Raw genomic sequence first — 144,179 nt, 5'->3', positions numbered from 1 at the left:
CTTTTGCAGCCTCCCCACATCCTCAAAGCTACCTGTGCCTCTACCTATCTTTGCATCTTCTGAAAACTTAGCCACAATGCTCCTAGTTCCTTTGTCTAGATCATTAAAGTTTAAAATGAAAAGTTGTGGCCCCAACACTGACCATTGCAGAATGCTACTTGCCATCCTGAGAAGGACCCTCTTATCCCCACATAGAATTGTAAAGCATGGAAGCAGACCATTTGGTCCAACTTGTCCATGCTGAATAGACACTCTAAGTTAATCCAGTCCCGTTAGCCAGCTATATCACGTTAACTCCTTTCTGTTCATATGTCCATCCAGATGTCTTTTCAATGTTGTAATTTTACCAGCCTCCACCAGCTCCTCTGACAGCTCATTCTGTACATGCACAACTCTGTGTGAAAATGTTGCCCCTCAGGTCCTTTTAAATCTTTCCCCTCTCACATTAAAACTTTGTCCACTAGTTTTGGATTCCCCTACCTTGGGAAAAAGACCTTGGATATTCATCCTATGTATGCACTTCATGATTTTATAAACCTCTATAACGTCAACCCTCAGCCTCCAACTCTCTAGGGAAAGTAGCCCAAGCCTATTCAGCCTCTCCCTATAGCTCAAACTCTGACAACATTCTTGAAAGTCTTTTCTGAACTCTTTCAATTTTAACATATTTCCGATATCAGGGAGATCAAACTGGAACACAGTAACCAATATCCTGTACTCTTGATGATCCTTCAATTGCGAACCTCATCTTTTACAGATTCCTGACCAGGAGACATACTCAGAGGGTGAGCCTGATATGCTGGTACTAACAGATCCAATCTCAACACTTCAGGATGAAAATCATGCAGTACCCAACTCCACTGTCCTGAATATACATCTCCTCTCATAATCTCCACGGGGAGCTGAATTCCTCTCCTCCTCCTGTGGCAATGCCAGTTTTTATGACTGGCAATGTTAATGATGAAGTATGTGGTGATTGAAGATATGATGGAGATTGAAAATGTTATAGAGATTCCTGCTTCACAGTGACTTCTCAGCCAGCAACAACCTAAGTGTGCTACTTGTGATTGTCCAAGATTACAGAGGCTCTGCAGAGCAGGCAAATCATTCAACACTACTGACACATGAGAATGACTTTCTACTTCTGTATGAGAGCACACAAAATCCTTTATCTTCATCTCGTGTTCCAGATGTACTGTCAGGAGTGGCAGCAGGCAATGTAGATGATTCTTTCATCTTGTCTTTTAATTCCAGAAAGTTTCACCTTTGAAAAGCTGCAATCTCAACAATCCCAATTTCAAATTTTCAAGCAATCTTTGAAGAGGCATAAACAGAAATTGCTGGAGAACTACAGCAGATCTGGCAGCATCTATCGAGAGAGAAAAACAGAGTTAATATTTTGAGTCCAGAGCTCTTTTCTCTCCACAGATGCTGCCAGATCTGTGGAATTTCTCCAGAAATTTTGGTTTTTGTTTGTTTAATATCTCCACCATCCATGCCTCTTAGTTTTATTTTAGTCTCTGAGGAGAGTTTTGTTCACAATCGTTGTGCAAGCGTTTTGAAGACGTGAAATTATGCACTGTGATTTTCCTAACCATTCAAAGGTTTCTTTGAACTAAGGTTAAGACGATAGCACAAGAAGCAGGGATATCATTGTACAGCCACAGCAGCTGAAGGGTGATACTCCTCAGCTGTCCTTCAGTGAAATTTTGTCTTGTTGTTACAGCCTCTCTTTAACAGAAGGTATTGTGAAAAAAAAATCAAGGTCCGGTCAAGTGGACGTGATGTTTTTATCATGTCTTCATCTTGTTACAGCAGCCACTGGCTACTAATTCTTTCAGTGAGATGAGTTTAAGGATACTCTTTCAAACTGTTAATTGAGTAATCTGTTATTAATTCACAACAGCTGTTCAAAATGATTTCAGGCCATTGCTTTCACTCACCTATACCATTTCGAATGGATAAGTCAGGGAGAGCCGCATTTACATCTGTGAGCAATAAACTATGGAGAGAGGTATTGGAGCTGGACATATGTTTGGTTAAAAGGGATTTTTTTCATGTTTGGCCAGTAATGCTGAGAAAATGTATTAACGGTGAAAACTGAGAAAGTACTTGGAGCGAAGACATAACGATAAGGTTTAATTAAAAGGGAAATGAGCCTCTGAGGCATTCTGGGATGCAACTATAACCTCAGTAGTCACATGCTAATACTCTGCTCAATTTGAACTATGCCAACTCAGACTATGCTGGTCTGTAGTCATGGGAATACACAAAAAAGGAACAAAAAAGGCCATTCAACCCTTTAAGCCTGCTCTATCATTCAGTAAGATCACGGCTGATCTGCTTTTAGCTTCATCTCTATATTCCTGCTTGTCCCCAATAATCTTTCAGCTCCTTGATAATCAAGCATCAATTTACCTCTGCCTTAAAAATATTTGCAGATTCTGCTTCCACTGCCTCTTGAGTAAGACAATTCTAAAGACTAACAACTCTGACAGTTTCTTTTCTCTGCTTTGAATGGTGTTCCCTTATTTTTAAACTCTGACCCGTAGTTCTCCTACAAGAGCAAACTTCCTTTCAACATCCACCCAGTCAAGTCTCCCTCCACATCTTATATGTTTCAATTAAGTTACCTCCTGACTCTTCAAAATACCAGAAAATACAGGCCCAGCCTGTCTAGCCTTTCTTGATAAGGCAATCTGCTCATTCTCAGTACCAATTTAGTAAACTTTCTCTGAATTGCTTCCAGTGTATTCACATCCTTCTGTAAGCATAGTGACCAGTGCTGTACACAGTGTTCCATATGCGGTCTCACCAATGCCCTGTGTAACTGATGCAGAACCTCTCAATTCTTTCATTCAATTCCCCCACAATAAACATAACATTCTACTAGCTTGCCTGATTATTTGCTGTTCCTGCAAACCAACTTTTTGTAATTTATGCACTAGCACACTCAGATCTCTCTGCATGTCAGAACTCTGCAATCTCTCACCTGTTAGATAATATGCTTCATCTTTATTCTTTCTGCCAAAGTAGACAAGTTCATACTTTCCTACAAATTACTCCATTTGCTAAATTTTTGCCTAGTCACTTAGTAGACTCCTCATGTCCACTTTGCAATGCACTTTGCAATCTACTCTTTGTGTCAACAGCAAATGTAGGTATCATATCTTTAGTTCCTTCATCAACCCTTTCCCGGTTCCTTGTCCTTTCTAAATGTCTAGGTCCCAATCCAGGTTATCTTGCAGCCACCTTTCAGTAATAAAGAGCAATTTTTAATGCTACTGAAACAATCCAGTATGATTTGCTTTTGTCCTAAATAACAGTCAGTCGGGTAAATTGATTGTTTTATGGTCTCAATGGGATTTTGTACATTTATATAGTTTTATGACAGCTTTGGAACAATAAGGAATGATTGCCAATTATCTCTTCCAAGTCTGTCTTACTTCTGTGGTGGGCAAAGTATTGGAGATTCTGAGACAGGATTTATAATTACTTGGGAAACCAAAGTTTGATTAGAAATAGTCAGCATGGCTTTGTGAGGGGCAGGTCAAGCCTCACAAACCTTATTGAATTCTTTGAGGATGTGACAAAATACGTTGATGAAGCTAGAGCAATGGATGTGATGTACATCGATTTTAGCAAGGCATTTGAGACGGTTCACTGAGAAAATAAGGAGGAATGGGATACAAGGAAACCTGTCTGTCTGGATACATAATTGGCTGGCCCATTGAAAACAGGGTGTTGGTAGATGGACAATATTCAGCTTGGAGCTCGGTGACCAGTTGTGTTCCACAAGGATTGGCTCTGGGACCTCTACTCTTTATGATTTTTTTCTAAATAACTTGGATAAGGAACTGGAAGGGTGAGTCAGTAAGTTTGCCGATGGCACGAAGGTTGGTGGAGTTGTAGATAGTGTGGAGGGCTGTTGCAGGTTACAATGAGATAATGATAGGATGCAGAACTGGTCTGATAAGTGGCAGATGGAGTTCAACCTGGAAAAGTATGACGTGATTCATTTTGGAAGGTCAAATTCAAATACAGAATATAGGGTTAAAGGCAGGATTCTTGACAGTGTGGAGGAACAGAGGGATCCCGGGGTCCACTTCCAAAGATCTCTCACATTTGTCACCCAGGTCAATAGGTTTATTAAGAAGGCATACCATGTGATGGTTTTCATTAGCGGGGGGATTGAGTTTAAGACCACACTTGGAATATTGCGTTCAATTCTGGTCACCTCATTATAGGAAAGATGTGGAAGCTTTAGAGAGGGAGCAAAGGAGATCTACCAGGATGCTGCCAAGACTGGAGGGCATGACTTATGAAGAAAGGTTGAGGGAGCTAGGCCTTTTCTCATTGGGGTGGAAAAGGATGACAGATTACTAGATAGAGGTGTACAAGATGTTGCAGAGTGGATAGCCAGAGACCTTTCCCCATGGCGATAATGTCTTATCATGAGGGGGCATAAGTTTAAAAGTAATTGGAGGAAGGTTTAAGGAAGAATGTCAGAGGTGGGTTCATTTCTCAGAGAATGCACTGCCAGCAGTAGTAGTAGTCAGATACATTCGGGACATTTAAGCGACTTTTGGATAGGCACATGGAAGTTAGTACAATGAAGGGTATGTAGGTTAGTATGATCTTAGAATGGGATAGAAGGCTGGCATAACATTGAGGATTGATGGGCCTGTCCTATTCTATGTTCTTAAGTTGCTTAAAAAGGTTTGGCAGTTCACTTGCATCTTCTGAACAAGGACAATGCAAGATTGAACAAAGAGTCAATAGAAAGGGTTGAAGGGTTATAGGACAGATTCCAGGTTTCAAATTTTAACACACTGGAAAAAGCCAAAACCATATGGCAGTTAAATGAATTATTCATTGCAAATGTACAAGACCTGACAAAAGCTACTTCAATGGAATTCATAAATAAATTACAGGTGGAATTGCCTGTCAGAACCAAAGCAGCAGAGGTAATTGAAATATTGAAACATAATTTGAGATTGCTCAAAATATATGATGGACAAGGTACACCAAGTGGTGGGTCACTTGTGTTAGCAACGACTCAGTCACAGTGGAAGAGGTTTGACCATGAAAATGACAGCTCAAAATTAAAAAGGGAACTAGAATTAAAATGCTTGAACCTCAACAAGAGGAGGAAGAGAATAAAATTTGAGACTTGAGATTCTGGAGAGTTAAAAGAATAAAGAAAGTGCAAAAATGGAGTGAAGTAGAGAATTTAAATTGCACAGTTAACGAAAGGACTTTAGGTGTTGCTGATAGCTCTGATGGAGAAAACCCTAGTCATAATCTAAACTCCAATCAGAATATGATTATGTTTGTAGGAGCAAATTACTGCAGAGGCTGAATGACTTGAAACATTATCTTGCTCTCTCTCTCCAGATGCTGCCTGACCTGCTGTGATTTCCAGCATTTTTTTGTTTTCAATATGCTTCAGGCCCTCCCAAATTATGGAAAAGGGTTGTGCAGGCACTTTTGTGTTATTTGATAACAGAAAAACAAATGAAGTTGCTGAAGGAAAGCTTCCAGGTAGAACACATGAAATTTATATACCACGGTCAGAGGTTTCTATGTATCATGACTCTCTACAAAAAACTATTTTTGATGCATATGAGTTAATTCCTGAGGCATGCAGTTAAAAGTTTCAAACTTTTCAAACTGGGAAAAAAAAATATTGAATTTGAAAAGATAAAGTAAATCTGGCGGGTGGGTATAGGTATTAGGAGTAAAAGTTATGCATGGAGCTCTCAGAGAAATCATTCTCTTGGAAAACGTTGAAAACTCACAACCTTTCATTTCTCTGTTGAAGACCTGAGGTTGGTAACTGCTAACCAGGAAGCTGTAATGACTGATAATTATGAGCTGATATTGAAAGTAAACCCATTTTCCATTATCCCCATAAAGAATAGAGGATGGGAGACTGAAAGAAAGGCAATAATCCAGGGTAACAAAAGGACTGCTTGCTTGCCTCCTACTCCCAAGGTCCCCTCCTCAGATCAAACCGAAAGATGCTGAGGGCAGTGGTAATAATCCAAGTGTTTCCATTGTAATAATGTGGGACATTTTTGTTCCAAACAACGGAGTTGTAAGGGAAGTCCATGACACTTATGTCCTTCATTACCAAGATTACAGAGTCATCTCCTGCTGGGAGCTCAGCAGGTGCCTGCAGGTCCTCCGACCGTCAGTGCCAGTGACTCAAAGCATTCTTCACCCACCTGCAGCTGAACTCACCAACGTGTAATCCCACATTGTGCATGCTTATGGACTCCATGGGATGTGTCTACATCATTGCTGCTAGAGAATGCAAGAGGCATGCATGCTGAGCAACCCTCCAATGACTTCACACTCTTATCTGAGACATGTCCTGATTTTTTTTATCTAACTTCTTTGTTAACTCATGGTATATGTGCTAGACTGTTTGTCTGTCTCAATCACAATAGAGTGAATGTGTACTTTAGGAGTTTGAAGGTTTAAGTTGCATTAAATAGAGATCCTTTCTTTTCACTGTTCTTGTCAAAGTTAGGTGTGTTACAATAAATAGAGATATTTCACTTTCACTGAAGAACACCAGTGCGGATTGCTTTTTTCCCTTGATTGGCAGTGAATCAGGTAAATTGGTAATTTTGATATTTTGGTATTTTATACATGTATGGGATGGCTTGTGGATCACTGAGACATGACTCTTAATGCAAACATCCCAGGTAAAACACGACACTGTATAAAGAGCCTTAAGATCATTAGATATAGGGGCTTTAAATCAATGGAGTCAGGGAAGGTCCCAGAAAACTGGAAAATAGCTAATGTAACATTCCTGTTTAGGAAAGGAGAGAGGCAGAAGACAAGAAAAATTGGGCCAGTTAGCCTGACCTTAGTCGTTGATAAGATCTAGATGCCATTATTAAAAATGAGATTGTGGAGTGCTTGGAAGTACATGGCAAAATAGGGCTTTGTCAAGCGGATGTCATGTCTGTCAAAATCTGTTAGAATTCTTTGAGGAGGTAATGAGCAAGTTATGCATTAGAAGCCAATGGACCTGATCCATTTGGATTTCCAGAATAACTAACATGTTGTGCATATGGGGACAGGTAGGGGAATACAAAGCAGTGATGCTAGAGGCCCACATTAAACTGGAACAAAAAATGAAGGAGACCATTCAAATTTTGTCAAGTACCATGGCGATCACCATGGAAACAGTGACAACTACGGAGAAGTCCCAAGTCCTGTAGAATGCTCTGTAGCTAATGAATACGTATTGATAACATCACTGTATCGCTGTAGACTTGGGTGTTCAAGAGGAGAAAAAGGGGCACAGCATTTCAGTTCCACTCTTAGAGACCCTTCCTCTTGAGGAGATAGGTTGATGCCAGCAGACACTCATATTGAGGAAAAGACCAAACATCTCAGCACAGTCCAAAAGTGCCCTGCCTCTTCACCCTGCATTTTTGCCCACTCACTTAACCTAGTGAGCTAGTAATACCTCAGTTTTCTCAAATCACCCTTGATTCAATCCTCGTTAGATTGGAACATGGTAAATAAAATTCCTTTACTCAAAAAAGGAGATAGACAGTAAGCAGTAAACTGCCGAAACATTAGCTTAAACCCTCTGTTAGGGAAAATGCAAGAACCAATTATTAAAAATGGTCAAAGTTAACTGACAGGATGTTATAGTCCAACAGTTATATTTGAAAACATATGCTTTTGGACCCTCATTCCTTCTTCAGGTACTAGCACCTAAAGAAGGATCAAGGCTGTGAAAGCTTATGTTTTCATGTGATCATTGTGTCTCTCCTCAGTGTCAGCCTGAGGATTCCTGGCAGATAACATTAGTCAAGTCTTCAGGGAGTAGCCCAATAGTCAGCTTTCCTTCAGGAAAATGCAGAAGAACGTTCTAATCCAGCTTTGATGCAATAAACCTATAGACACCACACAAAACCTCACTCCATTTCTCTCTAACCCTTCCCCTTCACTGGTAGCAGCTTCCAGTCAGTATTCCAGTGCTTGCAACAGCTACAACTAACTTATCTAAGGGGTGACTAATTTATCTCAGTTCCTCCATGGCTACAACCATATATCTCAGATAGCACAAGATGGCACTCAGGTCACAATCTGCTGTGGCTTCATGGCTCCAGTTAAGTTCTGGAGATATAATCAATGGTTGGGTAAGTAACCCAGCAGATCATGATTGTTCACCCACTATGCACTTATGCATCGACTTATGGTCAATGGAGTCTTCCTTCAGTCAATCAATAATGCTAAGCTTAAAATGCATCAACCCAAAAATAAAATCTCATCCTACTTTGGGCATACCCTTTTCAAAATGATAAGACAATATGATGGACCATCAGAAGATGATGAGATCTATATCCATTGCCTAAATGAGTGAATTCAGCTCACCCAATGTCACCCAGAAAGCTCCCCCTATTCTTTAACTCCCTAAATGCGTCATAATCCATGTCACCCTGGAACCAGCCCAGATCTTGTCCATCAATTTGTTAGTATCCACAATTTCCAGCTGAACCCATTATGATCCAGACCCCAAAGGCTCTCCTGACCTCCATCCTCCCATCATTGAGACCAGGTGCATAATATTCCTGGACAATTCCCCACCACTCCCCTTGACAATATCATTCCCAGCCCTGAGCTTCTAACAAGCAGCCTTCCAGATCCATTATGCCCTTTGACTGTGCACATATCCTTCAAGATGCAATGGCATCTTTGTACATGACCCTTTCACAGCAAGGACCAAATTCTGGACAGCCTTTTTTTCCCCTGGCTCTCCTTGGATGGATATCTCCTCCCAACTCTCTCTGGAAAAACATTGCCAATGACTTTCCCTGGAGAAACACCTCCCTCTGTCTGTTCCTGGACAGACACTGCTGCACACACCACACCTCCCCCGACTCTTCTTAGACAGAGACCTCTCCCTTACTCTTCCAGGACTGATACCTCCCTTGTCTCTCCCTGGGCAGACACTTCCCCCGAATCTCCCTGGATAAACAGTAATCCATTCCTGGACAAAGAGTAACCCACTCCTGAGCAAAGAATAACACAGGATTAATGACAGGATGTTCATGATTTGATTAGATTAGCTTCAACGTGGAAACAGGCTTTTCGGTCCAACAAGTCCACACCGACCCGCCAAAGCGCAACCTACCCAGACCCCATTCTCCTACATTTACCCCTTTACCTAACACTACGGACAATTTAGCTCGGCCAATTCACCTAACCTGCACATTTTTGGACTGTTGGAGGAAACCGGAGCACCCGAAGGAAACCCACGCAGACACGGGGAGAATGTGCAAACTCCACACAGTCAGTTGCCTGAGGCGGGAATTGAACCCGGATCTCTGGTGCTGTGAGGCAGCAGTGCTAACCACTGTGCCAACGTGCTGCCCACCGGTGAGAAGATTTGTAGCTTGAGTGCTCGTTGTTGTGGTTCTGTTCGCAGAGCTGGGAATTTGTGTTGCAGACGTTTCGTCCCCTGTCTAGGTGACATCCTCAGTGCTTGGGAGCCTCCTGTGAAGCACTTCTGTGATGGGGACGACCCCTAGACAGGGGATGAAATGTCTGCAACACAAATTCCCAGCTCAGTGAACAGAACCACAACAACGAGCACTCGAGCTACAAATCTTCTCACAAACCTTGTCTATTTATCCTATCCATGCCCCTCATGATTTTATAAACCTCTATATTGTCACTCCTCAGCCTCCAATGCTCCTGGGAATACAGCCCTAGACTATTCAACCTCTCCCTATGGCTCAAATCTTCCAACCCTTGCAACATCCTTGTAGATCTTTCCTGAACCCTTTCAAGTTTCACAACACCCTTCTGATAGAAAGGAGACCAGAATTGCGCGCAATATTCCAAAAGTGGCCTAACCAATAACAGTGCCACACCAACCCCTCTTTTATCATTTTCTCTGTTTTTACTGAAACATCTAAATCCTAGAACCTGCAATAACCATCCTGTCCTTGCTCTACCCATGTCTCTGAAATGGCTACAACCCCGAAATCCCAGGTACCAACCCATGCTGCAAGTTCATCCACCTTATTCCGGATGCTCCTGGCATTGAAGAAGACACAATTCAAACAAGTTCTTGCTTGCTGGTGCATTCTTGCAATCTTGAAATCCTAGTTCTGTCTTCACTCCTCTCAACCTCCCGTGTACCCAAATTACAATTTAGATTCCCATCCCCCTGCTAAATTAGTTTAAACTCACCCGAAGAGCATGAGCAAACTTCCCCCAGGATATTGGTACCCCTTTGCTGCAGGTGATAACCATCCTGTTTGCAAAGGTCCCACCTACCCCAGAAAGAGCTACAATTTTCCAGGAATCCAAGACCCTCCCTCCTGTATCATGCCTGTAGACATATGTTCAACTCCTCTCTCCCTATTCCTTATCTCGCTAGCACATGGCATGGCCAACAAACCAGACACAACAACTCTGTTTGTTCTAGCTCTAAGCTTTCACCAAGCTCCCTGAATTTCTGCCTTAAATCCCCATCTCTTTTCTTACCTACGTCGTTGGTGCCTATGTGGACTATGACTTGGGTCTGCGGTCCCTCTCCCTCTAGGATCCTGAAAATACGACTACAGACATCATGAAACCTGGCATCTGGGAGGCAATACACCAACCATGAGTATCACTCGTTCCCACAGAACCTCCTATCTATCCCCCTAACTATGGACTCCCATATAACTAATGCTCTACTCCTCTTCCCCCTTCCCTTTTGAGCACAGGGACAGACTCTGTGCCAGAGACCTCTGCCCCATTGCTTGCTCCCCCCCAACAGTATCCAAAACAGTATACTTATTGTTGAAGGGAATGGCCGCAGGGGATCCCTGTGCTGCCTGCTAGTTCCCTTTCTATCCCCTGATGGTAGCTCATCAACCTTCTTGCTTTACCTGAGGTGCGACTACCTCCCTGTAACTCTTCTCAATAACTCCCCTCCACCTCCTGAATGACCCGAAGTTCTTCCAGCTCCAGCTCCAGCTCCAGTTCCTTAACGCAGTTTTCAAGAAGCTGGAGTTGGGTGCACTTATTGATCAAGAAAATTGCCTGTTCCTTTAACTGCTGGCTCCACTGGCTAAAATGGGTGCCCTGGACAATTAAGCTTTACTTAAGACTAAAACAAAAGTCAAATGCTATAAGGACTGACTGAAAACTCTGCTGAAGCTTCAGCAGCCACCTGACCACAGAAGGATCTCATTGGTGACGGGGTCCACGATGTGTTAAAAAGTACTGAGTTGGAGCTGTTGTTGCTTCAAGTGGAGCTTGGAAATACATCTTACAAGTGCATCTTCTGTAACTCCTGTCCATGTGCTTGCATTAGCTATTTAGAAACATTGAAGGGGAGTGAAGAGGTAACAAAACTATATTTAAAAGCCCACACTTTTCGTTTAATTTTTATTTGTTATCTATGCTCCAAAAAATGTACACCCCATTGATGAATCGCTCCCCATGTTTATACACCCTATTCAAATTCAACTGACTCTTATTCCCTTATTCCATTAGATCTCAAGCATTCCTTCATCCAGATTAGATGATAACAGTTGGGATTGCATGGTTGGCACCAATACTCTGTCACTTTCCCTTTGTCAGATAAGTCTTCAACCAGATTACCTCACTTCATGTTCATGTTCAGTTTACTAAGGAGGGAGGAAGTGTTCATTACTCTGAAAGGCATTCAGGTGAACACGTCCCCAGGTCCAGATGGGATCTATCCTCAGTTACTGAAAGAAGCAAGAGAAGAAGTAACGGAGGCTTAACAGATATCTTTTCAGCATCCATGAACAAGGATGAGGTCCTGGAGGACTGGAAAATTGCTAATATTGTCCCCTTGTTTAAGAAGAGTAGCAGTGATAATCTAGGTAATTATAGATGACTGAGCCTGATGTCAGTGTTAAGGAAGCTGCTGGAGAAGATACTGAGGGAATAGGATCTATTTACATTTGGAGGAATATGGGCTTATCAGAGGCAGACAACATAGTTTTGTGCTGGCATTGTCATGTCTTACTAACTTAACAGAACTGTTTGAGGAAGTGACAAAGTTGATTCATGAGGGAGGGGCTGTAGATGTCATAGACATGGACTTCAGTAAGGTATCTGATAAGGTTCCACATGGTAGGCTGATGGAGAAAGTGAAGTCACATGGGGTGCAGGGTGTAGCTGGATAGAGAACTGGCTGGGCAACATGAGACAGAGAATAGAAGTGGAAGGGAGTTTTTCAAAATGGAGAACTGTAACCAGTTGTGTTCCACAGTGATCAGTGTTGTGACCACTGTTGTTTGTGATATTCATAAATGATCTAGAGGTCTGATTAGCAAGTTTGCTGATGACACTAAGATTGGTGGAGGAGCAGTTAGAAAAGAAGACTGTCAGAGAAAGCAAAAGAATATAGATAGATTTGGCAGAGAAATGGAGTTAGATTAAGATTCCCAACAGTGTGGAATCAGGCCCTTCAGCCCAACTAGTCCACACCGACCCTCCGAAGAGTAACCCATCCAGACCCATTTCTCTCTGAATGATGCACCTAGCATTATGGAAAATTTAGCATGGCCAATTCACCTGACCTGCACATCTTTGGAATGTGGGAGGAAACCGGAGCACCTAGAGGAAACCCACACAGACACGATAGAGTATGCACAGTCACCCCAGGCTGAAATCAAACCTGGGACCCTGGTGCTTTGAGGCAACAGTGCTAAGCGTTAAACCACCGTTAATCCAAGCAAATGTGAGATGATGCATTTTGGAAGATCCAATTTAAGAACAAACTATATGGTAAATGGAAAGCCCCATTGATGTTCAGAGAGATCTTGGTGTTCAGGTCCTTTGTATCCTGAAGATGGCAATGCAGATCGATACAGTGGTCAAGAAGGCACATGGCATTGCCTTCATTTGAAAAAGTTATTGAGTACAAGAGTTGGTAGGTCATGTTGCAGTTGTTTGGCCACATTTGGAATACTGTGTACAGTTCTGGTCACCACATTACTAAAAGGATGTGGATGCTTTGAAGTGGGTACAGAGAAGGCTCACCAAGTTGTTGCCTGGTCTGGAGGGTGCTAGCTATAAAGAGACATTGAATAGGTTAAGATTATTTTCATTAGAAAGACTGAAGTCAAGGGGAGACCTGATTGAGGTCTACGAAACCATGAGAGTTATAGACAGGGTGGATAGCAAAAAGCTTTATTCCAGTGGGGGACTCAATTCCTAGGGGTCACAAGTTCAAGGTGAGAGGGGAAATGTTTAAGGGAGATATGCATGAAATGTTCTTTATACAGAGGGTAGTGGGAATCTTGAACGTGTTGCTAATGGGGGTGGTAGAGTTCGGCACAATAGTGTAACTTAAGACATATCTAGGCAGATACATGAATTGGCAGGGAGCAGATCCTTAGATAAAGATAAAGAATGTGGATAGACATGGGCTTGTAGGAGGTTTTCTTAGGATTTCTACTCCTGGTTCCTCAGCCTGACTTCATTGTCCAGATACCCCTGAGAATAGTAATTGTCTCCACTCTTAGTGCCATTCTCTAATACTAGATTAGAGTGGTACTGGAAAAGCACAGAAGGTAAGGCAGCATCCAAGGAGCAGGAAAATCAATGTTTTGGACATCAGGAAACATTGATTTTCCTGCTTCTCGGATGTTGCCTGATCTGCTGTGCTTTTCTAACCTAGGCTCTGATTTCCAGCATCTGCAGTCCTCACTTTTGCCATTCTCTAATACACCTTACTTGATACATTGGGTCTTCATTTAAGGTCAATTTGCAAAATGACTAATGTGGAGGGAAGTCACTAGCTGGCCAGATAGTTGTTATTCCAGTGTAGATGGGAGTTAAGCATGGGGATCTCTATTGTAGTAAACCCCAAAGGAATAATTTGTAACCCTCCATAATCTACATTTAAATTGTAAACTTCAGGGGGTTCTGACAAGATGATGTAAAATAGTTACCCAGGGTATGTTAGACTATTAAATACATAGTTTACCTCCTCAGTCACTGTTAAACTGATTTATACTTAACTCAGGCCTATCATCTTCTTTTACAGATCTCATCTTGAAATCCAGCCCCACTCCACACCAACTTACTCCCCACTATTTGGCCCCATCATCACCATCCTACCCCTACCCCAAACCCCCATTACTCCCCAAGTGGTTCCGAACTGGACAGCACCAATATCCCTTCTTGCTGGAACTGACCTTATGCTTCTGAGTCCCTCTGCTATTGGACCCGAGCCAACTCCACCTACCCCCTCCTCCCACCCTGCATCAGACCCAAATCCTACCACCAAGCCTGTGTCATTTACCTTGCCCACTTGTGTCCTGGCACCCTCCATCCCACTCAGTCGTCACCCTACCCTCCCAGCACTGTAACGTCACACTTACCTTTTTTTCAAGAAAACATGGATTGATTTGGTTTGTTGTAGTTGCTTGCTTTTACAGTCAGGACCAAGGCATGATAATGGGGAGCACTCTGCCTCAGTGGTTAACACTGCCACCTCACAGTACTAAGGACCCCAGTTCGATTCCACCCTCGGGTGACTGTCCGTGTGAAGTTTGCACTTTCTCCCCATGTTTGCGTGTTTTCTTTGTGTGCTCCCACAGTCCAAAGATGTGTAGATTAGTTAGATTGGCCGTGGGAAATGCAGGGTTGCAGGGATAGAGTTAAGGCATGTGTCTGGGTGGGATGTTCTTTAGGGGGTCAGTATGGGCCAAATAGCTAGCTTCTACATTATAGGGATTCTATGATAAGTAAGCTTTATCAACTTCTGAAGACAATCTAGAATGACTCAAAAGGGGTGCTTCCATGCAATATTGGAATGGATCGTGTCTTGGAGAAAGTGAGATCTGCAGATGCTGGAGATCAGAGCTGAAAATGTGTTGCTGGAAAAGCACAGCAGGTCAGGCAGCATCTGAGGAGCAGGAGAATCGACGTTTCGGGCATGAGCCTTTCCTGAAGAAGGGCTCATGCCCGAAAAGTCGATTCTCCTGCTCTTTGAATGCTGCCTGACCTGCTGCGCTTTTCCAGCAACATATTTTCAGCATGGATCGTGTCTTGGGACAGTTCTGGTACTCTAGCAGATCCTTACATTTCCATCATACTTACCTTATACATTCACTGCTTGATTGAGGCTGGCAGCACCTTTACATATCAGAAGGGCAGCTGCCACCTGTGAAGGAGGCCCTGGTTTCCCTTCCTCTGATACTTCAGCATTATAAAGGGATTATCAAAATAGAAGCACGGTTCTGTGGAATCCTGAGTCCTGAGTGGAATCTGCTCCCAGAACGCTCGCTCCTCATATAAAGGAATGGATTAGCAATCTGGGTGAGATCATTACTCCTCAGAAAATCCATATATAGTGTATTTATATTGTAGGAGAAAAGGCTGCTGATTGGTTGGCCAGTATAGAAAACAGCATCCTGGACAAGCCAGTACTCCTTCAGTCCTGGCTAATCTGAGGCTGACAATCAAATATGAATTCAATAGTTTGGCACTGGTTTTTCAAGCTAGTACAGCAATAATGTCACTCCAAATGCTTCAATTCCTGAATTGCAGTCATATTTTTTCTTTCAGTTTTACACCATCTGGACCAAAAATGTTAGAAATAGTCAAGCTTAACATCTATGGTGAGTAAGTTACTTGAGAGCATTCTGAGGGATAAAGTATACATGCATTTGGAATGCCAGGATTTGACTAGGATGAGCCAGCATTTATGAGCGGAATATCATACGTCACAAATTTGTTGAGAGTTCTTTGAAGTAATCAGGAAGGTTGACAAAAGCAGGGTGGTAGACAGTCTATGTGGATTTCAGTAAGGTCTTCGACAAGGTTCCACATGCTCTGGAAGATTAGATTGCATGGAATCCAGGGGGAGCTGGCAAATTGGATTCACAATTGGCTTGATAGTGGAAAGCAGAGGGTAATATTGGAAGGACGCATTTTGGAATGGAGGCCTTTGAGTAGTGGAGTACCTCTCAATGTCAGTACTGGGCTCATTACTGTTTGTTGTCTATATGATTTGGATGAGAATGTACAAGGCATGATTAGCAAGTTTGCTGATGACACTAAAATAGGCTACTAGTTACCTGATGAAGGAGCAGTGCTCTGAAAGCTACCAAATAAACCCATTGGACTATAACCTATTGCTATGTGATTTTTAACTTTGTCCACTTCAGTCCAACACTGGCACCTCCATATCACCACTAAATAGGCAGTATAGTGGACAGTGAGGAAATTCTGTTCGCCGAGCTGGAAGTTTTTGCTGCAAACGTTTCGTTCCCTGGCTAGGGAACATCATCAGTGCTATTGGAGCCTCCTGTTTGTACTGCAAACCACTACAGCTGAAACTGACACCCGGAAGCGGCAAGAACATCCATCAACAGACACATCGACCTGGACCCCACATACAAACTACTACAGCTGAAACTGACACCCGGAAGCGGCAAGAACAAACCACTATAAATACCGGAAGAAACATCAAAGCAGCGCTTCACAGGAGGCTCCAATAGCACTGATGATGTTCCCTAGCCAGGGAACGAAACGTTTGCAGCAAAAACTTCCAGCTCGGCGAACAGAACCACAACGGACACCCGAGCTACAAATCTTCAACCAGACTTTAAACAGTGAGGAAAGTTCTCAGAAATTACCACATGATTTTGATCAGCTATGGAAATGGGTCGAGAAACGGTAACTGGAGTTTAATATAGCAAAGTGTGAGGTCTTGCATTTTTGGAAAGTTAAATTAAGTTAGGAGTTTCATGGTGACTGGTAGGGCCTTAAAGAGTATAGTGGAACTGAGGGATCTCAGAGTTCAGGTTCACAGTGCTCTGAAAGTAGAGTCACAGGTAGACAGGGCAGTGATGAAAGCTTTTGTCCCACTGGCATCAGTCAGGGCATTGAGTATAGCAGTTGGGAAGTTATGTTGCAGTTGTACAGGTGAGAATGCACTTGGAATATTGTGTTCAGTTTTAGAACATAGAACTTAGAGTAATACAGGGCAGAATAGGCCCTTCGGCCCTCGATGTTGCGCCGAACCGTTAACTATTCTAAGCTCGTCCCCTTACACTATCCCACCATCATCCATGTGCACATCCAAAGATTGTTTAAATCTCCCTTGGTTACCTTGTTACAGAAGGGATGTTATTAAACTGGGAAGAGTGCAGAAGGAATTGAAAGAGATGTTGTCTGGACTCAATGGTCTGAGTTATAGGGAGTGGTTGGACAAGTTAGGACATTTTTCTTTAGAGTGTAGGAGACTGAGGGGAACCTAATAGAAGTGCATAAGATCATAAGATACATGGATATGGTGGATGCACTCAGTCTGTCTCCCAGGTTTGGGGAATCGAGGACTAGAGTACATCAGGTTAAGGTTAGACGGGAAACAATAAAATGGAACCTGAAGGGCAATCTTTTTACATAGAGGGTGGTTTGCATGTGGAATGAGCTGCCAGTGGAAGTGGTTGAGGCCACATTAACAATATTTAAAAAGCATTGGACAAATACAGGGATAGGAAAGGCTGAGAAGGATATGGCTCAAGTGCAGAAGGAAATCGGCCAAATGGGGTTAGCGGGGATGGACATTTTGGTCAGCATGGAACAGTTTGGGCTAAACGACTATATCCATACTGTAGGATTCTATGACTCTGTCTCTATGACTGGAAAAGCACAGCCAGTCAGGCAGCATCCGAGGAGCAGGGAAATCGACATTTCGAGCATAAGCTCTTCACCAGGAAAGCCATTCGATGAAATGCTTATGCTCAAAACGTCAATTCTCGCGGTCCACAGATGCTGCCTGATTGGCTGAGCTTTTTCAGCACTGCACTCTCGACTCTGATCTCTAGCATGTGCAATCCTCATTTTTTCCTCTAAGACTCTATGACAGTATGAGATCAGTAGGCCCAGCTGCTCTGTGATGCTGCCTGCAGTTTCAGAGTTAAAATCTCAACCAACCGTGAAACATTAAATTGATTCAGAATTAATTCTTCATTTCACTGAGCTATTTGTTTAGCAGGGTAGTGGGTATTAAATTTATATTTTTTTTAAACACATTACTAAAGATGCGGATGAAAATATGCCTTTTGTGTTGGATTTTATTATTTGCTTACTAGGAGGCAAGGCTGCCATCCGCTGAGGTGAAGATTTGTTCAGATTATTAACAAAAGGAAGAAAAATTGCATTAGTTCTTTTTACTTGCCTTCATAACTCATTATGCAGTTAAGCTGAACTATAAAAATGTAACTTGGAGAAAATAAATGACTTCAAGCTGACTCCACAGGTTGTCATGAATAGTCATATTATTGGACTATTACTGCCATCAAGCCCATAGGCTCACCTTACCCACTGACTCACCTGATTCACAGACTCACCCCACCCACAGACCACCTGACCCATGGACGTACTCCACCCGCACAATAACCCTACCTGCACATCAACTCCAACCACCCCCAGACTCACCCCATCCACAGACTCACCTAATCCACAGACACACCGCATTCACAAACTCATCAGACCAATAGAAACACCCCACTCAGAGGCTTGACCCACTTCTAGATCCACAATGCACATAGGCTCAACTCATCCACAGACCTCCCCACCCACATATACATACTTTCCACCCAACCAATAGACTCATCTGACCCATGGACCCACAGACTCACCTCAACCCCAGATCCACCCACCCACACATACATGCACCCACCCACAAACTCACCTGATCCATAGACCCACACCACTCACAGACTCACCCCACCCACCAAAAGACTCACCTCACTCTGAGATCCACTACACTCTCAGATCATTTCCACCACAGACCATCCCCACCTGGACACCCATCCCACAAACAACCATCCACCCTACCCATACACTCTCCTCACCTATAGAATGACCTAACCCACAGACTTGCCCATCGGATCACTCGAATCTCACTCACCCCCTGTACCTAGACTACACACCCAACCCTCTCAGTCACCCCTCTAGTTCATCCTTCTGAATTCATTGCCCCGCACTCACATTCCTTTCATTCGCAACACCCCATATTCACCCCCCCAAAACTCACCACAGCCCCACACCCATCCACCCTCACACAATTCCAAAGCCACTTCCACCACCACTCATTCCTCCACCCACTAATCCCCTTACACCTCCCCTCAACTGCCCCCATTTACATCCTCAACCTCCAAAACATCTCCCTCACCCATCATCCACTCATTTCCCTACAATGACTCCCCCACTCACACCCTCTCATCAACCCCCCTGTCACATTCTCTCACCCTATACTCACACATGCTCTTACATCACTTACTCATCTCCCCAATTCACCTCCCCAGAACTCAGCACTCTATTTAACCACCTACACTCACTCTTATGGATCAGACCAAACCCCTTGCAAAGATATCAATGAGGTAACCTTGACCCTAACGTTTATCTTATTTAAAAGCAAGTGTAGGGTACTTTGTTTCAGCTACAATAATATTTGGTCACACTACTTAGCTTTAAGCAAAACACAGTTTATTCTTAACTTACAGTTAAAATGCAAACAAGAAGAATTGGTCTAACTTTAACTCTATTGGAAACAATAGATTATTTAACTACTAAACAGTAACTATTCCAACATAGTAACATTCAATAAAGACACCTTGGTAAAGGCTTTATCAGTAAAGCAGAGTGTTTCATATGTGATTCAGGCAGCAGAAAGAGAACCCAGGCTTTTAGCTGTAACAGTAAGCAATGTAACGGCTTCCTCAGCCAACATCAACACCCTAGCAACGTGTGAAAGCTGTTCAGTCAGGATGTTCCTAATGTTCTAATTTTAAAAAAAACAAGGCCTCACAAACCTTTTTGTCTTGGAACAGACCACTCAAATACCTGTCTCTACCTCTCTTCATATCAAAAAAGGTACAACATATAGTTCTTAAAGCCACAGCATCATCACTCTCAGCGTCCATGTAATCACTACTGCACTCACTCACTGCCCCCAACTTAACCCACTCTTGTACACTCCTCTGCATTCTCTCTCACTCTCCCCTACACTTACCCCTCACCGTCCCTGGACTCAATCTTTCACGCTCCATCATACCCTACACTCCCTCCATCATTCTCTCCTACACTCTCCCTCACATACTCCTGTACTCAATCCCTCACTTTCCCCTGTAGTTACACCCTCACCCTCTCCAACACTCCCCCCTCACCCTCCCTTGCACGCACCCCCTCACCCTCCCTTACACTCACCCCCCACACCCTTCTCCTATACTCACTTCCTCAACCCCTCCCCCTCCTCTGACTCTGTCTTGGACTCTGGTTGAATCTTCCTGTTGTTGACACTGTCACAGCTGTACATCTGTTAAATGTGAAAATCATTTTCTCCAACTCACTATATTTTTAATGTGCATCATTTCACTCCTGGAATGTTAATGCCAGGGCATGGCCACTTCGTGAATGGATAGCCAATAAGCAGGGAGGATGAGCACTTGACTGGGTAGGGAGTAGAGCTTTATAGATTAGTGCAGCAATGAGATTACATTTATAATTGAAGGTGTTAAGCAAGGGACTTGGGTCGATGGTGTAGAGTCAATTCCAAAATCTGACTTCAGGTGGGTACTGTAGCTGAAGTGTGATTGCTTAAATAAGAAATGAAAATGTTTGGTAACAACAAAAAGCTCAGTGGAGCCAGGCAATTAAAGCCTCTCTTACTGAAAACTTCTTGCTATTAATTCTTACTGCTCAAAGTAGCAACACTTGTGGAATAAAATCAAAAAGGCAAACGTATGAATAGCCAGACAAAGGAGTGTGTCACCCCCAACAATGTCAGCATGTAGGCTGACAAATAACCATTAGAGGAACAAACAAAAGATTCCAGCAAACAAGAGAATTTGACAAAAAAGGGTAAATTATTATGCTACTGAGCTTAAACAGATACAGAATGCACCAAAGAGCCAGACAAAAAAAAACGATCCAACTGCAACTGCATAGAACAGCAAGTAATGAGCTATGGAAATGAGATCATGAAAGGGAATTAAACAGAATAACTAATGGAAGAGGCATCCACCCATGCTCCTGAACAGCTGGGGCTCAATTAGGAGTGCTCTTACTTCTCAATCAGAGAATTGTGCGGTTATAAGTTTGCTCACTGAGCTGGTAGATTTGTTCTCAAATGTTTCATCACCATGCTAGGTAATATTGTCAGATAGCCTCCGTTGAGTCTCTGGTGTTCTGCCCCGCTTTCTATTTACGTGTCTTGGTCTATTAAGGTGTATTATATCATTTCTCATTCTTTTTCTCAGAGGTTGGCAAATGTGGTCCAAATCGAGGTGTTTATTGGTTTGAATGCCAGGCCTCAAGGAATTTTCTTGCGTGTTTTTGTTTAGCTTGTCCTAGGATAGATGTGCTGTCCCAGTTGAAGTGGTGTCCTTCATTGTCTGTATATAAGGAAACTAGTGATAGTGGGTCATATCTTTTGGAACAATACATCGGACTGACAGGCAGGAAACTAGCCACCAGGATGCATGAGCACCAACCAGCCACCAAAAGGCATGACCAACTATCACCATATCCTTGCTCATAGATGAAGAAGATCTTTAGCTGGGACATTACATCCATCCTAGGACAGGCTAAACAGAGACACTCATGGTAATTCCAAGAGGCCTGGCAGTCAAACTGGAACTCTGTCAATCAACACATCGACTTGGACCCCATTTGCCAACCTCTGAGAAAAAGAATTGGAAATGATATTACCGACCTGAACAGATCAAGCCACATAAATAGAAAGCAGGACAAAGCACAGTGCTTCACTAGATGCTCACTGGTGATATTACATAGCATGGTGATGAAACATCTGAGTACAAACAGCTCAGCTAGCAAACTTACAACCTGAACCTCAATCTGAGCTACGAATCTTATCAAAAATTGCAGAGGATTCTGAGTTTGATCCCCATTTGTGAAACTTGAGTGTAATATCCAGAGGATATTGGTAGTTTTTTGAATGTGCTCCAATCTATTTCTGATCAAAGAGTTTGTATAAGGATTATAATTGTGCACGGTGTTAGCATGGAGTGCAGCACCATCACAGGGTAAAGCAAAGAAGAGTCAGGCAATAATCATTGCAAGAAACACAGTCATATGTAATTAACAAAGCAAAGCCTTTTCTTGTGGGACATTATCATCTGTACAATAAACAGTGATCATACTTGACAGACTGTAATGTGATTTCTACTGTCCTGAGATATGTTAGAATTAGAATTTAGAATTATTGTCACATGTGTTCAAGTATAAAATACAAGATAACAGTGAAATGTGTACCATGCACCACACATGACACCATCTTAGGCTCAAAGTACCTAGATAAAAATTTTAGAAACTAAGATAGATTAGATACAAAAATAGAGAAATAAAGAGAAAAGCTAAAAGTTGTATATTGCAATTCTTCATAATATAAATTATTATAAATTAAGAAGGTGCCACATAACAGTCAATCAAGAACATAAATGAAAGAAAAAGGAAACTCAAGAACCTTAACTTTTCTCATTGGCAGTGTTCAGTTATTGAGTGGAATTAATGTGGGTGGAGGAGAAAAATTGACAAACCTTCCATTCTCCTAACTCAATATGGGCCAGGACTGTATTAGATTATGGGAGGGTTACATTGTGGAAAGAGACCATTTGACATATTGCTGCTGTGTTAGATGTCCACTAAGAGCAATGCAGCTAGCCAGGTCTTTATTTGTAATTGCGCAATTTTTCTCTCTTTAGGTATTAATTCAATTCCAATTTCAAAGGCAGACTGAATCCACCTCTGCCACACTCGGAGGCAGTGTGCTCCAGATTCTAATGACTTGCCCTGCCAAATGTTTTCATCATGAGCCTCTTGGTTCCTTTGCTATTCAGCTCACATTGGTGTCTTTCTTCTAGACTTATGCTATTGTAAAAGTTTATTTACTGCCAACTCTGTCTAGATCCTTTATGATTCTAGACACTTCCATTAATCTCCTCTTAACCTTCTTTTCTCTTGGAAGGATAATACCACCTTCTCCAAACTAGGTACTTAAACAAGCTCCCTCCTGTTTCGAATCAGGAATTTTTTCTATACCCTCTCTAAATCTAAAATACAATATGACAGGAATTGGACACAATGCACATGTGACTTCAATTATTCCTCACTCATGTTATAATCATAGAGTCAGAGATGTACAGCATGAAAACAGACCCTTCAGTCCAACTCATCCATGCTGACCTCCTAAGTTAACCTAGTCCCATTTGTAAGCACTTAGCCCATAGCCCTCTAAATCCTTCTTATTCACATTTCTATCCAGATGCCTTTTAATAACAGATGCTGTAAATGTGCCAGCCTCCTTCACTTCCTTGGGCAGCTTATTCCATACATGCACTACCCTCTGCATGAAAAAAATTGCCCCTTAGGTCCTTTTTAAATTTTTCCCCTCTCATCCTAAACCGATGAACACTAGTTCTTGACCCTCCCACCCCACAGAAAAGATTTTGTCTATTTACCCTATCCATGCCTATCATGATTTTATAAACCTCTATCAAGTCACCCCTTAGCAACGCTCCAGGAAAACAGCCCCAGCCTTTTCAGTGTCTCCCTATGGCTCAAATCCTCCAACCATAGCAACATCCTTATAAATAGTAATGGTGATGACTAGCACGAGGGTACATATCTTTAAATTGTGAGGTGATAGATATAGGACAGATGTCAGAGGTAGTTTCTGTACTCAGAGAATAGTAGGGGCATGGAATGGCTTGCGTGCAACAATAGTAGACTTGCCAACTTTAAAGGCATTTAAATGGTCATTGGATACACATATGGATGAAAATGGAATAGTGTAGGTGAGATGGGCTTCAGACTGGTGTCACAGGTCGTCGCAACATCGAGGGCTGAAGAGCTTGTACTGCGCTGTAATGTTCTATGTTCTAAATCTTTTCTGAACTCTTTCAAGTTTCTCAACATCCTTCTGATAGGAGGGAGACCAGAATTATACACAATATTCCAAAAGTGGTCTACCCGACATCCTGTACAGCCGCAACAAGATCTCCCAATTCCTATAATCTAATGCTCTGTCCAATGAAGGAAAACATACTAAATGCCTTCTTCACTATTAAATCAACCTCTGACTCCACTTTCAAGGAACTATGAACCTGCACTCCAAGGTCTCTTTGTTCAGCAACACCTTGCCATTAAGTGTATAAATCCTGTTCTGATTTGCTTTTCCAAAATGCAGCACCTCACATTTATCTAAATTGAACTCCATCTGCCACCTCCTGACCCATTGGACCATCTGATCAAAGTCTTGTTGTACTCTGAGGTAACCTTTTTCGCTGTCCATGACACTTCCAATTTTAGTGTCAACTGCAAACTTACTAACTATACCTCCTATGTTCACATCCAAGTCATTTATATAAATGACAAAAAGCAATGGACCCAGCACCAATCCTTGTGGTCACAGGCCTCCAGTCCTGGAGCAACCCTCTACCTTGATCTTCTACCTTTTGAGCCTGTTCTCCCTGCATTCCATGAGATCTAACCTTGCTAATCAGTCCACCATGAGGAAATGTGTTGAATTGCTTACTGAAGTCCATTTTGATCATGCCCACCACTCTGCTCTCACCAATCCTCTTCATTTCTTAAAAAAACTCAATCAAGTTCGTGAGACATGATTTCCCACTTGCAAAGCCATGTTGACTATTCCTAATAAGTCCTTGCCTTTACAAATATATGTAAATCCCATTTCTCAGGGGTCCCTCCAACAACTTGCCCACCACTGATGTCAAACTTACTGGTCTATAATTCCCTGGCTTTTCCTTACCAGCTTTCTTAAGTAGTGGCACCACATTAGGATTCTGAGGGATAGCATTTATGACCATCTGGAAGAGCATGGCTTGATTAAATGCAGTCAACACGGCTTTGTGAGGGGCAGGTCATGCCTCACAAACCTTATCGAGTTCTTTGAGGATGTGACTAGAAAAGTTGATGAGGGTCGAGCTGTGGATGTGGTATATATGGACTTCAGCAAGGCATTTGATAAGGTTCCCCATGGTAGGCTCATTCAGAAGGTCAGGAGGAATGGGATGCAGGGGAACATAGCTGTCTGGATACAGAATTGGCTGGCCAACAGAAGACAGCGAGTGGTAGTAGAAGGAAAATATTCTGCCTGGAAGTCTGTGGTGAGTGGTGTTCCACAGGGCTCTGTCCTTGGGCCTCTATTGTTTGTAAGTTTTATTAATGACTTGGATGAGAGGATTGAAGGATGGGTCAGCAAGTTTGCAGATGACACAAAGGTTGGAGGTGTCGTTGACAGTATAGAGGACTGTTGTAGGCTGCAGCGGGACATTGACAGGATGCAGAGATGGGCTGAGAAGGTGGCAGATGGAGTTCAACCTGGATAAATGCGAGGTGATGCATTTTGGAAGGTTGAATTTGAAAGCTGAGTACAGGATTAAGGATAGGATTCTTGGCAGTGTGGAGAAACAGAGGGATCTTGGGGTGCAGTTACATAGATCCCTTAAAATGACCATCCAAGTGGACAGGGTTGTTAAGAAAGCATATGGTGTTTTGGCTTTCATTAACAGGGGGATTGAGTTTAAGAGTCGTGAGATCTTGTTGCAGCTCTATAAAACTTTGGTTAGACCGCACTTGGAGTACTGCGTCCAGTTCTGGTCACCCTATTATAAAAAAGATGTGGATGCTTTGGAGCGGGTTCAGAGGAAGTTTACCAGGATGCTGCCTGGACTGGAGGGCTTATCTTATGAGGAGAGGTTGACTGAGCTTGGACTTTTTTCATTGGAGAAAAGGAGGAGAAGAGGGGACCTAATTGAGGTATACAAGATAATGAGAGGCATAGATACAGTCAATAGCCAGAGAGTATTTCCCAGGGCAGAAATGACTAACACAAGGGGTCATAGTTTTAAGTTGGTTGGAGGAAAGTGTAGAGGGGATGTCAGAGGCGGGTTCTTTACACAGAGAGTTGTGAGAGCGTGGAATGCGTTGCCAGCAGCAGTTGTGGAAGCAGGGTCATTGGGGGCATTTAAGAGACTCCTGGACATGCATATGGTCACAGAAATTTGAGGGTGCGTACATGAGAATCAGTGGTCGGCACAACATCGTGGGCTGAAGGGTCTGTTCTGTGCTGTACTGTTCTATGTTCTATGTTCTATTACCAGGCTTCCAGCACCTCATCTGAGACGATGGATGATAGAAATAGCTCAGCAAGGGGCCCATCAATCACTTCCCGAGCTTCGCACAGAGTTCTAGTGTACACCTGACCAGGTCCTGGGGATTTATCTACTTCTATGTGTTTTCAGACATTCAGACATTTCACACTCCTCCTCTGTAATATGAACATTTTTTAAGATGTCACAATCTATTTCCCCACATTCTGTATCTTCCCTGTCCTTCAAAATACTGTCATGTCAGCTTTTTGCCCTCCTTTAAACTCTTTTAAGGATTCACTCGATCTCTGCTGTCTATACTTAACAAATGCTTGATTCCTTTTCTTAACCAAAGCCTCAACTTCTCTACGCATCCAGCAGTCCCTATACCTGCAAGCCTTTCCTTTCACCCTAACAGGAGTATGTTGTCTTTGGAGTCTCGTTATCTCATTTTTGAAGGCGTCCCCATTTTCCAGAGGTCCCTTTATCCATGAACATCTGCCCCTAAACAACATTTGAAAATTCTTGCCTAATAATTGGCCTTTTTCTAATTTAGAACTTCAATTTTTAGATCTGGTCTATCCTTTTCCATCAATGTTTAAAACTAATAGAATTATGGTTGCTGCCCCAAAGTGCTCCCTGACTGATCCCTCATTCACTTGCCCTACCTTCTTTCCTATGAGTAGGTCAAGTTTTGCAACTCCTCTCGTCGGAACATCCTCATACTGAATCAGAAAATTTTCTTGTATACACCCATCAAATTCCTCTCCATCGAAACCCTTAACACAATGGCAGTCCCAGTCTGTTTGGAGCATTAAAATCCCCTGCTATAACCACCCTCTTATTCTTTCAGATAACTGAGATCTCCTTAAATATGTGTTTCTGAATTTCCTGCTGACTATTGGAGGAGTATATAATACAATCCCAATAAGGTGATCTTCCTGTTCCTATTTCTCAGTTCCACTAGAATAGCTTCCCTGGATGTATTCCCAAGAATATTCTACCTAAATACAGCTCTAATGCTGTTCCCGATCAAAAGGGGCTACTACCCCTTCTCTCTTGGGCCTCTTTCTATCCTTGCTATAGCACTTGTATCTTGAAACATTACATTGTCAGTTTTATCTATCATTAAGCCACACCTCTGTAGTTACTATGATATCCTCATCCCACGTTCCTAACCATGTGTTGAGTTCATCAGCCTTCCCTGCTCGGCCTTTTGAATTGAAATGTTTGTTCTTTGCTTTGTTCCTTCCAGCCCTGATAGTTTGACTCACTCCATTTCCCAACTGTACCAGTCTCAGATGGTTAGAATGTTCTCAAAGGGGCATGGGACCAGCAGGAGATCATTGTAGACATTGGAATTAATGACTTTGGAAGGGAAAAGAATAAAATTCTGAAGGAAGAATGCAGGCAGTTGGGCAAGAATTTAAAAAGGAGGATCTCGAGTATAATAATACCTGGTTTACTCCGGGTGCCAAGAGCTATTGAGGGTAGGAATAGGAGGATAGAGCAGATGAATGTGTGGCTGAGGAGCTGATGCAGGGGAGAAGGGTTCACATTTTTCTTTCATTGGAATCTCTTCTGGGAGGGAAATGACCTACACAAGAAGGATGGATTGCACCTGAATTGGAAGGGCTCTAATATACCGGCAAGATTACACTTAAAAACTATGCACTTAACTGTTCCTGCGCTACCACAGAGTTTTCTCCAAGGATAGTTATGAATTTCTCTGATTGTTAATTTTTCTTAAATGTACTCCTACAAGAGATACTTGAACTCCAGCAGCAAAGGCAGTAACTGTGCAGACCCACTGCTGTGTCAGTCAACAGTATAGTTTTTTCTCTCTGATAATGTGGTCAATGCCTTTGTTTTCCTCCTTTTTAAAGTGACGATGTTTTGATCTTTTTTCCACCAAAGTTCCAAAACACTGCAACAGTATAAAACAGTAACTGCTGCTCCTGGAATTCAAGAAAATCACCTCCAACGCCTAAAATACATTTAAAAAGGAGCAGCTCTTACACCACTTTTTCCCATCTTCCATCTTGAATTACCCAGAATCCCTTCCTCTGTTCTGCAAAGATCCATGATAATTTTTTTGCTTTTGTACTGAACGTTTCTATTTATAAGGAACAGGATAAAGACTTCAAGATATGCTTTATAACCATTTCCTCTGCCTACCATGCCACCTTCAATGAACTGATCATACGTATGCACAATCTCCATGTTCCTGTGCCCTCTTTACAATTATACTATATAGTCTCTCCTTATATTTCCTACCAGAATGTTGCACAAAACATGAAATCAACATCTAAGTTTAAAACTTGAGAGGTCTTTTCAGAAGTTTAATAAAGTGAGGAAAAAGCTTTTCTTGAATCTTTTAGTATATGTGCTTAAGCTTTTGTATCTTTTGTCTGACAGAAGAGGATGGAAGAGAATTATGTTGGCTGTCTTATCAAGGAAACAAGAAATGCCGATAGAGTCAACGGATGGAAGGTTGGCTTGTGTGATGGACTGGGCTGTGTTCATAATTCTCTATAGTTTCTTATGGTCCTGAGCAGAGCAGTTGCCATATCAGGCCGTGATGCATTCAGGTAGAATACTTTCCATGGGGTATCCATAAAAATTGGTAATAGTCTTTATGATTAGATTAGATTGCCTAAAGTGTGGAAACAGGCCCTTCAGCCCAACAAGGTCACACCGACCCTTCGAAGAACAACCCACCCAGGCCCATTCCCCTGCATTTACCCCTGCAACCTAACACTACGGGCAATTTAGCATGGCCAATTCACTTAACCTACACATCTTTATGATATGATCTGCTTGTACTGCACCCAAAAGAGAAGGCAGATGAACTCAGGGCATGGTTAGGAACATGGGACTGGGATATCATAGCAATTACTGAAACATGGCTCAGGGATGGGCAGGACTGGCAGCTTAATGTTCCAGGATACAAATGCTACAGGAAGGATAGAAAGGGAGGCAAGAGAGGAGGGGGAGTGGTATTTTTGATAAGGGATAGCATTACAGCTGCGCTGAGGGAGGATATTCCTGGAAGTACATCTAGGGAAGTTATTTGGGAGGAACTGAGAAATAAGAAAGGGATGATTACCTTTTGGGATTGTATTATAGACTCCCTAATAGTCAGAGGGAAATTGAGAAACAAACTTGCATGGAGATCTCAGCTATCTGTTAGAATAATAGGGTGGTTATGGTCGGGGATTTTAACTTTCCAAACATAGACTGGGACTGCCATAGTGTTAAGGGTTTAGATGGAGAGGAATTTGTTAAGTGTGTACAAGACAATTTTCTGATTCAGTATGTGGATGTACCTACTAGAGAAGGTGCAAAACTTGACCTACTCTTGGGAAATAAGTCAGGGCAGATAACTGAGGTGTCAGTGGGGGAGCACTTTGGGGCCATGACCATAATTCTATTCGATTTAAAATAGTGATGGAAAAGAATAAACCAGATCTAAAAGTTGAAGTTCTGAATTGGAGAAAGGCCAATGTCTCTGGAGATGGAAATGGAGAGGTCAAGAAAGGGTAAGGAGGTGTCTGAGATGGACTAAGCAAATTTGACGGTGGGATGGATGTTGCGGGCGAAGTCAATGAACTTCTCCAATTTCAGCCTGGGTGCAGGATGCTGCACTGATGCAGTCATTGTGGACATTGAAATACAAGATGTTTTGCCTCTTAAGCATTTTGAACAACCTTAATGCCAAATGCTAAGTGGCATGGACCATATGGATAAATTGACCTTCTTCTGCATTGTAGCAATTCTGTCAGCAAGACATATCCAATGATCTTGAGCCAACAGCAGCTGTGGAAGCCAGTGAGAGGTGGACGGCAACGGTTTGTGTAAGACATTCCAGATCCTGTAAGATAACTTACCCCTTATCAGAATGAATTTGGAATACCTATAAAAGTCATTGTTAGCAGAAGCTAAGCCATCGTACCAAGGTTTGGGTGATTTGACCCCCTCCAGTTGTTGATTAGGCACACATGGGAACAGATTAAACCAGAAGATTAGCCAGGGCATCCGCATTTTACTTCTTGTCTCCTAGGCCCCAAACACCCTTTACAGATGAATCTGTGATTTATGTGCATTCCTTTTAATCTAATTTGCTATTGCTGCTTGTAGTTTGGTCTCCCCTACATTGGGGACCAAAAGCAGACCGGACAACTGCTCAAACCTGCTCCTAGACCTCCACTAGAACAACTAGACAAGCTTATCATACTCACAGTTCTCCACTTCATTCAATCACTTCCTTCCAATGACCCAGGTTTCCTTGAGACTTTACAGCATCTTTGCATTGGTATGTTTGGTCTGGCCCAGCTTGGGATTCCTTTAAATTACTTCAGCAGTGGCCCAGGACCCTTTTCAGTGGCTGTTTTCATCAGAGTCAGTCTGGGCCTCATGGTAGGTCCAGCCCAGGATTCCATCCTTGAGCCCAGAGCCATGAAATGGACGAAGTGGACTTTGTCTTAAATTTGTTTTGTTTTAAGGAAGGACTGTATTCTGAACTTGTTATTTCTTTATTTTTTTCTAATTTATTACTGTGAGTAAGTGCTTCTAAAAGTCTGTAATGCTGTTTTTTTTTTACTTTTGACTTTTCAGAACACCGTGCTCCTACACGCAAGAATGATCCCAAGCTTCCAGTGGCTTGTCATTTTAATTCTTGCTTTCACATTGGCATCTCTGTCCTCAACCTGCTGCACTGTTCCAGTGAGATTTAGAGTCAGCTTCAGGAACAGCTCCTTATCTTTCAGTTAAGTACCTTACAGCATTGTGGACTCAATACTGAGTTCAGCAATTGTAAACCACAAGCTCTTCCTCGATTTCTCTCCCCTTTCTTTGTTTGTTCTAGCATCTTTCTTAGGTGCTTTGTTGAACCATTGTTGAATAAATGACTGTAAATATTAACTTTACTGGAGTACAATGTGCAGTTCTGTCTGCCTGTTCTAGAAAGGAATATTATTAAACTGTAGAGGGTTCAGAAAAGATTTACCAGAATGTTGCTGGGAATGGGGGGCTTGCAATGTAAAAATATATTGAAAAGAAATACAAGTCCACTGAAGTTTAGGAGTTTGAGGGGTGACTTTATAGAGGTTTATAATATTCTGAGGTGCATAGATAAGGTGAATAACAAGGGTCTTTTCCCTAGAGTAAGGGAGTTCTTGGGGGCATATTTTTAAAGGGAGCGGAGAAAGATTTAACAAGGATATGAGGGGCAACTATTTTACAAAGAGAGTGGTTCGAGTGTGAAATGAACTGCCAGAGGAAGTGGTGGATGCAGGTATAGTTACAACATTTAAAATAAGCACATGAATAGGAAAGATTTGGAAGGATGTGGGCCAAACACAGGCAGGCAGTACTAGTTTAGGTTGGGAACATGGTGGGCACGGACCAGTTGGACTGACGAGTCTGTTCCTGTGCTGTATAACTTTATGACTCTATGACTTCATTCTCTTTGATCCTGGAGTGTGTGTGTTCTCTCACCGCAGAACAATGTATATTGCTACTTGGCAAATGGGAAAGGATGAATCTCCCCTATTGAAATGCTCATCATTCATGATGTGTTGATCCTCATCTGTCATTGAATTTGCAATCTGTCACAAATTTTACTTTTGTCCTTTGTCACCCAGCCCTTGCTCAAAACTGATAACACCCCTAGCTTTTCTCAGTTCTGATGAAAGGTTGCAGGCTGAAACATTATTAGGTTTTTCATGCATTTTTCTTTCTATTTAAGACAGGTGTTATGTTAGCCTGAAATAAGGATGGCATGATGGCATTGCTGCCTCACAATACCAGGATTTGACTCCACCCCTGGGTGACTGACAGCCTTTTGCACATTCTCCCTGTGTTTGCATGGGTTTCCTCTGGATGGTCTAATTTCCTCCCACATTCACAAAAATGTGCAAGTTAGATGGATTGGATGCTAAATGTGCATGTGATGGAGATAGGATAGAATGCTCTTCAGAGGATCAGTATTGACTTGATTGGCCAAATGGCCTCTTTCAGCTTAAGTCTGAGACGATAAGTGAGTCATGATTAACCTTCACGCCTGGCAACCAAAAAGAGCTACTAATGTATCACAAGATACCCACAAATCCATAGGATAGACGGGCACAAATCCACTCCAATGCCCATGAAGATGGTTCCTGGATTGGAATAGATTATTTCTCCTTGTTTCCCGTTTCATAACATGTCATGGACACTTTTAATTCAGTCTTCAGCTTTAGAAGGCACTGCTGAATAGTTCTAGCAGTGGATCTCAATGCACTAGACAATCCTTTAAGTTGTTCTGAAGGAAGGGGACATATCACTTTATGACAATCCAATGGAATGGCAGAGTAAATGATTCGAGCTGCAAAATTTCTAACTGTGAAGTATTGTCAAACAAAACATAATACACACATAACTATGTTGCTTCTTACAGTGATAGTGCTGAGTGTGTGTGTTCTCTCACCGCAGGTGAGAGAACAATGTATATTGCTACTTGGCAAATGGGAAAGGATGAACCTCCCCTATCATTCCTCATCGAAACCCTCATCATTCATGATGTGTTGATGAAGATGAACAATGCCTAGACAGACTTGTGAGTAGCAGATTGCCAAACCAAACATAAGACATGAAGTTCCAATATAATACCCAGGAGCTGATACATGGAATCCAACAGATATTGTCAGCAAATGAACACAGAAGAGAATTTATTAAATACAAATGCTTGTCCAGATAGATACCAAGTCAGAACAATCAGAAACTCAACTTGAACATGGCCCAAGATATAACAAACAAGATGTGGAGATGCTTTTATTTTGCAACATAAAAGCAGCTCTAATCAGGATTTTAAAAATTTTCATCTAACTATATCTAGATGAATAGGCTAAATGCTGATGCCTTTCTGAGGCTTGCAAATATATTGTAGTGAGTCAACATGCAGACATAATGGGGTGATCTTACAGGTACTGGAGTCTTGACATCTTGCTCCAAGCTCTGGTGACTAAAAGCTTTCTCAGTGCCTTTGAACTTTCATAATCAATGCAAGCGCTTAGGGTATTAGAGGTGAAGCCGCTCTGATCAGCTCAACTCATGATCAGACTGTCATAAGAAGTGCAGTTTCTTATTATTGCGTACTTACTGTGCTAGAGGTGAAGCCTGACCAGGTTGACAAGTCTATTGAGGAAATTACTTAGTCTTGTTTGAAGTTTTATTTTTACGTGAATTCATGGTGAGGCTGCCAGTTTCCACTGTCCCACGGCACTCTCTCAAGCTGAACAGTCAGCCTATATTGATATGATGATACAAACAACCTTGCTTATTTTACTTAGATTACATGCAGCACTTAAGTCAAGATAGAGAAAAGATAGAGATAGAAAAGTCATGATAGAGAAAAGCACAGTGTAGCTACTCCCTTTGTTCCCCATGTTGCTGAAGGACAGAAAGACTGACAAGTTTGATATATGCTCTTTATATTTTATCAAACTATAATGACACAACCTCAGTCTTAATCTCCAGCAGTACATTTCCACTACAGCTTGCGAGGCTGACAGTCAGGTCATCTTTAACCTTGGTCAAGTATCCCATCATGCAGCAGAATTTCATGTTCTTACTACTTCCACAAGCCTGTCCAAGTGAGGCAGCTCTACCGACAGACACTAGGAAGTCTGAGCAAAGCCGGCAAATGGAACTGAAGTCAATGTTCTGAGGAAAGGTCACTGGACCTGAAACATTGACTCTGCTTTCTCTTCACAAATGCTGCCACACCTGCTGAATTTTTCCAGCAATTTCTGTTACAGAATTCAATATTGGCTTTAACTCAAAAGGCCATGTTTTGTGGTTGTGTCCTTGCCTGTAAGTGTACTGTCCATTTGTTGTGATAAAAGATTAGCGGGCTGACGGTACAGGAGTGCTGAGTAGTGCTGCTTCGCCCATCTGCCCACCCAAAGGTTTCATACCATTTGGTCAGGGATTTACTCAGTAATGAGAAAGGATCGGCCGAAGTTACATGTCCTTCCTGAAACAGATGCATAGTCTGCGATGGAGGATCGCCCTCCAGGTTCGGTCATGTTCTGACATTCCCCTTCCTTCCCTGGCCTTTCTCCTCACCCTCCACATGGTAACTGCCAGTTTGGTCCCAGTGAGATCAATCCAACTAGCCAGAACTACTCCAGTTGCACATTTCCTGTCAACCCTACTGCAATATCGGTGGTGGTCACCATATCTGGTGGTGCTGCTTGGGGAGAATTGCCAGCCTCTGATTGGCTAACAGGTTTCTGGGGTGGGATCCAGAGTCTGAAGGGTGAAAGCCTTGCATCTACTCAATTAATGACTAATCAGGAATTTTCCTCCCTGTGTGCAGTTGCCTAGGGGACAGCCAGGCTGCCACCCAACTTTCTCATTGAGATGGCAGGGGCTATCAGATCTATGTTGACCAGAGCAGACATGTTGGGCTCAATGACCTTCTTCTGTGCTGTAAATGACAGTGAGTATATGAGATTGCAATATCTTGTTATGTCCAACCATTTGTTCAATTCCCACTTTTAGTTTCTTCTTTACATCTGTCCACATTTGCATTTGAATTAAACCAGTAATTAAGAAATGTTCCTGCAAAATGATAGATTCTATTTTTAATACTTTAAATAGAGGAAAAAGTAATTTAAATGGCAATAATGGCAATACCTATGGAATTCTCTAGCACAGAATACTGCATCATTTCTGGTCTCCCTGCTGTAGGGAAGATGTTAAATTTGAAAGGGTTCAGAAAAGATTTACAAGGATGTTGCCAGCATTGGTGGGTTTAAGCTATAGGAAGAGGCTGAATAGGCTGGGCTATTTGCCCGGGAGTATCGGAGGCTGAGGAGTGACCTTACAGAAAAAAATAAGCACATGGATGATTTTGGGATAGTAGATGGATGAGCTGAGAATAGTTTACAGGTCAGCGCAACATAGAGGGCCGTATTGTTCTGCGCTGTATTGTTCTATGTTCTATGATCTATAAGATCACGACGGACATGGATATGGTGAATAGTCAAGGTCTTTTTCCCAGAGTAGTGGAATCTAAAATTAGAAGGCATAAGTTTAAGGTGAAGGGAAAGATTAAAAAGGAGCACCCTTTTTCATGCAGAGGGTGGACATGTATTGAACGAGCTGTCGAGGACGTGGTGGAGGCAGGCACAATTGCAACATTTAGAAGGCATCTGGATGGGTACATGAATAGGAAGGGTTTAGAGGGATTTGGGCCAAATGCTGGCAAATGGGACTAGGCTAATTTAGGCTAAGGTAGGTTCATTCAGAAAGTAAGGAGGCATGGGATACAGGGAAGCCTGTCTAACTGGACACAGAACTGGCCGGCCCATTGAAGACAGAGGGTGGTGGTAGATGGAATGTATTCAGCCTAGAGCTCGGTGACCAATGGTGTTCTGCAGAGATTGACTCTGGGATGTCTGTTCTTTGTGATTTTAAAAAATGACTTGGACAAAGAAGTGGCAGGGTGGGTTAGTCAGTTTGCTGATGACACAAAGGTTGGTGGAGTTGTGGACAGTTTGAAGGGCTGTTAAAAGTTGCAATGAAACATTGACAGGATGAAAAACTGGGCTGGTAAGTGGCAGATGGAGCTCAACCTGGAAAAGTGTGAAATGATTCACTTTGGAAGGTCGAATTTGAATGTAGAATATAGCGTTAAGAACAGGATTCTTGGCAGTGTGGAGGAACAGAGGGATCTTGGGGTCTATGTCCATAAATCCTTCAAAGTTGCTACCCAAGTTGTTAGGTTTGTTAAGAGGGCATACGATGTGTTGGCTTTTATTAGCAGAGGGATTGAGTTTTAGAGCCATGAGGTTAATCTGCAGCTCTGTAGAGCCCTGAGTAGACCACACTGGAATATTGTGTTCAGTTCTGGTCGCCTCTTTATAGGAAAAATGTGGAAGCTTTAGAGAGGGTGCAGAGGAGATTTATCATGATGCTGCTTGGACTGGAGGATGTGTTTTATGAAGAAAGATTGAGAGGGCTAGGACTTCTCTCATTGGAGCGAAGAAGGATGAGAGGTGACTTGATCGAGGTATACAAGATGATGAGAGGCATTGCCAGAGATTTTTTTCCCATTGTGGAAATGTCAATCATGAGGGGGCATACTTACAAGGTAATTGGAGGAAGATTTAACGGAGTTGTCAGAGGTAAGTTCTTTCCTCAGCGAATGGTGGATACATGGAATGCACTGCCAGCAGTGGTAGTAAGAGGAACATTTAAGCAACTCTTGGATAGACACATGAAAGTTAGTACAATGAGGGGTTGTGTAGGTAGTTTGATCTGAAAGCAGGAGGGCTGGCAAAACATCGATGGCCAAAGGACCTGTACTGTGTTGTACTGCTCTGTGTTCTATGTTCTATGTGCTATGATATCTGGTCGGCATGAATGAGTTGGATCAAAAGGTCTGTTCCTGTGCTGTACAGCTCTATGACTTTATGAGACAGTGGTTGAGGCCAAAACATTGAATGTTTTCAAGAAGAAGTTAGGTATAGTTCTTAGAGATAAAGGGATCAAAGGGGGAGAGCAGGAAGAAGGTAGCGAGTTAGATGTTCAGCCATGATCTATTAAATTGTTGCATCTGGTGTATGGATAAACCCAAACAATTAATAAATTATTATTTAATACCAAATAAGTTATAAAGGTCTGTCTGTCCCCCGTTCTGACTGAGGTTGTAATGAGGTGGGTTTTGAGCCTAACTCTGCCTTCTCAGTTTGGATATTACCAATTCATAATCACCTTCATTCCTGCAGCAGGTGTGTGCTGTACTTTGATCAGTTTTATAATTTCTGTGAAACTCTCCAAGGACAAACCTTTTTCAGAGAAAAGTTAGCCTTTCCTTTTGGGATACAGCTGTTTGTAATGTTATTGATCTTTGTGAGCTCAACAGCATTTAATATTAATTATCTCCCTTTGTTGTTATAGCAACACTGAATGTCATTCCTGACATACTACAATGTTTTAATGACACGAGTACATTAGATGACAGAGAGGCATACACACACTGATGTTGGAATGCACCCAACTAGTTGTAGGCAACTATTCACATCACTGCCATTTCTGGAAGGGGACACTGGTGACATTTGTGACTCAGCACCCAACCCAAAGATCCACTGCTAATCAGTGGGCTATTGTCAGACCTTGAATGTTCTGCCTAAAGAATTGAATCGATCCAACCAATGAAAACAGAGCTGATGCACAAGTAGTTCCAAATATAGAGTAAAAGTTGGGAATTTGGTGAGAGTGGAAATTCGTTGCCGGAGAGTTTTAGCCCCAATTCCCATTCCTCTAGAGTTGTGAATATTAAAATATTTCTCGACAGTTTCAGAGATTAATATAAATGAATCTGAAGAAAACAAAAAGAAACTTGCAAAAATAACAATATAAAAAGTACAGATGAAAATATGGCAGTTACTCTGCGCCTGGAATGTAGAACATGGGCGTTTGTAGGTAATAAAATTGTTCCAAGCAAACATCTGTTGAAAAAAAATGGGGATTTTCATAACTGATCCTATTCAATACATACTTATTATTGTGAGAATTAGAATAATGATTGTGAGCAATATAGAATATAATTAAATATAATATGGGAAAATGTGTGGCTATGTACCTTGGCAGGAAAAATAGAAGAGCTGAATATTATTTAGATGGGGAAAGAATGATGAAGCTACTTTACAGAGGGATTTGGGGTTCCTCATGCACATATCACAAGATAGTAGCATCCAAGTTCAGTGGCTAGGAGAAAGTAAGGATGACAGATGCTGGAGATCAGTCAAAAATATGGCGCTGGAAAAGCACAACATTTCAGGCATAAGCCCTCCTGATGAAATGTCAGCTCTCCTGCTCTTCGGATGCTGCCAGACCCGCTGTGCTTTTCCAGTGCTACCCCTTTTGACTCCAGGTCCAGTTGCTAATAGGAACAACAAGTGGAATGTTAGCTTTTATTTTGAATGCAATAGAATATTAAAAACAGGGAGCTAGTTCCAAAGAACAGTCTTTGGTATTAAAACATTAACTCTGTTTCTCTTTCCACAGATGCTGCCATCTTGCTGACTTTGTGCATCGTTTTGTTTTCATTATAAAAATAGAGAGGCTTTGGTGGAACTGTATATGTCAGAATACTGAAATATCTGGAATACTTTGGCCTACTTATCTAAGGAAAGATATATTGATATTGGAGACAGTCTAGAGAAGGTTCACTAGGTTTACATGAAGGGATTTTCTTATGAGGAGAAGTTGATTAGGTTTGGCTCATAGTGTTGGAATTTAGAAGAATGAGAGGAGACTTTATTGAAGCAAATAAGATTCTTAGGGGTCTTGACAGAGTACATATAAAGAAGCTATTTTCTTTTGTTGGAGAGGCTAGAACCAGAGGGCACAATCAGAAAGTATCTTAAACAGGTTGCCCATTTAAGATAGACATAAGGAGGGACTTTTTTTTATCTCAGAAGTCTGTGAATCTGTGGAATATTTTATCACAGAGGGCTGGCTCATTAAGTGTAATGAGCACCACGGTGGCTCAGTGGTTAGCACTGCTGCTTCACAGCACCAGGGACCAGGGTTTGATTCCAGCCTCGGGCAACTCAGGTGGAGTTTGCACATTCTCCCTGTGTCTGTGTGGGTTTCCGCCCACAGTCCAAAGATGTGCGGGTCAGGCTACTCTAAATTGCCCTTGGTGTTATGTGCATTGTCAGAGGGAAATGGGTCAGGGTGGGTTACTCTTCAAAGGGTTGGTATGGATTTGTTGGGCCAAAGGACCTGTTTCCACACAGTAGAGAATCTAATCATAATCAATGCTAAGAGAAACAGTTTTTCAATCAGGAAGGGTATCAAGGTTTTAAGTGAAAAGGCAGTGGAATTGAGGATTTTCAGAATAACCTATTATTCTCATTGAATGGAGGAGATTTGATGGGCCAAATGGTCTACTTTTGCCCCTATATCTTATTGTTTATAGAATACAGACCAAAGTAAATTGGAAGAGAAAGATCATCTGTCAGTGGGGAAGAGAAGGAGGAGGAGCACAGAAGGAGATAGTTGCAGAGAACTCAATAATTAGGCAGGGAGATTGCACCCATTATAAACAGGGTGGAAAGTTTCGTTTGGTTTATTGCCTATTTGGAGCCAGAGTGAGCAACATTTTAAATGAACTTCAAGAAGGAAGCTCAGGGTTCAACCACTGGGACTGTCTACACAGGGAATATGAGGCAGGAAGTCCTCTCAGAGAGCATCTTGATCTAAGAGTTAAATTAATGAACAGAATTTCAAAGATTGTCATCTCTAGATTGTAAATCGGTATGGGGATAAATAGACTGGGACAATGAGCAAGTGGCTGCAGAACTCATAAATTAGGAATCCATTTCCTGGGTCATTGCCACCACAGGGACCTGTACGGGGCTGTGCTCCTCCTGAATCAGCCTGGCAGGATTGAGAAATAGGGAGTTTGTGGGAACTTTGAACCAGTAGCTGGAGATAGGGTGTGCAGGCAACAATATTATTAATAATAACTGAAATTAAATATCAGTAAAGAGGAGAGCAGCAGTTAGAATTTTAGTTTAGATTTTATTGGCATGTGTACTCAAGTACAGTAATACAATGAAACATGTACAAAGTTGCCAACCTACAGTGCCATCATTGTACACACAACAAAGGGTTAAGAATAAGAAGTAGTGAAATAAACAACCAAAAAGAAAAGGAAACATCCATATATCTTCCTCCTCTCTGCCATTAATTCTCATCACCAGAAAAACAAAGCCAGAAGGTTCATCTTTCAGTCTGTGAATTCTCACCTGCCCCAAGCCCCCCACATAGCTGGGAGGCCACTTTTTCCACCATCGGTTATCCAGGCTTGGCTATTGCCTGGAACTGTGTCGCCTCTGCTGGAACCATGACGCCATTCTTCATAATTTGGAGATGCTGGTGTTGGACTGGGGTGTACAAAGTTACAAATCACACAACACCAGGTTAGTCCAACAGATTTAACTGGAAGCATTAGCTCCTTCTTCAGGTGGTTGTGGAGTGCACAATTGTAAGACACAGAATTTATAACAAAAGTTTACAGTGTGATGTAACTGAAATGATACATTGAAAAATACCTTGATTGTTTGTTAAGTCTCTCATCTGTTAGAAGGACAGATCTTTCATCTTTAAATCACAGAATGTTTTTTAAAAGTTACATTCTCAGGTTAGTTGAGTGCTCAGTGAGACAGGCAAGAAATGGTAAAGTGAAGGAGCCTTGGATGACAAGAGAAGAGGAGCTTCTCTTCAGGAGGAAGAAGGAAGCTTACTTCAGGTTGAGGAAGAAAAGATCTGGCACTCAGATCTGGATTACAGGGTAGCTAGGAAAGAACTCAAAAATGGACTGAGGACAGCTGGGAGGGGGTATGAAAATACCTTAGTGGGAAGGATTAGGCGTTTAAACTTATGTGGGGTATAAGAGAATGATCAGAGAGAGGGTAGGGCCGATCAGAGATAGTGGAGGGTACTTGTGCCTGGCTACTGAAGAGGTTGGTGAAGCCCTAAGTAAGTTTTTTGCTTCAGTATTCACTACAGAGAGGGACCTTGTTGATAGTGAGAAACTTGTGGACCAGATTAATAGACTTCAACTGATTGATATTAAGAAAGTGAATGTGCTGAAATTCTGGGATAGCATCCAGATAGATAAGTCCCCAGGGCCGGACCAAATATATCAAGGTTGCTATGGGAAGTGAGAAATGAGATTTCTGCACCTCTTGCAATGATCTTTGCATTCTCACTCTCCAGGAGAGTAGTACCGGATGTTTGGAGTGATTTGATAAAGTTCCCCATGTAGGGTCATTCAGAAAGTATACAAAATTGGTTGGCCGAAAGAAGACAGTGAGTGGTAGTGGATGGAAAGTATTCTGTCTGGAGATCGGTGACCAGTGGTGTCCCACAGCAATCTGTTCTTGGGCCTCTGCTGTTTGTAGTTTTATAAATGAGTTGGATGAAGAAATGGAAGGGTGGGTTAGTAACTTTGGTGATGTCGCAAAGATCAGTGGTGTTGCAGATAGTGTCAACACTGTTGCACATTACAACAAGACATTGGACGGCATGGTAGCTCAGAGGTTAGCACTATTGCCTCACAGGGTCAGGGACCCTGTTTCAATTCCCACCTCAGTCTACTGTCAGTGTGGAGTTTGTACTTTTTCCCAGTGTCTGTGTGGGTTTCCTCCGGGTGCTTAGGTTGCCTCCCACAATCCAAAGATGTGCAGGTCAGGTGAATTGGTCATGCCAAATTGCCCATAGTGTGAGATACATTAGTCATGGGTAAATGTAGGAGAATGGGTCTGAGTGGGATACTCTTCAGAGGGTCAGTGTGAACTTGTTGGTCCAAATGGCCTGTTTGCACACTGTGAGGAATCTAATCTAATTGACAGGATGCAGAGCTGGGTTGAGAAGTGGCAGATGGAGTTCAACCTGGATAAATATGAAGTGATTCATTTTGGAAGGTCGAATTTGAATGCCGAATATCGGGTTAAAAACAGGATTCTTGGCAGTGTGAAGGAACAGTTGGATCTTGGGTTCGGTGTACATAGGTCCCCCAACGTTTCCATTCAAGTTGATAGGGTTGTTCAGAAGGCCTATGGTGTTTTGGCTTTCATTAACAGGAGGATTGAGTTTAAGAACTGAAGGTTTTGTTACAGCTCTATAAAACCCTGGTTCGACCAACTTGGAATATTGAGTCCAGCTCTGCTTGCCTCATTATAAGAAGGATGTAGATGCTTTAGAGAGGATGCAGAGGAGATTTACCAAGATGCTGCCTGGATTGGAAGCCTTGTCATATGAAAAGAGTTTAAGTGAACTCGGGCTTTTCACACTGGAGTGAAGAAGGAAGAGAAATGACATGACAGAGCTGTACAAGATAATGAGAGGCATAGATAGAGTGCATAGTTAGAGACCTCACTATTAAGAAGGTCCCTCTCTCTCTCATGAATAATGAAGCAAAAAAATTCATTTAGGGACTCCCCTACCTCTTCAGACTCCAGGCACAAGTTTGCTCCACTATTTCTGATTGGCTTTACCCTCTCTCTGATCATTCATCATTCTCTTATTCCTTACATAAGTGTAAAACACTTTTGGGTTTTCCCTAATCCTTCCCACCAAGGCTTTTCGTGCCCCCTCCCAGCTCTCCTCAGTCCACTTTTGTGTTCTTTCCTAGCTACCCTGCAATCCTTTAAAGCTGTGCTAGATCTTTGCTTCCTTAACCTGAAGTAAGCTTCCTTGTTCCTCTTGTCAAGAACTTCCTCTTCTCTTGTCATCCAAGGTTCCTTCACCTTACATTCCTTGTCTGTCTCAGTGGGACAAAGTTATCCAACACTCGCAACAAGTGTTACTGAAACAGCCTCCACATTTCTGTTGTGCACTTCCCGTAGAACAATTGTTCCTAATTTATACTCCATAGTTCCTGTCTAACAACAATATAATTTCTCTTCTCCCAATTAAATACCTTCCATTACTGCTGTTGCTATCCCTCTCCATGGCTGTGACACAGGTGAAACAGTTTTGGTCACTGTCACCAAAATGCTCTCCCACTGAGAGATCGGTCACCTGGCCTGGCTTGTTGCCTCAGCACCAAATCCAATATGGCCTCCTCCCTAGTTGACCTAACTTACCTCTAACTGATCTTCGAGAACTTTCAGATCTTTTGTGATTTTTTTAAAAATGATATTTGATAGCTAGACTATTCTGCAAAATCTTATTTTTGCTGATGGTATGTAAGGCTTTTAGTACATTTTTCTTGGGATCATCCATTACTTGAAAAGTAAAATTGAACAGTTCTATTTGCACAGTTGTAATTCAGCAAAAATATTTTTGGGTGACCAGTCCCCAAGTAAGCTTCTCCCTCTACATATTATTATAGCAAATAAGGAGTAATGACATCACACAAATTTTAGAAATATTTTGGTGCCAGTTTTCAGAAAGAAAATGTGAAAGCCCCTGACAGCTGGACACAGGGAATGGTTATAATATATAATACAATTTTTCTCATTGATTTTAAGCTTCTTTCAGGAAAGCTTTTTAAACTGCTGGGAGGATCATTTATTTGATTTTGCTTTGTTTTAAAAACAAAACAGCAAACTCTCAGTTTATTTCTTTTTACAAAAGAGAAAATCAGAGGCTTTACTGATACAAGTCTGCAGCCTTTAGCCTTACATTTATTTGCAACTTCAACTCTTGTTTTTAAGTATGACTCTGTTAAACATTTCTCTAACTTGAAAGAGCCTAGATTTTAATCAAAAATAAGTTAGCTCTGTCTTGTGGCTGGACAGTTTTTAAACTATCTACAAATCTCTATTGCATTTTGTAGCCAGAGAGGCTGATGCTGCTGTTTATTGAGGTCCAGGGCTTTTGTTCTTTGATCATCAGTTAGGTTTCCAAACATTCACCACCGAGATGTTGGACTCTTATGTTGTGGACAGCTACCAATACTAACTGTGCTGTAGGTTTTCCACCAGCAGAGTGTCTTTCTCTGGTATGACAATACTCATTTATTATAGCTGGCTATCATCTGCAATTATTACATTACAGACACATAAGTGACTGAGCTTGTATCAGGCTATTTGATTATAACAGTAAAGCTTGTTTCTAGTAATGTGTCATGTTTCAAGTGATCCAACCGAGATAGTGTCTTTAATTCGTCAGGTCATATGCTAGGAAACAGTGATGACGTCATGAATATCTTTCTTAAAGGTATGCTGACATACCGACTATGAGAAATAACACAATAAATTCTACTGATGACATGCTTTGCAGTTTGTTTGATCCACCTTTTAACACAGTGTTGCCTGAGAGTCTTAAAATGAAACATCTCTATTGGGAACAGTGATTGTCATTATGTGAATTAATATAAAACATTTATTATGGATTTGGCAGAGCGCCAAATGACGTCTAAATGAACATATGGTTAGCAATTTGAATGAACATCTGAAGTGATGGCTATAAAACTCAAAACATTTGGATTAAAGGCTGGAATTTGTAATGAGCTTTCTTTTGAAACATACAATGTCTGCATTCTTCTGTTGAGAGACTTGAAGGGGGCTGTGATGGTTGAAGAATTGCAATGCACAAGGATAATCACATTTCACAAACAAGTGCTGGGATCATGAAATTGATCAATTTTACTAATAGGTTCTCTCTGTGAATTCAAACACGGAGGTCGGCTTAACTGAATTAATTTACTGCTCAGTGGATTTGGTGTCACACCTTGCTGGGGATAGTGCAATGGAAATTAAACTCGTTACACCCTAAGTCAAAATAAAGTGAAAAATGATAAAAAGTACAAACACCTCTGCAACTTACTTACCTTTAAGACTCAGGTACTTGACAAGAATTACTGTTATTCTAAATAAATAGTCTCTAGCTACAGAAAAACTGTTAGAAACAATGACATACCATTTTACCAGTCACACATTATGTCCTTTATAAACTCCCCCTTACACACACTCATGAAAAATAAATTTTCGGCTTTATAGGCAGAAGACTAAGAAAACAATTTGGTAATTCATATTCACAGGAACTGCTGAGATTATTCTTGTAATGATCAGAACCTTGCTTCACATTTTTTCTCATCTATATACTTTCACTGGTTCACAGGAAGCACGATGTGTTTGGTTCATACTTATAAAAGTTATTAACTAACAGTCACAACTTACAGAATTGCTGAAGGGAGAGTAAACCAGTTTTTACTTAATGTGGTATGCATGGATTTCCAGAAAGTGTTTGATATGTGCTACACAAGAGAAGTGTGAGGAAAGTTATAGCTCATAGAATAAAATGGACAGTAGCAAAATGGATACAAAATTGGCTCTCTGCTTCCTTTTCACTTAATCATAGTCAATGGATATTATTTGGGTTGGAGGAGAGTTTGCATTGGAATTTCCCAGGGCTCAGTATTGGGACTCTTGCTTTTTCTGACATTTATTCATGATCATGGTGTGCAGGGGACAAAAAACAGTGTGAAATTCCAAAAATAAATTGCCAATATGGTGAAGTGGGTTGACAGGTGGAAGGTGAGATTCAACAAGAGAAGAGAGAATTGAAGCTCTTTGGTAGGAAGAACATTGACAAACAATATAAAACAGAGGTTATAATTCTAAAGCAGCTGCAGGAGCAGAGGGACCTGGGTGCACATATGCACAAAATACTGTACCATCATTGAATCACTCGTTTGCAACATCTCTGTGTGTTATCATTAACCAGAAGCTTAACTGGCCACAAGAGCCATAGGTTAAGATTCTGCAGAACGTAAGTTGTCTTGTGACTCCCCCAAGTCTATCCACTATTTATACAAGGCTCAAAACAAGAGTATGAGGGAATACTCTACACTTGTCTGGATGAATGCAGTTCCAACAAAGCTCAAGTAGCTTGACACTGATACAAAGTTGTGTAGAATAATCATGAATTGAAACACAGCATGTAATCCCTTTAAGAGATAAAGATTTTAAGCTTAGAGTTAAACAGAGAAGGGGTCTGTGAGCAGATGGGTAAGTTTGAAATGGAAACATGTAACCTAACCTAATCTAAACAATTGGCTTTGTTATTGGATACCTTAAGCTTGTTTTGACAACGAGTTTGAATTTAGCCAATTGAATTTAAAAATTGATGATGTTGACAGCCTGAAATCAATCACATTATGACAATTTGTTGCATCATTGACAGTATTTAAGAAATTGATTTTTGAAAATTGGGAGAGGGCCAACTGTCATCTGAAGTAAGAGCCACCTGCCATCTGAACAGAAAGCTAATCTGCCATCTGAAAAAGAAATATCAGGCTCTCAGAAGAAATTTCCATGCTCTCTAAGAAAATACTATCTATCATTAAAGTACATGGTATGTTTAACAAATATTCTTGACATCAGAATTTGACAGAGAGAGAGATGTTCAGAACAGAAGAATTACAGAGAGAACATCCCCAGCAGTAGAATCATTAATAGATAATAGGGGCAGGAGTAGGCCATTCTGCCTTTCGAGCCTGCACCACCATTCATTATGATCATGACTGATCATCCTCAATCAGTATCCTGTTCCTGCCTTATCTCTATAACCCTTGATTCCACTATCCTTGAGAGCTCTATCCCAACTCTTACTTAAAGAAATCCAGAGACTGGGCCTCCACTGCCCTCTGGGGCAGAGCATTCCACACACCCACCACTCTCTGGGTGAAGAAATTTGTCCTCATCTCTGTCCTAAATGGCCTACTCCTTATTTTAAAGCTGTGCCCTCTGGTTTGGGACTCACTCATCAGATGAAACATGTTCCCTGCCTCCAGAGTGTCCAATCCTTTAATAATCTTATACGTCTCAATCAGATCCCCTCTCAGTCTTCTAAACTCAAGGGTATACACGCCCAGTCGCTCCAATCTTTCAACATAAGATCTTTTAGATTACATTACAGTGTGGAAACAGGCCCTCGGCCCAACAAGTCCACACCGACCCGCCGAAGCGTAACCCACCCATACCCCTACATTTACCCCTTACCTAACACTATGGGCAATTTAGCATGACCAATTCACCTGACCCGCACATCTTTGGACTGTGGGAGGAAACCGGAGCACCCGGAGGAAACCCACGCAGACACGGGGAGAACATGCAAACTCCACAAAGTCAGTCGCCTGAGTCGGGAATTGAACCCGGGTCTCAGGCGCTGTGAGGCAGCAGTGCTAACCACTGTGCCACCGTGCCGCCTTTCTTCACTACCTGCTGTACCTGCATGCTTGCCTTCATTGACTGGTGTACAAGAACACCCAGATCTCTTTGTACTGCTTCTTTATCTAACTTGACTCCATTTAGGTAGTAATCTGCCTTCCTGTTCTTGCCACCAAAGTGGATAACCATACATTTATCCACATTAAACTGCATCTGTCATGCATCTGTCCACTCACCTAACCTATCCAGGTCACCCTGTAATCTCCTAACATCATCCTCACATTTCACCCTGCTACCCAGCTTTGTACCATCAGCAAATTTGCTAATGTTACTATTAATACAATCTTCTATATCATTAATATATATCGTAAAGAGCTGCGGTCCCAGCACTGATCCCTGCAGTACCCCACTCGTCACCGCCTGCCATTCCGAAAGGGAGCTGTTTATCACTAGTCTTTGTTTCCTGTCAGCCAACTAATTTTCAATCCAAGTCAGTATTTTGCCCCCAATACCATGTGCCCTAATTTTGCTCACTAACCTCCTATGTGGGACTTTATCAAAGGCTTTGATAAAGTCTAGGTACACTGCATCCACTGGATCTCCCTTGTCCATCTTCAGAGTTACATCCTCAAAAAATTCCAGAAGATTAGTCAAGCATGATTTCCCCTTCATAAATCCATGCTGACTCTGACCTATCCTGTTACTGCTATCCAGATGGGTCATAATTTCATCCTTTATAATTGACTCCAGCATCTTTCCCACCACTGAGGTCAGACTAACTGGTCTATAATTTCCTGCATTCTCTCTCACTCCTTTCTTAAAACGTGGTACAACATTAGCCACCCTCCAATCTGCAGGAACTGATCCTGAATCTATCGAACTCTGGAAAAAAAATCACCAACGCATCCATGATTTCTAGAGCCACCCCCTTCAGTACCCTGGGATGTAGACCATCAAGCCCCAGGGACTTATCAGCTTCAGACCTAACAGTCTCTCCAACACCAATTCCTGGCAAATATAAATTCCCTTCAGTTCAGGTCCTTCAGCCACTGTTACCTCTGGGAGATTGCTTGTGTCTTCCCCAGTGAACACAGATCTGAAGAACCAATTCAACTCTTTTGCCATTTCTTTGTTCCCCGTAATATATTCTCCTGATTATGTCTTCAGAGTAAAAGAGGAGCATTCTGGAGGGCACATTCTGAGTGAACTTTGAGAGATTAAGTTTTAATTGATTGTTCTTATTAATTGGATTTATACAAGTGGGACCTGTACTATTGAAACAGTATATCAATAGAATTTAATTCAGTTGGAGACTAGATAGCAGTTAGGGAATAATTGCTCAGTTGGTTAGGAAATCTGCTAATTTGTTCACTGTTGGAGATAGATAAATAAAGTGTTATTTGTTAATTGTAGAGTGAGTGAAAGGTTTTCATTTCATTTCACCATTCCTTTAAGACAGATTAGGGCAGTGAGAGGTAGGTTATATCCCTTCTTTGTCAGATTACGAGGTGAGGTGCTCTCCTCTGGGTATTTCAATTTTTTATTATGAGCGAGATGTCGACCTCCCCTTCATAACAACACCATCCAGCCCACATCTGCTCCCTCCACCACTGATGCTCAGTGGCAGCTGTGTGTGCTATCTTCAAGGTGCACTGCAGAAATTCACCAAAGATCCTTGGACAGCCCCATCCAGACCCACAATCACAGTCTTCGAGAAGGACAAGGGCAGTAGACTCACGAGAACATCACTACCTGCAAACTCCCCTCATCATCCTGATTTGGATATTGCAGTTCCTTCATTGCTGCTGGGTCAAAATGCTGAAATTCGCTACCTAAGGGCATTGGGTGTCAACCTATAGCACATGGACTACAGTGGTTCAAGAAGGCAACTCACTATCACCTTCTCCAGGGCAACTAAGGATAAGCAATAAATGTTGTTCCAACCAGCGATGTCCACATCCCACAAGGGAAAGAAAAGAAATTCATTGAATGTGGCATGACCTGTGAAGAGGGCTATAAACATACTGTGTCTTCAGTTTTACTAATAGAGGCATAGAGTACAGGATCAAGAGGTGACACTGAAATTCTACTAGATATTTGTTTGTCCTCAGCTGGAGTATTGCGTTCAGTTGTGGGCACCACATTATAGGAAAGATGTGAATGCTTTGGAGAGAGAGTGCAGAAATAATTTACAAGAGTGGCTCCAGGGATGCAGTGCTCTCTCTCCCCCCAACCTTAATAAATCTGAAACAAAATAACACTCTTAATAATAGTGATCATGGTGTTATGGAAACCCTTCTAGTTTACTAATGACCTGCAATAGAGGAGATCTGTAATCTTCATCCAGCCTGGCCTGTACATGACTTCACATCCACTATAATATACAGGTAGAAGATCCTTTATCCGAACATCCAAAAACCAAAAAGCTCCGAAATCTGAAGGATTTTTTGTGAAGTTTTTTTCTCATTAACAAGGTTGTTTGGCAAGCAAACAGTTAGCCTAAGTTGACACCCACTCGATGCTGTCACTCAGATGCAGCGTGTGGTTGGCGTGGCCAAGCACCAACAGGTCGGGGGTTTCTCTGAATGGCCCCAATTTGACACCCACCCCATGCATGTCACTCAGCTGCAACATGGGGGGTGGGGGTAGGTGGTCAAGCACATTCTTAGTTAGAAATCTACTCTTCTGGTAAGATTTTTAAAAAAGTTTCACAATTAAACTGTCACATTCTGAAAGCCAAAAAATTCTGAATTCCAGCTGGTCCCAAGATTTCAGATAAAGGATCTTCTACCTGTATTTGGATCTTAACTGGCCTCTGAAAAGGCCTGAGTGCATCTAACTGCTACAAGATCAAGCACTGTGGCTGTACCAGCAATACATAGCTGTCTAAGATGATTGCTCACTTTCACCTTCTCAAGGGCAATTAGGGATAAGCAACTCCATGACAATCTGTTCTTTCATGGAATTGAAAGGAAATCTTCCCTTTGATGTGAAGGGCACTGCTTGTCACAGGCCACTCGGGTGTTTTCCTATTTTTCTGGTGGTGGAAATTAAATAAAGATTTGTACACCTTGTGAAGAAAATAAAGAAAAAAAGAAAAGAAAGAGAAAAAGAAAGAAGAAAGAGAAAAAAAGAAGATCCTTTCTTTTCCATCATTTCCAATCAGCTGTCAGGTCAATTCATTTGGGCTATTGCTTTGAATCTATTTATGTTAATTTAAAAGACTAATTGACCTTTATGTTCTGGTGTAGGTCTTTGACAGTGCTCTTTCCAGGTGTTGCTAATCTTAAATCCCGATCAATTTATTTTGTTTCTTCACTCACCTAGTTACACACCTGTCTTGAATTTGGTTGATTTGACAAGCACATTCTCACAGCTCTCCTCTCAAGATACTTCTAAAACTCTGTTTGACCTCTTGAGCTATTTCTCTTTCATTTAGAAACACAGAACAGGATGAGGCTGTTCATCCCCTCAGACTGACCTATATTCAAATAACTCAGGGCTGTTCTTTATCTTAACAATACTTATTATCTTAGCTCTCTGACTGATGATGATTCCCAGCCTCTGGCAACAATTTCCTACTTCAGATCAAATCCTGGCGTCCAATGACTCCTCGCCTCCTGTAGGAGCTTTCCAGTGTGTCATTGCGATCTCCCAGCCTGACACAGCAACCTCCCGTAATGGCCTCCCAGTATGATATGGCGATCTCCCAGCCTGACGCAGTGGCCCCTCAGTGTGATGTATTGATCTTCTGGCATGGTGCAGCAACCACCTGGCATGGTGTGATGACCTCCCAGCCTGGTGCAGCAGCCTCCTGGCCTACTGTAGCAGCCTCCCAGGGTGTGCTCTCCTCTCCGGAGAGCATCCTTGGCCAGGTGTGGAGGTCTGGAACTACCTGCCAGCCTCATAATCCTCAAGGTGAAGTCTGGAGCCAGAACCCAGTGCTGACTGCAGGCTAGATGCCAGTGTGATCTGAGTTGAATGACCTCTATTCTGAACTTTTATTTCTGCAGCACTGAACATTTTATTTCTCTATTTTCTAAGAGCTTGTAACTAAAGAAGGTACTGTAAGTGGCAAAGCATAAATTTTTCATTGAACTCATTGAGTATATGTGACAATAAAGCTAGTTTATTCATTCATATATAACTGATAATGCCCTCATCCAGAATAGTTCCTTCAAGCTTAGATTTGAAATTTTGATTTGACCTCCAAACATTAATTTTAGGGCAGAGTTTCCAATGTCTTTGTGTTAAGAGGTTCATCCTGGTATCACTTCTAAATGGCTTCATTCAAATATCAAGATTTCATACTCTTAAGTCTAAAGATGTGCAACTTTTAATCTTATACTATAATTGCATAGAACAAAGTTAAATGTCACACAACACCAGTTTATAGTCCAACAGGTTTAATTGAAAACACTAGCTTTTGGAGCGCTGCTCCTTCATCTCCAATTTCTTCTTCTCTTCCTCTCTTCAGCGAAAAAAGCCTCAGTTCCCTCAGCCTTTCCTCATAAGACCTTCCTGCCATACCAGGCAACATCCTAGTAAATCTCCTCTGAATGCTTTCCAAAGCTTCCACATCCTTCCTGTAATGCAGTGACCAGAACTGTTTGCAAAACTCCAGGTGCGGCCTTACAAATATCTTGTACAGCTGAGACATGACCTTGTGTCTCTGAAACCCAAACCCTCTACCAATAAATCCCAACACATCATATGCCTCTTAACAATCCTAATGTTTTACTTTTAATTTTGTTCTTTCTCCCTTATTCTTAAGATTATGTACCTAGGTACTGTGAACCTAAGATGGTGCCTTGTGTGGTGACATTATACGTTTTTCATTGTACTCCTGTACTTTCATACTTGAATACATGTGACAATAAAATCAAAATTAAATCAAATTGTTCAGGATTTCAGAGACAGTAGTTTCTGTATACCTGACTAAGATCTTTTATTTATCTTATTGAAGTCAGATCGATTATCCCTTAATCTTTAAAACTCAAGGGAGTACAAAGCTTTTCAATAACGTATGTTGTTCATAATTTAACATTAACATCAGCCAGAATCTGGTGAACCTACACTGCATTATCAGGCTGTCATTTAATTGTTGTTCCTTTTGACCCACCTCCCACAGTCCAAAGATGTGCACGTAAGGTGAATTGGCCATGCTAAATTGCCCATAGCGTTAGGGGTAAATGTAGGAGAATGTATTTGGGTGGGTTGCTCTTCAGAGGGTCGGTGTGGACTTGTTGGGCCGAAGGGTCTGTTTCCACACTGTAGGGAATCTAATCTAATGTAAAAACCTCTTGCTCAACTTTCATGCTATGTTTTAAATTTTCTCATATTATCAATATTCATATTGAACAAACTCCTTGGTTAAACTGTATATTTTTTAAAAAATCAAGAAGACTTTTTTTTGCAGGGTTTGATCTTAACTTATTTGAGTTCCTCCTTTCCAGGATTGTGAAGATGGAGAAATGCAAATGACAGAGAGACCAGTTTCAGAGCAGATTACCACAATCAATGCTAAAAAATATGAATGCAGTGCAAAAATATTGGTGTTCAAAGGTTAACACTTCATTACATTTGAAAACACTAAAATTTTCATTTCCCTTCTCCTAAGAAAATGGCCTCACTCCATGAATAGGGAGTGTTTAGAGGGATAAAGGCAAAATGCTGGCAAATGTGATTACATTAATTTAGGATATCTTACTGATGTGAATGCGTTGGACTGAAGGGTCTGTTTCTGTGCTGCATATCTCTATGACTTTATGTCATCAGAACAGAAGACGTGTGTGAACTGTTGATTCAGAGTATTTCTGCAGAGCCCAGTAGTGAATCTTCCGTTTTGAGAAATCTGTTGACAATCCAGGAGAGTTGTCTAACCTAACATTTCAACCCCTACCCAAATGGATTGAAGAAGAAGTGAATGTGGAAGGAGAGCGCACAGTTTAAATGTTCTGTCCACGCCCCCTCGCCCTCTCTATCTTCCCACAGACTTGATTGCTAAGCTAGATAAACATACAAAAGCCTCTTTAGACAGTGAGCAGTTTTCAACACACTACAGTTAGGCTGCTAACCCACTCTCACAAGCTATTACTAGAGCTGTCTAAATATTGACAATATGATTCAGGAAGTCAAATGAGATTTAAAGATTCAGGCTCTTGGAATTTTGATGAATGCTTTCAGGAATCCAAATAGGAAATCGTCACCCAGTTTTAAACCAGAGAATGCTCCCCATCGGGCGGTGAGTTTGGCTATTGGCTAATTGACTATTGGTTAATGGTTGATTCTTTCAGGAGATTATTCGTGTGAGAATTCCCTGAAAAATAAGCAGTAACATGTCTAAGTGTCTTTTCGTCAGTAACTACATGTCATTAAGTCATGGAGTGAGTAGTAGCCATTTCAATGATAACAATGCCTATGGCAATGATGTGGGGAATTTGCATTCTGGAAATTCCATGGATGCTGAAAGAGTGAGTCAATTTTTCCTACTGGTGCTTCATGCAGCTTTGATATTTGGCATAATGCCCTGAAAAAGATTTCTGAAGCCTGAGGAAGAAACAATTGAAATGCATATTGGGCACAATGGTGTTCAAGTATAATGTGGATTTCAGGTCACATAGGATACTAGGACCAGGAGGAGGCCATTCAACCCATTGAGCTTATACTCAAGAGTACACAATGAATGTAGGGAGGCTGTGGAGAAGGTAGCACTGACAGCGAATACTTGCGGACACAGATTGGTTCAAGTGTGTATACTTCAATGCAAGGAATATCAGAAATAAGGTGGGTGAACTTAAGGTGTGGATTGGAACTTAGGACTACGATGTTGGGCCATAGAAGAGGGACAGGAATGGTTATTGGAGGTTCCTGGTTACAGATGTTTCAGTAAGATTAGGGAGGGTGGTAAAAAAGGAGGGGGTGTGGCGTTGCTAATTAGAAATGGTAAAATGGCTGCAGAAAGGCAGTTTGAGGGGGATCTGCCTTTGGAGGTAGTATGGGCTGAAGTCAGAAATAGGAAAGGAGCAGTCACCTTGTTAGGTGTTTACTATAGGCCCCCCAATAGCAGCAGAGATGTGGAGAAACAGATTGGGAAACAGTCTTTGGAAAGGTGCAGAAGCCACAGGGTAGTAGTCATGGGTGATTTTAACTTCCCAAATATTGATTGGAAGCTCTTTAGATCAAGTAGATTGGACGGGGCGGTGTTTGTGCAGTGTGTCCGGGAAGCTTTTCTAACTCAGTATGTAGATTGTCTGACCAGAGGGGAGGCCATATTGGATTTGGTACTCAGTAACAAACTGGAACAAGTGATAGGCTTGTCAGTGGGTGAACATTTTGGTGATGGTGACCACAATTCTGTAACTTTCACCTTGGTTATAGAGAGAGATAGATGCATGCAACAGGGTAGGTTTTACAATTGGGGAAGGGTAAATACGATGCTGCAAGACAGGATCTGAGGACCATAAGTTGGGAGCATAGGCTGTCAGGGAAGGATGTCATTGAAATGTGGAACTTCTTCAAGGAACAGATATGACGTGTCCTTGATATGTATGTACCTGTCAGGCAGGAAAGAGATGGTCGTTTGAGGGAACCTTGGTTGATGAGGGAGGTCGAATGTCTAGTAAAGAGGAAGAAGGAGGCTTACATAAGGTTGAGGAAATAAGGTTCAGACAGAGGTTTGGAGCGATACAGGATAGCCAGGAAGGAGCTGAAGAAAGGGATTAGGAGAGTTAAGAGAGGGCATGAAAAATCTTTGGCGGGTAGGATCAAGGATAACCCTAAGGCCTTTTAATGCATATGTGAGAAACATGAGAATGTTGAGAACGAAGGTAGGTCCGATCAAGGACAATAGTGGGAGACTGTATATTGAGTCGGAAGAGATAGGAGAGGTCTTGAATGAGTGCTTTTCTTCAGTATTTACAAATGAGTGGGTCTGTATTGTTGAAGAGGAAATATGAAACGGACTGGTAAGCTAGAGGAGATACTTGTTAGGAAGGAAGATGTGTTGGGCATTTTGAAAAACTTGAGGATAGACAAGTCCCCCAGGCCTGACAGGATATATACTAGGATTATGTGAAAAGCAAAAGAGGAAATTGCAGAGCCGTTGGCAATGATCTTTTCGTCTTCACTGTCAACGGGGGTGGTACAAGGGGATGGAGAGTGCTGAATGTGGTGCCCCTGTTCAAAAAAAGGAATAGGGATAACCCCGGAAATTACAGGACAGTTAGTCTTACTTTGGTGGTAGGCAAAGTAATGGAAAGGGTACTGAGGGATAGGATTTATGAGTATCTGGAAAGACACTGCTTGATTAGGGACAGCCAACATGGATTTGTGAGGGGTAGGTCTTGCCTTACAAGTCTTATTGAATTCTTTGAGGAGGTGACCAAGCATGTGGATGAGGGTAGAGCAGTGGATGTAGTGTACATGGATTTTAGTAAGGCATTTGATAAGGTTCCCCATGGTAGGCTTATGCGGAAAGTCAGGAGGCATGGGATAGTGGGACATTTGGCCAGTTGGATAGAGAACTGGCTAACCAGTCGAAGTCAGAGAGTGATGGCAGATGGTAAATATTCAGCCTGGAACCCAGTTACAAGTGGAGTTCCGCAGGGATCAGTTCTGGGTCCTCTGCTATTTGTAATTTTTATTAATGACTTGGAAGAGGGAGTCAAAGCGTGGGTCAGTAAATTTGCAGACGATACAAAGATTGGTGGAGTTGTGGTTAGTGAGGAGGGCTGTTGTCAGCTGCAAAGGGACTTAGATATGATGCAGAGCTGGGCTGAGGAGTGGCAGATGGAATTCAACCCTGTCAAGTGTGAGGTTGTCCATTTTGGAAGGACAAATAAGAATGTGGAATACAGGGTTAACAGTAGGGTTCTTAGAAAGGTGGAGGAGCAGAGGGATCTTGGGATCTATGTTCATAGCTCTTTGAAAGTTGCCACTCAGGTGGATAGAGTTGTCAGAAGGCCTATGGTGTATTATCGTTCATTAGCAGATGGATTGAATTCAAGAGTCGTGAGGTGATGTTACAGCTGTACAGGACCTTGGTAAGGCCACATTTGGAGTACTGCTTGCAGTTCTGGTCGCCTCACTTTAGGAAAGAGGTGGAAGCTTTGGAGAGGGTGCAGAGTAGATTTACCAGGATGTTGCCTGGAATGGAGAATAGGTCGTTCGAGGATAGGTTGAGAGTGCAAGGCCTTTTCTCATTGGAACGGCGAAGTATGAGGGGTGACTTGATAGAGGTTTATAAGATGATCAGGGGAATAGATAGAGTAGACAGTCAGAGACTTTTTCCCCGGGTACAACAGAGCGTTACAGGGGGACATAAATTTAAGGTGAAGGGTGGAAGGTATGGGGAGATGTCAGGGGTAGGTTCTTTACCCAGAAAGTGGTATGGGCATGGAATGCACTGCCTGTGAGAGTGGCAGAATCAGAATCGTTGGTGACCTTTAAGCGGCAATTGGATAGGTACATGGATAGTTGCTTAAGCTAGGACAAATGTTCGGCACAACATCATGGGCCGAAGGGCCTGTTCTTTGCTTTATTGTTCTATATTCTATGTTCTATTTAAGTTTAGCTGAGGGCCCAGACATCCATTAGACAAGAAGACCATAAGATGTAAGAGCCATTTGGCCCATCAAATTGAACCTACCATTCAATGAAATTATGACTGATCTGATAATCCTCAACTCCTTTTCCCTATACCATCGACACCCCCCTCCCCAATTTCCCTTACTAATTAAAACCTGTGCTTTGAACACTCTTAATAAAATGGCCTCCACAGCAGTAAATAATTCCTCAGTAACCCCTGAGAGAAGAAATTCTTCCTTATCTCTGTCATCAATAGGCTATGATTCTGAGACTATGCCCTCTAGTCCCAGACTCTCTCATAAGGGAAACAATCTCTCCACATCTACACTGTCAAAACCCTGACTTATGTGTTTTAAATTTTCTAAATTCCATTGAGTGAGGCCCAACCTATACGGATTCTTCTCATATGACAGTACTTCCATACATTTGATCAATCTTTGTGACATTTCTCTGGACAGCCTCCAATGTCAGTATCACTGATAAAGTCAGAGGTCACACAACAACAGGAGCCACTTCACCCGATGAATGGGATACTCTCTGACAGCTTGTGATTTCAAATAAACCTATTGGACTATAATCTGGTGTCATGTGATTTTTGACTTTGTCCACCCCTGTCCAATACGACAGAAGGACTTGGACAGGCTAGGAGAGTGGGAAAAGACATGGCAGATGGAATACAGAAAAAAAACCCAAAGAACTACAGAAGCTGGAAATCAGAAACAAAATCAGCAATTATCGGAAAAACTCAGCAGGTCTGGCAGCACCTGTCGAGAGAAAGCAGGGTTAAAATTTTGGGTCTAATGACCCTTCTCCAGAACAGATAGTAGCTGGAAAAAGCTTGGTATATATGGTGAAGGTGGAGTGGATGAGGAGGGGGAAGGGGCAGAGTATAGAATAAAGAGTAGCGAAACTGTGGTATATGGGAAGGAGGTATTTGCCCTAGGAGCTTTTCGTATTGACAACTGTCCCCTTGAAGTCTCGTTTTTTTCATTCCCTACAGTGTGGAAACAGGCCCTTCGGCCCAAACAGTCCACACCGAACCTCTGAAAAGTAACTCACACAGACCCATTTCCCTCTGACTAATGCACCTAATATTATGGGCAATTTAGCATGGCCAATTCACCTGACCTACATATCTTTGGATTGTGGGAGGAAACCGGAGCACCCAGAGGAAACCCACACAGACACAGGGAGAATGTGCAAACTCCGCACAGACAGTTGCCCAAGACTGGAATCGAACCTGGGACCTTGTGAGGCATTGTGCCACCCAATCAGATCAAATATCGGACAAAGAAAGCCCCTGCTGATTATTATGTATCACTCACAATCAAATCAAGGAGGGGGAGGCTCCACAAATATCCCAAACCTCAATAATGGGGGAGTCGAGCGCATCAGTACAAAAGACAAGGGTGAAACTTTTGCAGCAATCTTGCAATCTTGAAATGTGTCTGTGACTGTTGGAAGTCAGTTATCTCAACTCCAGGAATTCCTCAGGGTAGTGCTTTTGACTCAAGCATCTTCATCAATCATCTTCCCTCTACCAGAAGGTCCGAAGTGGGGATTTGCATAACCGCTGAGCAGTAGCAGAAATAAATGACTACTCTTTATGTATTTGAGATACTTTGCATTTCCAGGTTAATTTAGGTTGACCTTTTCAAGTCCAGAAGTGGTTAGTCCAGTTATGACTTTCCAAATGTAGGGCAAACAGTAATATGATTTGGATAATCATTGTCTCAGAAGTTAGTTTGCACTACTCTTTGTCAAGCTTCAAGATGAGCAAATGACTCAGGCCTGATTTGCAGGGTTGCTGATAAGGCTGGTCATATTGTACATGGAGTGATACAAATTCCAATCTGTATACTGATAGCATATTACAGTAAAAACTGGCTTACAGTCTACAGAAATGGAGAAGCCATATGTGCCTATTAATCATTCCTGTTGCTTTTTACTTAGAAACCCCTTGGTCAATGTCAGCTGACTTACACCTTTTCTCCTGTTATATAAATTGATGGGGTATTTGAAATTTGGCATTTTTGCATTTGTCCTGATGAATGTATTTGGAAAGGTTCAGCTACTTGTCTCACATAAATGATGGAATGACTTGAAGGACATCTAAGATTTTTTTAGGTCTAATTATAACCAAGCCCACCAGATAAAAAAGCACTGGGATCGGGTTACATACCCATTTCAAATCTCCATCCTATTTCACTCCACATCGGCTCCATGGGCCAAAGGTGTAAATTAGGCAGCCAACCTGATCCCATCAGCTCCTTTCTGAGAGGATTAGATTTCAAATTAAAGTTACAAAATGATAGTAGGTAAAACTAACCATTGTCTTCATTTCAAATATTAAGTATTCTGCAATTAATTTCTGCTTATTGAGGGAATTATTAGAAACCAGCAAATAAATAGTACACATCTTTACAGTCCAGCTGTTTATGGTCTGTTTATCATTGAAGTGAGTTTGTTTGTAATCTCCCCACACTTCCTCTGTAATGAAGGCCAATTGTCCTTTTTAAGTTTTAAAAGCTAGAAGATGTGACAGATGTTGAATACTTTGTGCTGTGCACAATTTTGCAATAGTCCCATTCAGCCATTATACTAACAGCTTTGTATTGTTTTAATGTAATGCCTGATAATATCCTTTTAGGTTCAAAGCATATTTGGAACAGTGAAGGTAACAGGACTGCAGAGCTAAGTGCAGTGTGTTAAAGATGCTTATTTCGATTTGACTTTGCTGCTGGATTTAACCCATCACCTGGCTGGAACACGTCCATCTGCTGGGCTCCACCAACTGATGCTGAGGTTACCACTCTTGATGAATATTGCTTAGGTGCTAGATGTCCCCCTCCAAGCCACTCATCATCCTGATTTGAAAATATATCGCCACTCCTTTACAATCACTGATTCACAATTTTAAGCACATTTTCGTACCTTTTCCATTTCAGAGTAATCATTGTTCTATAAGTATTCATTTTTATCCCTCACCATCCATGCACCATTCGCTACTTTCAAGTTCCATCATTTCTGACTACAAAATTGTGCACATTAAGTGGAATGGCTGTGGGAATTGTAAGGTTGTAAAGATAGGGTAGGGGATGGGTCTGGGTAGGATGTTCTTTAGAGGGTCTGTGTTGTGCAGAGTGAGGACCAGTTCCAGAAGTAGAGGGCTTTGAGACCTTCGTGATGGGGAATGGAGGTGTATAGGGACTGCATGTCCATGGTGAAGATAAGGCGTTGGGGGCCGGGGAAGCAAAAATCATGGAGGAGTTGGAGGGCGTGGGTGGTGTCCCGAATGAAGGTGGGGACTTGTTGGATTAAGGGGGACAGGACCGAGTCAAGTGGGACAGGTTCCCACTCCAACCTTTCAACCTCGCAACGTGCAGCCCTCCACTCCCTCCGCTCCAACCCCAACCTCACTATCAAAGAGGCAGACAAGGGAGGCGCGTTGGTAGTTTGGCACACCGATCATTACTTTGCTGAGGCTAAATGCTAGCTCACGGACACCTTCTCCTCCTGCCCCCTTGACCATGAGCCCGCCTTCCACCACCAAACCATCATCTCCAAGACCATCCATAACCTCATCACCTCAGGGGATCTCCCATCCACCGCCTCCAACCTCATAGTCCCACAACCCCGCACGGCCCGTTTCTACCTCCTGCCCAAAATCCACAAACCTGACTGCCCCGGCCAACCCATGGTCTCAGCCTGCTCCTGCCCCACCGAACTCATCTCTGCATACCTTGACATTGTCCTGCCCCCTTAGTCCAAGAACTCCCCACCTACGTTCGGGACACCACCCACGCCCTCCACCTCCTCCATGATTTTTGCTTCCCCGGCCCCCAACGCCTTATCTTCACCATGGACATCCAGTCCCTATACACCTCCATCCGCCATCACGAAGGCCTCAAAGCCCTCTGCTTCTTCCTTTGCCGCCGAACCAACCAGTACACTTCCACTGACACCCTCCTTCAACTGACTGAACTGATCCTCACTCTGAACAACTTCTCTTTCCCAATCCTCCCACTTTCTCCAAACCAAAGGTGTAGCCATGGGCACCCGCATGGGCCCCAGCTATGCCTGCCTCTTCGTTGGATATGTGGAACAGTCCATCTTCCGCAGCTACACTGGCAGCACCCCCAACCTTTTCCTCCGCTGCATCGATGACTGTGTCGGCGCTACCTCGTGCTCCCATGAGGAGGTTGAACAGTTCATCCACTTTACTAACACCTTCCACCCCGACCTCAAATTTACCTGGACCGTCTCAGACTCCTCCCTCTCCTTCCTAGACCTCTCCATTTCTATCTCGGATGACCGACTCAACATGGACGTTTACTATAAACCGACTGACTCCCACAGCTACCAGGATTACACCTCCTCCCACCCTGCACCCTGTAAAAATGCCATCCCATATTCCCAATTCTTTCGCCTCCACCACATCTGCTCCCAAGAGGACCAATTCCAATACCTAACAACCCAGATAGTCTCCTTCTTCAAAGACCGCAATTTCCCCTCAGACGTGGTTGACGATGCTCTCCAGCGCATCTCCTCCACTTTCCACTTCTCCGCCCTTAAACCCCGCCCCTCCAATCGCCACCAGGACAGAACCCCACTGGTCCTCATCTACCACCTCACCAACCTCCAGGTACATCATATCATCCTTCGTCTTTTCTGCCACCTCCAAACAGACCCCACCACCAAGGATATATTTCCCTCCCCTCCCCTATCAGCATTCCAGAAAGACCACTTCCTCCGCGTCTTTGTCGTCAGATCCACACCCCCCACCAACACAACCTCCACTCCCGGCACCTTCCCCTGAAACTTGCGCCAACACCTCCCCTCTTACTTCCCTCCAAGGCCCCAAGGGATCCTTCCATATCCGTCACAAATTCACCTGCACCTCCACACACATCATTTACTGCATCCGCTGCACCCGATGTGGCCTCGTATACATTGGGGAGACAGGCTACGTACTTGTGGAACGTTTCAGAGAACACCTCTGCGACACACACACCAACCAACTAACTGTCCCATGGCTGAACACTTTAACTCCCCCTTCCACTCCGCCAAGGACATGCAGGTCCTTGGCCTCCTCCATCGCCAGACCATGGCAACATGACGTCTGGAGGAAGAGTGCCTCATCTTCTGTCTAGGAACCCTCCAACCATAAGGGATGAATGCAAATTTCTCCAGTTTCCTCATTTCCCCTCCCCCCACCTTTTCTCAGTTCCAACTTCGGACTCAGCACCGACTTCTTGACCTGCAATCTTCTTCTCGAACTCTCCGTCCCCACCCCCTCTCTGGCCTATCACCCTTACCTTAACCTCCTTCCACCTATCGCATTCCCAACACCCCTCCCCCAAGTCCCTCCTCCCTACCTTTTATCTTAGCCTGCTTGGCACACCCTCCTCATTCCTGAAGAAGGGCTAATGCCCGAAAAGTCGATTCTCCTGCTCTTTTGATGCTGCCTGACCTGTTGCGCCTTTCCACCAACACATTTTTCAGAATAAAGAGGTACTTTAATATATTAAAGGAAAAAGAATAACAAGAGAGAGAATAGGATCCCTCAAGGACCAAAGAGGTCATGTAAGTGTAGAACCACAGAAGATGGGTGAGGTCCTCAATGAATATTTCTCCACTGTGTTTACCATAAAGAAAAACATGATGACTTGGGAACTTAGCAGTTAAAATTAGAAGTTATATCTTGGAAACAGTCCATATCACAGTAGGGGAGGTGTTGAACATATTAGAAGAATGCATGAAGCTGATAAATCTCCTGGTCCTGACCAGATATATGCAAGAAAACTGCAAGAGGCTAGAGAAGAAATTGTGAGGACCCTGGCTGATATATTTAGAGTCATAGAGTCATAGCGACGTACAGCATGGAAACAGACCCTTCAGTCCAACCCATCCATGCCGATCAGATATCCCAACCCAATCTAGTCCCACCTGCCAGCACCCAGCCCATATCCCTCCAAACTCGTCCTATTCATATACAAATCCAAATGACTCTTAAATGTTACAATTGTACCAACCTCCACCACTTTCTCTGGCAGCTCATTTCATACACGTACCACCCTCTGCATGAAAAAGTTGTCTGTTAGGTCTCTTTTGTATCTTTCCTCTCTCACCATAAACCTATGCCCTCCAGTTCTGGACTCCCCCACCACAGGGAAAAGACTTTGCCTATTTACCCTATCCATGCCCCTCATAATTTTGTAAACCTCTGTAAGGTCACCTCTCAGCCTCCAATGCTCCAGGGAAAAATGCCCCAGCATGTCCAGCCTCTCCCCATAGCTCAAATCCTCCAACCCTGGCAACATCCTTGTAAATCTTTTCTGAACCCTTTCAAGTTTCACAACATCTTTCTGATAGGAAGGAAACCAGAATTGCACGCAACATTCCAACAGTGGCCTAACCAATATCCTGTACAGCCGCAACATGACCTCCCAACTCCTGTACTCAATGCTCTGACCAATAAAGGAAAGTATACCAAACGCCTTCTTCACGATCCTATCTACTTGCGACTCCACTTTCAAGGAGCTATGAACCTGCACTCCAAGGTCTCTTTGCTCAGCAACACTCTCTGGGACCTTACCATTAAGTGTATAAGTCCTGCTAAGGTTTGCTTTCCCAAAATGCACCACCTCGCATTTATCTGAATTAAACTCCATCTGCCACTTCTCAGCCCATTGACCCATCTGGTCAAGATCCTGTTGTAATCTGAGGTAGCCCTTTTTGCTGTCCCCTATACCTCCAGTTTTGGTGTCATCTGCAAACTTACCAACTGTACCTCTTATGCTCCCAACCAAATCATCTATATAAATGATAAAAATTAGAGGACCTAGCACCGATCCTTGTGGCACTCCACTAGTCACAGGCCTCCAGTCTGAAAACAACCCTCCACCACCACTCTCTGTCTTCTACCTTTGAGCCAGTTCTGTATCCAAATGGCTAGCTCCCCCTGTATTCCAAGAGATCTAACGTTGCTAATCAGTCTCCCATGGGGAACCTTGTCGAATGCCTTACTGAAGTCCATGTAGGTCACATCATTTGCCACATCATTAACCAAGAGTGAGGTCCCTAAAGGCTGGAATGTAGTGAATGTTGTGCCCCTATTCATGAAGGGCTGCAAAGAAAAGCCTGGGAATGATAGACCAGTAAAGCTGTAGTAGGTAATGTATTTGAGAAGACTCTGAGATAAGATATACATGCATTTGGAAAGAGGGGATTTGATTACGAGTAGTCAGCATGAGCAAAACCAATGTAGTGTACAAAATCCCATTCAAGGACTGCACAAAACACTACACAGGACAAACAGGAAGACAGCTAACGATCCATATCCATGAACACCAACTAGCCACGAAATGACATGAGTCTGACTGGGACAACACTACTATTATCGGACAAGCCAAATAGAGAACAGCCAGGGAATTCCTAGAGGCATGGCACTCATCCACGGATTCAATCAACAAGCACATTGACCTGGACCCAATATACTGGCCACTGTAGCGGACAGCTAGAACTGACAATCGGAGCAGCAGATACAAATCACTATAAATGCTGGAGGAAACATCGCAGAAGCACTTCACAGGAGGCTCCCAAGCACTGAGGATGTCACCTAGACAGGGGACGAAACGTCTGCAACACAAATTCCCAGCTCGGCGAGTAGAACCACAACAGTGAAGAAGATGTGAAGCACACTAGCCTTTGCCAATCAGGGCACTGAGTTTAGAAGTTGGGAAGTTATGTTGCAGTTGTACAGGACATTGGTGAGGCTGCAATCGGAATATTATGTTCTGATTTGGTCACCTTGCGATAGGAAGGATGTTATTAAACTGGAACGAGTGCAGAAAACATTTACAAGGATGTTGCCAGGACTCAATGGCCTACGTTATAGGGAGAGGTTGGACAAGCTTGGACTTTTTTCTTCAGAGTGTAGGAGACTGAGGTGGTGTTCTTACATAGAAGTGTATAAGATCATGAGAGATATTGATAGGGTGAAAGCTTTTGTCTTTTTCCCAGGATTAGGGAATCAAGCACTAGAGGGCATCAGGCTAAGGTTAGAAGGAAAAGAATAAAAGGGAAACTGAAGGACAACTTTTTTTACACAGAGCATATAGATTGAGCTGCCAGCAGAAGGAATTGAGGTGGGTCCATTAACAACATTTTAAAGTCATTTGGACAAATACATGGAAAGGAAAGATTTAAGTACAGGGAAATAGGTTTAGCATGAATGGACATTTTGATAGGTCCTGGAACAGTTTCATCCAAAGAGCCTGTCTCCATGTGATAGGACTCTATGATTTTAACTGGAACTCTCCCTCTCTCAACCTGTTTGTCACTGCTGGGCCCTGCCATGTGTCACATTTTTGTGCATAGACAGAGAGGGAGCAAATGAATAAGATGCACATAGTTCAGAATCACACAACACCAGGTTATAGATCAATAGGTTTATTTGGAAGCATGAGCTTTCAGAGCACTTCTCCTTCATTAGGTAGCATATAGACAACATGCAAAATTTTGTTTTCTTCTGAGGTTCATGAAAAACGGCAAGTTTGGGAATGCGATTGGTGGTGATGTGTGTGTGTGTGTGTGTGTGTGTGTGTGTGTGTGAATTAGTCGAGTGACTGAGAGTGGATGTTGCATGTAACAGAGGGCTTTCAAGGGAGGTGACAGCCAAGTGGTATTATCACTGGAACACAGAACATAGACCAGTGCACCACAGCATTTGGCCCTCAGTGTTGTGCCCTCCTTTTATCCTTTTATCCTACTATCTTCAATGTACTTGCTTAAATATCCCTAATGTATTTGACTCTACTACAATTGCTGGCAGTATATATCATGCACCCTCCACTCTTTGTGTAAAGAACCTACCTTTGACATCTCCCATAAACCTTCCTCCAACCACATCAAAATTATACCCAGTCCTGATAGACATCTCTGGCATGGGAAAAAAAGTCTCTAGTTTGTGTTATCGGCAAACTTACTAACCCAACCTCCCACTTCCTCATCTGAGTTATTATAAAACTCACAAAAAGAGGTCCGGAGATAATTTCTGTGGAACACCACTGGTCACTGAGCTCCAGTCTGAATAATTTCCATCTACCACCACCCTCTGTCTTCTATGGACAAGTCTATTCTGTATCTAGACAACCAAATTTCTCTGTATTCCATGCCTCCTTACTTTCTGAATGTGCCTACCAAGGGGAACCTTATCAAATGCCTTGCTAAAATCCATGTACACCACATCCACCTTCATCTGTGCGTTTTGTCACATCCTTGAAAAATTCAACATAGTTTGTGAGGCATGACTTGTCCCTCACAAAGTCATACTGACTATCTCTAATCAAACTATGCATTTATGATTCAATCAAAAATCCTGTCTTTCAGAATCCTCTCCAGTATTTTGCCCACCACAGACATAAAACTGACTGGTCTGTAATTCCAATGATTCTTGAACACTGCAGTGGACAGTGAGTATACAAAGACCACCATCTACGGAGCAGCAATCTCTTCCCTTGCTTCCTTTGATAACCTAAAATATATCACACCTGGGCTAAGGGATTTATCTATCCTTACGTTTTTCAAACTTTTAAGCATATCCTCCTTCATAACATCAACCTTTTAGATTAAAACAAAACATAGAACATAGAACAATGCAGCACAGAACAGGCCCTTCAGCCCACGATGTTGTGCCGAACATTTGTCCTAGCTTAAGCACCTATCCAATTGCCGCTTAAAGGCCACCAATGATTCTGACTCTGCCACTCCCACAGGCAGCGCATTCCATGCCCCCACCACTCTCTAGGTAAAGAACCTACCCCTGACATCCCACCATACCTTCCACCCTTCACCTTAAATTTATGTCCCCTTATAACACTCTGTTATACCCAGGGAAAAAAATCTCTGACTGTCTACTCTATCTATTCCCCTGATCATCTTATAAACCTCTATCAAGTCACTCCTCATCCTTCGCCGTTCCAATGAGAAAAGGCCTAGCACTCTCAACCTATCCTCGTACGACCTATTCTCCATTCCAGGCAACATCCTGGTAAATCTACTCTGCACCCTCTGCAAAGCTTCCACCTCTTTCCTAAAGTGAGACGACCAGAACTGCACACAGTACTCCAAATGTGGCCTTACCAAGGTCCTGTACAGCTGCAATATCACCTCACGATTCTTGAATTCAATCCCTCTGCTAATGAACGATAATACACCATAGGCCTTCTTACAAGCTCTATCCAACTGAGTGGCAACTTTCAAAGAGCTATGAACAGAGACCCCAAGATCCCTCTGCTCCTCCACCTTACTTAGAACCCTACCGTTAACCCTGTATTCCGCATTCTTATTTGTTCTTCCAAAAAAAACCTCACACTTGACAGGGTTGAACTCCATCTCCCACTCCTCAGCTCAACTCTGCATCATATCTAAGTCCCTTTGCAGCCGACAACAGCCCTCCTCACTATCCACAACTCCACCAATCTTCCTTACAGTGTGGAAACAGGTCCTTCAGCCCAACCACTCCACACCAACCCTCTGAAGAGTAACCCACCCAGACCAATTGCCCTCTGACTAATGCACCTAGCAGTATGGGCATTTTAGCATGACCAATTCACCTGGTCTGCAGGAGGAAACCAGAGTACCCAGAGGAAACTCATGCAGACACAGGGAGAATGTGCAAACTCCTCACAGACAGTCACCCAAGGCTGGAATCAAATCTGGGATCCTGGTGCTGTGTGGCAGCAGTGCTAACCACTGAGTCACCATGCTACCCCTGTTCTCACATACCAGTCTGTTTCACACTATCTTTAGAAACATCATGGTCCCTCTCAATAATGAGTACTGAAGTAAAATATTCATTAAGGACCTCCCTGACCTTCTCCAACTCCTGGTTCAAGTTCCTTCCACTATCCCTTATCGGCCCTACCCTCACTCTGGCTATTGCCTTGTTCCTCACATAAGCATAGAATACCTTTTCATTTTCCTTAATCGTACCCACTAAAGATGTTTCATGTCCCCTTCTAGCTCTCCTAAGTTCATTCTTCAGTTCCTTCATGGCTACCTTGTAATCTTCTAAAGCCCTGGCTCATCAACCTTAAGTAAGCTTCCTTCTTCCTCTTGACTAGATGTTCTATATTCCTTGTCATCCAAGGTCTTCTCAACCTACCATTCTTTTCTTGCCTCAGTGGGACAAACCTGTCCAGCACTATTAGCAAGTGCTTTCTAAACAACCTTCACGTTTCTGTCACATCTTTTCCCAATTTAGGTGGCCCAGTTAGCATTGTAATTCTCCCTCCCTCAATTAAGTACTTTCCCATACCATCTGCTCCTATTTCTCACCATGACTATAGTAAAGATTACTATATGATTACAGGGAGTTATGATCACTATCACAAAATTCTCTCCCACTGACAGATCTGACATCTGGGCATGGTGTGTTGCCAAGCACCAAATCTTGTATGGTCTCTCCTCTAATTGGCCTATCTACATATCGAGTCAGAAATCCTTCCTGGATAAGCCTGACAAAAACTACTCCATCCAAACTACTTGAACTAAGGAGGTTCCAATCAATATTAGGGAAATTAAGGTCACCCATGACAACAATCCTGTTAGATTATTTAGATTAGATTACTTCACAGCGTGGAAACAGGCCCTTCGGCCCAACACGTCCATACCGACCCGCCGAAGTACAACCCACCCAGACCCATTCTCCTACATTTATGCCTTACCTTAACGCTACGGACAATTTAGCATGGCCAATTCACCTAAGCTGCACATTTTTTGGACTGTGGGAGGAAACCAGAGCAAACCCTCGGAGACACGGGGAGAATGTGCAAACTGCACACAGTCGCCTGAGGCAGGAATTGAACCTGGGTCTCTGGTGCTGTGAGGCAGCAGTGCTAACCACTGTGTCACCATGCCACCCTTCTGCACCTTTCCAAAATCTGCCTCCTAATCTGCTCCTCTGTGTCACTGTTGCTATTGGAAAATCTGTAGAAAACTCCCAATGAAATGACTGCTCCCTTCCTATTTCTAACTTCCATCCATACTAATTTTGTAGACAAACCCTTCTCGCTGCCCCCTTGCTGCAGCTGCGATACTATCCCTAATTAGCAATGCCACTACTCCTCCTCTTTTACCTCTCCCCTCATTCTTTTTGAAAGATCTAAACCCTGGAACGTGCAATAACCATTCCCGCCTCTTTGATATCCAAGTCTCTGTAATAGCCACAACATTACAGTTCCAACTACTGATCAATGTTCTAGGTTCATCACCCTTATTCGTGATTCTTCTTACATTAAAATAGATACACTTCAACCCATCACACTGACAGCACCTTTGCCCTATCAATTGCCTATCCCTCCTTACAGACTCTCTGCACACTGTATCTGACTGTTCAGTACCTACTCCATCATCTGATCCGCTGCTTAGGTTCCCATCCTCCTGCAATCTATTTTAAACCTTCTCAAAGAGCTCTAGCAAACCTCCAGCCCAGGATATTGGTGCCTCTCCAGTTCAGGTGCAAACTGTCCTTCTTTTACAGGTCCCACCTTCCCAAGAAGGAAACCCAATGATCCACGTGTCTGAAGCCCTCCCTCCTCCACTAGCCCTGCAGCCACATCCTCATTTACACTCATTCGTCGTACCTAGCCTCACAAGCCTATGGCACCAGTAGCAATCCTGAGATTCCTACTCTACTTATCCTATCTTTTATCTTCCAACCTATCTCCCCATATTCTCTTTTCAGGTCCTCCTCCCTTTCCCAGCTATGTCATTGGTACCAATGTATACCACAACTACTGGCTGCTCTCCCTCCCCCTTAAGACTCCTGCAGATGCATTCCAAGACATCTCTGGGAGGCAGGGACTGTTAATCCAGAAACCCAAGTAATATTTAGAGACCCAGGTTCAAATCCCACCACTGCAAATGAGGAAATTTAAATTCAATAAAACATAAGGAATTAAGAGTCTAATAGTTACCACAAATCCATTACTGATTATTGGAACAACACATCTGTTTCCTATAGGGAAGGAAACTGCCATCCTTACCTGGTCTGGCCTACATGTGACTCCAGATCCTCAGAGATGTGGTTTTGTTATGGACTCAAAACATTCTTAAGCAGGCAGCCCAGACCGTAACTTTGCAATTTGTTTCAATAAGCGTCCAGTGAAAATTACCCGGAGTAAGTTAGCTCGGTTGATTACCAGGTTTTAAAACAGACAAAAATGTATTTACAAAATTACAGAATGAAATACATACAAAGAACAGAATATACAATACCTACAGAATTCAGTCTATCCAAACTAGATTTAATTATATTGTTCCGAAAATACACAATAGTACCAATAAACAAACCCCTTAAACACAGAGTAAAACTGAACAAAGGCTTACAGGTCAAAGTTAGAAGGGCAGAAGGAGAGAGAGGGATTAGCAGCTTGTTTCCACACAGTCCACTGCTGAACTGACCGACTAAAATTCTGGACTGAACTGCACAGCTAGCGAGCTGGCTTGTAGAGTTGACTTATACAGGTTACTCCTAAAAGATAAAAACTTTGGCATAAAGTCTCATCTTTTTATGTATAAACAAAAAGGCCTCCCAATACCCTTTCATCTCTGTACCAAACCAGAACCTGGAGTGTTTTACAGCTCCTCTGAAAATAGTCAAGGGCACAGTATCCTCGAGAAAAGGAACAGTTTTTTAGAAAAACGGACCAGCTTTGTAACAGTTGACTCTGGTAATAAATGCTGGTCCAGCCAGAATATGTCACTGTCCTTCAATCCACACAGCAGACCAATCCTCCATCTCTGAATATGACGCCAACTCAGATGGCGGTCTAACCAAGCATCATCTGGTGGCACACCCTCCTCTGATGGTCCTCAAGAAAGAGAACACCTCTTCACAACATGACACCATTCACCAGGACCTTCATGGGGAAAGACAGTGCCAACCTTCCCTTCTCCTCCATAATTTTTCACAGGTCCCAGGGCTGAGATGCCAGCACTCCTTAAGGTGACTGGCAAGATTTTGATGGTACAGACAAAATGGACTATGCGTGCCTTAAGCTGAGAGTGCAGTGGGTTTGGCAATATTCAACCTCATGATGAGAATCATTCCACCAAACTGATCACCACTTGCACTTAACCGGAGAACTATAAGATCCAGCCCTATCTTCTCATCTCCTGATCAGCCTCACAGTTGCAACTTTTCTACACTTCCTTTCCCTTCTTTGATTTTCCTATCTCCAATTCTGGGGGTAGGCTGTTGACAAATCATGCATCAACTATGCCTCAATCAAAGCATAGCACCTCTAAAAATACAATTACCATCAATGTTCAGCCGCAGTTAGAGGATCATCGAACCCCTCCAGTACAGAAAGAGGCCAGTCAGCCCATCATGTCTCACTCAGACCCACTCTGCCACCCTAACTCCTAAACTCCCTATTAACCATAGCTAATCCACCTAACTTGCACATCCCTGGATACTTTGGGCAATTTAGCATGGCCAATCCACTTAACCCGCACATCTTTGGATTCTGGGAGTAAATCCACCTCGACATAAGAAGAATGTGCAAACTACACACAGACAGTCGTCTAAGGCTGGAATCCTTGTGCTGCTATGCAGCAGTGCTAACTAGTGAGTCACTTTGCCACCCCTTCAGAGTGCCTTGAAACTTACAGCAACCTTGAAAATGAAAATACTCTCAATTGAGGCAGGCATTAATGTGTGAAAAGCTATGGTAAGCTTTGCTTTCTTGCTGGAACACTCCCATCAATAGATGTGTTTGACTAATCACATTATAATGTGGAATTTGCTGCATTCCTGTTAATAATATAGCATTTTTTTTGAGGAACTGCAAGGCACAGTGGGGGAAGCTTGCAAGGAGCAGATAATATAGAGACTTAGGAGGGTTGTTGCTCAGTCCCAGGATGAATGTTGTGCTGCTGCGTCATGTACAAATGCTACGAGCAAGAAACCTTAGGCACAACGATTCCACCTTCAGCTGGACCTTTATGTTTGGATCAATAGGCAGGTCAGGGAATTGTTATCTCTCTGTCATTCTGGCAATGATATGATTTGTCAAGATTGAGTTTGATATTCTGCTGCAAAATAGTGTGTGATATTTACCTCCTTGCACAGAGCAACAAGCCATTTATGAGGCTACATTCAGTTTCTGCAAATGAAAATTATTGAGCTGCAGCGGAAGATTTGTTTGACTTCATTATTATTCTGGTCTCCACCTTTTGAGAGGACCTATGAGGCCTAGAGAATATTTACCCGCACTATTGGTACATTGAATTGGAATATCACATTCTATGAGGAGAACCAAGGTCAAGTTTGAGCTGCTTCAAAGCCTTTATTATCAGCCTTCTTCCTCAAGTAATTATTTTCTTATTAATTGAAATTGATCTGGAGCTCAAGGACAGAATGTCAGTGGTCAAACACTGTAGAATTCATGAATTCAGTCAGCTTTGAGATGTTATGATCATACTTTATTAAATGGGATAAGGGAGTTGGAGAGGGCTGCCTCGTCAGCAACATGTGAAATACATGGAATACTATTTGGAGAATTCGGTAGAAAGGAGAGATGCACAGGTTACTTTCAAAATGTGGAAAGGCTTCAGAAATCTGAAGCACAAAAAAACTTGGGACTCCTACTTCAAAACTCTCTTAATGTTAATGTGTAGGTTCAGTTGACAGTTTGAAACGCAAATGTAATTTTAGCTTTCATTTCAAGAGCAGGGATGCATTGCTGAGTCCATATAAGATCACTTTGGAATATTGTAAGCAGTTTTAGTCTCTGTATCGAAGGAAGGATATGTTAGCATTGGAAATGTAAATTCCCAACCTTTAGAGAGGACATGTGAAGCTTAGAGAATACTTACTGGCAGTATTGGCACATTGAATTGGCCAAATGGTTTACAGGAGGTTTGCAAAAATGATCCTGAGATAAAGGGTTTGTTATATGATGATTAGTTGAGGCCTCTGGTTGTGAACTCTATGGGGTTTAAAAGGATGAGGGGGAATCTCATTGGAACATACAGAATACTGACAGACCTGGATACAATGGACTTGGGAAAGATATTTCCCCACCAGCTGGAAAACCTAGGCCTCAAACAGGGTAATCTGAGAGGAAAGGGATGCCCCTTTGAAACTGGGATGAAAAGGTAATGACTGTGTGGAACTCATTTTTGCTGAAGACTGTCATTGAGTATGTTAAAGTTAAAAATCACACAACACCAGGTTATAGCCCAACAGGTTTGTTTGGAAGCACTAGCTTTCAGAGCCCTACTCCATCATCAGGTAGTTGTGGAGAATAAGACCTAAGACACAGAATTTATAGCAAAAGATTACAGTGTCTTTTACAGATTTGTTCAATGTATCACTTCAGTTGCATGACACTGTAACTTTTGCTATAAATTCTGTGTCTTGCAGTCTTATTCTCCACAACTACCGGATGAAGGAGCAGCATTCTGAAAGCTAGTGCTTCCCAATTAACCTGTTGGGCTATAACCTCGTGTTGTGTGATTTTTAACTTTATCCACTCAGTCCAACACCAGCTCCTCCACATCATGGATAATATTTAAGACAGAGATAGGTAGGTTTTTAACTGGCAAAGGGATCAACTGTTACAGGAAGAAGGCACAAAGGTTTGAGAAACATTTCAGCCAGGATCAAATGGTGATAGGCTGAATGGCTCAATTTTGTTCCTATATCATATGGTCTAAAGTATGTGCCCAAACAAGTCAGTTTGAGCAGTATCCAAAAGTAGTTTTCAGTATTTATCCCAATAAACAGGTAAACTACTCATTACTTCTCTTGAGATTGGCTGGACATTTCACACTGCTGAATATTGAACCATAGTGAGTGCTTAACAATCTTGGGTGGATGATCATCATTGTAATCCAATTTCAAAAAAAATGTTGTAGCCATATTTGTATATGTTGGAGTACACTCCCCTGTTTTAATGGCCAAATTAGATAGGAGTAAAGGCTCAATCTCACGGGTACCTTTGAAGAATCTTGTGGGACAGTGATAGAGGACTTTCCTCTGACCTAGTGAAATCCCCAGGTTCAGATCCCATTTGCTCCAAGAACAGACTTGAAGGGCTGAATGGCCCAATTTCTGCTTCTATGTCTTATGGTCTTATGTGCAGATTAAGTGGATGCGCCATTCTCTATTTCCCATTGTGTCCATGGATGTACAGAACAGGTGGATTAGCCATGGGAAATTCAGGGTTACAGGAAAAGGTAGGGTGGGTGAGTTTGGGTCAAATGCTCTTAGGAGAGTCAGTGTGGATAAATAGCCTGCTTCCACACTGTAGGAATTCTATAATTTTTAGATATTACTGAGTTTTTTTTTCCTTTGGGCAAACCTCAAATTGACACTGATTGTATCTATTTTCACACCAATGAGGTCTAGTCCCTCCCATGTTGCCTGTAATATTGTTGTTTTGCTTTTCAGATGGATGAGAATACTTTAGAGAATAATTTTCCTGTACTTTCTCTGCTGAATTCCTTCCCCGTAACATTTTGGATGTCCCAACATCACATTACCTTGTGGGATTAGGGGTGAGCAATAAATGCTGGACTAGACAACAATGCCTACATCCTATCAGTGAATCTTTCTGAATTGCAGTTTATGCAATAGAGAGAGCAGCAATTTTGTTTTTGCTTTATTCACTCATGTGCTGTGGGCACATGTGGGGACTAGCTGCACCAGCATTTATTACCTGTCCCTAGTTACTCTTGAGTAGCAGGCGGTAAGCTGCCTCTTTAAAATAGCTGCAGTACATCTTGTGTAGGTACGCCCAACAGTCGAGAAGTGAAAGGTGGGGGTCCTTTTGGCGTAGAGAATACTAGAAAGAATGTCAGGCTTATAAGATTTAACAAAATCGGAAATTATATATGCACTTAATAAAGGCAGATTGGGTACTGAACTGATTACCGCAGCTGAGTTTTGAGATTTCACTCACTATTGCCAGTTGTTTCATTTAATTTCACGGAAGCGCTATTTTAATCGTCATTTCCTTAAAGGGGACAAAGGCCCTATTCAATATATATCTAATAGGTACGTGCTGAGGGGAAAAAAAACTTGTTTGATGCCCTGCAAGCTATTCAAGACCTGGTAGATGGTTCTGAAGGGAGATTAGTATTATAATCTGCTCATAGCTTCGGGTGAAGTGGTGCACTGGGGAGTGGAGAGACCACAATTTTATGAATGAAATGCGGATGTAATAAATATAGAGGCGCTTGTGAGTGCAATGGTAAAATGAAATGACCTTAATACAAAAAGAAAGAAACTTGTAATACAGTATCTCACTGTATGGAATAAGATGTTTGAAATCGACTCTAAAAACGATTCTGCATCAGCAAAGAAACACCACCTCGACGACAGAGGCCTTATTAATTGCTAACAGATATGAGTAAGCGGAACAGAATACAGGGTTCAGCGGCAAAGATTACAAAATATGCAAGTAACCACATCAGCGAAGAGGCAATATGTTTGAATCCAACTAGTAGATACACAATGATCTGATGTAATCAAAATGCCGAGTTAATTGAACTATAAATTTGATATAGTTAATTTACAGACCTGATGTGAATAATTGCCGAATCAACTGATTTACAGACTCGATGTGATCATCGCCCATTTCATTGACTTATGGACTTGATGTTTTGACGTGAGAAAGTATAACAATAGTATTGTGCGGGTGTTTGACAGAGTGAGCTTGGTCGTCCTGCATTACGATCTTGAGGTGCTCACTTTGCTGTAATGCATTATCGCCTAATGTTCCTGCTGATTTCCCGACGTCTTCACACTCTTCTTGCCTCAGAGACAGAGGCCATTCCTGCACACCCATAATACTATTCGGGAGGGAATGGAGGTTGGTGGTGGTGTTCCCACGTGTCTGCTGTCCCTGTCCTTCTTAAGCAATCGATGTCCAAAGTTTGGAAGGTGCTGCTGAAGGGAGCTGCAAGACCCCAGTAAAAGCAATGGGAACATGGCCAGCTAAGTTATTATTCAGGAGAAAATCCCCTGTCGTTCATTTTAGATTGCCATAGGATCCTTCACCTCCTGTTTCACATACCTACACTGCTAACTGACACAGCAGTGAACAGTCACTGCCTTTGCTGTTTGAGTTATCTCTGGACATCAGAGTTATTCAAGGAAAAATTAACAATGAAATTCACAGCTGGCTTTGGTGAAACCTCTGTGGGAGCTCACAACACAGGAACAGATAAGTGCATAGTTTTTAACGTGTAACCTTGTTGTAAATCTGCAGTAGTGAGTAGTGGGTTCTTTACTAATTATATGCTTTATTGAGATCTGCCTCTTGATTAATTTTTTTAAAAATATTAACCGTAAGAACTAAGTTGGCTTGGAGCACTGCTTTTTCGAGCAAAAAGAAGGTACTATTTTCTGGGTCTGTAGATTGTGAAGCAGCAAAGACGGCCTTTAGTAGAGTAATATGCTCTTCCTTTTGGGTGTGGAAGTTTAAGGAAGTTACTGATGATTATGTCTGCAGGAAGTGTCTTTGGTTGCGAATCCTATCAGATCACATGGATCGGTTAGAGTGATAGATGGAAAGAGGAATTTACAAGAGCTGGGGGTGTGATGGATGGCACTTAGGAAGGGAAAAAAAGCCATGGATGCACGCAGGTGAATGGGTAACTCCAGGAAAGGTAGGAAGAGTCAGTATGTAGTGCAGGTGTCTTCTGTGGCTATCCCCATCACAATCAAGTATGCTGTTATGGAAAATGTATGCAGTGATGGAATTTCAGGGGATTGTCGCACAAACAGCCAAGTTTCTGGTATCATGACAAACTCTAATATAATGAGAGATATGTCGAATTCCACATGAATAATTGTAATAGGGGACTTGTAAGGTGAGGTGGAGTGGGGAGGGGGGTGGATATGGGTGGGACCCAGGGAAATAGAAAAGAGATCAATCTAAGACTGGTACAGTCAAGAAAGGGAGTGTGAAACAGTCAGGGCAGGCTGGAACAAAGCAGAGAGCAAGTTAGGACTGATAATCAGAGGGACAAACTTATGTTTCTGTAGCTAGCAGTGAAAAACGATAATGGAGTGTTACCTCCCTGATGTCAATATCAAGGATATTTCAGATATGGTGTAAAATGTTCTCAAAGGGGAGAGGGATCAGCAGGAGGTCATTATACACATTAGAACATTGTACACATAGGAAGGGAAAAGGATGAGATTCTGAAGGGAGAATATAGAAAGTTAGACAGGAGTTTAAAAAGGTAGTTTTAAAACCTTAAAGGTACTAATAACTGGATTAGATTACTTGCAGTGTGGAAACAGGCCCTTCAGCCCAGCAAGTCCACACCAACCCGCCAAAGCGCAGCCCACCCATACATTTACCCCTTGCCTAACACTACGGGCAATTTTGCATGGCCAATTCACCTGACCCGCACATCTTTGGACTGTGGGAGGAAACCGGAGCACACCCACGCAGACACGGGGAGAACGTGCAAACTCCACACAGTCAGTCGCCTGAGGCGGGAATTGAACCTGGCGCTGTGACGCAGCAGGTGTGCTAACCACCGTGCCACCGTGCCACCCACTAGCCCTGGTGTTATAAGACATAGGAGTGGAAGTAAGACCATTCGGCCCATCGAGTCCACTCTGCTTTTTTTTTCCTTTTTTGTAGTACAAAATAGAAAGGGAAAACAATTCAGGTTCAGACAACACACTTTGAATACATGCATGCTAGATAAGGTACTGCAAAAATTAATTGCTTTGTTGAATTGTGAATTTATAAAGCCAATTTAATTTTGTAGGCTTTTTACCGAAGGTGCGGGACTTTAGAAAGGAAGTACTGTTACCTATGCGTTATAAATGATTACCCACAGAAAAAGTATCAACCAATGCAATCTAAGTTCAAAACCTGCAAAAAAAAGTCAGAAACTTAAAACAGAAATGTGTTTGAAAATAAACAAATTATTATTTTCTATTTTCTGCACGAGGAGACAACGACCTTATTTACTGCTTTCCTATTCTAACTCTTCTAACTGTGCTAGGAATGCAATCAGGTACATTAGGAGCTAAGCGTGAAGCTGGGAGAATCTTTCCAAACAGGTTTGATCAGTAAAGTCTTTTGATGATGATGCATATAAATTTAAGATTTTTCATATGATAATATTATGTCATGGAAAAGACTCTAGAGGTTAGGATCCAAATGTTATAGCCCAAAACAGGAAAAAAAGCTACCCAAAATAATTTATTTGCAAATATTATACAGGTGTGGTTGTAGTGCTTCACTTTGTACTCAGACAATGTTTATGTTTAATACAAGAGGATCCTGTGTTCTGTGGCTTTACGGCAAATAGGGCATTCACTCATTCGGTCACCACAAAGCTGACATGCCCCATGACCGCAGAGGAAGATCATGTTCTTTAAACGATCCAAACATACTGGGCACATGGTCTGCTCTATGATATCTTGTAACTGTTGCTGAAGCTTCTGAACATCTGCATTGGCGTTGGCATTGTCTTTGTCTCGCTGAAGAGCAGTAATGTTTCCACTACCTTTCCCACCACAACACATAATAAAAGGCACTGTTCGCTCGACGACAGCCCGGCATTGTACACACCTTTTCATCAGGCTTGCTCAATTCTCACAGGCGCACATATGACCGCAAGGTTGAAAAAGGACTGCTGCCTTCTTGTCAGAACATACCAAGCACTCCTCAATCTTTGCTCGCGATTGAACCTGGTCCTTGCAGATCAGACACTTTTTAACACGCGGTGAACTGAGAGAACAAGTCGCAATGTGTCCACAAGGTCCAAACAAAGTGTCACGCTTCATGTCTGAACAAACCACACACTCTTCCAAAGTCTCTGTATCATTGTTAATCGTGGAAGGGCTACGTGATCCAACCTGTCCACTGACTTTCTCCTTATGACATTTTGCAAGGACTTTACAGAGGTTTGGATCAGGGCAAAGATCGAATGGCGACTGTCCTTTCTTGTTGCGAATAGCAAGATCTGCTCCATTTGCGGCGAGGAAGCAAGAAATAGAAGCAGCACTCTTCTTATCTGCTCCTTGCGTTCCAAGACCCATGAGGAATGTGTTCTTGGAGGGCTCCCAGCCACTATCAACTTTTCCCACATCCTGCATATCCTGCAGTTGACGGAGCTGACATAAGGTATGATGTCTCAGGGCTCCATCTTTATCCTGGATGTCCAATTTTGTACCAGCACGAACTAGTAGCCGAACAATTTGAGTATGTTGACGCTCAACAGCGAGATGCAATGCAGTTTGCTGGTTTACATTTTGGATATCCAGGTTAGCATTGCCCTGATGTACCAGTAATTCTGCCACTTCAACATGATTGTTAAGTGCTGCTAAATGCAGAGCAGTATATCCATCATCCTTTTCCTCATCCACAATCCATGGCCTTGGGAGCTTGGAAAGTAACACACGTATGGCACTGGGATTGCCTCGCAGTGCAGCATGATGAAGAGCATTGAAACCATTGTTGTTAGTAATTGTCACATCTGCACCAGATTCTAGCAGCACACAGAGCATATCATCACGTTTTTTGCTTATTGCATCGTGAAGGGGTGTGTCACCTTCAGAGTCCTGGAGACTGGGATGGCATCCAAGGTCAAGCAAAGTTTTAACAACTTGCAAATAACCTTTATTTACAGCAATGAGCAATGGAGTCTGCCTTCGCTTATTCCGAGCATTTAGATCAGCTCCTCCTCGATGTAAAACATCGATTACAGCACCTTCATCCCCAAACGAAGCATGGTGAACTGCTCGGTCTCCATCTTTATCCTCAGGTTCTAAGTCAACACTATGCTTGAGAAGTAACTTCAAAACATCCACATGTCCATTCTGGCTGGCTGCCTGCATTGCAGTGTGTCCTGCACACTGACCATTCACATCAATATCGGGTCGTGCCATTATTTCATCCACTTTCGCAACTATGAGCTAGTGAGGGTAGGAATAGGAGGATAGAGCAGAATAACGTATGACTGGGGATCTGGTGCAGGATCATTGGAATCGCTTCTGGGGTATTTGTGACCTGTAGAAGAAGAATGAATTGCAGCTGAATTGGTAGCGAATGAATATACTGGCAAGGAGATTTGTGAGAGCTACTTGGGAGAATTTAAACTTGTAAGGTGGGGGGGGGGGGGGGTGGGACCCAGGGAAATAGAAAAGAGAGCAATCTGAGACTGGTACAGTCGGGAAAGGGAGTGTCAAATAGTCAGGGCAGGCAGGAACAAGCAGAGAGTAAGGTAGGACTGATAAAATGCAATTGCTCCAATGCAAGAGGTCTAATAGGGAAGGCAGATGAACTCAAGGCATGGCTACGAAAATGGGACTGGGATATCATAGCAATGACAGAAACATAACACAGGACTGACAGCGTAATGTTCCAGTATAAACGTGCTATAGGAAGGATAGAAAGGGTGGCAACAGAGATTGCATTTTTGATAAGAGATAGCATTACTGCTATTAGGGAGAAATACATCAAGGGAAGTTATTTGGGTAGAACTGAGAAACAGGAAAAGGATGATCACCTCATTGGGACTATATTATAGACTCCCTAATACTGGCAAATTGAGAAACAAATTTGTTAGGAGATCACAGTTATTTGTAAGCATAATAGGGTGGTTATGGCAGGGAATTTTAACTTTGCAAACATGGACCGTTGAGGGTTTAGATGGAGAGGAATTTGTTAAGTGTATACAAGAAAATTTTCTGATTCAGTATGTGGATGTACCTACTAGAGAAGGTGCAAAACCTGACCTATTCTTGGGAAATAAGGTAGGGCAGATGACTGAGGTTTCAGTGGGGGAGCACTTTGGGTCAGTGACCATAATTCTATTCGTTCTAAAATAGTGATGGAAAAGGATAGACTGGATCTAAAAGTTGAAGTTCTAACTTGGAGGAAGGCTAAGTTTGACAGTATTATGCAAGAACTTTCAAAAGGTCTTTGGTGGCAAATATTTGCAGGTATAGGGACGGCTAGAAAATGAGAAGCCTTCAAAAATGAGATAATGGGAGGCCAGAGACACTATATATTCCTGTTTGAGTGAAAGGAAAAGCTGGTAGGTGTAGGAAATGCTGGATGAGTAGAGAAATTGAGTGAATCCTTAGAAGAGTATAAAGGCAGTAGGTGAATAATTAAGAGGGAAATCAGGGAGTAGAGTAGTGAATAATTAAGAGGGAAATCAGAGAGTAGAGTAGTAAGGGTATGGAATGCTTTGCCTGCAACAGTAGTAGATTCGTCAAGTTTAAGCGCATTTGAGTCGTCATTGAACAGGCAAATGGACGTACTTGGAACAGTGTAGGTGGAATGGGCTTCAGATTAGTATGACAGGGCGGCACAGCTTCGCCTGTACTGCGTTGTAATGTTCTATGTTTGTGTGGACTCGCAGGAGACAGGGGAGATATTAAAAGAGTTCTGCAGCAGTATTTACTATGGAGAAGGATTTGGAAGTTATAGAATGTGAGGAAATAGATGGTGACATCTTTAAAAATGTCCATACTACAGAGGAGGAGTTGCCAGATGATTTGAAACACATAAAAGTGATAATTCCCCAGGTCCTCAACAAGTGTACCCAAGAACTCTGTGGGAAGCTAGGTCCCTTGCAATGATATTTATGTCATTGATAGACACAGGTGAGTTGTCAGAAGACAAATGTTGGCTAACATGATTGAAGGTGGTAAGAACATTTTAAAAAGGTGGTAAGGAAAAGCCAGGGAAATATAAACCGCTGAACTTGACATCAGTGGTGCGCAAGATGTTGGAGGGAACAAAGTTTGTGTGAAGATTTGTAGCTCGGGTGCTTGTTGTAGTGGTTCTGTTCGCCGAGCTGGAAGTTTTTGTTGCAAACGTTTCGTCCCCTGGCTAAGAGACATCATCAGTGCTCTGGAGCCTCCCGTGAAGCGCTTCTTTGATGTTTCTTCTGGTATTTATAGTGGTCTGTCCTTGCCGCTTCCGGGTGTCAGTTTCAGCTGTCCGCTGTAGTGGTTGGTATATTGAGTCCAGGTCGATGTGTTTGTTGATGGAGTTTGTGGATGAATGCCATGCCTCTAGGAATTCCCTGGCTGTTCTCTGTCTGGCTTGCCCTATGATAGTAGTGTTTTCCCAGTCGAATTCATGTTGCTTGCTGTCTGAGTGTGTGGCTACTAGGGATAGCTGGTCGTGTCGTTTCGTGGCTAGTTGGTGTTCATGTATGCGGATTGTTAGCTGTCTTCCTGTTTGTCCTATATAGTGTTTGCACTGATGATGTCTCCTAGCCAGGGGACGAAACGTTTGCAACAAAAACTTCCAGCTCGGCGAACAGAACCACTACATGTTGGAGGGAATCCTGAGGGATAGGATTTACATGTATTTGTGAAGGCAAGGACTGATTAGAGATAGTCAGTCTAGCTTTGTGCATGGGAAATCATGTCGCATGAACTTGATTGACATTTTTGAAGAAGTGACAAAGAGGATTGATGAGGGCAAATCATTGGATGTGATCTATATGGACATCAGTAAGGTGTTCAACAAGATTCCGTATGGTAGACTGGTTGACTAGGTTAGATCTCATGGCATAATTGGAGAACTAGCCATTTGGATACAGAACTGGCTCAAAGTTAGAAGACTTTGGAGGTGGAGAGTTGCTTTTCAGGCTGGAGGCTTATGACTAGTTGTGTGCCACAAGAATCGGTGCTGGGTCCACTACTTTTTTGTCATTTATTTAAATGATTTGTATGTGAACATAGGATGTATAGTTAGTAAATTTGTTGATGATACAAAAATAGGATGTGTAGCGGATAGCGATAAAAGGATCTTGATCAGATGGACCAATGGGCTGAGAAGTGGCAGATGGAATTTAATTTAGATAAATGTGAGGTATTTGCATTTTAGAACATAGAACATAAACAATACAGCACAGACAGGCCCTTCAGCCCACGATGTTGTGCCGAACATTTGTCCTAGCTTAAGCACCTACCCATGTACCTATCTAATTGCCGCTTAAAGGTCACCAATGATTCTGACTCTGCCACTCCCACAGGCAGCGCATTCCATGCACCCACCACTCCCTGGGTAAAGAACCTACCCCTGACATCCCCCCTATGCTTTCCACCCTTCACCTTAAATTTATGTTACCCGGGGAAAAAGTCTCTGACTGTCTACTCTATCTATTCCCCTGATCATCTTATAAACCTCTAGCAAGTCACCCCTCACGTTCCAATGAGAAAAGACCTAGCACTTTCAACCTATCCTCGTATGACCTATTCTCCATTCCAGGCAACATCCTGGTAAATCTCCTCTGCACCCTCGCCAAAGCTTCCACATCTTTCCAAAAGTGAGGCGACCAGAACTGCACACACTACTCCAAATGTGGCCTTTACCAAGGTCTTGTACAGCTGCAACATCATATCACGACTCTTGAATTCAATCCTTCTGCTAATGAACGATAATACATCATAAGCCTTCTTACAAGCTCTATCCACCTGAGTGGCATCTTTCAAAGAGCTATGAACATAGACCCCAAGATCCCTCTGCTCCTCCACCTTAGATTAGAATACTTACAGTGTGGAAACAGGCCCTTCGGCCCAACAAGTCCACACCGACCCGCCAAAGCGCAACCCACCCATACCTAACACTACATTTATCCCTTACCTAACACTACGGGCAATTTAGCATGGCCAATTCACCTGACCCGCACATCTTTGGACTGTGGGAGGAAACCCACGCAGACACGGGGAGAACGTGCAAACTCCATATAGTCAGTCACCTGAGTCGGGAATTGAACCCGGGTCTCAGGCGCTGTGAGACAGCAGTGCTAAGCACTGTGCCACTGTGCCGCCCAAATAAGTTACTAAGAACCCTACCGTTGACCCTGTATTCCTCATTCTTATTTGTCCTTCCAAAATGGACAACCTCACTTTTGACTGGGTTGAATTCCATCTGCCACTCCTCAGCCCAGCTCTGCATCATATTTAAGTCCCTTTGCAGCTGACAACAGCCCTCCACACTATCCACAACTTCACCTATCTTCGTATTGTCTGCAAATTTACTGACCCATCCTTCGACTCCCTCTTCCAAGTCATTAATAAAAATTACAAACAGCAGAGGACCCCGAACTGATCCCTGCAGAACTCCACTTGTAACTGGACTCCAGACTGAATATTTACCATTTACCATCACTCTCTGACTTTGACCGGTTAGCCAGTTCTCCATCCAACTGGCCAAATGTCCCACTATCCCATGCCTCCTGACTTTCCGCATAAGCCTACTATGGGGAACCTTATCAAATGCCTTACTAAAATCCATGTACACTACATCCACTGCTCTACCCTCATCCACATGCTTGGTCACCTCCTCAAATAATTCAATAAGACTTGTAAGGTAAGACCTACCCCTCATAAATCGGTGCTGGCTGTCCCTAATCAAGCAGTGTCTTTCCAGATACTCATAAATCCTATCCCTCAGTACCCTTTCCATTACTTTGCCTACCACCAAAGTAAGACTGTAATGCCCGGGGTTATCCCTATTCCCTTTTTTGAACAGGGGCACAACATTCGCCACTCTCCAGTCCCCTGGTACCACCCCCGTTGACAGTGAAGAAGAAAAGATCATTGCTAACGGCTCTGCAATTTCCTTCTTGCTTTCCATATGATCCTAGTATATATCCCATCAGGCCTGGGGGACTTGTCTCTCCTCAAGTTTTTCAAAATGCCCAACACATCTTCCTTCCTAACATGTATCTCCTCTAGCTTACCAGTCTGTTTCATACTCTCCTCTTCAACAATACGGTCCCTCTCATTTGTAAAACTGAAGAAAAGTACTCATTTAAGACCTCTCCTATCTCTTCCGACTCAATACACAGTCTCCCACTACTGTCCTTGATCGGACCTACACTCGTTCTCGTCATTCTCATGTTTCTCACATACGCATAAAAGGCCTCGGGGTTATCCTTGATCCTACCCGCCAAAGATTTTTCATGCCCTCTCTTAGCTCTCCTAATCCCTTTCTCCAGCTATCCTGTATCCCTCCAACGCTCTGTCTGAACCTTGTTTACTCAACCTTATGCAAGCCTCCTTCTTTCTCTTTACTAGACATTCAACCTCCCTCGTCAACCAAGGTTCCCTCACACGACCATCTCTTTCCTGCCTGACAGGTACATACATATCAAGGGCACGTCGTATCTGTTCCTCGAAAAAGTTCCACATTTCAATGACATCCTTCCCTGACAGCCTATGCTCCCAACTTGTGCTCCTCAGATCCTGTCTTGCAGCATCGTATTTACCCTTCCCCATCTCTCTCCATAACCAAGGTGAAAGTCACAGAATTGTGGTCACCATCACCAAAATGCTCACCCACAAACAAGCCCATCACTTGTCCCAGTTCGTTACCAAGTACCAAATCCAATACGACCTCCCCTCTGGTCGGACAATCTACATACTGAGTTGGAAAAGCTTCCTGGACACACTGCACAAACACTGCCCCATCCAATCTACTTGATCTAAAGAGCTTCCAATCAATATTTGGGAAGTTAAAATCACCCATGACTACTACCCTGTGGCTTCTGCATCTTTCCAAAGACTGTTTCCCAATCTGTTTCTCCACATCTCTGCTGCTATTGGGGGGCCTATAGTAAACACCCAACAAGGTGACTGCTCCTTTCTTATTTCTGACCAGCCCATACTACCTCCAAAGGCAGATCCCCCCCGAATTGCCTTTCTGCAGCCATTTTACCATTTCTAATCAACAACGCCACACCCCTCCTTTTTTACACTCTCCCTAATCTTACTGAAACATCTGTAACCAGGAACCTCCAACAACCATTCCTGTCCCTCTTCTATCCACGTTTCCGTGATGGCCACAACATTGTAGTCCCAAGTACCAATCCACGCCTTCAGTTCACACACCTTATTTTTGATAGTCCTTGCGTTGAAGTATATACACTTGAGCCCATCTCTGTGTCTGCAAGTATTCCCTGTCAGTGATACCTTCTCCACAGCCTCCCTACATTCGTGGACATCCTGAAAAACAGCTAACCTACTTGCTGGATTACAAGTCCGGATCCCACCCCCCTGTCAAATTAGTTTAAACCCCCCTGAAGAGTGCTAGCAAACCTACCTCCCAGGATATTGGTGCCCTTCTGGTTCAGGTGCAACCTGTCCTGCTTGTACAGGTCCCATCTTCCCCAGAATGCAGTCCAATTGTCCAAATACCTGAAGCCGCCTTCCTACACCATCCTTGCAGCCACGTGTTCAACTGCACTCTCTCCCTATTCCTTGCCTCACTGCCATGTGGCACCGGCAACAACCCACAGATGACGACTCTGTCCGTCCTAGCTTTTAGCTTTCAGCCTAACTCCCTGAGCTCCTGAATGACCTCCCCACCCCTCTTCCTACCAATGTGCACCACGACTTCTGGCTGCACTCATGGGCGAGACTCTCAGATGGTTTGTTGCCTCCCGGGCGCCAGGTTCCAAGACGTCTCGTACCATGTCTTCAGAATCCTTAAGGGTTTCCTGACACAGTATGTTGACAGGCCAACATGGGGTGAGGCCCACATTAGATTTGATACTGGCTAATGAACCCAGCCAGGTGTTAGATTTGGAGGTAGGTGAGCACTTTGGTGACAGTGACCAAAATTCAGTTTTGTTTACTCTAGTGATGGAAGGGGATAGGTATATACTGCAGGACAAAAGTTATAGCTAGGGGTAAGGCAATTACAACGTGATTAGGCAATGTTTGGGATACATAGGATGGGGAAAGAAACTGCAGGGATTGGTAGATGAAACATGGAGCTTATTCAAGGACCAGCTTCTGCAGGTCTTTGATAAGTATGTACCTGTCAGACAAGGAGCTGTGGGAGCCGTGGTTTACTAAAGAAGTTAAATCTCTTGTCAAGAAGAAGAAAAAGGCCTATGTTAGGGTGACATGTGATGACTTAGTTAGGGTGCTTGAGAATTACAAGTTAGCCAAGAAAGACCTGAAGAGAGAGCTAAGGAGAGCCAGGAGGGGACATGAGAAGTCATTGGCGGGTCGGATCAAGGTATATCAGGAATAAAAGAATGACTAAAGAAAGATTCGGGGCAATCAAGGATTGTCGTGGGAAGTTGTGCGTGGAGTCAGAGGAAATAGGTGAAGTGCTAAATGAATACTTTTCATCAGTATTCACACTAGAGAAAGACAATGTTGTTGAGGAGAATACTGAGATACAGGCTGCTAGACTAGATGAGATTGAGGTGCATAAGGAGGTCCATTGATTATTTATTTAAATAGTTTGGATGTGAGCATAGGAGGCATGGTAAGTTTGCAGATGACACCAGCATTGAGGGTGTAATGGACAGTGCAGAATGTTACCTCAAGAGTACAACAGGATTTTGATCAAATGGACCAATAGGCCAATGTGAGATGCTGCATTTTGGAAAGGCAAATCAGGTAGAATTTATACACTTAATGATAAGGTCTTGGGAATTTTTGCTCAACAAATAGACCTTGGAATGCAGGTTCATTGTGCCTTGAAAGCGAAGTCACAGGTAGATAATTTAGTGAAGAAGACAATTGATATGCTTTCCCTTACTGGTCATGTTGTAGCTATATGGACCATTGGTTAGGCCACTCTTAGAATACTGTATGCAATTCTCCTATTATAACGATATTGTGAAGCTTGAAAGGGTTCAGAAAAGATTTACAAGGATCTTGCCAGGGTTTGAAGGTTTGATCAAAAGGGAGAGTCTGAATAGACTGAGGCTGTTTTCCCTGCAGCATCAGAGGTTGAAGGTGACCTTATTGAGGTTTATAAAATCATGAGGGGCATGGATAAAGTAAATAGACAAGGTCTTTTTCCTGGCATGGGGCAGACCAGAACTGGAGGACATAGGTTTAGTGTGAGAGGGGAAAACTTTAAAAGGGACTTAAGGAGCAATATTTTCACACAGAGCGCATGTTTGAAATGCACTGCTGGAGGAAGTGCTGGAGGCTGGTACAATTAAAAAATTTGGGTGTATGAATAGGAAGGTTTTAGAGAGAAATGGCCATGTGCTGGCAAATGGAACTTGATTAGTTTAGATGACTCTATGACTCTATGTCCTCTTACATGCAAGAAACATTTTGTTTCCAATGCCATATCACCCGTGATATTTTCTCATCTCTTAACAATCACCATTAAATCACTTGTGTTTCCAAATGAGAATGAAATCAAAATGGAGTTAGAAGCATTCTTCCTTTCCCTTATGGCATCGAGAGTATTGGTGGACACCACGTACTCCCTCTCCAAGTATACCTGGCCTCGAATGCAACCGTAGAAGATGGGCAAGTGGTCAGTAGATATGACCCTCCTCCACAGCCTGCTGTCTTGACATGTTGATAGCCAGCCTGGCCACACTCTGAAACAGACCCACAAGGAGGTCATCCAATCTGCCCATATCGCTCTGCACCAGGTGCTCAAAGAGAAAGAGCATAGGACTGAGGTACAATCAAAAGGGTTTTGCAAATAACTGAAAAGGGAGTGCAAATGTCTACACTCAATACGCACATGACTGATGTACTCTACAATGCTGCAAAACAAACAGTTGGACTAGGAGTCCGTGAATCATTGCAATCTGCAGTTGCACAGGACTGCTACATGCAACAACTTCCACCTCCGAAACCGAGGGAGAGAGTGAGGATTTCCACCTAGACAGCCCCCCACTGAGGATCTCCACTACCTGGCGGTAAATGTGCATGCAAAGTCATGTCCAGGAGTTCTATAAAGGAGAAGATGTGGATGGTGTGCAACAGCGTTCTGAATGTCCTGCTGTTTTGCCTCCTTGAAAGACACACAACACGTTATGGAGGCAGCTCAGGTTGTGGAGCACATGTTCAGTGTGAAGTATGGGATCCTGGACCCATTGTGAAATTTGTCTGAGGAGGCCTACACACTGATGGGATTTCACCGCACCTCTGAGCATCATCCAAGTGGTACATGCTGTCAGATCTGAGCACCGCCGTTTTCAGGTCAGACATCTACCACTGCCCGATGTAGCAAATTCTGCAGCAGCACCCAACCCAGGCTGGGTCACACCTGTGGCCACTCGAACTTTCGATTGTGGAGGTGCAGATTCCTGAGCAATGGCTGTTTGATGATCTCTGCCACTCCTGACAGAGGGTACGCTCAGTGCAGATCGACCATGTCCCAGGCAGTGATCAGGTCCTGGTAAAAGACAGGTAGCATCCTGAGGGTAGCAGGTAAAAGACAGGTAGCAAACCCTCACAGTCAATGAACAGGAGCTATATGCCCTAATTTAAGTTATGCTGAATTTATCCCTGAATTAACAGATAACAATCAGCTGTTCTCTGGTTCTATTTGGTCTTGGGTATCCTGACCAGACTTCACTCGATAACAACTCAACTAATATCTTTATATTTCACCAGTTCAAACCAAATTTGATGTTTATTTCTATGCTATAAATTTAAATACAAGTTAATTAATTTAATTGATTTATTTTCTCCTGTCAAACTCATCACAAAAGGACTCGTTCACAAGACCATAGACAGCTGCTGCAAAAATGATACATTTTGTGAAACCTTTTATCTTTTGCATTCATTCATTCTTACGTACTCAAGATTACAATTTAACGGGAAAAAAAGCAAGTTATACAATATAAAAGGAGGGCTCTATAAGTTCAAATACATAATTCTTTGAGGTTTGCATCACATGTAGATGTAAGAAAGCATTTAGCGTGCTTCCCTTCATTGCTCATCCCTTTGAGTATAGGAGTTGCGATCTTATGTTCAGTTTGTTCAGGACATTGGTGAGGCCTCTTCTGGAGTACTGTGTCCAGTTCTGGTGTCCCTGTTATAAGAAGGACATCATTAAGTTAGAGAGGACTCAGAAGAGATTTACTGAAATATTGCCAGGAATGAAGGGTTTGAGTTATAAGGAGAGGCTGAATAGGCTGGGACTTTTTTCACTGAAGCATGGAGGTTGAGGGGTGATGTTATAAACGTTTTAAAAAATTATCAGGGGTATAAATAAGATGAAGAGCAGGTGCCTTTTCCCTAGGATGAGTGATTTCAAGACTAGGGGGCATTTTTAAAGTGAGAGGAGAAAGATTTAAAAAAACACATGGAGGGGCAATATTTTTAAACAGAGTGGTTCACATGTGGAATGAACTTCCAGGAGAAGTGGTGGATGTGGGTACAGCTACAACATTTAAAAGACATTTGGATAAGTACACGAATAAGAAATATCTGAAACGATATAGGGCAAGCACACACAGGTGGGACTGGTTTAGTTTAGGGTTATGGTTGGTGTGGACTGATTGGACTGAAGAGTCTGTTTCTGTGCTGTATGACTCTATGGTAAAGGTGATTACCATAGATTACTATACTCTGATTAATGTGGGTGTTGCGATGGAGAATGCTGCAGTTAAAGATGATTGACAGTTAACTGCCAGACTTCATTTAAATTTTAAACCATGCATGTTGACTCTGATTAGTCAAAGCATCAGCCTGAGAACTGAACCAGTGAATGGCTGTCACCTATCTTTTTGAATTGTAACAGTGCAGTGAATGGGTGTGTCCTTTTTGTCTGCAAAGAACAGGACCCTGTTATTTATTTATGGAGCTTGGGCACAATATGGTTACACAAGCACCCAACACTGCTATCCTGATTGATGGGTAAGTCCCGAATGAGAGGACACAGTTTAAAAATAAGGGGTAGGCCATTTAGAACCGAGTTGAGGAGAAACTTCTTCACCCAGAGAGTGGTGAGTGTGTGGAATGCTCTGCCCCAGAAGGCTGTGGAGGCCAAGTCTCTGGATACTTTCAAGAAAGAGTTGGATAGAGCTCTTAAGGATAGTGGAATCAAGGGTTATGGGGATAAGGCAGGAACAGGATACTGATTGAGGATGATCAACCATGACCTTAATGAATAGTGGTGCTGGCTCGAAGGACAGAATGGCCTACTCTTGCACCTATTGTCTATTGTCTATAATCCTAAATTAGTTATCAGTCTAGCTCATTGCATATGTCAAGCAAATGTCCAATTGTGGAATCACATTCGAAGTCAGACACTGTGTTAAAAGATTTACAAGAATGGACTGGTTGATTACATACAGTACCTTGCTTTTGTAAACAGCCTGTAGGAATATACTGTTTGATATGATCTGCTTGTCTCTGGGACATACTATTTATATATCCAGCATTACACAAGCGCTGAAATTTATATCCACGTTACTCATTTCTGTAACAGACAGATTGTCTTTGCAGTTTGACAGCAGCTTCCTGTTTGTGGTGCTTCACACGTGCATTGCTACATATTAGCAGTATGAAACAACCATCATCAGGCCCAGTAGTTAAGTGTTTGAGATACATTGAATGCCTCACTTGAACTTGCCTCCACCATATTTCCATGCAGTGCATTCTATATTCTAATGACTCAGTGAGTGAAAAAGACTTTTCTTGCATCCCCGTCGGTTCATTCACACATCATTTTAAATCTATACCCTCTTGCCTTTTTTTTATAAATGGAAGCAGTTCCTCCCTACCTATTCTGAATGCTCATTCATGTTTTTGAAAACCTCTATCACATCTTCTCCAGTCTTTTTCTCTCCAAGGAGAATAGTCCCAACTCTTTTACTCTCCACATAACTGGAACCATTCTTGTAAATCATTTCTATGTTCAAAAATGTCTGTAATGGTCTGGATTATTCATATGCTCTCCCACAATTATGGTAGCAAAATGTTGAAAGAGTTGAAAGAGTTTAAGAAGATGCTATAACTAATGGGATAGGATAATTTGAAGATATTGCAAAGATGATAGTGTATTTTATTTTTCTTCTGATGTCACTTAAACATATTTCTTCTTATTGACAGTATGCACAGAGTGTAAAGATCAAAGCACAAGAAGTGTGAGCCAGAAACAAAAATAGAAATTTCTGGAAAAGCTCAGCAGATCTAGCAGCATATGGGGATGAAATCAGAGTTAATATTTTGAGTCAAGTGACTCTCGCTCAGAACTGATTTCTCTCCATAGATGATACCAGACCTGCTGAGCATGTCCAGCAATTTCTAATTTTGTTTCTGATTTATAGCATCCACAATTATTTTGATTTTTATGAAGTGTTACTCAGATTTGAAGTGCTGGGCTGAGTGGGATTTATGAAGTGTCATGTATATGAACACTCAAAGTACAATCATCAATTGTGATGCACATCTAAGATCCTGTCCTTAGGCACTATCACCAAGTTAGCCTTTATCTATCTGTGGAGAGTCCTTGACATTGATCCAGCTTCCTCAGAGCCAGCTGTCAGAGTGAAGAGAACCTCTGATACTCCTGTTTATATCTGTCAATCAGGGCTCCCTGATTGGACCTGATTAAAAGCCCCAATCAGGGAGCTCATATTCTTTGAAATTCACCTGGCTGACCTCATTACAGTCACTACACCCATATTGTCGAAAGAGGCCAGTTGACCCATTAAAGCCTGCACAAACCGTCCAAAGAGCATCTCACCCAGGCCTTGAAATTATGAAGAACAGCATCTGAAAACAAATCTTGCCCTGTCTTGTAACTGTTGCATGTGAATAAAGTAACAAGATGATTTAGAATGTTCCATTTTCAAATTCTAAAAAGTTGGCGTTCAATCAAAAAACAGAACTAAAAGAGCTCAACAAATAAATGTAGTTACTCATACTAGAGTGCTTCTAGTGCACACAGAGATCCCATTTTTTTCATGGTATCAACTGCCTCCACTAACATTGATCCAAAATCAATAATATTCAGTAATCTCCATTGTAATTCATAAAGTGTTGGTGTTGAATCAGAAATAGCAGAGGAAATGCCTCAAAGACTGAATCAATGATTCTCACACTGGTTTCAGCACGCATAATTGCATGTTGAAATAGTTTCCTTGGCAACACAGTGGATTTAAATTGTCTGCCACTTTCATAATTACCGTTCACAAGCTGAGTAACAAGTATTCTTAATAATCCAATTAATTGTTTACTGCTTTCCTAATAGCTTATAGTCATATTTAAAAATCTAGTCAAAGCGAAGCCATCTGTGAGCTGCAAGCATCAGGTTGTTTCCCACTTAGCAGACAATAATATTTTTCAGGATTCACATATTATGTTTGCAATACATTGACAAGTCATGGTTTCTGTTGCAACCATTTTTGTTTTGCTGCTTTTATCTTCTTGCATTTTATTTTTTTTCTCCTCAGGATGAGGCTGACAATGAACAGAATGTTCTGTTATTTTTCATCCAACTGGTGACAGTATTAAATTTGTTTTGGCTCAGTTTGCAGCCAACCCTAAAGAGAGATATGTGGGAAAATATTCACTGTGCTGAATCTCACAAACTTTATAGATTCACAGAAGGAATATGTGTTTTAGTTCTCTGCCGGGGCTAATCACACCCTCCTGCCATTTCCTTGTTGCCCTGCACATGTACTCTCCATACCATCATCAGACTCAATTTGAAAGCTATGGAGGTAGCGACTGCTGCCATTCTCTCAGGCAGTGCATTCTAGACCCTGTCCACTTGCTGAATAATCATTATTTGCCTTGCATTTGAAATATCTCCACAGAGACCATCACTAATTTACCCTATATCTGCCTTTGGAGAGTCCTTGACACTGATTCAGCTTCCTTAGAGCCAGCTGTCAGAGTGAACAGAGCTTCTGATACTTCTGTTTATATCTGTCAGTCCGGGCTTCATGATTGAATTAGATTACCAGCCCCAATCAAGGAATTCATATTCTATGAGATCCATCTGGCTGACCTCATTACAATCACTACACCTAAAGTCTGGAAAGTGGCCATTGGTCCAACAAAGCCTGTACGAACCATACAAAGACATCCCACCCAGCCCCCTCTCCCCACCCCCCCACCCCATCCTATCCCCATAACTCTTCCTTTCCCGTGGCTAATCCACCTAACCAACACATCCCTGAACAATATTAATTTAGCATTGCCAGCCTGCACATCCCTGTTGGACTGTTGGAGGAAACCAGAGTACCCGAAGGAAACCTACACAGACACAGGGTGAATATGCAAATTTCACACAGACAGTCACCTGAGGATAGAATCAAACCCGGGTCCCTGGCACTGTGAGGCAGGAGTGCTAATGACTGAGCCAACCTGCAACCCTAATAGAGAATGATGTAGGCAAAGGAAGAATATTATGTAACCAAGTTTTAAAGATTCTAGTTTTATGAAGATCTATGTCAAAGAAGGATTAAATTAATCCTTGTGGCAAATTTTCTTTCTTTTCTTCCTAATATTCCTGCCACAATAAGAGGAGTAGAAATGTAACAGTGGCAGAGTGCTGATATCATTGAGCTAGCAATCCCAAACCAAGGCTAATATTCTGGGGACAATAAGTTTAAATCCCATCATAGCAAGTGGTGAATTTTAAATTCAATAACGATTTTGAAATTAATTGTAACCATTTGTTACAATCCATCTGGCTCACCAATTCTCCATCATTCCTGCCATTCTTACCTGGTCTGGCCTATATGTGACTCCATATCCACAACAATATGCTCAACTCTCACATGCCTTCTGGGCAATTAGGAGTAGGCATTGAATGCTGCCCTGCCAGCAATGCCCCACATGAATAAGAATAATTGCTAATTTTTTAAATCATTCATGGAGCGATGGCCTCCCAGAACATTACCTGCGTCTCTAGCCCAGTGATAATTGATTATTGCCTCCCCATTGTCACAATATGCTGATTGAAGTATTGTCCTGAATGTAATTGCAACTAAGCTCCATCATAACCATCCTAAGGTGTTACCACAAACTCAGTGGACCAGCTGTATAAATAGTATCTCAAGAGCAGTGACTAGGAATTCTGTAGCAAGTAACTTAGCTCCTGACTCCCCAAAGCCCCTCGGTTCTAAATACAAGTCAGATATCAGGGTATGATGGAATATTCCCAATTGGCTGTGATGAATGCAACTGCATCAACACTCAACAGACACAACACCTTCTGTGGTACAGCAGTCAGCTTAATTGGCCTCCTATCCACACATTAAACAGTTAGCCCCTTCAGCAGACCTCCAGCATGCTATCATTAGGATGCGCCAGAGCATTTTGCAAAAGTTTCTACAGCTACACCTTTCAAACCCCTGGTCCCCACCATTTAAACAGCACTGGGAACAAAATCCAGTAACTGCAATAAAGTTCATTCATTGTACACCTGCACATGCCTGCAGCAATCAGGAAGGTGGTTCATTATCACTTCCTCAACAAATCTTACCCTTGCCAGAGATGCCCCTATTCCCAGAGAATGAATTGCGTTTACTTCAATATTAGATTAGACTAGATTAGATTAGACTTACAGTGTGGAAACAGGCCCTTCGGCCCAACAAGTCCACACCGACCCGCCGAAGCGAAACCCACCCATACCCCTACATTACCCCTTACCTAACACTACGGGCAATTTTAGCATGGCCAATTCACCTGACCCGCACATCTTTGGACTGTGGGAGGAAACCGGAGAACCCGGAGGAAACCCACGCAGACACGGGGAGAACGTGCAAACTCCACACAGTCAGTCGCCTGAGTCGGGAATTGAACCCGGGTCTTCAGACGCTGTGAGGCAGCAGTGCTAACCACTGTGCCACCGTGCCGCCCACTAATGTACAGCTTGTGCTGAATTCAGTAACACAATTCCAGCTGGAAGTTATCCTTGTCCATTATTCAATGAATTATGTAGATAAATACTCCTTGCTAAATAAACATTGAGATGAATAGTCAGGGTATTGGCAGTTGACTAGAGAAGAAACTTTGTGGTACCAGCTCAGAGATGTCAGGGAGTCATAGTGTCATAGAAACGTACAGTATGAAAATAGACTCTTCAGAAACAGACCCTTCAGTCCAACTCATCCATGCCAACCAGTTATCCCAATCCAATCTAGTCCTACCCGCCAGCACCCGGTCCATATCTCTCCACCCTTCCTATTCAGATGCCTTCTAAATGTTGCAATTGTACTCACCTCCACCACTACCTCTGGCAGCCCATTCCACACATGCACCACCCTCTGCATGAAAATGTTGCCCCTTAGGTCTCTTTTATATTTTCCCCTCTCACCCTAAACCTATGCCCTCTAGTTCTAGATTCTTCCACTCCAGGGAAAAAGTACCCTATCCATGCCCCTCATGATTTTATAAACCTCTCTAAGATCACCCCTCAACCTCTGACGCACCAGGGAAAACAACCCCAGCCTATTCAACTTATCCGGATAGCTCAAATCCTCCAAACTCAGCAACATCCTTGTAAATCTTTTCTGAACACTTTCAAATTTCACAACATCCTTCCGGTAGGAAGGAGACCAGAACTGCATGCAATACTCCAAAAGTGGCCTAACCAATGCCCTTTACGGCCGCAACATTACCTCCCAACTCCATTACTCAATGCTCTGACCAATGCTGACGTCTTACCTGCCCTCAATCTCTTCATAGCCAACTAACCGCCTCAACCTCTCCACCCCTCTCACCCACTCAAAGCTCTCACCCTCGGAACATGCAGCCCTCCACTCCCTCTGCTCCAATCCTCACTATCAAACCAGCAGACAAGGGAGGCACGGTGTTAGTTTGGCGCACCAATTTTTACATCACTGAGGCTAAATGCCAGCTTGCGGACACCTCCTTCTACTGCCCCCTTGACCATGACCCCACCTCCCAAAACCAAACCATCATCTCCCAGACCATCCATAACCTCATCTCTTCAGGGGATCTCCCATCCACCGCCTTCAACCTCATAGTCCCACAAACCCGCACGGCCCATTTCTATCTCCTGCCCCACAAACCTGACTGCCCCGGCTGACCCATTGTCTCAGCCTGCTCCTGCCCCACCAAACGCATCTCTGCATACCTCGACACGGTCCTGTCCCCCTTAATCCAAGAACTCCCCACCTACGTTCGGGACACCACCCACGCCCTCCACCTTCTCCATGATTTTCGCTTCGCTGGTCCCCAACGCCTTATCTTCATCATGGACATCCAGTCCCTGTATACCTCCATCCCCCATCACGAAGGACTCAAAGCCCTCCACTTCTTCCTTTCCCGCCGTACCAACCAGTACCCTTCCTTCGACTGACTGAACTGGTCCTCACTCTGAACAACTTCTCTTTCCAATCCTCTCATTCCCTCCAAACCAAAGGAGTAGCCATGGGCACCCGCATGGGCCCCAGCTATACCTACCTCTTCGTTGGATTTGTGAAACAGTCCATCTTCCGCAGCTTTACTGGCAGCACCACCCACCTTTTCCTCCGCTACATCGATGATTGTATCGGCATTACCTCGTGCTCCAACAGTTCATCCACTTTACTAACATCTTCCTCCCCAACCTCAAATTTACCTGGACCATCTCAGACTCCTCCTTCCCCTTCCTAGACCTCTCCATTTCTATCTCGGATGACCAACTCAACACGGACATTTACTATAAACTGACTGACTCCCACAGCTACCTAGATTACACCTCCTCCCACTCTGTTCCCTGTAAAAATGCCATCCCATATTCCAATTCCTTTGTCTCCACCGCATCTGCTCCCAGGAGGACCAGTTCCAATACAGAACAACCCAGATGGCCTCTTTCTTCAAAGACTTCAATTTCCCCCCTGATGTGATCGACGATGTTCTCCATCGCATCTCCTCCACTTCCCACTCCTCTGCACTTGAGCCCCGTCCCTCCAATCACCACCAGGACAGAACCCCAGTGGTCCTCACCTACCACCCCACCAATCCCCATATACATCGTATCATCTGTTGCCATTTCCGCCACCTCCAAACAGACCCCACCACCAGGGATATATTTCCCTCCCCTCCCCTATCAGCGTTCCGAAAAGACCACTCCCTCCATGACTCCCTCATCAGGTCCATACCCCCCCCACCAACCCAACCTCCACTCCCAGCACCTTCCCCTGCAACGACAAGAAATGCAAAACTTGCGCCCGCACCTCCCCCCTCACTTCCCTCCAAGGCCCCAAGGGATCCTTCCATATCCATCACAAATTCACCTGCACCTCCACACTCATTATTTACTGCATCCACTGCACCCGATGTGGCCTCCTCTATGTTGGGGAGACAGGCCGCCTACTTGCAGAACATTTCAGAGAACACCTCTGGGACACCCAGACCAACCAACCCAACCACCCTGTGGCTCAATACTTCAAGCCCCCTCCCACTCCACCAAAGAAAATGCAGGTCCTTGGACTCCTCCATCGCCAGACCATAGCAACACGACAGCTGGAGGAAGAGCGCCTCTTCTTCCGCCTCGGAACCCTCCAACCACAAGGGATGAACTCAGATTTCTCCAGTTTCCTCATTTTCCCTCTCCCCAACTTGTCTCAGTCCCAACCCTCGAACTCATCACCATCTTCCTAACCTGCAGTCTTCTTCCTGACCTCTCCGCCCCACCCCCACTCTGGCCTATCACCCTCACTTTAGCACCCTCACCTTAACCTCCTTCCATTTACAACGCCCCTCCCCCAAGTCCCTCCTCCCTACCTTTTATCTTAGCCTGCTTGGCACACTTTCCTCATTCCTGAAGAAGGGCTCATGCCCAAAACGTCGATTCTCCTGCTCCTTAGATGCTGCCTGACCTGCTGCACTTTTCCAGCAACACATTTTCAGCTCTGATCTGCAGCATCTGCAGTCCTCACTTTCTGACCAATAAAGGAAAGCAATCCAAAACGCCTCCTTCACTATCCTATCTACCTGCAATTCTACTTTCAAGGAGCTATGAACATAGCGCTCCAAGGTCTCTCTGTTCAGCAACACACCCAAGGACCTTATCGTTAAGTGTATAAGTCCTGCTAAGATTTGCTTTCCCAAAATGCAGCACCTCGCATTTATCTAAATTAAACTCCATCTACCACTCCTCAGCCATTTGCTCATCTGATCAAGATCCCCTTGAACTCAGAGGTAACCTTCTTCACTGCCCACTGTATCTCTACTTTTGGTGTTATCTGCAAACTTAACTAACTATACCTCTTAAGCTCACATCCAAATCATTTATATAAATGACGAAAAGTAGTGAACCCAGCACTGATCCTTATGGCACTCCACTGGTCACAGGCTTCCAATCTGAAAAACAATCCTCCACCACCACCATCTGAATGAAAGTAATCCGAGTAGAATTATATCAGCTTGCATTAATGTAACTGCCATTCCTCCCTAAACTAATCTGATCAAACATCCAAAAATAGTGAATATTTGCTTCTTGATAGATTACTTTCATTGCTGCCTCATTTTGCTATATTTTTCTTCAGGTTTCCTTATCTTGATTTTTAAAACTTCAGTCAAAATTTGGCAAATGCAAAGTTTTGCAGCTGATCATCAGATGCTGAAAACAGGGGGAAGTGACTCCTGTGTTTCCTCTTCCTGGGAATTACTACCCAATTGCATCGTGAGGACATGGAAAACTTTAAGGCTGACACACAACATCAAACTGGCTCCATGCCTGCTGTGTAACAATCTGTTATCCACAAGATGGAGCACTGACAGCTCCCTCCGTGTAAATAAAAACAAGTTATAGTGGATGTTGGAGATCTAAAATAAAAACAGTGCTGGAGAAACTCAACAGGTCTGGCAGCATCCTTGGGAGTGAAACAGAGTTTATGTTTCAAGTATAGTGTGACTAATCTTCAGAATTGAGAACTGGGGCTTGAGGATGAGAAATAGAAGGGAGTTAAGGACCAATCCATGACTAGAAGTGACTCTGCAGAGGATACTAGACAATCAAATGTAGAAAATTATCTGACAATTAACACTCTTCACAATCTGTGGATGGGATATACACAACTGGTCAATATTTAGAAACTCACACTGTGACAGCACAATGGGAAAAGCTTCAGTGCTGAGAAGTTCAATCAGAAACTAGGAAACAACATCTTATAGAATCATAGAATCCATCCAGAGTGGAAACAGGCCATTTGCCCTAACAAGTACAGAACAACACTCTGAACATCATCCCACCCAGACCCATCTGCCTACCATTTCCCTGTAATTCTATATTTCCCATGGCTAACATACTTATCCTATACATCCCTGAACACGAAGGGCAATTTAGCATGGCCAATCCACCTAACCATTTGGACTGTGGGAGGAAACCAAAGCACCTGGCAGAAACCCACACAGAAGTGGGGAGAATGTGCAAACTCCACACAGAGATTTACCTGAGGGTGGAAATGAACTCGGATCCCTGGTGCTAACCATTAAACTACTGTGCTGCCCTTTTATCAAGAATGATTTTTTAAAAACTGGTTCAGCAAATTTGAATCTACTTTACACACCAGGCAGGCAAAAGCTGGAAGTAATATTAAACAAACATAAAAACACAAAATGAAAATGTAACATACGAAAGACAGATTTAATCATTGCTGCTTGTGAGGGAAGGGATCTTGCTTTATGTGACTGAAATGCTGCATAATGCTACAATTCCAACTGATCCAGATATAGACTTGTCAGAAATGCGTGATACACACAGAGTTGTGGGTTCAGAGGTCTTACTGGTAAGAAGCATAGCTGTTTCTGTGAGGTGGCACAGTGGCTCAGTAGTTAGCACTGCTGCCTCAGGGAGCACATTCTCCCTGTATCTCCTTGTGTTTGTGTGTGTTTGCTCCGGTCTATGACCAAAACCTAATGGTGATGTAGAGCCAGAGAAGACATTGGTGGCACTCAGGGAGAATGTATACAGAGAGATAGGGACAATCATGAAGAAGTGATGGCTGAATTCATGGAAAGGTCACAATACCCCACGACAAGATTTGGGAACTACTTGATTGCAAAGATCTAAAATTCCCCCAAAAAGGGAAAAATACTTGAAAGCCCATAGTTGGCAGCATGCAGGAAATAAATCATGAAATTTAGGAAAGATATTCAAGAGCTCTTTTTGAAAATAGCAATTATGTACAGGTTTCACTGCGTACTTGTGGGCTTAAAGATTGTGGTTATACACTCCCCACAGACATAACCACACCTGGTTGCATTTCTTTGCAGTAGTTTGGCTTCTGACATCCATCTAAGAGGTAGTGAGGACTGCAGATGCTGGACACGTCAGAGACACGTCAGTGTGGTGCTGGAAAAAGCGCACCAGATCAGGCAGCATCTGAGGACCAAGAGAGCCGAAGCCTTGGGCCTAAACCTTCATCACAAATTGGGAGGGGGAAATGAGGCTGAGAAATAAATGAGGTTGTGAGGCTAAGGGAGGTGGATTGGTGACAGGTGGGTGAAGGTAGGAGGTGATTGTAATAGGTTGGTAGGAGGTGTAGAGCAGATAGGTGAGAAAGAAGATAGACAGGTATGTGGGCGGCACGGTGGCACAGTGGTTAGCACTGCTGCCTCACACTGCCAGAGACCTGGGTTCAATTCCCACCTCAGGCAGCTGTCTGTGTGGAGTTTGCACATTCTCCCTGTATCTGCGTGGGTTTCCTCCGGGTTTCCTCCCACAACACAAAAATGAACCGGTTAGGTGAATTGGCCTTGCTAAATTGACCGAAGTGTTAGGTGAAGGGGTAAACGTAGGGGAATGAGTCTGGATGGTTTGCTTTTTCAGAGGGTCAGTGTGGATTTGTTGGGCCAAACCACACTGTAAGTAATCCAATCTAAAAAAAGATGTCAAGAGGGCGAGCTGAATCGGAGTGTTGGATTTAGGATGGGGTTGGGGAGGGGAGATTTGGAAACTGGCAAATTCAATGTTGAGGTCATATGGTTATAAGCGCCCGAAGCGGAAGATGAGGTATTCCTCCTCCAGCTTGTCTGTGGCCTAGTTTAAGGTGGTGAAGGAGGTCCAGAATCAGGGGAGTGGGCTGGGGAGTTGAAATGGATGGCCACAGGAAGGTGAGATTGATTGCACATACAAACTAAAGATGTTCCCTGAACCGTTCTTCAAGTTTGCGCTTGGTCTCTCCAATATAGAGGAGACCACATTGAGAGCAATGGTTGCAGTAGATGAAGTTTGAGAATCTTGCACCTCTTACAGTGGCAGGGGAAGATGCCAAATGTGGACATGGGTTGGTGGGGAGTGTGGTCCTAACGAGGGAGTCATGGAGAGAATGGTCCCTATGGAATGCAGATAATAGTGGGGAGGGAAATATATATTTGGTGGTGGGGTCTGACCTTAGATGGCAAAAATGTCATCTGGATTTTGAGGTTAGTGGGGTGGAATGTGAAAACCAGAGGGATTCTATCCGTTTTGTAGTTGGGAGGGTAAGGTTCGAGGGCAGAAGTGCGGGAAATGGAGGAGATACAATTGAGGGAATTGGTAATAACAGAGGAGGGGAAATTATGGTCCTAGAAGTAAGAGGACATGTAGGATATGCTGGAGTTGAATTGTTCATCCTGAGGGCAGATATGGTGGAGGCAGAGGAATTGAGTGTAAGGGATCATGTTTTTACTTGAGGTGGGGTGTAAGGAGGTTTAGTCAAGTCAACTGTGGGAGTCAGTGGGTTTGAAATAGATGTCGATGTTAAGTTGGTCACTGGAAATTGAGAGGTCCAGGAAGGGGAGGAAGGTGTGGGAGATAGTCCAGGTGAAGTTAAGATCAGTGTGGAAGATGCTGGTGTTTTGGATGAACTGTTCAAGCTCCTTATGGGAACATGAGGCAGCACCAATACAGTCATCAATGTAGTGAAAAAGTTGGGGATGGTGCCAGTGTAGCTGTGGAAGAGAACTGTTCCATGTATCTACTTCACTGCCTCCACAAGCCCACCCACAAACTGGAGGAGGAACACCTCATCTTCCACCTCGGCAGCCTACAAACACATAGCCTCAACATTGAATTCACAAGTTTCCAAATCACCCCATCCCATCCCAGAGATATCCCTCTCTCTCGGCTCCACCCCTCTTGACGTGACATACCTGTCCATCTATCTATCTTTTGTCCCACCTATGTACTCCACACTTCCCAACAACCTATCACAATCACCTCCTACCTTCACCCACCTATCATCATCTTATCTATCTCAATCCCTCCCCCTATTTATTTGTCAGCCCGCTTCTCCTTCCCCAGTTGTGATGAACGGTTATACCCAAAACACTCCTCAGATGCAGTCTGTCTGTTGTTGTAATTCTTCTAGTGCCACACTTTATTGAACTGTCACCCATCACGAAGAGTCAAAGAGATCTTGACGAGTAGAACTGATTAGTTCAGATCGAATCCCTACAGTGCAGAAAGAGGCCATTTGGCCCATTCAGTCTGCACTGACCCTCTGAAGAGCATCCCAAACAAATCCAAGCCCCATCCTCGTAATCCCACATGGGATTTTTACAATGCCAAACCCACATAACCTGCATACCATGGGGTAATTTTTAGTTTGGTTAATCCACTCAAACTGCATATCTTTGGACTATAGGAGGAAATCCACACAGACACAGGGAGAATGGGCAAACCTCCACACAAACAAACATCCAAGTCTGCGATTGAACCCAGATCCCTAGTGCTTTCAGTCAGCAGTGCTAACCACTGTGCTGCAAAATGGATGAATGTGTTGCTTATTAACTCCAACAGGTTCAGGCGTACCTAAAAATGAGGTGTCAACCTGGTGAAGCTACCAAACAGGACTACCTGCATGCTAAATGGTATAAGCAGCAAGTGATAGACAGAGCTAAGTGATCCCACAACCTGCAGATCAGATCTAAGCTCTGCAGTCCCTCCATATTCAGTCATGAATGATGGTGGGCAATTAAACAACTCACTGGAGGAGGAAGCTTCAAAAATATTCTCATCCTCAGTGATGGAGGAGCCCAGCACATCAGTGCAAAAGGTAAGGCTGATGCATTCACAGCAACCTTCAGTCTGAGTGGATGATCCATCTTGGACTCATTCCATGGTCCCCAATATCACAGATACCAGCCTCCAGATAATTTGATTCACTCCATGTGATATCAAGAAATGGTTGGAGGCACTGGATAGTGCAAAAGCAATGGGTCCTGATAACACTCCAGCAATCGTACTGAAGACATGAGCTCCAGAACTTGCTGCTCCCATGGCCAAGCTCTTTCAGTACAGTTACAACACTGGCATCTACCCGACAATGTGAAGAGCTGCCCAGGTATGTCCTTTAAACAAAAAAGCAGGACTAATCCAACCCTGCCAATTACCACTGAATCAGTCTACTCTCCATCAACAGTAAAGTGATGGAAGGGGTCAGCAGCAGTGCTATCAAGCAGCATCTGAACAGCAACAACACACTCAGTGACACCAAGTTTGGGTTTTGCCAGGGTCACTCAGCTCCATGGAAAAAACAGCTGAATTCCAGAGGTGAGGTGAGAGTGACTGCCCTTGACATCAAAGCTGCATTTGACTGAATATGGCATTAAGGAGCCATTAAGCTGTAATCAATGGGTTTCAGGGAGCAAAACACTCTGCTGGTTAGAGTCATATTTGGCACAAAGGAAGATGGTTGTGATTGTGGCGGGTCAGTCATCTCAGCTCCAGGACATCTATGCAAGAGTCCCTCAGGATAGACCCAACAATCTTCAGCTGCATCATCAATGACCTTCCCTCTGTCATAGGTCAGAATTGGGGAAGTTCTCTGATGGTTGCATAGTGTTCAGCACCATTTGCAACTCCTCAGATACTGAAGCAGTCCGTGCCCAAATGCAACAAGATCTGAACAATATCCAGGCTTGGGCCAACAAGTGGCAAGGAATGTTCGTGTCACACAAATGCCTGACAATGACCATCACCAATAAGAGACACTCTAACCACAGCCCCTTAACATTCAACGGTATTACCATCACTGTCAACATCCTTAGGGCTACAATTGACCAGAAATTCAGCTGGACTCACCACATAAACACAGTGGCTACAAGAGCAGGTCAGAAACTAGGGGCACTGCTGCGAGTAACACACCTCCTGACACCCCAAGTCTATCCACCGTTTACAAAGCACAGGTCAAAAGTGTGATGGAATACTCCCCACATGCCTGGATGGTTGCAGCTCCAACAACACTCAAGAAGCTTGACATCATCCAGGACAAAGCAACCCGCTTTTTTGGCATCATATCTGCAAGTATGCAATCCCTCCACCACCAGCGCTCAGAAGCAGCAGTGTGTACTATTTACAAGATGCAATGCAGAAATTGGCACTTTCCAAACCCACAACCACTCCCATCTAGAAGGACAAGGGCAGCAGGTACTTGGGAACACCACCACCTGCAAGTTCCCCTGCAAGCCACCACCACTGTGAAATATACCACCATTCCTGTGGTTGTTGGGTCAAAATCCTGGAATTCCCTCCCTAATGGCATTGTGGGTTAACCCACAGCAAGTGGACTGCAGCAATTCAAGAATGCAGGTCACCACCACCTTCTCATTGATGGGTTATCAATGCTGGCCAGCCAGCAATGCCAAGCCCCACAAATGAATTAAAAACATACAATAAAATCATAGCTTATGTAATTGAAACCTCAACTCTGCATTTCTGCCAGCTTCTGATAATCTTTCATTGCTTGCTGAACAAGAATCTCTCTCTCTCTGAGTTAAAAATGTTCAAGGACTCTGCTTCCAACAAGAGAAATTCCAAATCATCACAAGGACTTTGAGAAGAGGAGTTGGAATGATATGTTGAGGTTTACAGGATGTTGGTGAGGCCTCTTCTGGAGTACTGTGTGTAGTTCCAGTCACCCTTTTATAGAAAGGATATTATTAGACTATATGTTCAACTAAGGGGGTCAGAAAAAATTTACCAGGATGTTCCCAGTAATAGAGGGTTTGAGTTACAAAAACAGGAATGGCTGGGACTTTTCTCACTAGAATGTAGGAGGTTTGGGTGGTGACATTACAGAGGTTTTTAAAATCATATGGGGTATAGATAATGTGAATGACAAGGGTCTTGTCGATAAGGTGAGGAATTTCAAAACTATGGGGCATATTTTTATGGCCAAATGAGAAATATTTAAAATGGACTCAAGGAGCAACTTTTTTACACAAAGAGTGATACGGGTGTCGAATGAACTGCCAGAGAAAATGGTGGATGCAAGTACAGTTACAATGTTTAAAAGACATTTGGGTAACCTTTAATTTTTAAACAGTGAGTCTTGTTCTACATTCTCCAATAAGATGATATGTCCTCTCTATATCTACCTTGCCAAGACACCTTAGTATCTTATATGTTTCAATCAACTTGCCTCTAACTCTTTAAACTGCGGTGGATGCAATCCTAGCCTGTTCAACCTTTCCTCATAAGACAACCCCTCATTTCAGTTTTAGTTCAGTAAAACCTCTCTGAACTGCCTCCAACATATTGACACTCTTCCTTCAATAAGATGATCCGTAGTATACACAGTATTCCAAGTGTGGATTCACCAGTCGCTTGTATAATGGAAATCATGGATAATATCATGGAAAGACTGCTAGAGATAGTGATATGAGGAGGACCATGTCAACCTCTTGACAACAAAATGCTCCTCATGAAAAGACAAGTAGAGAGAAACCCTTGGTTGTTTCATTGGATCATTTGACAACAACCCTGAAGATCTTTGTGTCTGGTTCCACTCCTGAGCCTAGAGCAGAAAGTTTAGGTTGATTTCTTCATGCAGTATTGAGAGAGTGGTGCAATATCTGAAGAACTGCTTCTATCTAAAATATTAAAACATGGTCTTGTTCCCTCTCAGTGAGAGATGAACTATCCAATGTGACTATTTCAAACAGGAACTTAAGAATTCTCCCAGATGCCCTGCATGTTTATCCTTCAACCAATACCCGAGGCAGGTGTTTTGGTACTTTAGATCATCCGGGGGTAGTGAAAAATTTTATGTTGATGAAAATATTTTCAACATTTATTCCTATGGCCCATTTTCTGTAGGTTTGCTTCATTCAAGCATTCCATTTACTCCTTACCGCTAATTAAAGAAACTACTTCTTAAAAATGCAATCTTTAATGAGATGTGACATTTTTGGTAAGGTGGCATTTGTTGCTTGATCCTAACTGTCATTGAACTGAATGGCTTGGTGGGCCATTTTGGAAGATTGTTCTGTGTTAGCTGCATTACTGTTGATCTGGAGTCATATAAAGGCCAGGCTAGGTATGGAGAACAGATTTCCTTCTCTCAAGGACATTTGCGAACTGGATGTGTGTTATACCCTAATTTGATGATAGCTGTCTTAGCCACCGTTACTGAGACATGTTTTATAATGCCAGAATGTTGCATTTAACATAAATTCCATTAGTTACTGTGGTGGGATTTGAACCAGTGTAGAATTAGGTTGGGTTCCTGGGTAACATCTTATAACATTGCCAGTATGATGACTTGCTCCTATTAAGGGGATTTGTAAAATCCCTCTTCCATTACTAATCAAGAACCTATCTATCTCTTTCTTAAATACACGCAATGACTTGGCCACAACAAGGTGTCATATTCTTAATGCCCTCTGACCAATGAGGGATGGCATTAAATACCAGAGTAGTTCTGGAAAAGCACAGTCGGTCAGGCAGCATCCAAGGAGCAGGAGAGTTGACGTCTTGAGCATAAGCTCTTCGTTAGGAATGTTGGGGGTGAGGGTGGGGGTGTGTAAGAGGGTGGGACAAGAGGACTGAGAAATAAATGGATGGGAGGTCAGGCTGGGCAGAAGGTAGCTGGGAAGGCAATAGGCAGATGAAGGTGGGGGGGATGATGGTAGTAGGCCTGAGTGGAGGGTGTGGATAGATGGGAGGGAACTGCTATTGCAGATTTTAACCTGTGTCTGTATAGCATTAGCCTTAGCTCTGGAGTAATGGGTCAGTGTATTACTGCAGTGAGATGATTGATATACATAGATAGATACCTGTCTTATTGCTGTTTGGATTTGTTGACTGTAGTTTGCAAAGAATTGAGCTTGCTTTTTCTGGCTGTACCTATTGATTCATGCAGCCATTGTTCTGAAAGTTGTCAGAAACCACGGCAGCAGATACATCTGTGAGCTGAATTTCTTAATTGTGCACTTACCGCATATGATTGGTTCTGGAAAAAAATTTGGATTGCACTTATTTTGATGCTAGTGCATCAGTAAACATCGCAACATCTTATCTCCTCACCCAATTACCAGCTTGTGAGTTTCTAAAATTCATTCATGGGATGAGGGCATCACTAGGCGAGCATTTACTGCCCATCCCTAATTACCCAGAGGGCAGTTAAGAGTCAACCACATTGCTGTGGGTCTGGAGTCACCAGTCCAGGCAGTTTCTGGATGGCAGCTTTCATCCATAAAGGACATTAGTGAACCAGATGGCATTTCACAACAATTAACAATGGATTCATGGCCAGCATTAAACTCTTAATTCCACATTTTGGAGGATTCAAATTCTGCCATTTTCCATAACAACAACAGCAACAAAAACAGAAATTTCTGGAAAAGCTCAGCAAGTTTAGCAGCACCTGTACAGAGAAATTAGAGTTAATAATTCTGAGAACCAATGAAGGGTAACCAGAACTGAAACATTAACTCTGATTTGTCTCCAGAGATGCTGCCAGACTTGTTGATCTTTTCTAGCAATTTTTGTTTTTGATTTACAACATCTACAGTTCTTTTGGCTTTTAATCTAACATCATCTATGGCAGGATTTGAATCCAAGATCCCAGATATTACCTTGGCCTCTGGTTAAACATTCCAGTGATTAATACCACAAGGCTATGGCCTCCCTGTTCCTTAATGCTCCTTACAGTTCCTTCATGCTTTAGTTGAGTTGTCCAGTAATCCATTTTGCTGATGCTGTATTTGAACATACTGCACTGGCAACAGCTGTGAGTTCCTGGATTTTCACAGCACTAACACTTAGCGGCAAACTAAGCTAAGCTCCACATCAGGGTCTACCAATTCTAATTCCAATACTAATCACAAAATCCCTAACACATGTTTGGAATATGGGAAATGCTTAGTAGATTTTATTTTTGCTGTTCTAGTTCCAAAGTTTTGGCTTTCTGGAAGAGCTGTCAATCAATCCTCCACCCATTGTTCTTTCTACAAAGCCCTGCGTGTTTCTCTTTTCTCCTATTTCTCCAATTTCCCTTTTGGTGTGCCTAGTGTTGCAGGACCAGCATATTGTTGGGCATCTGCCCACAATCAGGACTATCCTGTTTGGCACTCCTTTAAACAGAGGTAACTAGAGAATGCAGAGATGCTTCAGTGTGATTTGGGCAAGTTGAGTGAGTGGGCAAATGCATGGCAAATGAAAGATAATTTGGAGCATTCACTTTGGTAGCAAAAACATCAAAGCAGATTATTATCTAGATAATGACAGTTTGGGAAAGCTGACAGTGCAATGAAACTTAGATGACCCTGAACACCATTTGCTGAAAGCAAGCACTTAGGTACAACAGGCAGTGATGAAGGTAAATGGTGTGTTGGCCTTCATAGTAACAGGATTCGAGTACAGGAGTAGGGATAGCTTGCTGCGATTTACAGGGCCTTGGTGAAACTGCACCTGGAGTGTTGTGAGTAAAGATGAGTAGCTTGTAAGAAGTTTGGTCAGAATATAAAGAGTGGCAGAGAAAGACTAAAATGTTAATTGGGCAAAAATACTTACAGTATGAGAGGAAGCTCACTAGAAATGTAAAAGCAGATTGTAAGAGTTTCTGTATCTAAAAAGGAAAAGAGTAAGTAAAATGTTGGGCATCTAGAATATGAGAACGGTGAGTTAATAGTAGACTAAGGTTGAATGGAGAGTGGAACTTAATAAAATAATAATCAATAGGGAAGTGGTATTGAACAACTTAAAGGGGCTATGGGTTGATAAGTGTCAGGGTCCTGATAGCATTTATCTTAGGTTCATAAAAGCAGTCACTAATGAGGCAGATGCATTGGTGTTAAGTTGCTGTTCACTCAGGGATTGGAAGCATAATTCCAAAATTGTGAACAAAACCAAATTTTGGGAGGAGATGCTGGGAGGAGAATCTATTTAATACAGAGGAGGACTAAATACAAGAGGACACTAATGCATTTACAGAATGGACATGCAATTGAAAAATGAGAATCAGCATAGTTAAATGTAACATTGTTGGAAATATAGGAAAGCCATTTCTTCTTCATAAAATGAGTGTTGAAAACTTTGGTGAAGGAACAGATTAATCTATGAATACTGATATGCTACATGTCAAAAGTAACAAGACAGTGCTGTGTCATTACTATTTATTTGCTGGTATCACTGAAAATTTCTACTATCCTGCAGTCTTCCTATAGCCGCATCTTCCTCTGCTTCCTCTGCTTCACAAATTTATCTACCATCATAGATGCATCAACTATTCCCTGTAGAAACCATGATAGAAATACCAATCATCCTCTGCAAAGAGTTTTTTCTAACCACTCTCCTCATTCTCTTGAATCACAATTTTAAATTAATGACTCCTTGTCACAGAGTCCCACACCAGAGATTTTTAAAAATTTATTGACTCTGTTGAAATCTTCCATTATTTTAAAAAAGGGTTTTGTTGTATTCCTTCTTATCTTTCTCAAATCCACTTGAAGCAGTCTCAAGAACCTGAAGTGTTCCCAAACAGTGGCAATATTGCTCTTTGTTTTTATTATACTTTCTATAACTTGACAAACACAGTTGTGAAAAGTATCCTAACTGTAACTTAGTTGCTGTTTAGCATAAATTCATCATCATTTCTTTATTTTTGTATTCTAATTTCCACAGTATAAACCCCCCAACACAAAGTCTTTATTATGATCTTACATGTCTAAGTTTATTCTCTGCATTCTTTTTAATTTATTCACAAATGGGATGGGCTTGTCACTGGAAATTAGACCAGCATTTTCAGTCTGTAGTGTTTAGGATGAGGTCAGCCAGGAAGAACTCATCGAATATGAGTTTCTTGATTGGGGCTGATAACCTGATCCAGCCAGGGAGCCATGGTCGACTGATATATACAGGGGTGTCAGAGGTTCTGTTCACTCTGAGTGTTGGTTCTGAGGGAGCTGGATCAGTGTCAAGGACTTTCCAAATGTAAATAAAGAATGACTTGGTGATGGGATACCAGCATCCATGAGTTATTTCACTGCCAACTTTTAATTGAACTCAGTTTCTAGCTAGGCCAATGCAGAAGGGAACTAAAATTTACATGTAGCAAAGAACTAAAATTTACACGAAGACTGAAATTGCTGGAATGCAATGTAGAAAAGCAGGAGGCTGGAGGCTGGAAGAACACAGCAGGCCAAGCAGCATCAGGAGGTGGAGAAATCGACATTTCAGGTTTAACCCTTCTTCAGGAAGTCATGTGGATCAGACCAGGTAAAGATGGGAGATTTCCTTCAGGTCAATAGTGATGCAGACAGGTTTTGACAACTATCATTGGCTTTTTTGGGGCATTGGGTATCACCATTACAAAACTAGCTTTTCATTTCAGATTTTATTTATTGTATTTACATTCCACTAGCTGCCAAGTTCCCCTAGGCCTTGGGATTACTAGTCCAGTGGCATTACCACTGCATCACAGTCACCCCCATACGGAGTCATCCATATCCTTCAACATCTTTACTTTGAGTGCCTTCCTCCCTCTACTTCCAGCCTCCAGATTTATTACAGCATATTTGTAACTGTATTCAAGTGTCTGGCCATTCTAGTAAGTTGTAAATGATTTCTTTTCAATTAATTCGCCTAATAACCCTCAATACATTTTTCATAATCTTACCTTTGGCAAATCCACTTTAGTGATGGATTGAAACCAGTATTGGACTGTGCAGTGACTGCCAGGGCGCACCATTTTCCATTCAGTGGTTACTCTGTTCCCTATTCGTCAAGTAACGTTTGGAACATATGGCTGCACTTTTTTTTTAACCACATGCTTGAAGCTTTTTTGTGAAACAACTTACCCAATTATTTGTGAAAGTGTACTGACAGCATATTGACTGAAATCACTTTCATCTAATCAATAACAAACTATTTATAAATGGTAGGTAGTTGGGTGCATTGAGTTTCAATATATTTTTACAAAAAGCCATTAAATCTGAAGGTGTATCTCATTCTGTAGGCTGTAGGGAATTGACGTTTTTGCTAGTTATGAAATCTCCATATGGATACATTTCCTGCCTCATTAACAACAAATTAGATTAGATTCCCAACAGTGCCCTTCGGCCCAACCACTCCACACCAACTGTCTGAAGAGTAACCCACTCAGACCCATTTCCCTCTGACTAATTGACTGAACACAATGGGGCAATTTAACATGGCCAATTCACCTGATCTGCACATCTTTAGACTGTGGGAGGAAACAGGAGCACCCGGAGGAAACTCATGTAGACAAAGGGAGAATGTACAAACTCCACACAGACAGTCACCTAAGGTTGGAATCGAGCCTGGTACTCTGGTGCTGTGAAGCAGTAGTGCTAACCACTGAGCTACTATGCAGCCCCACTTTCAAAAATGCAATTGACTAAAGCATGGAGGACACTGTAAGGTCTTTGTAAATGTAAATTCTTATTTTGTTACAAATGATTCAACAACCTTTTTTTTCACCCATGGGATATCTTGTTGCTGGTTCCACCAGCATTTAGTCTCCTTCTCTAATTGCCCTTTTGAAAGTGGTATCAAGCTGTCTTCTTGAACCACTGCAGCCAGTTAATGCAGGGAGACTGATAGTGATGTTGGGGAGACTGTTCCGGGATTTTGACCCAGTGACTTAAGGGACGGCAACATGTTGGCTCAGTGGTCAGCACAGCTACCCTACAGCACCAGGCACCCGGGTTCACTTTTACCCTTGGGCAGCTGTCTATGTGGAGTTTCACATTCTGCCCATGAATGTGTGGGTTTTCACTGGGTGCTCCAGTTTCATCCCACAATCCAAAGATGTACACGTTAGCTAGATTGGCCACGCTAAATTGCCCACAGTGTTCAGGGATGTATAGGTTTGGTGGATTGACCATGGAAAATGTAAGGTTACTGTGGATGGGTCTGGGTGGAATATTCTTCAGAGGGTTGGTGTGGATTTGTGGGGCAGAATGGTCTGTTTCCACACTGTAGGGATTCTATGGATTTCCAAGACAGGACGATGTGTGGCTTGGAGGGTAACCTGCAAGGGGTTCCCATCTATTTGCTGCACTTTTCCTTCTAGATGGTGGTGGTCATGGTTTTGGAAAGTGCTGTCCAAGGACCTCTGGATGGGGTGCTGAAGTGCATCCTGTAGATGGAACACACCTTTGCTTTGGTAGTTAAGGGAATAAATGTTTATGAATGTTATGTGAATGAAGCAGACTGCTTTGTCCTGGATGGTTTTAAGCTTCTTTCTATTCGAACTGTACCCATCCATGGAAGTGGAGAGTATTTCATACACTTCTGATACTTGCCCTGTAGATATTAGACAGGCTTTGGGGAGTCAGGAGATGAATTACTCACCACAGTATTCCTAGCTTCTAACCTGCTCTTGCAGCTGTTGAAGTACAATGGAAAGGAATATGTCAATGACAATGATGTGTATGATGATGTAACACTGATATTAGTGCTCACATGCTATTGAGGGGATAAAGACAGAGGAATAGAAGAACTGTACTGGAGAGATATAATCAGTCCTTTGTGTTAAAATATAAATAAACACTTTACAAGTGTTTATTTATATTTGGCACTCAGACACATGTTACACTTGGATAAGGTAATGACAGGGGTATGGCAGACTCAGTGTAGGAACAGTCTAACCAAGTAGAGCAGCTTCAAGAGCTTAGTACAGATACCTAAGGCAGATCACATGGCTGGCAGAATCCACTGGGACAGAAGGATGCAGGCATTATAGTTATGATATTATTATAGTCCATGGAAGTAGTATAGTATACCCAAGGTAACAGCAACATTGGCACAAGTCAACCATGGGGTTTGTATAGCTGGCCAAGTTAATTTCTGTTCAAGGGTAACACACAGGATGTTTTTAAAGAGGGTATTTAGTGATGGTAACACCATTAAATGTCAAGAGGATATGGCTTGATTCTCTCTTGTCGGAAGTGATCAATGCTTGGAACTTATGTGGCACCAGAGCAACATTACTTATTAGCCCCAGCCTGAATGTTGGCCAGATCTTGCTAAATGCGAATAGAGACTGTGTTAGTGTCAGAGGGGTTGTGGCTGGTGCTCAGCTCGATGTTCATCAACGTACTCTATTCTGACAATCATCTTCCTCAGATATGACTCCAGCAGTGTAAGGTTTCTCAATAACATCAGTTTTTCTAGGACTGTTTAATACCTAACTCGGTCAGAAACTGTCTTAACATCAAAGACAATGATTCTTACCTTAAATCTTTGGAATTTTTTCCAATGCTTGGATCAAGGCTGTAATTAGATACAAAATTGACTGGGCTTAGCATAATTCAAACTGAGTAGGCTATTGCTGTGTAAATGCTACTTGGTGGCATTGTCAGTGAAATATTCTATCATTTTCCTGTTAATAGAAAGTAGACTTCATCTCTCAAAAGCACTGAAGTTTGAAGAAGACAGCTCGCCACAACCTTCTTGGAGCAACAAGCAACAGGCAAAAAATGCTAATCTATCCAGCAAAGTGCACAATCCATGAACAAATAAATCATTGAAGAAAATGATGGGATGCCAATTGGCCAGGTTGGGTTTGACCTACTCCTTGTGGGAAGAACATATTGCTCCTGAGCAATTTTCCACAATGTGGGATAGGCCCACATTGACAGTATATCCATCACTAAAATTAATAATACAATTTAACAAGATTGTAAATAAACAAACAAAGAGTCACATAACACTGGAACAGACATGTCGGTCCAGCAAGTCCATGCTGACCATAATTCCAAACTAAACTTGTCCCACCTGTCTGACTTGACCTATACCCCTCCAAACATTTCTCTTTCATGTACTTATCTAAATCTCTATTAAATAATGTAACAATATTCATAGAACATTGAACATAGAACAGTTCGGCATAGTACAAGCCCTCGATGTTGCGCCAACTTTTTATCGTACTCTAAATCTCTTCTAACCCTCTCCAGCTTACTAATATTCTTCGTATAAAAGGGTGACCAGAACTGTGCACAGTACTCCAGACGAGTACCAACATCCAGTACAACCTCAGCCTGAACTTCAATATTCAAAGGTCTGGGCAATGATTGCAAGCATGCTAAACATCTTCCTAAGCACTCTGTCTACATGTAATGCAAATTTCAACAAATTATATACCTGAACCCCTAGGTTGCTCTGTTCTTCATTATAAGAGGGATAGGATAAAACACAGTGACACTTTAATAATGCTATGTAGAATCTTCTTCAGACTGCAACTGGGAAGCTCTGAATAGGTCTGGATCTTTATATCATATAACAAGACACAGGGGAATTAGAGGATGTGCAGAAATGATTGACTGGAATGATGCCAGAACAAGCTGAGGCTCTTTCTTCCAGGAAAGGAGAAACGGCAGGTTGAATAATAGAGGTCTTTAAGATCATGAGAGGATTTGAGAGGACAGATGTAGAGTAGATGTTTCAGACCAGAAATAAATGTTAAACATAAATTCAAAAAGTAAGTCAAGAAAATCTTGAATACAGTGTAGAACTCAACCACAAATTGTTTTGAAATGAATGTTATTAGTACAATTAAGGGGAAGCAAGACAAACGTGGGAGCTGAAAATGTGTTGCTGGAAAAGCGCAGCAGGCCAGGCAGCATCCAAGGAGCAGGAGAATCGACGTTTCGAGTATGAGCCCTTCTTCAGGAAACATGTGGGAGTAAGGACTAGAAAGTTAGGGTGGGATGAAGAGGGGTGAATGGAGGCTTGTGTGGCATATGGGCTTGTTGGACCACAGTGCTTGCCTCTGCTTTAAATCATTTGTAATACTTTGTAAATTCCCTTTGTGAGCCTGCAGAAATCTCTTGTTCATTCTCAGTGGGAGCTTTGGTTTCTGCAGTGCCAGTTCAGCTGAAGTGAGGATAAGAGCATTTTTTTTGGAGAAGCTCAGCAGGTTTAACAGCATCTGTGTAGAGAAATCAAAATTAATGTTTCAGGTCGAGTGACACTTCAAGAGTCACTCGACCTGAAATGTTAATTTTGATTTCTCTCCACAGATGCTGAGAGACCTTCTGAGTTTTTCCAGCAACTTCTATTTTTGTTTCTGATTTACAGCATCTGCAGTTCTATTGATTTTTAAATGGGGTTTTTTATTCACTCACAGGATGAGGAGATCACTGGCTAGACCAGCATTTATGACTTATCACTAACTGCACAGTGGTCAATTAAGAGTTGAAAAATGTGGTGCTGGAAAAACACAGCAGGCCAGGCAGCATCCGAGGAGCAGGAGAATCAACGTTTCGGACATAAAGCCTGCTGTGTTTTTCCAGCACCACATTTTTCAACTCTGGTACTCCAGCATCTGCAGTCCTCACTTTCTCCTAGAGGTCAATTAAGAGTCAACCATATTGCTGTGGGTCTGGAGTCACGTGTTGGTCAGTTCAGGTGAAAATGGCAGCTTCCTTCCTTAAATGACATTAGTGAAACAGATGTGGTTTTCCTGACAATCAACAATAGATTTATGGTCATCATTGCAGATTTTTTAAAAAACTGAATTCAAGTCTAACCATCTACGTGGCAGGATTTGAACCAGGGTCCCCAGATTAACAGCCCATCAACCATCAACCCTCGCCTGCCCCCCATCTCACCAAATGGGGCCATTAATCTGGTCTGAAAATGTGTTGCTGGTTAAAGCACAGCAGGTCAGACAGCATCCGAGGAACAGGAGAATCAATATTTTGGGCATAAGCCCTGACTATCTGTCAAGATTCCTCTTAAACTGCACTAATATCTGAATGTACCACACCCTCCGGCATCTCATTCTAGGAACTTGCTGCCTTCTGCTTAAATAACCTGTTTCTCATATTTCCTTTAAAATTACCCCTTTTGCCTGAAACCTATGTCCCCTGTTAAGTGGCATTTCTGCCCTTGGTAAAAGACCATCCATTCTATCCTTACCTCTCATAACTTTGTAAACTTCTATCAGATCATCCCTCATCCTTCAACATTCAAGTGAAAACGAATCAATTTGTCCCATCTTTCCTCATAGTTATTTACCCCCTAAAACAGGTAACAGCCTGGTAAACCCTTCCTGTAATGTCTCCAAAGCCTGCATATATCCTACATGGGGTGAAGTCTAATTGGATCACATTATAGAAATATTTAGATGTGCACTTGCAATGCCAGGCCATACAATACTATGTGCAAAGTGTTATGAATTTGAAGGCGTGTACTGTACCTTTAAGAGAGTGTAAATGCTGTCCTGAACTGAGAGATTACAAGCATTACAAGTTATGTGACTTGATGGCAGTCCCAGAGTGTACTGGAAAATATGTTACACTTGGCTGTGAAATGGATACCTGAGTTTTGATTGCTGTTTTGACAACATTTCAAATTTAACAAATCAGTTTAAATTATGCCCCAGGATTTTAAAACCTAATCGAGTTTGAATTTACTGTTTTGCCACAATTGAACAAATGAGATGATCCAATGTTGGGGATATAAAAATGCAGGTACTTTGAAAATTAGAGAGAGCAACTGCCATTGAGAGAGACCCAAGAAATTAGGAAACCTTCTCTCCAAAAGGTATCTTTTCATATGAAACATATTTGCAGTAAAAAGAAAGAAAACGACCCAGGGAGATCTTTAGTCAGAAAAAGACAGACGCCGAAGATGACAGCGGCTGTGTGGTTTTGAAATTAAGTTGATGTAATTTTAATAAGTGTCTTATTGGAACAGCATATTGTTATTGAGTTGGAAGCAGTTAAGAGGAAGGGGAGCTTATAATTGTGAATAGTTGTTGTTTAATGTTCACTTTTAGAGTTAAAAAATAAATTGATGTTTTATCTTGAAATAGTGGAATTTAGGAGTTCTCTGTTAATCATATTTTAAAAGATTACAAGGTGAATTGAGCTTTTCTGGGTGTTTGGTTTAATTAACAGAGGCGTTCACCGCTGTGTCATAACACAAGTGTTAGAAAATTGGATTAGAATAGTTAGGTGATTGTCTTTACTGGTGCAGACTTGATGGGTTGAAGGGTATTTTACAGTATTGTAGACCTCTATGATTGTCTAGCAGGCAGCCAAGCCTACTATTGCCTCACAAGATTAGGCCCAGACATAGTGTCTGTCTCCTCTCCTGTCAATTTGGGCCTTTTCCTTTTGAGGATCTCTAACTTATTTTTCTAGGCCTTGATGCTGCCTGAAAGGCTTCCACTTAAAGTCTGAAAAAGTCTGGCAGCTGCTGTCTCTCCAGTTTAACCCATGATGCCGCTGATTTCTTCTGATGTATCAAATTGTCAAAAGCCCTGCCATGACACAATCTATGTGAACTTTCAGTCAAAAACTGTGGTTTGGAAAGGGAGCTGCATTAGGGAGCTGACATAAACAGCATGTGGGCACCGCAAAGCTTTGGAGAAGAAGCCATGGCTGGAACCAACATTTCCAGGGAATAAGAAAATGCCAGAATCAGCTCAGCAACTTTACAGCTTTGAGATGAGAGAAAAAAATACTTTGAGATGGGTGGAGCAGAAAAAGTCCATGGAGCTGGGTGGGGTTGGGAAAAATAAAAGAAATCTACTTTCAGGACTGAAGATGTGGCTTTGAGAGAACGATAAAAATATTTGGAGACTACCACTCTGTTATTCTAGTCATCATTTCCTGCCATCCAGCGCAACCAGGAGGATACCAGACTCAACAGGAAATTAATGTGGATATTGTTAATGTTGCTCAAAATTGATGATTTCCCTCAAGAAAGACATGCTGCTCTAATTGACTTATCTCCATCAACACATCAGGCAAGAAATCTATAACTTTCCTTTTCAGGATTCAGGCAGGCCGTGACTACTATCTGTGAACATTTATATTAATGGGGTGTCCAGCATCTGGAAGAGGGGTAATTTTTTCAACGCTATAAATCTGGAGTGCCACACCAGTGAACCTGCGATCAGGGGCTGGGATTTCTTTAACTTGCCCCCCAGATTGTCTTCCTGTGGGTGACAGTGATGCCTTGCTATGCTTGGACAGCATGATAGTTCAGTGATTAACACTGCTATCTCATAGTACCAGGGACCTGGTTCGATTCCACCCTTGGGCAACTCTCTGTATGGAGATTGCACATTCTCGGCATGTCTGTGTGGGTTTCCTCTGGGTGGTGCAATTTCTTCCCACAGTCCAAAGATGTGCAGGTTAAATGGATTTGCCATGCTAAATTGTTCATCGTGTCAAGGGACGTGCAGGTTGCCATAGGAAATACAGGAATGGGGTGTGTTTAGCAAGATGCTCTTCAAAGGGTTGGTGTGGGATGAATGACCTGCTTTCACTCTATTGCAATTCTATATTCCCAGATGGTTGGCCTGTATCACCAAAGTTTTGCCACATACCTGTTCAACCTGAAGGTTCAACCCTTCAGTACTTTCCACAACACACCTGAGCAAACCCATCAAAATGAACCTGATCAGTTGGTGAGCTTCGGTATCCAGCACTCTGGGAAGCTTTACCCTCATGTGTTGGCATTGACTACCTGTTGTTTTGATGATCTACGCATTTGGCTTAAATATAGCCAGTGGGAAGGTGAGGAAAGTGAGTCTGTTGGGGTCCCTAAGAAAGAAGATAACCTTTGCTCACATTTGGTGTCAGATCATTAATGTGGGAGGATGTTGGGGTGGGGTTTCACACCATTTTGGCTCATACTCTTACTGCCTGCTGTGGCTGTATTGGAAATGTTCACAGACTGATGATCAATTGGTTGGTCATGTGATAACAGATCTTTCATGTCCATCTAGTTTGGAGTAGGACGTGATCCCAAAGCTTCCAGTCCAGAGGTAAACACCACGTCAGATGTCTTTAAGTGAATGTACAATGAGTATAGCACTGATCCAAGCTCTGCAACTGTGGACCTTTCCATAAAGCACAAGTACATAAACAAACCTGGACCAGCCCAGTGTTTTAAAAGTAAAGAACTCAGAGACAGTCAAAGAGATGCAGAGATACTACAACACAGCTACAAGCAGAGACAGACACAGAGACAAACAAAGACAAAAAGACACTCATGCACACCCATACACACTGTATATGAGAAAAGCAAACTCACATACATACACTGACTGTAAGAGCAAGGATGTGAACAGCAAATCGGTGATAATGAAAACAATATGGGGATTGGTCCAAATTACTGCAGCCTGAGTTGAGGCAACACAGGGGTAGGCCAAAGCGATCCACAGCCAGAGAATAGGCTCACAGGGTTGTGCAATCTTTGGACTAAATGGAGCAGCATGTGTAAGATGGGACTGACAGATGCAAGACAGCACTTGACTTTGGCTGGACAACCTGGAACTCTGATTACAATGCTCCGGGCTGGTGACTGAACACTTAGCTGCCGCAAGGACTTTGTGGTGCAGGAGTAGTGTCCCTACCTTTCACCCAGAAGACATGATTTCAAATCCCACCTGCCCTCAAGCAGTATTAAACAAGTTCATGATTAAAATACTTGACTCATATTTCTAACCAGCATGAAGCATGTTTCTGGTAATTGAATAGGTTCAGTAATATCTTCTGAAACAAATCTTTCTTGACTCTGGAGAAGCTTTCTTTTGTCAATAATTCATTACAGACTTCAAAGCAATCTTGTAAAACAAAACAGGTTTCAAGAAACATCAATATTTATATTCATCTTGTATCATTGAAATGAAGTTGTGAAAGGAAAACAAATAGAACTTTATTTCTAATTCACTTTCTGAAATGTTATTGCTCCTTGGAAATGAGGCCTTGTAAAAGGTTGAAAGAGCATTTTGATGGCCTGAAGCTGAAATATATCCACCACATCTGCAAGAGGCGGGGTGTCAGCTAGACACTGACAGATGTTTGCTCCGTGACCGGGAAGTACTAGTTATCAGCTGATGGGACTTGAATTCGTGCCAATCCTGCAGATCAAAACAGAATGTTTAGTTTTGTTTATCAGACCTGACTGTTTGAAAAGAAAGGAAGGTAAAAGATCCTCATCACAGTCCTCTTTACTTTGAATGTACTTATTTACAGAGTGAAACTTTATTGGTATTAGTCTCCTGTTTGGACTCCTTTCAGCTTCAGGCCATCAAAATGCTCTTTCAACCTTTTACAAGGTGTTGAAGTAGACACACTTCAAACCAGCTTGCTCTCTGCCAGCACATTCCTGTGACCCTGAAATCCTGTCACTGTGCTCCCTGCTGTCATCCTCCTGTGCACTGCAACAATACCTTAGGTTCCCATCCCCCTGCTGAGCTAGTTTAAACCCACTCAAATAGCACCAGCAAATATCCCACCCAGGATAAAACCCCTTTGGTTCAAGTGAAGACCGTTCTGTTTGTACAGGTCCCGCCTTCCCCAGAATGAGCCCCAATTATCCAAGCACCTGCAACCCTCCGTCCTGCACCATCCTTGCAGCCATGTGTTCAGCTGATATCTCTCCCTATTCCTTGCCTCGTTATCACTTGGCATGGGTAACAAACCAGAGATAATAACTGTTTGTTCTAGTTCTCAGCTTCCACCCTAGCTCTCTGACATCCTGCCTTACATCCCTATCCCTCTTTCTACCTATGTCATTGGTATCTACATGGACCATGACGTGGGGCTGATCACCCTATCTCTTCAGGATCCCAAAGAAATGATCCAAGACATCATCGACGCTGGCACCTGGGAGCCAACACACCAACCGTGAGTCTTGTTCGTTCCCAACAAACTTTCTATCTGGCCCTCAAACCAAAACATCAGCAACCCTTTCAATAAATAAAGCAAACGCTGTCACTTAATACAATCTGGACAGACAGGTAATCTGGACTCCTCACGGTCAGACAACTTACAGTCAAGAATCTCTTTATAAACTGTATTTCCTTTCCCAGAAGAGTATTATCATGCACAACTGAATGAACCTTCCTATCACCAAATTCATCAAAATCATCAGGGCTTCATTTTGCAGTTTTTAAAAAATTAACAACCAAAGGATGTAGATTTAGGGTGAGAGGGGAAAGATTTAAAAGGAATCTAAGGGGCAATTTGTCCTACTTGTGGTTTACAGGATGTACCTGAGCAATTTTCAACATTGTCGAGTAGATGTAACTATGCTGGAACAGGTTGGCTAGACGAGCAACAAATTCTGGAGCACAGGTCTTTGCCAGAATGTTGGTGCATGATTGGAATGAGCTGCCAGAAGAAGTGGTGGAGGCTGGTACAATTACTGCATTTAAAAGGCATCAGGATGGATACATAAATAGGAAGAGTTCAGAGAGATATGGGCCAAGTGCTGGAAAATGGGACTAGATTAGGTTAGGATATCTGGGTGGCATAGACGAGTTGGACCTGTTTCCTTCCTGTGCATCTCTATGACTCTAATAACCACCAGTATTTACATGCAATGCCCATTATGGGCAATGTAAACCATCAAAAGTGAGGGGGCGGTGGGTAGTAGAGAGAGAGGGAGGAGTGTAAACCAAAATAGAGTTGTAGGGGGAAATAAAGCGCTCCACTCCTGTGGTTCCCACTTCTCCCTGAAGACATTAAGAGTGTTAGTGGACAACGTGTACTCCCTCTCCAGGGATATCCAGGCACAAACATAACCATGAAAGAGGGGCAGGCAGTCGGCGGAGATGACCCCCTCCATGGCTAGGATCTGTTTATTGCCAGCTTGGCCAGGCCGAGGAGCAGACCCATGAGGAGATCTCACTGAGTTCACACAGTATTTTACTTCCTTCGACAGTCCATAAATCTCACTTCTTGACCATTATTCTGAACATTCTGTAATGATAGCCATAAAATATGAACTCTTAATTTTAAAATTGCATCACCTGATTATAGTCACTGATCATTCTAGTTTTTTTTGTAAACAAAGCAAGCACTGCCTTAAATTGGCAGCAGTGGTCATCTGACCAGGCTGAGCCAAGCTTATGAAACCAATATAAATTAAACAAGGTGACTCTATGATGTAGTAAAATTTCACTGGAATAATAATCCTCATCCTCGATGATGCAAAAGAAGATGCATCAGTGCAAAAGATAAGGCTTAAAAGATTCACAACAACCTTCAACCAGAAGTGCCGAGTGGTTGATCCAACTTGGCTTCCTCCAATGGTCCCCAACATTACAGATGTCAGTTTTCAGCCAATTTGATTCACTCCACATGATATCAAGAAACAGGTTGAGCCACTGGATATTGCACAGGCTTTAGGCCCTGACAACATTCTGGCAAAGACTTGTGCTCCAGAACTTGCTGCTCCCCTAGCCAAGTTGCTCCAGCACAATTACAACACTGGCATCTACTCGACAATGTCGAAAATTGCTCAGTATGTCCTTTAAACTACAAATAGGACAAATCAAAGCTGACAGATTACTTCCTCATCAGTTTACTCTCAATCATCAGTAAAATGATGGATGGTGTCATAACCTGCTCAGCGATGCCCAGTTTGAGCTTTGTCAGGGCCACTCAGTTCCTGACATCATTACAACCTTAGTTTAAACATGGTAAAAATAACTGAACTGCAGGTGTGAGGTGACTGTGATAGCCCTTGACATCAAGGCTACATTCAACAAGGAGCCTGAGCAAAACTGGAGCCAATGGAAATCTATGCTCCTTGAAGTCATAATTGGCATAAAGCTTTATAAGTGCTGTTTTATCATCAGGTGGTTGAACCACTCCAATCAAATACTAGCTCCTCCAAATCTTGGCATAAAGGAAGATTGTGATTTCTGGGGTCATACTTCACAGCTCCATCTCTGCAGGAGTTCCACAGGGTCGTGTCCTGGGCTTAACCATCCTCAATTGTTTCAACAATGACCTGCACTCCATCATAAGGTCAGAAGTCAAAATATTCACTGATGATTCCACAATATTCAGCACCATTTGCAACTACTCAGATACTGAAATATTCCATGTTCAAATGTAACAAGATTTGGACAATATTCAGGCTTGGGCTGACAAATGGCAAGTAATATTTGAGGAATACAATTACCAGGCAATATCATTGCTAACAACAGAGAATCTAACCAGCAGTCCTTGAAGTTCAATGGCGTTACTATCACTGAATTCTCCACAACTAAATCCTGGAGTTGCCATTAACCAGAAACTGAACTGGAGTCACCATATAAAACAGTGACTACAACAGCAAGTCAGACCCTAGGAATCTTGCACCTCTGACTGCTTGAAGCCTGTCCACTACCTACAAAGCACAAGTCAGGAATGTGAAGGAATATTCCACACTTGCCCCTGGATGCGTGATGCTCTAACAACACTCAAGAAGCTTAGCACCTTTCAGAACAAAGCAGCACATCCACAAGCATCCACTCCCTCCATTACCATCACTTAGTAATAGCAGTGTGCATCATCTACAAGCTGCACTGCAGAACTTCTTCAAGACTTCTTAGATAGTACCTTCCAAATCCATGACCACTTCCATCTAGAAAGACAAGGGGCAGCGGATATAAGGAAACACCACCTCTTGACACCTCCCCTCCAAGCCACTCATCATCCTGACTTAGAAATATATTATTTTTCCTTCACTTTGCTGGGTGAAAATTCTAGAATTCCCTCCCTAATGGCATGATTTGGAGATGCCGGTGTTGGACTGGGTGGTACAAAGTTAAAACTCACACAACACCAGGTTATAGTCCAACAGGTTTAGTTGGAAGCACACTAGCATTCGGAGCGACACTCCTTCATCAGGTGGTAGTGGAGGGCTCAATCCAAACACACAGAATTTATAGCAAAAATTTATAGTGTGATGTAACTGAAACTATACATTGAAAAATTGATTGTCAGTTAAGCCTTTCATCTGTTGGAATACAGTGATAGTTTCAATTCCTTCATGTGTAAATCATAAAACCTTTTTTTTATAAAGTTGCATTCTCGGGTTAGCTGTTAACAATGGTGGTAGCTAGACAATATGTTGAAGGCGTTGGCCCCTAATATTCTCTGTCTATGCCATGATGTTTAGATTGATTCTAATCTAAAAGTGAGATGATGGAGTTCTACATGAATGCATGCAGTTTTTGGGCAAAGTACAGTGTAACCCTGCAAGTACAAATTCACCCACAAAATATATGTGTGCATGTGGGTCTTTGTCTGTCTGTGTGTGTCTGTCTGGGTTAGGGGTTGTGAGTGTGAGAAAGTGTATATGTGTGTGTAGTTAGTGCAGAGTGTCTTGAGTCTGTGAGGGGGTGCATGTGTGAGTGTGGGAGTGTGTGTGTCTGTAAGGGTGTGTGTGGGTGCCTGTGTGCGCGACTGTATGTATGTGTGACCGTGTGTATGTGTGTATAGGAGTGCCCGCGTGTGTATGAGAGTGTGTGTGTGTGTCTGTGTGTGTCTGTGTGTGTAGGAATATCTGTGTGTGTGTATAGTGCAATGGTGGTCACCTGTAAGGTGACATGAACCCAAAGTCCAGGTTGAGGCCCTCCCTATAGGTACTGAACTTAGCTATCAGCCTCTGCTCAGTCACTTTTCTCGGCTGCCTGCCCTGACGTCCACCTTGGAGGATGGCTACCCGAAGGTCCGAGGCTGAATGTCCTGGACCGCTGAAGTGTTCCCCAACTGGGAGGGAACCCTCCTATCTGTTAATTGTTGTGCAGTGCCCATTCATCCGTTGTCGTAGCCTTTGCTCAGTTTCCCCAATGCACCATGCCTCCGGGCATCCTTGCCTGCAACGTATAAGATAGACAACGTTGGCTGAGTCACATGAGTACCTGCCATGTACAAGGTGGGAGGTGTCCCCACGCGTAATGGTGGTTTATATGTCCACATTCTGACATGTCTTGCAGCACTTACTGTGACAGGGTTGTATGGAGTTGTTCTGAGAGCCGGGTAGCTTGCTACGAACAATGCTTGACGTTTGGCAGTTGTTTAAAGGCAAGTAATGGAGGTGTGGGGAAGGTCTTGGTGAGGGGCTCATCCTCATTGATAATGTGTTGCAGGTCACGAAGAACATGGCATACTTATTCAGCTCCTGGGAAATACTGAACAACGAAGGGTACCCTGTCGGTTGCAGCACATGTCTGTCTCCTGAGGAGGTCATTACGGTTCCTTGCTGTGGCACGTCGGAACTGGCGGTCGATGAGTTGGGCATCGTACCCCGTTCTTGTGAGGGCATCCCTGAGTACATCTAGGTGTTCGTCACGTTCCTCCTCATCTGAGCAGATCCGGTGTACACGTAGGGCTTGTCCATAGGGAATTGTTGTTTTAATATGTTTTGGGTGGAAGCTGGAGAAGTGTAGTATTGTGAGATTGTCTGTGGGTTTGCAATAGAGTGCAGTGCTGACGTGTCCATCCTTGATGAAGATGCATGTGTCCAAGAATGAGACAGATAGTCGAGAGTAGTCTATGGTGAGTTTGATGGTGGGATGAAACTTGTTGATGGTACTGTGTAGTTTTATCAGTGACTCCTCACCATGGGTCCAGAGGAAGAAAATGTTGTCAACGTACCTGGTGTACAATGTTGGTTGGAGATCCTGCATAGAGAAGAAGTCTTGTTTGAACCTGTGCATAAACATTGGGGTGCAAATTTGGTCCCCATGCCTGTTCCGTGTGTCTGGATGAAGAACTGGTTGTCAAAGGTGAAGACATTGTGATCAAGGATAAAGTGGATGAGTTGTAGGATGGTGTTTGGAGATTGGCAGTTGTTGGTGTTGAGTACTAAGACTGTTACCGTGATGCCATCATTGTGGGGGATGTTGGTGTTGAGCTCAGAAACGTCCATTGTGACGAGGAATGTTCCTGGTTCGACTGGTCCGTGTGTGTTGAGTTTGTAAGAAATCCGTAGTGTTGTGACAGAAGCTGGAGATCCCCTGTACAATAGGTTTCAAGATGCCTTCCACATAGCCGGAGAGATTCTCACACAGAGTCCCATTGCCCGGCACGGTGGCACGTCCCGGTGTGTTGGCTTTGTGTACCTTTGGAAGGCAGTAGAAGTCGCCTACACGAGAAGTGGGATGAGGGCGCATAGGCAACTCTGAAGGACTGGATCCAAAGTTCTGATCAGTGTCTTTAATTCACGGGTATGTTCTTTGGTTGGATCAGCTAGTAGTTGCCTGTAGTGCTCCTGGTTGTTCACTTGTTGGTACACTTCCTTGCAGTAATCTGTTCTATTCTGAATGACAATGGCTCCTCCTTTATCTGCTGGTTTGATTACAATGTTGTGATTGGTTTTGAGAGCCTGGATGGCATTGCGCTGTGAATGGGTGAGATTTTGCTCTACCTTGTGGGTACAGCTGATGAATCTGGCATTTATATATTTCCTGATGGTATGAGCATAACATGTCAAACCCAGGGCAGCTGCCTTCCAGTGGGGTCCAAGTTGACACCTTCTTTGATCGCTCCTCTACAGCCCTGTGATGACTGTTCCAGTTCATCAGTGGGCTCAGTGGGATCGGTGCTGGCACCTTGAAAGAATTCCGGAATCTCATTCGTCTGATGAACTCCTCCGTGTCTGCTGGCAGAACCAACGGGTCCATTTTGGCGGTGGGGCAGAGGTTGAGACCCCTACTCAGAACTTTAATCTCTTCCAGTCGAAGGGTATGGTCCAATAAGTTGATAATAGACTTACCTACAGTGATGATGTTGTCTACTGTGGTTCCAGTGTGGCCTTTGCTATTACTGGTGAGAATGCCAAGTTTCTCCAGTTTTTTTGTTCTTGGCGTGCATGTTCGTGGTGTAGTTATGTCGCCTTGTCTGTTTGGCAATGTCACATAATTGTACTGGTGTATCCTAAGTGCAGGCTGAGAGTGTGGACTCCATCTGAATTTCAAGGTTGTGGCGCCTGCTGTAGAGTTGGTGCATGGGATGATTGAGGAGTTTACAAGAGGTGCGGTGGCAAAGTCTCTCTGCTTGGTCTGTGTTATAGGTCGACTTAAGTGGGTTTGTGATCCGTCATCCTTTTGGGATCTTTCCTGCTTGCCTGCATTCCTGTAGAAACTTGATGTTTGTGTCAATATGTGCGATCTTCTTGGAGATCCTCTCCACTTTAAGCCGGCGGTTAGTGGTGTCGATAGTAGTTATGATTTGGAGATGCTGTCATTGGACTCGGGTGTACAAACTTAAAAATCACACAACACCAGGTTATAATCCAACTGGTTTAGTTGGAAGCACATGAGCTTTCGGAGCGACGCTCCTTCATCAGGGGTGGTGGAGGGCTCAATCCTAACACAGAATTTACAGCAAAAATTTACAGTGTGATGTAACTGAAATTTTACATTGAAAAATTGATTGTCTGTTAAGCCTTTCATCTGTAGAATACAGTGATAGTTTCACTTCTTTCATGTGTAAATCGCAAAACCTTTTTTTTTAAAAGTTGCGTTCTCAGTTAGCTGTTAACAATGATGATAGCTAGACAATATGTTGAAGGTGTTGGCTCCTGGTATTCTCTGTCTTAGCCATGATGTTTAGATTGATTCTAATCTAAAAAGTGAGATAATGGAGTTTTACATAAATTCATGCAGTTTTGAGCTCTACATGAATGTATGCAGTTTTTGAGCAAAGTACAATGTAACCCTGAAAGTACAAATTCACCCCACAAAATATATGTGTACATGTGGGTCTTTGTCTATCTGTGTGTTTCTGTCTGTCTAGGTTGGGGGTTGTGAGTGTGAGAAAGTGTATGTGTGTGTGTGTGTGTAGTTAGTGCAGAGTGTCTTAAGTCTGTGAGGGGGTGCATGTGTGAATGTGGGAGTGTGTGTGTCTGTAAGGGTGTGTGTGGAGGTCTGTTGTGCGTGTGTGTGTATGTGTGTCCGTGTGTATGTGTGTATAGGAGTGCCTGTGTGTGTGTGTGTGTGTGAGATTGTGTGTGTGAGATTGTGTGTGTGTGTGTAGGAGTATCTGTGTGCGTATAGTGCAATGCTGGTCACCATTGCACTATAGTCCAACACCGGCATCTCCAAATCATGACTCCTATCGACACTGGATTAGTGGCGCTGGAAGAGCACAGCAGTTCAGGCAGCATCCGAGGAGCAGTAAAATACTATTGACACCACTAACCGCCAGCTTAAAGTGGAGAGGATCTCCAAGAAGATTGCACATATCGACACAGACATCAAGTTTCTACAGGAATGCAGGCAAGCAGGAAAGATCCCAAAAGAATTACGGATCACAAACCCACTTAAGTCGACCTATAACACAGACTACGCAGAGAGACTTTGCCACCGCACCTCTTGTAAACTCCTCAATCATCTCATGCACCAACTCTACAGCAAGCGCCACAACCTTGAAATTCAAATGGAGTCCGTACTCTCAGCCTGCACCCAGGATACATCAGTACAATTACACGACATTGACAAACAGACAAGGCGACAAAACTACACCACGAACATGCATGCCAAGAACAAAAAAACTGGAGAAACTTGGCATTCTCACCAGTAATAGCAAAGGCCACCCTGGAACCACAGTAGACAACATTATCACTGCGGGTAAATCTACTATCAACTTATCGGACCACACCCTTCGACCGGAAGAGATTGAAGTCCTGAATAGGGGTCTCAACTTCTGCCCCACCACCAAAATGGACCCGTTGATTCTGGCAGCAGACATGGAGGAGTTCATCAGATGAATGAGACTCCGGGAATTCTTTCAAGGTGCCAGCAGTGACCCCAATGAGCCCACTGATGAACTGGAACAGTCATCACAGGGATCTGTAGAGGAGCGATCAAAGAAGGTGTCAACTTGGACCCCACCGGAGAGCCACTGCCCTGCGCTTGACATGTTATGCTCATACCATCAGGAAATATATAAATGCCAGATTCATCAGCCGTACCTACAAGGTAGAGCAAAACCTCACCCGTTCACAACGCAATGCCATCCAGGCTCTCAAAACCAATCACAACATTGTCATCAAACCAGCAGATAAAGGAGGAACCATTGTCATTCAGAATAGAACAGATTACTGCAAGGAAGCGTACCAACAAGTGAACAACCAGGAGCACTACAGGCAACTACTAGCTGATCCAACCAAAGAACACACCGTGAATTAAACTGATCACTGATCAGGACTTTGGATCCAGTCCTTCAGAGTTCCCTACACGCCCTCATCCCACGTACTTCTTGTGTAGGCGACTTCTACTGCCTTCCAAAGGTACACAAAGCCAACACACCGGGACGTGCCACCGTACTGGGCAATGGGACCCTATGTGAGAATCTCTCCGGCTATGTGGAAGGCATCTTGAAACCTATTGTACAGGGGATCTCCAGCTTCTGTCGCGACACTATGGATTTCTTACAGAAACTCAATACCCACGGACCAGTCGAACCAGGAACATTTCTCTTCACAATGGTCATTTCTGCACTCTGCACCAGCATCCTCCACAATGATGGCATTGCAGCAACAGTCTCAGTACTCAACACCAACAACTGTCAATCTCCAAACACCATCCTACAACTCATCCACTTTATCCTTGATCACAACGTCTTCATCTTTGACAACCAGTTCTTCATCCAGACTCACTGAACAGCCACGGGGACCAAATGTGCTCCCCAATATGCCAACATTTTTAGGCACAGGTTCGAACAAGACTTCTTCTCTATGCAGGATCTCTAACAAGCGTTGTACACCAGGTACATTGACAACATTTTCTTCCTCTGGACCCATGGCAAGGAGTCACTGATAAAACTACACAGTGACATCGACAAGTTTCATCCCACCATCAAACTCACCATGGACTACTCTCGACTATCTGTCTCATTCTTGGACACATGCGTCTCCAACAAGGATGAACACCTCAGCACTGCACTCTACTGCAAACCCACAGACAACCTCACAATGCTACACTTCTCCAGCTTCCACCCAAAACATATTAAAACAGCCATCCCCTATGGATAAGCCCTACATGTACACCAGATCTGCTCAGATGAGGAGGAACGTGGGCGGCACGGTGGCACAGTGGTTAGCACTGCTGCCTCACAGCGCCTGAGACCCGGGTTCAATTCCCGACTCAGGCGACTGACTGTGTGGAGTTTGCACATTCTCCCCGTGTCTGCGTGGGTTTCCTCCGGGTGCTCTGGTTTCCTCCCACAGTCACAAAGATGTGCGGGTCAGGTGAATTGGCCATGCTAAATTGCCCGTAGTGTTAGGTAAGGGGTAAATGTAGGGGTATGGGTGGGTTGCGCTTCGGCAGGTCGGTGTGGACTTGTTGGGCCGAAGGGCCTGTTTCCACACTGTAAGTAATCTAATCTAAACGTAACGGACACCTAGATGTACTCAGGGATGCCCTCGCAAGAACGGGGTATGATGCCCAACTCATCGACCGCCAGTTCCGACGTGCCACAGCCAGGAACCGTAATGAACAGTATTTCCCAGGAGCTGAAAAATTACACCATGTGTAATTACACCTTCGTGACCTGCAACACATTATCAATGAGGGTGAGCCCCACACCTCCACAACTTGCCTTTAAACAAAAGCCAAACCTCAAACAGATCGTTGTTCGTAGCAAGCTGCCCAGCTCCATACACCCTGTCACGATAGGCTCTGCAAGACGTGTCAGAATGTGGACATAGATACCACCATTATGCGTGGGGACACCTCCCACCTTGGACATGGCAGGTACTCATGTGACTCAGCCAACGTTGTCTATCTTATACATTGCAGGATAGGATGCCCGGCGGCATGGTACATTGGGGAAACTGAGCAAAGGCTACAAACAACGGATGAATGGGCACCGCACAACAATCAACAGACAGGAGGATTCCCTCCCAGATGGGAAACACTTCAATGGTCCAGGACATTCAGCCTCAGACTTTCGGGTGACCATCCTCCAAAGTGGACTTCGGGACAGGCAGCAGAGAAAAGTGGCCGAGCAGAGGCTGATATCTAAGTTCAGTACCTATAGGGAGGGCCTCAACCGGGACCTTGGGTTCATGTCACATTACAGGTGACCACCATTGCACTATACTCGCACACAGATACACACACACACACACACACACACACACACACACACACACACACACACACACACACACACACACACACACTTTCTCACACTCACAACCCCCAACCCAGAGAGACACACATAGACAGACCAAGATCCACATGCACACATATGTTTTGTGGGATGAATTTGTACTTTGCTCAAAAACTGCATGCGTTCATGTGGAACTCTAGCTCAAAAACTGCACGAATTTATGTAAAACTCCATTATCTCACTTTTTAGATTAGAATCAATCTAAACATCATGGCATCGACAGCGAACACCGGGGCCAACACCTTCAACATATTGTCTAGCTATCATCATTGTTAACAGCTAACCCGAGAATGCAACTTTATAAAAAAAAAGGTTTTGTGATGAAAGAAGTGAAACTATCACTGTATTCAACAGATGAAAGGCTTAACAGACAATCAATTTTTCAATGTATAATTTCAGTTACATCACACTGTAAATTTTTGCTATAAATTCTGTGTGTTTGGATTGAGCCCTCCACTACCACCTGATGAAGGAGCGTCGCTCCAAAATCTAGTATGCTTCCAATTAAACCTTTTGGACTATAACCTGGTGCTGTGTGATTTTTAACTTTGAACTCCCTAAAGGCATTTGGGTCAATTTACAACAAGTGGACTGCAGCAGCCCAAGGAGACAGCTCCCACCACCTTTGCATGGGCGAGTTGGAATGGGTATTAAATACTGGCCCAGCCAGTGATGCCCACGTCTCATGGATAAATAAAAAAGAAACAACTTGAGCCAAAATTAACAGTTCATCAAGAAACACTGAAGCTTTGTTAACCATGAAGAAACTCATGACTATCAATTTTGATTTACATTTTTCTGGAAGTTTCGCACATTGGGATGAAAACCATCTGCAACTCTCTCTCTGTCTCTCTCTTTCTCTCTCTCTCTCCCCCATAATAAAGTAAATTGGAGTAACATCCATTCTCCCAGAACTCGAGGATATCTACAGATTTTGCCTTTGCTGAGCATAGAAGATGTCTATTAATTAACCATGCTTTCAGGCTCAAGTCTAACACCCCTATAGGGACTTTTAAACTGTACATTCTAGGCCTTCTATTGGTGAGAAGCTTGCCCCTCTTTACCCTTTACACCTGTGTGTTTATCTGTGCTTGATATTAGATTACTTACAGTGTGGAAACAGGCCCTTCGGCCCAACAAGTCCACTCCGACACGCCAAAGCGCAACCCACTCATTCCCCTACATTTACCAACACTATGGGCAATTTAGCATGGCCAATTTACCTGGCCTGCACATCTTTGGACTGTGGGAGGAAACTGGAGCACCCGGAGGAAACCCACGCAGACATGGGGAGAATGTGCAAACTCCACACAGTCAGTTGTCTGAGTCGGGAATTGAACCTTGGTTTCTGGCACTGTGAGGCAGCAGTGCTAACCACTGTGCCACCATGCCACCCCTAATGTGTCACATTGTATTATGTTTTATTGTAGTTAGTAATAAAACTCCATGTTCTTTCTCAAATAAACCTTGTGATTGGCTATTTAATCTTAATTAATCTATCTACATCTTAATTGAAGTCTGATTTAGCTGCATGTTGAGAAGAATTACAAATCTTTGTTGTAATTAGTGAAGGATCAGAAAGAGTGAGCTTATTCACCTTTCCTCATCTGGCTTTACAAATTGATCAATTTTTACACTTGTCAATAGCTTTTCCTGCATAGCCCATAATTGGTGCCTTCACCCACTAACTGAATCTCTCTGGAATGTATGCCAGCCATGATTTTACTTTAAGCATTTGGTCACTGGTTGTTAGAGCCCTGTTCTGTGCATCATAATCATTTATCTTAGCATCATTCAGCACTTATAGAGTCATAGAGATATACACCATGGAACAGACCCTTCAGTCCAATTTATCCATGCTGACCAGATATCCTATATAAATCTAGTCCCATTTACAGAACATTGAACAATACAGTGCAGTACAGGCTCTCCAGCGCCCTATGTTGCGTCAACCTGTGAAACCAATCTGAATCCCATCTAACCTACACTATACCGTTATCATCCATATATTTATCCAATGACCATTTAAATAAAGTTGGCAAGTCTGCTAATGTTGCAGGGAGGGCATTCCATGCCCTTACCTCTGAGTCTGTCCTGTATTTACCACTGAATGTCTTTTAATCATACTAGCCTCCATCACTTCCCCCGGTAACTCATTCCATAGGCACACAACCTTTTGCATGAAAAAGTTGCCCCTTGGGTCCATTTTATATCTTTCCCTTCTCACTTTAGACCTATACCTTCTAGGTTTGAATTCCCCACCTTGGGGAAAAGATCTTGTTTATTTACCATGCCCCTCATGATATTATAAACCACTATAAGCTTACCCCTCAGTCTTTGATGTTCCAGGGAAAACAGCCCCAGCCTATTCAGCCTCGCCCTACAGCTCAATCCTGGAAACATCCTTGTAAATCTTTTCTGAACCCTTTAAAGTTTCATAACACCCTGCCTATAGCAGGGAAATCAGAATTGCACACAATATTCCAAATATGGCCAAACAATGTCCTGTACAATTGCAACATGACTCCCCCCACCCACCCCCAACTCATGTAGTCAATACACTGACCAATAAAAGAAAGCATACCAGATGCCTTCTTCACTATCCTAACTACCTGCAACTCCACTTTCAAGGAACTATGAACCTGCATTCCTAGGTCTCTTTGCTGAGCAACACACTCCAGGACCTTACCATTAAGTGTTTAAGTCCTGCTCTGATTTGCCTTTCTAAAATGCAACACCTTCATTTTTCTAAATTAAACTCCATCTGCCACTCTTCAGCCCACTAGGCCATCTGATCAAGATCCCTTTGTATGATGTAACCTTCTACACTATCCACTGCACATCCAAAGTTGGTGTCATCTGCAAACCTACTAAGCATACCTCAAATGTTCACATCCAAATCGTTTATATAAATGATGACAAACAGTGAACCCAGCACTGAACCTTGTTGCCCATCCCTAGTCACAGGCCTCCAGACTGAAAAGCAACCCTACACTACCACCCTCTGTCTTCTTCCTTCAAGCCAGTTCTGTACCCAAATAGCTAGTTAACCATATAGAACATAGAACATAGAACATAGAACATAGAACATAGAACAATACAGCGCACTACAGGCCCTTTGGCCCTCGATGTTGCGCTATCCTGTGAACTATTCTCAGCTCGTCCCTCTATACTATCCCAAAATCATCCATGTGCTTATCTAAGGATTGTTTAAATCTCTCTCATGTGGCTGAGTTGACTACATTAGCAGGTAATACATTCCACGCCCTTACCACTCTCTGCATTAAGAACCTGCCTCTGACATCTGTCCTAAATCTATCACCCCTCAATTTGTAGTTATGCCTCCTCTTGCACACTGATGTCATCATCCTAGGAAAGACTTTTACTGTCTACCCTATGTTATCCTCTGATCATCTTGTATGTCTCTATCAAATCCCCTCTTCGCCTTCTTCTTGCCAATGAGAACAATCTCTCAGCCTTTCCTCGTAAGACCTTCTCTCCAGATCAGGCAACATCCTGGTAAATATATTCTGTATAACCTAACCTTGCTTGATCTGTTTAGGTCTGTTCCTCAGCACTGTGATAACAGAATGTGTGAGGTACAAAGAAATTCTTCACCTCCTACAATCTACTCAGACAATACTTGTCAGGAATAAATCTTAACATTTTGATGAACATAAGCAATAATGTACCATCAAATCTATTACATTCCTCGGATCTTTCTTTTTTTATGCTGTCTCATTCTGGAATGCATCAAATCTCCCAAGTTAAAGTGTACCTCAAAATGTCCTTATTTAGAGCTCTCTAGTTTTTTTTTCCCTAGACCTCAGTTTTGATTAAATATTTTCTTGCTGCTTGTAAAGTGTTCAAATATGTAGAAAAAATAGAATTATTTGCAGTACTTTCTAATTCAGGATGACTAATACATATTGTAGGGAGTTTGCACAAATTCCAGTTGGTGAGGACAATAATCCTCAAATACCTGAAGCCATATATTTTGTATGAATGTCCATGTCGGTGTTGTTCTCAAATGCAGTTTGGTTAGTCTGCTAAAACTTTACACAGCATTTCATCACTCACTGCATAATTCCTAATACCATGTCCAAGACTGCAACTATAACATGTTTCCCAACACAGTGTGGTTCAGTTATTAGCACTGCTGCCTCACGGCACCAGGAACCTGGTTTTGATTCCACTCTCAGGTGACTGTCTGTGTGGTGTTAGAATGCTCTCCCTTTGTCTGTGCAGGTTTCCTCCAGGTAAACTAGTTTCCTCCCGCAATCCAAAGATGTGCAGGTTTGGTGGATTGGTTATGCTAAATTGTCCATAGTGTGCAGCAGGTGGTTTACCTATGGGAAATGCAGGGTTATAGGGAACGGGTCTGGGTGGCTGTTCTGAATGGCCAGCTTCCACACCATAGGGATTCTATGAATAGTGTATTCTTTGTTCTGTTCTATTACCCAAAGTTAAAAATCACACAGCACCAACAGGTTTATTTAGATGCCCTAGCTTTCAGAGCGCTGCTCCTTCATCAGGTAGCTTGGAGCAGGATCATAAGACACAGAATTTATAGCATAATATCACAGTGTCATAGATGTAATTGATACGATATATTGAAAAAACCTAGATTGCTGTTAAGTCCTTCGTCTTTTAGAATGGGTTGCATGTTTTGGTTCGTTAATATGTAAACTCCAGAACTTCTTTCAAGTCACAATCTCAAGATAACTTAAGGTTTTATTTTTAAAAAGGTGACAACTCAGCTTAGACAATGCACAAAACATTAGAGCCTGCCTGCATCTTAATCTTGAGTCAGACAGGTTCTATTTCTAAAGTTGGAATTCATAAAGGTTACATGAATTGACTGCCTGCAGATTGTGTGCTTTTTGAACAAAATAGAATATATCTGCAATTACAATTCTGCAAATGCAAATTCACCCCATAGACTAATGTGTGTGTGTGTGTGTGTGTGTGTATGTGAGGGGGGTTGGGGGGTTAGAGAGAGAGAGAGAGAGAGAGAGAGGGAGAGACAGAGTATGAGTATGAGTGCATGCGAAAGTGTCTTTGTGTGTGCGCACATCACTGGGGGCGTATGTGTGTGTCTGAGAGAGGGTCTGTGTGAGTGTGTAAGTATGTAGGAGTGTGTGTGTGTATGTGTATGTGTGAGAGTGTATAGTGTCTTGGGGTCACCTGTAGGGTGACATGAGCCCAAGGTCCCGGTTGAGGCCATCCTCATGGGTACCAAACTTGGCTGTCAGCCTCTGTTCAGCCACTCTGCATTGTTGCATATTCTGAAGTCCACCTTGGAGGATGGTCACCTGAAGATCTCAGGCTGAATGTCCCTGACTGCTAAAGTGTTCCCTGACTGGGAGGGACCATCGCTATCTAGCGATTATTACACACTGTCTGTTCATCCACTATAGCTATCCTAGCAGAGTTGTGTGGTGTTGTGGTCGACGTTGTCCTAAAGGCTGGGCAGTTTGCTGTGAACAGTGGTCTGTTTAAGGAATGGAGGTTGTTTAAAGGTGAGAAATGGAGGCGTAGGGAAGGTCTTGGCAAGGTGCTCATCCTCATTGATAATGTGTTGTAGGCTGTGAAGGACATGGCACAGTTTCTCCACTATGGGACAACAAAGGGTATCCTATCAGTCATTTCCCGTGTCTGTCTCACGAGGAAATCATTGCAGTTTCTCGCTGTGGCATGACGGAACTGGCGATTGATGATTTGTGCATCATACCCTTTTCTTATGAGGACATCTGTCAGCACCTTCAAGTGTCCATCGCATTCCTCCTCAACTGAATAGATCCTGTGTATGAACAGGGATTATCCATAAGGGATGGCTGTTTTGATATGTTTAAGGTGGAAGCTAGAGAAGTGCAGCATCATGAGGTTATCCGTGGGCTTACAATAGAGTGAGGTACTGATGTGCCCATCCTTGATGGAGATGCATGTATACAAGAATAAGACAGATACTGAAGAGTAGTACATGGTAAGTCTGATGGTGGATGAAACTTGCTGATATCACTGTGTAAGTTATTTCAGTGATTCTTTGTAATGGGTCTAGAGGAAGAAAATGTCGCCAATATATCTGAGATATAGTGCTAGTTGGAGGTCCTGTGCAGAAAAGAAGTCTTTTTCTAATTTGTACATGAAAATATTGGAGTATTAGGGTTCACATTTGATGCCCATTGCTGTTCCATGTGTCTGGATGAAGAACTAGTTGTCAAAGGTTATGGTCGAGGATGAAGCAGATAAGTTGTAGGCTGGTTCTCGGAGATTGGCAGTTGTTGGTGCTCAGTACTGAGCAGCAATGCTGTCATTATGAAGAATGCTGGTGTAGAGTGCTGAAACATCCGCTGTGATGAGGAATGTTCCTGGTTTGACTAGTTTGTGGGTGCTGAGTTTCTGTAAGAAATCTATAATGTCACAACAGCAGCTGGGGCTCCCCTGTACAAGATGGCCTCGACATAGCCAGAGAGGTTCTCACACAGGGTTCCATTGTCTGACATGATGGGATGACCAGGTGCATTGGCTTTGTGTGTCTTTGGAAGGCAGTAGAACTACACTAATACACTTTGTATGATATGATCTGTGTTTACTGCATGCAAAACCAAACTTATCACTGTACCAGTGATAATAATCAGTCAAATCAAATTGTTAGGACTATCAGCCACAGTATTCATGACCATAATGTTTTCACACACGGCTCAAAACTTGTCTTTAGCTATCACTTCCACTATCAATCAGAAACCTAGTTGGTGTCCCAGGTTCAGTCTCTATCCATTTCTCCATGAGTTGGTCTATAATCACTCTTTAGTCTTTGCTGTGTTTAACCGGAGAGAGACCAAACCTCTCTGCCTATAAAATGGAGAATGAAAATATTTCTTTCATTGTCTCATACATTTGATCTATGACAACTAACTTTATAAAATCAAATACCAATGGAAGTTTTACAATAGAATGGGAGGTGACCTCAAAACCTTTTACTGACTTCAAACTTCGCACTAATCTCTTTGAAGAACCTTGTATTCTCTTCATCTTCTATCCATTATCCATTCTTATCCATTACTTCTCTAACACTGATTAGAGGGAATTGTGTCTTATTTGAATTGCAGATCAGCTGACTTAACGGAAAAGAAAAGTTCTATCATCCTTCATGTCCAGTTTCATTTGTGCTCGTTTCCATGGAAGGCTTGCTTAACAGCACAGAGATTAGTTGATAAAGTTGCTTACTTTAGTAATTTTGCATGGAAACACACTCTTTTTCATGATTTCAATGTATTATCATAACAAATCTGAAAAAAAGCACAGGGCTTTCACAGCAATTGACCCAAGGGAACACTTAACCAATCTGCTTCACATACTATTAAGTGCAATCACTATCCAACACAGCACAGTTGAATGACTAGAACTCTATTTCCCATAGAAATGCAAAACTTGCACCTACACCTCACTTCCCGCCAAGGCCCCAAGGGATCCTTCAATAACCGTCACAACTTCACCTGCACTTCCACACACATCATTTACTGTATCCGCTGCACCCGATGTGGCCTCATATACATTGGGGAGACAGGCCGCCTACTTGCAGAACGTTTCAGAGAACACCTCTGGGACACCTGCACCAACCAACCCAACCGCCCCGTGGCTGAACACTTTAACTCCCCCTCCCACTCCGCCAAGGACATGCAGATCCTTGGCCTCCTCAATCGCCAGACCATGGCAACATGACGTCTGGAGGAAGAGCGCCACATCTTCCGTCTATGAACCCTCCAATCACAAGGGATGAATGCAGATTTCTCCAGCTTCCTCATTTCTCCTCCCCCCACCTTATCTCAGTCCCAACCCTCGGACTCAGCACCACCTTCTTGACCTGCAATCTTCTTCCCGACCTCTCCGCTCTCCCCCTCCCCCACTCCGGCCTATCACCCTCACCTTAACCTCCTTCCACCTATCGCATTCCCAACACCCCTCCCCCAAGTCCCTCCTCCCTACCTTCTATCTTAGCCTGCTTGGCACACCTTCCTCATTCCTGAAGACAAGCTTATGCCCAAAACTTTGATTCTCCTGCTCTTTGGGTGCTACCTGGCCTGCTGCACTTTTCCAGCAACACATTTTTAAGCTCTGATCTCCAGCATCTGCAGTCCTCACTTTCTCCTAATACTTTTCACTATACATGTGACAACATTCCACATTCACTAAGTCTGCTGAAAATGACCTCTTCCCTGGGAATTCTTTTCAAGGCAACATACACTTGATCCAAAAGGGAATCTCATTCTGAGAACTGAACCCCTGTAAAAGCCAGGAGTCTGTCTGAATGTGACACTTGAACACAATGCAGGAATGGCATGTTGGCTTACAAGTTAAGAGTGCTGCCTCACAGTGCCAAGGACTCAAGTATGATTCCCACCTCAGGCTGTGCGGGTTCTCACTGTGTCTGCGTGACTTTCCTCTGGGTGCCCCAGTTTCCTCCCATTGTCTAAAGATGACACGGTGGCACAGTGGTTAGCACTGTTGCCTCACAGCGCCAGAGACCCGGGTTCAATTCCCGCCTCAGGCCACTGACTGTGTGGAGTTTGCACATTCTCCCCGTGTCTGCGTGGGTTTCCTCCGGGTGCTCCGGTTTCCTCCCACAGTCCAAAAAAAATGCGCAGGTTAGGTGAATTGGCCATGCTAAATTGCCCGTAGTGTTAGGTGCAGGGGTAAATGTAGGGGAATGAGTCTGGGTGGGTGCGCTTCGGCGGGTCGGTGTGGACTTATTGGGCCAAAGGGCCTGTTTCCACACTGTAAGTAATCTAATCTAATGAGCAGCCTAGATGCATTGGCTGTGCTAAATTGCTCATAGTGTCCAGGGATATGCAGGCTAGGAGGATTAACCATACAGGGTCACAGGGAGAGGGTAGGGGGTGAGATGCTTTTCAGAGGATCGGTGTGGGGCAAATGGTCTGCTTCCACACTGCAGGGATTTGATAATTCTATGATTGAAAAATCATTTTGCTTACTTTTGTGAGGGATCATCAACACCAAGACTTGGTTCCATCTTGGTAGTGATGCAATTTGTGTCTATTTTTCCACTTTTTCCTTGTATTGGTCACCTGGTTCAGTCATAGAAAACTGTGGAGGGTAATCATGCCCAGAGAATTTAAACTGGCTTGACAATTTCCTCTGGGTCTGACAATTTTCTCTGTGCTTGAGCATCATGGTGGGCTGTTGGGGTGACAGACCAAACCAATCACATCATGAAAAAATATCATGTGACAGATATCATCAGTGTTTCAATCGTAACCGGATTCTCTTAGTCCCCATGTGCACATCTCATTGGGCCTAATCCATAAACTCTGGATGACTGAAAGCATTTTGCAACCAATTACACATATCAATATGTAGCCTTTGTTGTAATGTAGGAAAGGTGGCAACCAATTCACTCACAGCAAAACCCTACAAACAGCATTGAGATAAAAGCCAGATCAGATCATCTGTTTTTTGTGATACAAATAAGGAAAAGTCATTGGCCATTTGTGGCAAGGGGATGGGAACAAAATGAGGAGGTTCGTGGACAGGAAGGCAGAAGTAACTAAAGCCTGTAAGGAACTAGAGAGTGACTAAGGTAAAGAGTAGACAGGGAGCAGAGGATAAATGAAGAGGGACTGGTGGTCTGAGGTGCATTTGTTTTAATGCAAGAAGTATTGTAGGTAAGGCAGATGAACTTAAGGTTTGGATTAATACCTGGGAGTATGATGTTATTGCTATTACTGAGACTTGGTTGAGGGAAGGGCATGATTGGCAACTAAATATCCGAGGATATCAATACTTTAGGGAGGATAGAGAGGGAGGTAAAACGGGTGGAGGAGTTGCATTACTGGTTGAAGAAGATAGCACAGTCTGTTGAAAGAGGGCAATATGGAAGAATTGAGCAGTGAGGCAATATGGGCAGAGCTCAGAAATAGGAAGGATGTGATAAGAATGTTGGGACTGTACTACAGGCCTCCTAACAGTGAGCGTGAGATAGAGGAATAAATGTGTCGAGAGATCATAGAAAGATGTAGGAGCAACAGGCTGGTGGTGATAGGCAATTATAATTTTCCCAACATTGACTGGGATTCACTTAGTGCTAAAGGTTTAGATGGAGCAGAATTTGTAAGGAGCATCCACGAGGGTTTTTGAGAGCAGTATGCAAATAGTCCAACTTGGGAAGAGGACATACTGGACCTGGTGTTGGGAAATGAGTCCAGCCAGGTGGTTGAAGTTTCAGTAGAATATTACTTTAGGAATAATGCTCAGAATTCCATAAGTTTTAGAATACTCATGGACAAAGACGAGTGTGTTCCTAAAGGATGATTGCTAAATTGGGTGAAGACCAACTATACCAAAATTTGGCAGGAACTGGGAAATGTAGATTTGGAGCAATTGTTTGAAGGGAAGTTCACATTCAATTTGTGGGAGGCTTTTAAAGAGAGGTTGATTGGCATTCAGGAGAGATAAGTTCCTATGAAAATGAGGGAGAGAAATGGCAAGATTAGGGAACCTTGGATGACAGGTGAAATTGTGAGACTAGATAAGAGGAAAAAAGATGCATACATAAGGTCTAGGCGTCTGAAGACAGACAAAGTTTTGGAAGAATATCGGGAATGGAGGACAAATCTGAAATGAGGAAGTAAGAGAGTTGAAAAGGGGTCGCGAGATACCCTTAGCGAGCAGGGTTAAGGAAAGACCCAAAGTCTTTTATTCATGTATAAGTTGCAAGAGGGTAACTAGGGAAAAGACAAAGGAAAAAAGATGTACGTGGAGTCTGAGAAAATGGGTGAGATTCTTAATGAGTACTTTGCATCGGTATTCACCAAGGAGAGGAACATGGTGGATGTTGAGGTTAACAGTAGACTTTTGATTACTCTAGGTTAAGTCAACATGAGGAGGGAGGAAGTGTTGGGTATTCTAAAAGGCATTAAGGTAGACAAGTCCCCAGGTCCGGATGGGATCTATCCCAGGTTACCAAGGGAAGCGACAGAGGAAAGAGCTTTGCCTTTAACAGATATCTTTGCAGCATCCCTGAACACAGGGAGGTCCTAGAAGACTGGAGAAATGCTAATGTTGTTCCCTTGTTTAAGAAGAGTAGCAGGGGTAATTTGGGTAATTACTGATGTGTGAGCCTAATGTCAGTGATAGGGAAGCTACTGTAGAAGATGCTAAGGGATAGGATATATACCCTTTTGGAAGAAAATGAGCTTACCAGTGACAGGCAGCATGGTTTTGTGCAGGGAAGGTCATGTCTTACAAACCTAATAGAATTTTTCAAAGAGGTGACAAAGTTGATTGATGAGGGAAGGGATGTAGATGTCATATATATGGACTTCAACAAGCATTAGAAAGGCTGATGAAGAAGGTGAGGTCGCATGTGGTCCAGGGTGTTCTAGTTAGATGGATAGCGAACTGGTTGGGCAACAGGAGACAGAGAGTAGTCGTGGAAGGGAGCTTCTCAAAATGGAGACCTGTGACCAGTGGTGTTCCAGAGGGTGCTGGGACCATTGTTTTTTGTGATATACATAAATGATTTGGAAGAAGGTGTAGATTGCCTCATTAGCAAGTTTTCAGATAACAGTAAAATTGGTGGAGTAGTAGATGGTGAAGAAGACTGTCAGAATACAGCAGAATATATATAGATTGGAAAGTTGGGCAGAGAAATGGCAGATAGAGTTCAATCCAGAAAAATGTGAGGTGTTGAATTTTGAATGATCCAATTGAAGAGTAAATGGAAAAGTCCTGGGGAAAATCGATGAACAGAGAGATCGTGGTGTTCAGGTCCATTGTTCCCTGAAGATGGCAATGTAGGTTTCTGAGAGTGGTCAAGAAGGGATACGGCATGCTTTCCTTCATTGGACAGTATATTGTGTACAAGAGTTGGCGGGACATGTTGCAGTTGTATAAGACTTCGGTTCAGTTACATTTAGAATGCTGCATACAGTTCCAGTCGCCACATTACCAAAACGATGTGGATGCTTTGGCGAGGGTTCAGAGGAGGTTCACTGAGATATTGCTTGGTATAGAGGGTGCTAGCTATGAGGAGAGGATGAGGGCGAAACCTGCCTGTGGCCTACAAAATCACGAGAGGTGCAGACAGGGTGTATAGCAAGGAACTTTTTCCCAGAGGACTCAATTACAAGGGGAGATATGCATGGAAAGTTCTTCATGCAGAAGGTGTCTAGAATTCATTGTTAGCGGTGATGGTAGGGACGGGAAGGATAATGTTATTCAAGACATATCTTGACAGATACATGAATGGGCAGGGAGCAAATGGATATAGCTCCTTAGAAAGTAATTGGCAGGTTTAGATAGAGGATCAGGATTGGTGCAGGCTTGGAGGGCCAAAGAGCCTGTTCCTATGCTGTAATGTTCTTTGTTCTCCATTCTTTGTCCAATTCATGAGAGAGTAACCTGCTGTATATTGAGATAGTGTCATATGATCATTTACATATCCTGAGAAGGCTTGCATTTGCATCGCACCTTAAAAGTATTGGGAACATCCTGAAAAATGTGATCAGCAAAATAATACAATGTTAGGAAGGGTGTCTTGGTCATAGTTGAGAGTGTGGTGCTGGAAAAGCACAGCAGGTTAGGTAGCATCCGAGGAGCTGGAGAGTCAATGTTTCGTGCATAAACCCTTCACCGGGAAGGGTACCTTGATCATCAGGGTATTCTAAGGATGATTTTAAAAGAGTGGTGAGAATGGGAGAGAAAGAAAAAAAAGAGAGAGAGCGCGAAAGAGGAAGAGATAGAGAAAAAACAGAGAGAATGAGAGAGAGGTGATGATGAGGTGGTCAGCACAAGGTCATTCAAGTATTTAACGGGTAAACACTCAGTAATAGAGTCATAGAATGTACA

The 144,179-nt window shown here is 42.9% G+C and overlaps 1 pseudogene; it reads right to left on the bottom strand.

The window, feature by feature from the left end:
- Nucleotides 1-77,753: 77,753 nt before the first annotated feature.
- Nucleotides 77,754-126,060, bottom strand: LOC132830744 (E3 ubiquitin-protein ligase MIB1-like; annotated as a pseudogene).
- Nucleotides 126,061-144,179: the final 18,119 nt, after the last annotated feature.

Source organism: Hemiscyllium ocellatum, chromosome 32 (assembly GCF_020745735.1).
Source record: "Hemiscyllium ocellatum isolate sHemOce1 chromosome 32, sHemOce1.pat.X.cur, whole genome shotgun sequence".
Lineage (NCBI taxonomy): Eukaryota > Metazoa > Chordata > Chondrichthyes > Orectolobiformes > Hemiscylliidae > Hemiscyllium > Hemiscyllium ocellatum.
This window is presented reverse-complemented; position numbering and strand designations above follow the sequence as displayed.